Source organism: Amblyomma mixtum, chromosome 1 (genome assembly GCF_055824585.1).
Source record: "Amblyomma mixtum isolate Tamu chromosome 1, ASM5582458v1, whole genome shotgun sequence".
Lineage (NCBI taxonomy): Eukaryota > Metazoa > Arthropoda > Arachnida > Ixodida > Ixodidae > Amblyomma > Amblyomma mixtum.
Genome location: NC_143012.1, coordinates 158,884,551 through 159,028,729, shown reverse-complemented (window position 1 = coordinate 159,028,729; position 144,179 = coordinate 158,884,551). Strand labels below are relative to the sequence as shown.

Here is a 144,179-nt window from a genome sequence, read left to right as displayed (position 1 = left end):
ACGCAGCCCGGTGACTCGCCAAGTCCCACTGCCACTACATTCATGGTCATGGCTCATCCCCGTGACCCCGACATCTTCTCCGGTGCCTCAACTGAAAACGTCGACAGATGGATCTTGATGTATGAACGCGTCAGCACCCATAACAGGTGGGACCCCACCGTCATGCTGGCCAACGTCATTTTCTATTTGTCTGGCACAGCGAGGCAATGGTACGAAACCCATGAAGAGGAATTAACGAGTTGGGACACCTTTAAAGAAAAGCTTCGCGCTCTCTTCGGACCTCCAGATGCTTCGAAGCTCGCAGCCCAAAAACATCTCGACTCGCGTGCTCAGTCCACCTGTGAAAGTTACATCACGTATATTCAAGACGTCCTTGCCTTATGTCACCAGGTTGACCACTCCATGTCGGAATCGAAAAAGGTGGGCCACATCCTAAAAAGGATCGCGGACGACGCTTTTCATTTACTTCTCTGCAAAGGCAGTGATACCGTGGATGCCCTTATTAAGGAGTGCCGTCTCTTCGAGCAAGTAAAGAGCCGGCGCATCTTTCCACAATTTCAAAGACTTCCCCATACGGCCGCCACATCTTCGTGTGTTTTGCAGCAGCCGCCAACTAGCCCACCTCCCACTTCGCCTCTCAACATCAACGACACCGTCACCCGGATCGTTCGCCGCGAAATGGAGGCCTGTGCACCTGCGGCCCTCCAACCTACCATCCCCAGTCACCCCTTGCCCGATGTGTCCCTTATTCAAGCCGTAGTACGAGAGGAACTCGCAAATTTGAATCTCTCACCTGCCATCTGTTCCATCGGGAACTCTAGCGTCCGGCCACCAACCAGGAATGCTTACCGTCCCAGGGCTCCGAACTTTCGTCGCTACCGAAATCCAGCAGAGTGGCGCACGCCTGATGATCGCCCCATATGTTTCAACTGTTCCTGTGTCGGTCACATTTCCCGGCACTGCCGCAATAGATGGTTTCCGCCTCCTCGCACCGAGCTCTCCTACGACAACCGTTCAGATATTCCCCGCCGTTTTCCGCCCCGACCACCTCATGACCAATCAGATTCGGCCAACGATCTCACCAGCTCCCGACTCCGTCGTTCTTCCCGCTCTCCATCTCCACGAGGCCGCCGCTTCCGATCCCCGCAGTCCCTTCGATCATCGGCTGCAGCCTCATACGACCGCTCTGACTTGGAAAACTAGCTGATGCAGCTCCCGGAGGTGACGCTGCATCCACGACCAGGCCCACAAATCCTCTACAGACCTCCCACTTGAACCAACTAGACGTTTGTGTTGATGGTGTTCCCGTGCGTGCGCTTGTCGACACTGGAGCGCATATCTCTGTCATGAGTGCACAACTTCGTCGTCGTTTACGTAAAGTTCTCACGCCAGCTCGGTCTCGAGTGCGTGTCGCGGACGGCGGAACAGTTAGTGTTGACGGACTCTGCACTGCACGCGTTAGTGTTGCTGGCCATGACCTTCCGGTGCAGTTCAATGTTTTGACCCCTTGTTCTCATGACCTCATCCTCGGCCTCGATTTCCTATCAGAACACTCCGCCCTGATAGACTGCTCGCACGGCATCCTACACCTCGATCTCCCAGCCATCGATCCTGAACCCTTGCCTTCTCCCAGACTGTATTCGCCCGACCAAGATTCTCTGCCCTCCCTAGCCGCCTTATTCGTTACCCTACGTCCTACCTCATCAGTCGCCGATGGTGACTACTTAGTCGCCCCTATTTCAGATGTCTTGCTGCACCGCAACGTTGCACTGCCCCATACTGTCGCTACCATCAGGGGAAACAGTGTGTCACTTCCGTTAATCAATTTCAGCTATTCAGCCCAAGTCCTTCCACCTGGCATATGCGTGGCAACGTTCTCACCTATTGGCTCCTGCCAAGTTGCCCCATTGGACACTGCCCATGCATCAGCTCCTGCAGATCCTGTTCACGCTCCTACTTCGACTGACGCGATCACGGCAATGATGCCCTCCGATTTGCTCCCTGCTCAATCTTGTCAGTTGCGTGCGCTTCTCGAGTCCTATTCCGACATCTTCGACCTCCATAACAGCGCCCTCGGCCAAGCTCTTACCGTTACGCACCGCATCGACACCGGCGATGCTCCTCCTATCCGCCGCCGACCATACCGGGTCTCCCATGCAGAACGAAAGGTCATCCAGGCGGAAGTGGCAAAAATGCTGGAGAAGAACATCATTGAGCCCTCTCACAGTCCTTGGGCTTCGCCCGTCGTCTTGGTCAAGAAGAAAGATGGCTCGTGGCGCTTCTGTGTGGATTACCGTCACTTGAATAAGATCACTAAAAAAGATGTCTATCCGCTTCCTCGAATCGACGATGCCTTAGACTGCCTCTACGGAGCCAAATTCTTCTCCTCCATAGACCTCCGATCTGGCTATTGGCAAATTGCTGTGGATGACCAGGACCGGGAGAAGACTGCGTTTGTTACTCCTGATGGCTTATATCAGTTTAAGGTTATGCCTTTCGGCTTATGTAACGCCCCAGCCACTTTCGAGCGCATGATGGACTCCTTGCTGCAAGGATTTAAGTGGTCCACTTGCCTGTGCTATTTAGACGATGTAATTGTGTTTTCGCCCTCGTTTTCGTCCCACATGGGCCACCTTTCACAAGTTCTTTCCCTCTTTCGCCATGCCGGGCTGCAGCTCAACTCTTCAAAATGCCGTTTCGCGCGTCGCCAGCTCAATATATTAGGCCATGTTGTCGATGCTACGGGGGTTCGTCCCGATCCAGACAAGATCCGAGCAGTAAAAGACTTCCCAGTACCCCGTTCGAGCAATGACGTCCGAAGTTTTTTGGGCCTTTGTTCTTACTTTCGTAGATTCATTCAAGATTTTGCCGACATTGCTCAGCCGCTCACCGATCTTCTTAAAAAGGATGTTAGTTTTTCCTGGGGGTCCTCCCAAGACCAAGCCTTTGCCCACCTTATAAGAAAGCTTACCACTGCACCGGTCTTGGCACATTTCGATGTGTCCGCTCCTACGGAAGTCCGTACTGATGCTAGTGGCCATGGCATCGGTGCAATCCTTTCCCAGCGTCAATGCGGCACACATCGTGTAATTGCCTATGCTAGCCGTCTCCTATCCCCTTCAGAGAAGAACTACTCCATTACCGAAAGAGAGTGCTTGGCCCTCGTCTGGGCTGTTGGCAAATTTCGTCCCTACTTATATGGCAGGCCATTCACAGTTGTGACAGATCATCACGCACTGTGCTGGCTTTCTTCTCTGAAGGATCCTATCGGTCGCCTCGGTCGTTGGGCGCTCCGACTCCAAGAATATGACTACGCTGTGATCTACAAGTCTGGCCGGTTGCACAAAGATGCCGACTGTCTCTCTCGTTACCCTGTTGCCCACTCTAATACTGTGACGAGCGCCAGCACCATTGACCTGTTCTCTGTAACTCCGTTTACAACTATCGGCGAAGAACAGCGTCAGGATGCGGAGCTTCTCTCCATCATCGATCGCCTAACGTCCGCCCCAACTGACCCTTCACTGAACCGCTTTGCTCTCGTTGATGGTATTTTATACCGCCGGAATCTTCAACCAACTGGTCCTGACCTTCTCCTCGTCGTCCCGAAGCACTTACGAACAGTCGTTCTCCACGAACTTCATGACCTCCCGACTGCTGGCCATCTAGGCGTTACTCGCACGTACGACCGCATCCGCCGTCGGTTCTTCTGGCCTGGCCTCTACCGCTCAGTGCGCCGTTACGTTGGTGCTTGCGATGAGTGTCAGCGTCGCAAGCGCCCTGCATCTGCTCCCGCTGGCTTTCTTCAGCCCATTGACATCCCTCCGGAGCCGTTCTACCGTATCGGCTTGGACCTTCTCGGCCCATTTCCTGAGTCCACTTCTGGGAACAGATGGGTTGCAGTCGCCACAGATTATGCCACCCGGTACGCGATAACGCGTGCGCTCCCCACGAGTACTGCCGCTGATGTCGCCGACTTTCTTCTTCAGGACGTCATTCTTCATCATGGAGCACCCCACCAACTGCTCACTGACCGTGGCCGCACCTTCCTTTCCGCAGTGGTAAACGACATTCTTCGCGCGTGCTCAACTAAGCACAAGTTGACGACCGCGTACCACCCCCAAACTAATGGCCTCACTGAGCGCCTCAATCGGACGCTCACCGACATGCTCGCTATGTACGTCTCCTCTGATCACCGAGACTGGGACGTCGCACTCCCATACGTTACATTTGCATATAACTCCTCCCGCCACGACACTGCCGGATACTCTCCGTTTTACCTCTTGTACGGCCGTGAGCCTCAACTGCCGCTTGATACATTGTATCGAACGTCTCCTCCCGCACATTCTGAATACGCCCGTGAAGCCATTGCCCATGCCGACCATGCTCGCCAAGTCGCCCGTTCCCGCTTGCAAGCCTCCCTAGCTTCTCAGCAAGAGCACTATAACCGCCGCCACCTGGACAGTGCCTTCTTGCCTGGGTCCCTTGTACTGCTCTGGGTGCCTTCTCGCCGTGTTGGGCTCTCGGAAAAGCTTCTTTCTCGATATGTGGGCCCGTATCGCGTGCTGCGCCAAGTCACAGCCGTCACATACGAGATTGAGCCTGCCTTCCCCGAGTGCAATTCCCGTACTCCACCCTCCGATATTGTGCACGTGTCGCGCCTTAAGCCCTACCACCTACCCTCTTCTGACACTCGCTGAGCCGCACCGCGACGGTGCTTTCACGCCCGGGGGTCATGCTACGGGGAAGATGAGGCAGACGAAGTGAGAGGGCGCTTGGCGCGTGCTCGGGCTCTGAATCCTGCGCGGTGGCTTGTGTCTTGGCGTCCGGTGCGCCCTGTGCTTGTGTTGTGTTCAGTGTGACTGCACCAGTGTTCTGCGGGGTGTGAACGCCTCCTGCCACGTAACAATATCATCCTCTCCCACCTGTCCTAAGTGAACTATGGAGACAACACATTCCAATACATTAAGCAATTCCTCACAGATCGGCAATCATATATCCGACTCCAAGACAGTGAACATGGCCCGTACCAACTTGGTACGCGAGGGACTCCACAGGGAGCAGTTCTCTCGCCTCTTCTCTTCAATGTGGCCATGATGAAGCTCCCTACCCTGCTGGGTGAGGTCCCGGGTGTGCAGCATGCCCTGTACGCGGACGACTCACCCTCTGGGCAACACAGGATTCGGTTGGAGAAATCGAGGCCAACCTCCAGCAAGCGGCGGCTATTGTGGACGATTATGCACACCGCTGCGGCCTTAAATGCTCCCCGAGCAAATCGGAATTCGGGCATATACGTCCCAATCCAAGGTGCACAACCAAAACTGCACTCTCCCTGCTTCGTCACCGATACCTGAACACGATGAAATCAGAGTATTGGGACTGTACATACAAAAGAACCGCAAGATTGACACCACGCTGAAGAAACTCCGCAAGGTGGGGGATCAGGTGGGCCGTATGGTCCGCCGGGTATCAAACAAACGAGGGGGGTTGCGATGGAAAGACGCCCAGCGGCTGGCCAATGCATTCGTAACGAGTCGAATCCTGTATTCGGCACCGTACCTCCACCTGCGCAAATGCGATGAGAACGCTCTCGAAGTGATTCTCGGAAAAATCTTTAAAAGAGCTCTCGACCTCCCAATTGCAACTTCCAACCAACGTCTCCTCGGCCTGGGGATGACGAACACCTTTGCGGTTAAGCAAAACACGTGCGGGTAGCCGCCTACTGACCCGCCTCCACATCAATTACACAACCCAAGAGGAGAAGCGGGTATCCATGCCCGAGGCCTGGCGCTTCGCACTAAAGGTTCGCCCCCTCCCCAATAACATGACAAAAGATGCACATGATGGCTGCCGCCTCGCGCGAGCGTAGGCCATTTCCAAGCAGTATGGTGCTCGACCAGGGGTATTTTACACGGACGCGGCCGGTCCACACCATGGGGGTACACGGCTGCCGTTCTCCACCAAAACAACCCAGTTCAGGGCCTCACCTTCCGTTCGCCCAACATTACATTCGCGGAGGAAGTTGCTATCGCACTTGCAGCTGTGGATCCAGCGTCCCGAGTCATTATCACCGACTCAAGGGAAGCTTGCCGCAATTTTGAACAGGGCTAAATTCCAGATCGTACCTTCCAAATTTTACACAGATGTGAGCACCGGGATTTCCCAACCCGGCGCACCATCATCTGGGCCCCAGCACATGCGGGGATAGAGGGAAATAAGGTAGCGGACATTACCGCCCGCGCGCTTAACCACCGGGCATCGCCTCTCTCGCAGCCTGATACGGCTACTGATTTTAATCCTGCTGTTACTTTTCGGGAGATCTCTCTCCTGTATCAAAACGCTCACGGCCGATACCCACCCCCCTGTAAAGGCCTCAAGAAGGCAGAGGAGCGTTGGCTACTTCGCCTCTACACCAACACGGTAGTGCTCAGCCCGGCAGTGCTCAAACATTTCAACTCGGCCTTTTCGGGTGTGTCCACACTGTGGGGAAGTGTTTGGGGACACGTATGACATGGTGTGGGCATGCCCTGCCAATCCTGCTTTCCCACCCCACCACCACCCCACCCGAGAGGACGGGGAGGCTGCCCTGCTCGGCCGCTCAACTGTCCAGGACCAGCCCTGGTGACAAGAGCCCGGGCCGCCGCGGAGGCCACAGGGGTCGCGGACTAGGGATCCCTCCTAGTGTTTGTGAGGGCTGGGCCCTTCAGGCACGGTCCAAGCAATATCTCTCTTGTATATAGTATAAATAAATGTTTTACACCACCACATCACCACACTTTAGATCAACAAAGTGGCCCGTGAATTTTTCCGCAGTATTGCCACTTTATTTTGCAGATGCAAGCGTCTGCATTGTGCGAAAAGATGACGTCCATTCGTCTGATTTAGTTTGCATTGAGAAGGCTGTTGCGCTCTTGGCGATCAACAGGTGCCCGTCTATAACTTTTGTCTGAATCGATAGCGATGAGGTTCACTTTATTCGAAGCCTATCTGAACGTACCAGGAACCTTCTGAACGATATTGTGCCATCATCAGTGAAGCGGAACGAGTATTCTGCACGACGGCCCGGTGTTGACTGTGGCATCGCACAGCAGAATAGTCAAACGCACTTCTCGTGAGCGATTGTTCTCTGTGCTGACCGGAAAGTTTAATATGACGACCTCTGGATATCTGCATGCTTGTTTGTGACAGAGCACCACATATAAGTCTGTATTCTAAAATGCATTTATTGTTTTTCTGGCCGTCTCAACTTAAGCCAGCAAAAACTATTCTCTCGAGAGCGCTACATATCCTACATATACCACATTTTTTCTTTGTACTTAAAAAGTGCTCAAGTAGCTAACCTATTATATGTCAAAATAAAAACAAAATTGTAGGGAAGATTACACTCTCGTGGAAGACTAACGACACAGCGATCCTGTTAGAGGTTCGACTAAGTTAACCGTGATTATACTCGTCATTTCTATCTGTTGTCTATAGTACCCCCCAGTGGCGTAGCCAGAAATTTTGTTCGGGGGACTCATGTTGCAGCGCGGCCTGCTGATAAAATTTGTGGAGGTTTGGTTTGGTTTCTTGGGGTTTCGCCTCACAAAGCTACTCAGGCTATGAGGGACGCCGTAGGGAAGGGCTCCGGAAATTTCGACCACCTGGGGAATTTTAACGTGCACTAAGATCGCACAGTACACGGGCCTCTAGAATTTCGCCTTATCGAAATTCGGCCACCGCGGCCGGGGTCGAACCCGCGCCTTTCGGGTCAGCAGCCGACCGCCGTAACCACTGGGCTACCGCGGCGGGGCAGAATTTGTGGATGGATCAAACGCAAGTATAATAACTGCATTGCCATTAACAATGGCATTATGCGTTAGATAACGCTCCCTTCGATTAGTTTATTAGATTTTCTGCCTTCGATTCAACCGCAATGCGATCATGGTATGGGAGATTTAAAAAAATTCCCTGTGGCTTAGCTTGGTTAAGCCGGGTAATTGCGAAAGCAATATCCGCACCTACGCCATGGTTCAGCTGGTAGTGTAGCTGGTGGTGGTGCTTGTGGTTAGACTTGTGGCGATGCATCAGTTATACAGAGAGTAGATTGAGGTTGAAAGTAACCTCGCCCGCTCCACTAAACTACCGCGGGTAAACATCGGTTATACAATCCAATCCAATCTAATGCAATGCAATCGAATCTAATCCAATCCAGTCCAGTCAGGCCGCCGTTCATGTGCACCGCCGTCGCACACCGACGGCGCGAGACGGTCGTCCAGTTCTTCGGCGTGACGTCACAACACCAGTGGCGCTTCTGGCGGAGAGAGCGGGAGTTTGGCCGCCGTTCATGTGCACCGCCGTCGCACACGGACGATGCGACATGGTCGCCCAGCTCTTCGGCGTGACGTCACACAGAGGTGATGCGAATGGTCATTTCATGTGCACCGCCGTCGCACCGCAAAGGCTTGAAAGTGAAAGTAGTATTGCTTTCGCAATAAAAATTATAGGTATACTCAGACTGCTCCGACCTATGTTGCACTGCTTTATCGGAACTTTTTGTACTGCGATCGCTTTGATTGCGGTGCACACGGTGGAAATAGCATGCGCTAGCGATCTCGCGGCACAGCAGTGACTATCCTCGGAATGTTGTTTTTCCACCGGCGTCTTTTGCCCAATCTTAATCAAAAATTAACTCCGGCAATAGGAAGTGGTACGACATAGGACTAGACGTGCTGCCATAATATATTGATCTCTCAAAAGCTCCTTTGCTCGTGCAAACGGCTCTGCGTAGGTGCCAACTCATCTCAGTTTTAATTTTTTTGCAGTGTAGGAAAGCTTAGCGATTATTTCGGAGTTACTATATATCTGGGACATGTCCTGGGTTAACGTTAAAATGAAAAGAGTGACGGTAGTTCCTTACTGTTTGTTAGTAAATCTAATCGAACTCAATACGTTTCTGCTAACGACTGTTCATCTTCTCACATTTCTGTAACATCGGGCGTACCGCAGGGATCGGTACTGGGACCTCTTCTCTTCCTTATCTACATTAACGACCTACCTAAATGCATTTCCCATTCATCTATCAGGCTTTTCGCAGATGATTGCGTCATTTATCGCACAATAACTGACCACACTGACTCTATTAAGCTTCAAGAAGACCTTACAAGCATATCTAACTGGTGCGATAAATGGCTCATGCAACTAAATGCTAGCAAATGTAAAACAATGCATGTATCGCGTTGCACTAACATCACTGACAACACGCGCGCTGACTTTCTTCGTGGCACTTCCCTTGAATCCGTCAAGTCATACAGATACCTAGGTGTTCATATTTCACGTAACCTATCATGGCATATGCACGTTGAGCATGTCACTAAATTTCTCTGCTGCGCCTCTACCAATAAAACTAACACTTTACAAAACATCAGCGCGGCCGAAGCTAGAATATGCTTGCGCAGTATGGGATCCCAGTCAAATCACATTAATCAACACACTTGAATCCATTCAAAATCGCGAAGCACGTTTCATCTTATCTAACTATTCCCGACACGCCAGCATTACTTCCATGAAAAACACCCTTACCGTGCCAGACCTTTCCTCACGCCGTAAATGTTTTCGACTCTGTCTTTTCCATAGAATGTATCATCACAACCCTGTATTAAAGGATCATCTTTTTGCTCGACCATCATACATATCGTCCCGTTCTGACCACATGTTTAAAGTTGCTGTTCCATTTTCCAGAACAAAAATGTGTCATAATTCATTCATTCCCAAAACGAACGCAGACTGGGACCACCTTCCTCCCTCCATCGCTGCCATTTCTGACATCTGCAATTTCAAGACAACTGTATTTTCTGCCGTTTTGTAAATAACATTGTTTAACATGCACTTTTCATTTTATGTATCTTACCACTCCTTTCTGTAATGCCTTCGGGCCTGGAAAGTATCCGAAATAAATAAATAAATAAATAGGTGAATACGATGCCCTAGTTGCGCACTGTAACACGGTTGTGACCAGAAGAATTTTGATGTAGGGTTAATTGTTTGGGTCCAGTAACAACAATCAATAAAAGCTTTTAACCGCTGCATCGCGCGCAGCTACAGCGCATCAGGCTTCACTAGAATGTTGTTTGTTCAAGTGACTGTCTTCTTGGGTCAGCATGCGCAATAATGGCTAACAAGGGGACATTGTCTTTCCTCGTTTAATTGCCAAGCGTAATACGCAGCAGTCTGGACTGCCTCAGTTCAATAATCGCTTTCGGTCGAAGCAGAGCAAAAAAAAAAAAAATCGAGCTGAAAAACAAAAACTCTACTCAGACCTGTTCGGAGAAAAACATTGTTCGTTTAGGAAGCTGCTTTACGCGAAAATCAAAAACACAAAAAAAGTATGCAAGTAAGTTTGACGCAGGTCCTCGCATGCATTCTCAAGTATTATTCACGTAGATATCGAGTATTCAAGCGATAGTTTCGGTTACTATGCCAAGGCACAGTAACGACCGATTTTGGTAAGAACCCTGCCAGAACAAATGCGGTCAGCAGTGCGGGCAGCATCAATGCTAGTCTTGCACCACGAGCAGCATGAACAGCGGGGGCTTCAACAGTGAGAACCACCCCTTTGGTATCGAGTTCGTGAGCGAAGGGGTCCAACTGCAACAAAACAAATACGTCCAGCGATGCGGGCAACATGAAGGCTAGCCTTGCACCGCGACCAGCGTAAACAGCAGAGTTCGAACATCATGTAGCGCAAGTTTTGAGTCGAACCCGCGAACGAGTCCGACTTCAACCACGAATACGCCACGTGACGCGCGGCACATCAAAGCTACGCCTGCAGAGCCTAGCAGAGCAAGCAGCGTGAACGGCGAGGCTAAGACAATGAAAAGCAAGGCTTTCGTAGCCCGCGAGCGAACGAATCCATCTACAACCATGCCAAACAGCATTAACTGCGAAGAAAGACTGCAGTCGCTCACGTTTCACACCAAATCCTCAGAAGAAAAAACTTGGCAGTGACTTAACTCTGGTTAAGCCTGGATATACAAGCGAAAAGCTGCAGTTATGCTTTGTTCGACGTCATGCTGTCGCAGTTCGCGCACAATACACTGGGAGCACCACGGTAGCGGTGTAGATTTTGAGCCAACTCCCTCGCTACCACTTGTGGGTCTTCTTTTCTTCCTTCCATGGCGAATGTCTGCGCTTCTTCTACGGCCGCCGCCGCCGCTCACGCGTGCGTTTTAGCAACGCCTTGCGAAAGAACCTTCTCTTCGGACGGAGACCGACGCATAGAGTAACATAAAAGTAAAGAGCGGACACTCGGGCCCTTTCGCGGCCGAGTTCGGCGCTTCCCCGTTTCCGCCAGATGGCACTGAACGTGCAAATAAAAAAAGAAAAAGAGTATGGTCTTGGCTTCCTTCTGCGGAGTGACTGATGCGCCCATTGTCACCCTGACAGAATGCACGTAGTAGGTTCACTGCCGCTTGCCAAGCACACGCGATGCGTGGCATAACGCCTTTGCGGCTTGTGGGTGACGTGTTCGCCGCGGCGTCCAGGCAAGCGATCAAAGCCAAACGCTTTTGACGAGCGTTGCGCGTCGAAACCTGGATAATCGTTGCGTGCTCCGTAATCGTCACGCTGGTGGCCGGCTGCTCAGCTGGGCAATGTGACTCCGCTTCCTCCGCGAGAGTGGAGAACGCACAAGACGCAATGAAAGTAGAGCCTCCAAGATTCCTGTTATCGTCTATCATCTCTGAGGCCAGTGCGTTTCCCCGGCTCCGCTAGGTGCGCTGTGCACAAAAGTCGGTCGCTGGGGCCTACGGGAGTGTCCGCTCTTTACTTCTATATTACTCTATGACCGACGTCCCAACCGTCCCAAGCGGTTAACCGATGGCGAGGAGAAGTAACGACAGAGCGCGCGCCGCGGCGCGCGGCCTCTGATTTCCGCCGCCGCCGCTCGGGCGTTATCGCAACGCCTTGCGATAACGCGATAAGAACCGCTAGCAGCGGCGAAGGGTAAACCGGTGGCGAGGAGGAGAAGGGAGGGGGTGGCGAGGAGGAGGAATGGCGCGCCGCGGCGGCGCCAAGGGGTGGCTCACGCGAAGCGCGTTGTTGACGAGCCTAGTGAAGCTTTTCGCCTCAAAAACATGACTGACAAATGGAGAGCGGTGCCTGCGTCGTAAAAACGGGGATCCAGGTGATTATCAATGTTTTTCCGGCCGATCCTATGCAGCCAAACCTTTCGGTGAGCTGCATTGCTTTCTGCGGACGGAATGACGAAAAACATTTCCCACTGCCTCCTCGGCTGTTGCACCCGCAAGCACAACAAAAGCTCGGCGTGGCCGCAGCGCGACGACACCATCAAAGCCGAGGAAACGCTCCCGCCGAAACTGCGTTGCACGAAAAGAAAACGAAGCTCGATTTCTACCACCGACGATGGCGCCGGCGTCTGCTGCGGAGCCAAAAAGCGTGCGCTAACACGTGACCACGGCACCTCAGCCAATGAGAGGCTCGATCAACACGCGGTGGGCTAAGAGAGGAAGAGTGTCGGATATTCAAAGCTTTTCGTACTTTTGCTTCATCGACCCACGAACGCTTGCGCCACCTGTCGGAGCGGATGCCCACCGGACAGGGGGTGTCAGGCGTCCGTGGGTGACCTCATCATTACTGCGAACACAGACACCGCTGCGAAAGTTTTACGGAACAACCTGCGGCTTAAACAGCACCGCTGTTAAAAAAACATTTGCATTTACAAGTGGATAAGTGCTTTAAAGCTCACCAGCCAGAAATTGCCTGTTTTCAGATTGCGCGCAGTGCAAGTTATGCTGCGAAAGTCGGTTCCTGCCTTGGACCCGTTACCTGCAGCAACAGCTCATTTGGAGCAACACGCCTGCCAGCCCGCAAGTGAAAAATAATGTCACCATTGCTGAATGCATCTTGGCATAGAGGGTCAGCTCGCTTGAACCATTCTTTCACTCTATATCGAACCTTTTTATTTTGGCTAATATTCTGTTTCATCCGAACCTAGTTTGAAGACCATTGGTTTATTTGTTTGTTATGGCCGCAGGTCGGTGTTCCTATGGCTCTTTCTTTCTTCTTTAAACCGCGGGCTTACCCCGGTAGCGCGATTTTGGTCTAACGGCGGTGTTGGTCATATCCCCTTTCTGCTTACATCTAATACAACGCTTTGGAACAATTTCGACTTCAGTATTTAGCTTTATAAAAAATACGCTCTAAACTTCTCGACACACCGAATATATTCTTTCTTTTCGACTTCAATGCAGTGTTATTGATCTGCATTTCTTGACCCATTTAGCTGCTTTGTCTATGGGTTTTAGGCTTGTTTTTTACGAAATACGCTACGTCGCGACAGCTGTGAGTGATCTGCGGGAGCGGCAACTGGAGACATACGCGATGGTCATAATAGAAGACACCTAGTCGTAGGAGAAATTGATATTCATATTCAAATGATTCTTAGTAGTTTTGAGCTAAATAGGCTTAAGGCTGAGACGATGTGACGGAAGTTAGAGCACGGGCTGACTCACACTATATTTCATTGAGAAGGTCACATAGAAATATTGCAAGAACGACGCTTTTTTAGGGGAGAGGAGTTGCAAAATGAGGAGCGCTGTTTTTGACGCCACTTAGGAAATAACAAAACAATGGAAAACTTAGCAATTGGTTAAACAGGCGAATGACTTAAACGTTGGCGTATTCATTCGTCGGCAACATAAATGGTTCTTTTTTTCAGTAGTGCCTCGGGTTTTTAGTCGTCATCATGTTTTCTCGCTTCCTGACATTTTCGTACTCTGCATACTTAACCTTCTGTTCCCGTTTTCTTCCTTTAGTTTGCGCGCCTATGGTGCCTTAAATTTTCTGCGTCTTATGAATAAAAAATCGCCGTGAGCCAGTGCCTTTCATCTTTTGCTTCAATTGGCCTCTGTCATTCGCACTGGCAATTTATGATGCATCGTCAGCTTGTCCGTTTCGCTCTTCCGTTAAACTTCATTCTTAATCTGTCTATGAAGGCTATGCTTGGAACTGCCGCCACGGTGGCTCAGTGGTTATGGCACTCGGCTGCTGACCCGAAAGGCACCGGTTCGATCCCGGCCGCGGCGGCTGAATTTCGATGAAGGGGAAATTCTAGAGGCCCCGGTACTGTGTGATGTGAGCGCACGTTAAAGAACCGCGGGTGGTCGAAATTTCGGGAGCCCCTCACTACAGCATCCCTCATAGCCTTAGTCACTTTGGGACGTTAAACCCCATAAACCATATACCATATGCTTGTGACCGTAATGAAGAATGCTGCAAAGTAAATGCGCACAGCTTTCCGAACAATCAATGAAAAGCTGAACACTCAGAGTAGACATCAAGTCAGATAAGAGTGTATACATGGTCTGTTCTGAAAGTAGTAGGACTCATTTTTTTAAACAAAATTTATTCAAGACAATAGTACAAACGATTACAATTATACAAGGTAGCACCTTTCCGCACCTACACGCTGCTGCCAATTAGTTTTACAGTTTTCGTACGCCTCCAGGAACGCCTGGACCGGAATGCTGTTTAGCTCCCTCGTCACGGCCTGTTCAACCACCTCTACCGATCCGTGATGTTTCCCCTCGAGCGTCGATTTTATTCTCGGGAATAGAAAAATGTCTGGCGGGGCCAAGTCAAGGCTGCAGGGGGGCTGAGGCAGCGTTGCCGCCTTGTGCTGGGCAAAAAATCGGGGTCCTCATTCACATGATGAAGAAGATCCTACCGGTTGGCCTTTTCCTCCTCTGACAACACTCCCGGCACCAACTTCGCGCACGCTTTCCTCATGGATAAGTTTTCTGTGACGATCTCAAAAACTTGGGTTTGAGGAATGCTCAAGTCATCAGCAATCATTCTGATACTATTCTGCGGTCACTGTTAAGTAAATGTTTCACTCGCTACACATTTTGGTTGGTCTTGCTGGTCGAAGGGCGTCTGGAGCGGTCGTCTTTCTCCACTCTTTTCTTACCTTCTCGAAAAAGGTTGTGCCACTCAAAAAACACCTCATCTACCCATGGAAGCGTCACCGTAGGCCTTCTTAATCATGTTGTGAGCCTCTTTGCCCGTTTTACCAAGATTTACTGAAAATTTGATCGCGTATCGCTGATCCAGTGAACGCTCGACGATTCTGCGTGAAGAGACGTTTCGACAGGGGTTCACTGCACAAGCGACCTCCTCTCTTCAACCGCCGAGAACCTACTGCCGATTTTCTCCAGCATTCCCAATATCCCCCTTCAACGATCCTGCACACCCAGACCACCTCTCGTCCGCCCGTTCACCCAGGAAAAAACCAGTCCTACTACTTTAAGAACAGACCCTGTATTTAGTAAGAAACATATCCGGTAAGAAAAAAAGGCTCTTGTTTCGTTGATATTCTAACCCACATCAGAAATATTTTAAGTAGCGTATTCCATCAGGTGGTCCAGATAGGCGCGGTGAATAATGTGAATAATGCTTTCCGCAATCAGCAGGCGTGTTAATGTACGTAGGGAAATCAGATGTTCTCTGGGAAAGGGTCGTATGTTAGTACGATGTACTGATCACACTAAAGGCTGTCCAAGTTGTTAAAGACCCGAAAGTGTAAGCTGAAAATCGAAAGGAAACAATCGCCACAGGCATTGTCTGCTCGACGCCACATATTTTGAGTGTTTCGCGACCCAACAAACACAAAGCATTGTGGCAAGGATCAAACTCTTTGGCAATAAATCAGTCAGTGTGAATGAAAACAATACAAGGAGGGAATGCGTGTCGGTACCGGTGTCCTTTTTTATTTCAACAGTTTCTTAACTTTTTTGGATATGGAACTGAACTTGACAGTTCGATCGTCTGCAAGTCTCTTTTAGAACTTAGGATTACCCAGTCGTTTGTAAGTCTCCGCGACGTAGTCGTTTTATTCATGAGGACGATCGGGAGACCTTTATCAGCCATCTTGGTCACTATGTCGCTACTGCTCGCCAGTTTCTGATTTGCATTGCTCTCATGAACTGAGATACTGTGCCTAAATCGGCGTTGTCTATCCAACTCGTTCAGTATGTCGAGTTTAATTGCCTTTACGTAAACACCTAGCTATTTGCATTGAGTAGGGAGTTGCCGCCATTTTGAAAATTCGAACGGCTGCTCGTGTTATTCCTACTGGGTCGATCGTAAATTATTCGCGAAGTCGCATATTTCTAGAAAAATTTTCAAATATTTCAAACGTTGGAATTCGTCATATCCATTAGCGTTGGGACAGAAATTTAATCCTTGTGGCAAAACGCTAATATGCTGATATCTTGTCCACACTGCGCAGCCTGACTGTAGAGGACGCAACCGTAGACGCCGATAGGTTCGGTGCCTTAACAGGCGCAACTGTTAAGGCTCCAGTAGGTGTTGAAGGGTTGAAGGCACTTGGCGGGGGATGGCCGCTCAAGGCAGACGACATGGGTTGTGTTGAATGCGAAGCTAATTCAAAAGTGCCTGGGTAACCGACATTATGGATGGGAACCCTGCAGCTATGACTGAGTAGCTGGGCCAGATTAAATTTTGGCAGGTTAAACAAAGGCTGAATCACACCACAAAGTCGAAGAATCCTTGCAACGTGGCACGAAGGATAGCGTGCGAAGCTGTCTTGCTATTAACGTTATTCCCTCGAAGCTAAGACACAGTCTGTCAACCGCAAGAACATATGACGCGTGGTGATTTGCGACGATATTTGCGCAGCAGTGCGTTGAAGCTGCACGCTTCCTTGTTGTAACAAGGAACGAAGCCTTGTTTCCGAGCCGGCCGACGTCGGTTCATGGACCTAAGAAAGATGAAACTGGCGTAGATGGGCTTGACTTCCTGGCGCAGCTCCATGATGACTTCAAGTAAGACAAGTATTTGTCAAATACCGCACCCACCGGGCATAAGAGCGGATCATGAGTTCCCAAATTAAAAATTGAGAGAGTCTGGCTGCACCTGGAACGAATTCAAGGAGGTTCCTTACGTCATCGATAACGGTGCCACTTGGTGGCACAAACTCAGGCGTTCTAGGCAGGCTTGCATCGAGGTATTGGCACGGATGTTTTACTTTGCGCTGTGAGCACAACCCCAGTGACTCCAACTGTCATCTCTGATGGAAGCAGGACTGGCGGAGCCGTAGAGTTCGTTGACAAAACAATGGCAGTGTATTCTGAGAAATTCACAATGATCTTCCAAAAGAATTTTGTATCGATCGTAAGACGTTAAGGCCCTGAAATAGAATTGTGGTTAGGATCATTTTCGATTCTCCAATTGAAATACATTGCACGAAGTATTCCTCATAATGCTTGTATGCGCTGCTCCTTTTTAAGGATGTCTTCAAATTCATTGCGGTACTGAAGCCGGTGAAGCTTTTATAACCCTTGACAAAGGTTATGAAAGCTTCACCCTTTGATGACGGCTCTTAGAGCTCGCAATAAAGTGTCACGACAAAGAAGTCCTTATTTTGTTAGGTGAGGGGCTTCGTGAACTCTTGAGGGAACGTCTGTCCGCCGATAGGGAACGCAGCGGTGAACACACCTTACGCACCTGTGAAAGATTGCCTTGCGATCTTCGGAAAGCTTGCGGAGAAGTGTCTGCGTTGCTGAGTCGTAGGCGGAGACGAGGTATTCTGCCCGACGACCGGGAAGCTAGGCTGCGGTGTTGCCGCGGGCTTCGTTTGAGTGCGAAGGCTTTGGGAAGAATACATTGCGGCAGAATGGAGTTGACCCGTTTGCAATGCTGAGAGCTCATAGTGCGCTTTCCCACACAACTTTGTTTCCAGGGGCAAGATGGCCGACTTCTGTGTAAAGAAACTGTGAGGGCACAGGAAAGGTTCTAGGGCGTGGATACATTCATGAAACATATTTCATATGAATCAAACAAAAAACTAGTCCTTCTTGCTTTGTTTCAGCTGGAAACGCATTGTTGACCATCGTGTATAGGGCAATATTTCTATGTTAGAAAGCGCACTTCTAGAATTTTGCAAATTCCCTCTTGCTTGAACAATATTTTTCATGACTTTTTAATTGGCGCCGCATCCCTAAAATGCCACGTACGCGTCTTCTTTGCAGGAAACACGGAAAACTGGCATGTTGCCCGTTTTATAACTAATTACAGGCACCAGTCACTGAAACATAATCTTCGTTCAATTCTAAACAAGTACAAATTTCATTCTAAGCCCACATTTGAGGCGACATTTTCTTTACACGTGGTAAATGTTAGGAAAAAAAGGGCAGATAAAGGCAAAAATCAACACTAGCCTAAGCGTCAGTGCTTGAAAAGCGGTTCTTGATTGCGTTGTGGTTAATTTTTTTTGTTTAATAATTGTGGTCTGTTGTGCGCTTTTCTCAGGTTAGCTGGCCCACTTTATATTTTTCTTTCGCTGTGTACGTGTGAGATGATTCGTTGACCTGCTGCTTGTTAAAATATATAACTTGCTACTGAAACTTATAATATTGTCACGTTGTAGTGACGGCAGTCCAGCGGTCAGGAAGACACCAGAAATACTTGCAAACGAAGCTCTTTATTTGGGCTGACTTGCGCCCTCAAAAGAACTGAATCACTCGGCGGCGGCGTAAGCAACAGGCCTGCTCGGCGGTCGTCGAACTACGAATGTCCGCCGCTCGCGGCATCGCTCAATTTAAAGGCGGCAAGGAAACTTCCAGATAACAGGACAAGATCATCTACAGTAATCTAGAAAAACCTAGATGCAGCCCTTCATGGCTGCGATCAATCGAGATTAGTCTGGTCGCTTCTCGCGCCACGAACAAAAGTGATAACAACCCTTTCCTGCAGCCTTGAGCGTGAACGAACAAACACTACAATGATACGTGGCATTACCCCCCTTCCAAAGAAGCATCGTCTCGATGCTTTAAAATGAAAATAAACACGGATAATGAAACTTCGAGTCCTTCAGCGTTCATAATATGGCTTCAGGCGTACGACATGTACGACTTCCGGGCGTGGGCGGCGTCGCTGAGATGCTGTCGTGCCGTCGGGGATGACTTCATAGTCGAGGTCACCGATGCGACGGAGAACCCTGTACGGGCCAAAGTAGCGTCGCAGCAACTTTTCGCTCAATCCGCGGCGGCGAACTGGCGTCCATATCCAAACCCGATCACCTGGCTTGTAATGCGTGTCTCGTCGGCGCAGATTGTAGCGTCGGGCGTTGGTGTGCTGCTGGTCTTGAATGCGAAGCCGTGCAAGTCTTCGGGCTTCCTCGGCGCGATGAAGGTAGGCGGCGACGTCGAGGTTGTCTTCGTCGGAAACGTGCGGGAGCATTGCGTCGAGTGTTGTTGTGGGCTTCCTGCCGTATACCAGCTGGAATGGAGTAAACCTGGTTGTCTCCTGGGTGGCAGTATTATAGGCGAAGATCACGTAGGGCAGAATAGAGTCCCACGTCTTGTGTTCGGCGTCGATGAACATGGAGAGCATGTCTGCGATGGTCTTGTTCAGACGCTCTGTGAGTCCGTTGGTTTGCGGATGATAGGCAGTTGTCCTCCGATGACTTGTCTGGCTGTACTTTAAAATGGCTTGCGTCAGTTCCGCTGTAAATGCTGTTCCTCTGTCTGTGATGAGTACTTCGGGTGCGCCGTGTCGGAGGAGAATTTGTTCGACAAAAAATTTTGCAACTTCTGTTGCGGTACCACTAGGCAACGCTTTTGCTTCGGCGTAGCGGGTCATGTAGTCGGTGGCCACGATGATCCACTTGTTACCTGATGATGAAGTAGGAAAGGGGCCGAGTAGGTCCATCCCGATTTGCTGAAAGGGCTTAGTTGGCGGTGGTATGGGGTTCAGGAGTCCGGCTGGTCTAGTCGGAGGCGTTTTGCGTCGTTGACACTCACGGCACGTTTTCACGTAATGCGAAACGTTGGTAGCTAGCCGCGGCCAATAGTACTTCTCCTGGATGCGGTGCAACGTGCGAGCAATCCCGAGATGCCCTGCAGTCGGCTCATCATGACATGCCTGCATAATTTCTTGCCTGAGATTTCTGGGCACGACAAGAAGATGCACTGTCCTGTTGGGCGCGAAGTTCTTCTTCAGAAGGACATTATTGTGAAGGACGAAGGACGACAGTTGGCGCTTGAACCCTCGGGGAGGCGATGCGGTCTTGCCTTGCATATAATCAACCAGGCTTTGCAACTCAGGATCCGAGCGCTGCTGCTGCGCGAAACTGCTCGCGCTTACCGGTCCTAAGAAAGCGTCGTCGTCTTCCTCTTCCGGTGCTGCGTCGACGGGGGCTCGCGACAAGCAGTCTGCGTCGGAATGCTTGCGGCCAGATTTGTAGACTACAGTTATGTCGAATTCTTGAAGGCGCAGGCTCCAACGAGCAAGGCGGCCGGAGGGATCTTTCAAATTGGCTAGCCAGCACAGAGCATGGTGATCGCTCACAACCTTGAATGGTCGTCCGTACAGGTAGGGGCGAAATTTCGACGTGGCCCAAATAATGGCGAGACATTCTTTCTCGGTGGTCGAGTAGTTGGCCTCGGCTTTCGAAAGTGAACGGCTAGCGTACGCGATAACCTTCTCCTGTCTGCCATTTTTCTGAACGAGGACCGCTCCTAAGCCCACACTGCTTGCATCGGTATGAACTTCGGTTTCGGCGTTTTCATCAAAGTGCCCGAGCACAGGAGGGGACTGTAAGCGGCGCTTCAGTTCGTTGAAAGCTTCCTCTTGCGGCCTTTCCCATTTAAAGGGCACGTCAGCCTTGGTAAGTTGGGTCAAAGGTTCAGCGATGCGCGAAAAGTTCTTGACGAATCGCCGGTAATAAGCGCATAATCCAAGGAATCTGCGTATAGCCTTCTTGTCATTAGGCTGTGGAAACTCTGCGATCGCAGCCGTCTTCTTGGGGTCTGGGCGAACTCCATCCTTGCTTACGACGTGACCAAGGAACAGCAGCTCCTCGTAAGCGAAGTGGCACTTCTCTCGTTTCAGTGTCAGGCCTGAAGACTTGATCGTTTCCAGCACTATCCGAAGCCTTCTGAGGTGGTCTTCAAAGCTTGAGGAGAAGACAACAACGTCATCTAAGTAGACTAGGCAAATCTGCCATTTCAAGCCTGCGAGCACCGTATCCATTACTCGCTGGAACGTCGCTGGGGCAGAGCAGAGGCCGAATGGCATCACCTTGAACTCGAAGAGTCCGTCTGGCGTGATGAACGCAGTCTTCTCGCGATCTCTTTCGTCGACTTCAATTTGCCAGTAGCCGCTCTTCAGGTCCATCGATGAGAAGTACTTAGCGTTGCACAGCCGGTCCAGTGTATCGTCGATGCGGGGGAGGGGGTAGACATCCTTCTTCGTAATGTTGTTCAGGCGGCGGTAATCGACGCAAAAGCGAAGGGTGCCGTCTTTCTTTTTCACTAGGACGACCGGTGCTGCCCAGGGGCTCCTCGATGGCTGGATGACGTCGTCACGAAGCATTTCCTCAACTTGCTTGCGGATAGCTTGGCGTTCTAACGGCGATACGCGGTAGGGGCTCTGTCGCAGTGGTCGTGCGTGTTCGTCTGTGACAATGCGGGGCTTGGCAAGCCGGGTTCGTCGCACATTCGATGCTGATGAGAAGCAATCGGTGTACCTTTGTAGAAGACTGCGTATTTGGTCTTGTCTGCTCCGGGGTAATGCTGGGTTGATGTCGAACGTGGGTTGATGGCCTTGTTCAGATAGTTCTGCAGGTTGGTCGGGTAGGGCAAATACGTCTCTGATGTCTGCCAGCTCGTCGAGGAAAGCGATCGTCGTACCTTTGTTTCGATGCCGGTATTCTTCGGTGAAGTTGGTTAGCAACACCTGGGCTCGGCCATTTCGGATTTCAGCGACTCCCCTCGCGACGCCCAATCCTCGATCCAGGAGTAACTGGGTGTTCCCATCGATAACACCTTCGGCATTTTCGATGTCTCCAGTACCTATGCCGACGAGAACACTTGATCGGGGCGGCACGCTCAATGCTTCATCGAGGACGTTTAAGGCAACGTGATGAGTCGCGCTCGTCGCAACAGGTATGGCTTTTTCCGTGGAAAGCTTGATCGACTTAGATCGAAGGTCGATGATCGCCCGATGTTCGTTCAGGAAGTCCATTCCCAAAATCACGTCTCTCGAGCATTGCTGTAGGATCAGGAAGGTTGTCGCATAGGTTCTCCCATTTACAGTAACTCTCGCGGTGCAGCGTCCTGACGGCGTAATCAGGTTGCCACCTGCGGTGCGGATCAGCGGGCCATCCCAGGTTGTTGTCACCTTCCTGAGTCGGACAGCGAGTGGGCCACTCATGACAGAGTAGTCAGCTCCCGTGTCCACCAAGGCAGTAATCGCGTGACCGTCGACCGTAACTTGAAGGTCACTTGTTCGCGTTCTGGTATTGTACGTTGTCTTCGGTGTCCGATCTCGGCTTCGTCGAGTAGTGAGGCTGCGGTGGGCGTACTGCGACGTTACTTCACTGGGCAGCGGTAAAAGCTTCAAGTCTGGCCGCGTCGTCGTCGGTGTCGTCGTCGTCGGTGTCGTCGTCGTCGGCGTTGTCGTCGTCGGCGTTGTCGTCGTCGGTGTTGTCGTCGTCGGTGTTGTCGTCGTGGTTGAGGCATGGTCTTGAGTACTCGTCGATGGAGGATCTTTGTCATTGCGCTTAGAAGCAACCTCACCTCCAGAGGCTGCTTTATTTAGTTTAACCTTCGTGGGCTGGGGGAGCGTCCACGCACGGCGTAACCTCGGCTAGGAGAAACAAAGCGCGGGGACGATGGCGACGGGGAACGTGATAGGCGGCTCGGCGATGAGTATTCTTCCCGACGTAAAAACTCCTCGATTTCGGCTGGTCGCTGGCCGGGTCGGGGTCGTGGAGCGTCGTAAGAGAACCCTCGGATGCCCAGTCTTCTGTATGGGCAGTGCCGGAGGACGTGACCGGCTTCTCCACAGTGGAAGCATAGTGGGCGGCGCTGGTCGGCAGTTCTCCACTCGTCGCATTTCCTCGGCTGCGCGCGTCGCTCGTAGGACGGGCGGGTTGGGGCGAGTGGGCGGCGGACCAACGCAGCTGGCTGAGGGCGATAGGGGCTTGGGTCCCGTCGTTGAGGTGCAGGACGGCGCACAGCTGCGGCGTAAGTCATGGCTGGGGGCTGCAGAGGCTGCGTGGGTGTCGGCGTCACACCCAAGGCCTGTTGAACCTCGTCCCGGATGACGTCAGTGAGCGATGAAAGTTGCGGCTGCGTTCCCGTTGGCAGCAACCGTCGGAGCTCCTCTCGCACAACTTCACGTATAACCTCCCGCAGGTTATCATTGTTAGCGGTGTCCATGCAGCTTGCTGACAAAAAGCGCTGCTGGCGGTCATACTGGCGGGCTCGGGCGTCGAGAGTTTTCTCCATTGTGGATGCCTCTTCTACGAATTCAGCGACGGTTTTCGGTGGGTTGCGAACGAGGCCGGCAAATAGTTGCTCTTTAACTCCTCGCATAAGCAACTTCACCTTCTCTTCTTCCTTCAAGTTCATGTCGGCACGCCGGAAGAGACGCTTCATCTCCTCAGTATACACTGCAACGGTCTCGTTTGGGTGCTGTATGCGAGACTGTAGCAGCTGCTGGGCTCTCTCCTTTCGCACGACGTTTGTGAAGGTCTTCAGAACCTGTTCCTTGAAGGTTTCCCAGTTGGCAAGGCTGGCTTCCTCATTCTCGAACCAGACTCTTGCTGGTCCCTCCAGGGCGAAGAAGACGTACCTAAATTTCATGGCGTCGTCCCGGTTGTTGAAGACAGCCACACGGTCGAACTGCTCCAGCCATTCCTCGGGGTCGGCGCCAGGCGAAGCGTCGAAGGTTGGTGGCACCCGGGGCTGCTGCAGAATGATTGGAGTGGTCGTCTGGGGCAAGGTCATGATGGACGTTGGTACTTGCTTTCGCTTCCGGGTAGGGTCCGGCAGGGTCCCGAACTCAGGTGCGTCCCCTTGCAGGCGTCGGCTTGCGCGGTGGACTGGACTCAGGTCCTGCGGTAGATGACTCAAAGGGCTGGCGTCTCGACTTTTAGGGGGTGTCCGGAACATGGGAGGCTACCCCGCACCTCCACCAGATGTCACGTTGTAGTGACGGCAGTCCAGCGGTCAGGAAGACACCAGAAATACTTGCAAACGAAGCTCTTTATTTGGGCTGACTTGCGCCCTCAAAAGAACTGAATCACTCGGCGGCGGCGTAAGCAACAGGCCTGCTCGGCGGTCGTCGAACTACGAATGTCCGCCGCTCGCGGCATCGCTCAATTTAAAGGCGGCAAGGAAACTTCCAGATAACAGGACAAGATCATCTACAGTAATATAGAAAAACCTAGATGCAGCCCTTCATGGCTGCGATCAATCGAGATTAGTCTGGTCGCTTCTCGCGCCACGAACAAAAGTGATAACAACCCTTTCCTGCAGCCTTGAGCGTGAACGAACAAACACTACAATGATACGTGGCAATATTGCTTGTTTTCATGTAACAAGGCTGAGTACTAAACATCTTGCTCATAACATTGTCCCAGCATTACTTCCATAAAGAGCCGCATGTTTTCTATTGCATGCACTAGTGTTTGAACGTGTCAGAATAGTTGCTTTCTTCATCGCACATAGTCATTAATCAAGGCATTTTCACTGCTGCATCTTCTTGCGGTCTCTTGGGCCTCGCCAAGCTGCCTGGAGCCGCTTTTTGTTGAAGAGTTCCAGCCCTATATGATGAAGTAACATTGAATTGAGTATGTTTGTTACTAAGAAATCTTGAGGACACGTTGAACGCCACTTACCTCTTGTGCTTAGGCACATGCCCGTAGTCGTCTTTGAAATGAACACTGCAAAATTTACTCGCATCCTCGGGAATTCATCCCTTTTTCACTGCCTTTTCCAAAGCGGCAATAAGCGCATAGTAAAAAACGTGGACGAGGAATGCCAAAGCCTATTTCACATAGTGTCACGTTTAATGAGCCTGGGCTTTGTACCGTCCATGATGTAATAATAACGCATAAGGTACACGAAGGACGGAAAGGAAACGACGCAGACCAGAGCTAAGTCACAACTGGGGTTTATTGCCGAAGCACGCAATTTATAGCAGTCACTTTAAAACACAAAAACAAAAAGCCGCCGCGGTGGCTCAGTGGTTACGGTGCTCGGCTGCTGACCCGAAAGACATGGGTTAGATCCCGGCCGCGGCGGTCGAATTTCGAAGGAGGCGAAATTCCAGAGGCCCGTGTACTGTGCGATGTCAGTGCACGTTAAAGAACCCCAGGGGGTCGAAATTTCCGGAGCCCTTCACTACGGCGTCCCTCATAGTCTGAGTCGCTTTGGGACGTTAAGCCCACATAAACCAAACCAAACCAAACAAAAACAAAAGAACAGGCAGCCACTCCTCGGAAGCCCGAGTCAGAGGTAAAAACGTAATTGTAGTATCAGGCGCCACTGATCGCTGTGTTAGAATCAGTTAAAAAAATCTGTTATAAAAAAGGATGTCAATGCAATGCTGAGGCAAAAAAAAGATCGATTTCAGAGTCTGCCAGGGTAACAGAAGGCTCGCTGATACACAGATTCTAACAATTCCTAATATGATACGCCCCCATTATCTCGCGCACGCGGTGATCGCGATGTCTGAAAAGTATGACGGTACTAGAAAAAACCGATGTACAATTTTTCCCCTTTTGCTCTTCTTTTTTTCTGCATTCTCGGCAATGCTCATGAAGATTCCCGTAATGATCTTTTAGGGAATTACGGTGTTCACCCAGCCTAACGTTGAGGCATCGCCCCGTTTGCCCTACATAGACAGCTCCGGAAGACAACGGTAGTTTGTACACTACACCCAAGCTGCAGGGAACAAACGGGGAACGGTGCCTAACGGTGCACCCACGCCTCTTTCGCTTATCGCCAACACCATCTTGCCTGTTCCGAATCTGAGAGACTAAACTGCTCAACTTATTTAGCCCGGAAGAAACCACCTGGACGCAATAGTGGCTCCCTGCCTTCTTCAGCCCATGTGCCGTTCTATGCATGTAGGGCACCACGCCGACCTTCTGGCGAACCCGTTCAAGATCTTGGGATTTGTGTCCCCCTTTAATTCATCGCACCAGTTTGCCGCAAGTCATGAAGATGACATGCATGGGAAACCCCTATTCTTTGAGCCTGTTCACCTGTGCAGAGATGCTCTTTTAGAAGGAGTGAATGCAAGATTTTGTGATGGCTTCCGCGATACCATTCTTGAAAATGTTTGAGTGCCCCGAGGCAAAATTAAGACGAGCCTTGGTAGAACGGGGGCTGTAAGTTCAGCAGGTGTGATCTTGGCAAATGTACAACGATGTCTAAGAACTGTAGAACCCCTTCTTTTGGTGCTTGAACGGTAAAATCTAGAATGCAGAACAAAAGAAGAGCAAAAGGGAAAAAATTGCACATGGGTTTTTTCTAGTACCGTCATACTTTTCAGACATCGCGATCAGCGTGTACGCCAGATAATGGAGGTATATCATATTAGGAAACGTCATAATATGTGTATCAGCGAGCCCGCTGTTACCATGGCAGACTGTGGAATCGATTTCTTTGCCTCAGCATTGCATCGACATTCTTTTTGATAACGGAATTTTAACTGATTCTTCCACAGCGATGAGTGGCGCCTGATGCTTCAATTCCCTTTTTCCTCTGACTTAGGCTGCCGAGGGAAGGCTGCGTGTTTTTTTTTTTAAAGTGACTTCTATAAATTGCGTGTTTCAGCAATAAACTACAGTTGCGAGTTAGCATTTGTCTGCGTCGTTTCCTTTCCGGCTCTCGTGTTCCTTGTGAGCTATTCTTATATCATGAACGTTATCGATGATGTGCCCAACTTTCGGGTTTGCTTTGCACCGTGTATTGTCGGTGCCTTTTCTTGGTTAACTATATTTACAACGAAAATAACGCAATAGTAATTTATTACTTCCACATATTTGTTGGCTTTTTTTGGGGTTGTAATTTACCGCTGAAATCACCTAAAATTTGAGATGAAGTCTGACAGTTTCAATCGGTTTATTCTCTATAACTTGTGCGGCGGTGGTTGCAGCCGGTTCCATCGCGAACGTCACCACCCCGCGAGATGTGCTCGAGGAAGGGGAGTGAAAGAAGAAGAATTCGCGTGGCCATCGAAGGTCAACAGATTCTTCGCTCAGCCCGCCGAGACGACCCAGGCAACGCTTCACTCTTCCGCTCATCATGAGTAAGCATTCTGGTCCTGTTTTGGTGTAGCGCTCGAAGGCGTGAGAACCAGTGTTTATCTTCCAGGAATTAGACGCGATGTGTGGGGTAATAGGTCCTGTAGTATAAATCTGCTGGATCACTGCTGTGGGTTTCTAATAAGCGTCTTATTCTCAGCTCTTGTATGCAAATCTTATCATGCGTGCGTGTGCTGTTCTCAGAAAATTAGTCTTTCGCGAGTTGCCGAAATACCCTTTAAGGTCGCGTCGAATGTATTTCCTTTAAAAACGTGGCGGTACAGTTCGGTGCAATTAAGTAAGGTAAGAAACTGGGAATGGGTGTGCCCCACAAAGTCAAATTCACTTTCGCTTTTAGGCCGCCGCGGTGGTTCAGTTGTTATGGTACTCGGCTGCTGACCCGCAAGACGCGGGTTCGATCCCGGCCGCGGCGGTGGAATTTCCATACAGGCGAAATTCTAGAGGCCCGTGTACTGTCCGATGTCAGTACACATTAAAGACCCCAGGTAGCCGAAATCCCCGGAGCCCTTCACTACGGCGTCTCTCATAGCCGGAGTCGCTTTGGGACGTTAAATCCCAGTAAACCAAAACCAATCACTTTCACCTTTAGATGCTGGCTCTATGTTCGAGATAAGGCCACAACGTCATGCCATTTCCAGAGGAATTCTAGCAGGGAAAGCTGCCTCCACTCGCGTCATCGTTTAACGCTTGTCAACGGTACGTGACTTGCCCCACTTCTCCATAACTCAGTAAGCGCACAATCATTGGCGATGAAAAATGACTGAAGGAGATGTAGGCTGAGATACAACGTCTTCAGGGAAGTGCCATTCGACCACACAGTCTGGGGCCACCTTCCCTAATGCCCCCGATGATGTTTAGCTCATTACTGATCCTTTAACACATAGGCCCATCTTGCTCCGCTGGCGTAGTACGTATAATTAAGTTCTCCTTATCAAAAACTCTCCTACATACACATATAGGAACAAGAGCATCAGACATCTGTAGTTAGTACCACCAGAACTAATCTCCTTTCCTCCGTGTTTCACAAACGAGCTCATTTCTTGGTATCATTCGCATAACCTTTGGTTTTTATCTCTATTCAGGAAAGTACTCGTGTGCTTTTCGGCAACAGTCTCAGCCTTTTTCTCTTTTTCTTCTTTTAGCGGAAATCAGCGTTTTTGGCACGCAACCTTGTAAGTATGTCTTGTTTGCCGGAACTACCGCTCCTCGTTCATGGTTTCTCACAAGGCGTTGAGGAAGCTCGTCCAGAGTGATGGCTATTTTGTCATAGGAGCGCATGTAGGCGCCTGCGGGCAGATGAATCGTATTAGACGGGACCAAGCAGGCTTAAAGCCTTTGAAGGCTAAAGTTTGCCGAGCTACACAGGCGCGAGGGACGAAATATATGGCGGACGATATAGCATGGTTAAGTTAAATGCGAATTAGGTGCACTAGCACTGTGATTTCTGTTCGAGGTTCGTTTTTCAAGGCCAGGCAGGCTTCGTACAAAGATGCGCCAAGTCGGACTTAATCTCCGCAAGTGATGCTACAAATGGGCTTAGTTGGTTCATAATCAACTTCATTGGGGGCCGCCGCGGTGGCTCAGCGGTTATGGTGCTCGGCTGCTGACCCGAAAGACGCGGGTTCGATCCCGGCCGCGGCGGTTGAAATTTCTTTGGAGGAGAAATTCTAGAGGCCCGTGTACTGTGCGATGCCAGTGCACGGTAATGAACCCCAGGTGGTCGAAATTTCCGGAGCCCTCCACTACGGCGTCTCTCATAGCCTTAGTCGCTTTGGGACGTTAAACCCCATAAACCAAACCAAACCAACTTCATTGGTGCGCTAGTCATGGGAACGAAGAATACTGGGCGCACAAAGCACACGCATAGACAGGGCGCAATCTATCTGCTGATTTTATTGCGTGGAAACTCATTTTATACGAATGGTTAAAAAGAAATTTTTTCTGCTTTTAACTGTGCATTTTCGCTTTTAACTTAAGGTAGACATTAAGTGCCCCTTCCAATTTGTTTTTGTTTCAAAGGCAGGAATTACCCTTTCTATCTCGTATGAGTCACCAGCCATGCGCCAACCTACACCTTCCAGAAATTGGACCCACGACCCCTCCCCCCCCTCCCCTCCTCTCCTCTCGCGTGGGGTTCCACGCAGCAGCAGAGCTCGAAATCTACGGCGAAAAAAAGTGTGAAAGAGAAATGTATAACCAACACTGCTGCCGCCTATTTGTCGCATCACATGGCATCGTCGCCTGGGCATCTCCTCTGATTCTCCTCTTTAGCGTATGCTAAAACCCTATTTGTTCCGTTCTAAGACGTCTTAATTTACTGCTAGAATGGACGCTAATACCGTTACTTCTCTGCGGTGTGGGCGAGACTCTACTTTTCTAACTTACTTTTAAATGCCTCACAATAAATTTCCTCGGTGTAAGCATAACACGGGAGTAGTAGGCTGTTTCTTTTTACGACATTTTGCATATACTAAGGCTCTTAACAGAGCTAGTTCGATGATACGTCTGAAAGGGCAGAGCAAACACAACGCATTTCTTAACGCATCGACGAGGTGGCACTAACGTTTGATCATACACCTCACATGGGCAGTACCGCCTGTACATACCGGTGGTAAAATGGCTACGTGCTTTGCCCTGGCCTGGTGCTCGGCTTCTTTGTGGTGAAATTCTTGGGAAATCGGTCCCTGTCAACACCTTGAGGAGATGAAAATCCTTGCGCTATGGCGCCGATGCTCTTATGACATAAAAAAAAATAACTGCGCCCGTGGTGTTGTGTTTGTTCCTTTGCCTTTCGACCTCGTCATTTTGCTCATTGTGCTGATCTCTTCGTTCCTTTCTTCAAAAAATCATCATTATCAAAATTTCTTTATGTGGTGCTTTCCTCTAGCTGTGATAGTTGCGCCAGGCATGGTTGCCTCAAGCAAAAGTTATCTTCTTGCTCGTGGCAGATACAAGGCTACATACAAGGCAGATACAAGGCCCGTGGTAAAACATTAATTCAGCACAGGTTGAGAAAGATACGTGCACTGGTTACTTGCTTTATAAGATTAATTTATTCTTCATGACAACTCATCTTTGCAGGGCGAGGTCGTGGTAAATAGGTTTTCTAACACTGCATTAAATTAGCCAACCTCAGATTCTCGCGTCAATTCCTTGCGAAGTCTATTACCTTAGTAACCCTCGCAAGCAACGTGTAGTACGAACAAACCTCTTGTGGTGAGAGAAAATTCTAATACCAACAAATATTTTGCGACTCTCAACCAGAAATTCCTATGGACACTTTTTTCCTGTAATAACCTTGTCATTCGTGGATTGTTAACTGTAGGCATTGTCAAAAAGTTAGCCTTTTCGAAATCTTACGGGCACTTCATCCCGATTTTTGCTGGATAATTTTTGTGATTCTATATAAAATATTGGTTATTCCCTATAATAATGTGTTTCTCTAAACTTGTATTTTCCGCATATAGTTGAGCCCGGCCGGTCACAACTAGGTAAGCAGGTTAAATAATATCGGTAGCACTATGAGTGTTTTCTGTCTCGGTTGTCTCCAACAGCATTTATGCGTTTGTTTTGACTGCGCAGAAAGCACGCAGGGACTGTAAGTATTTTGTTGTGACATGCTTTATATGGATTTATTAAATGCATCGACCGCAAAACGAGCTGAATGTAACGACTGCAATCAAGGTTGAAGGAGATAAGCGAACCTGAATGTCATAGCTGAAACTCACATCTGTTGAGATTTCTCTTCCTCCGTCTTAAATGATCCCAAGAAAGTCGGCGCAGGCCAAAAAAATATTGCACATCAGTTCTTGCAAACAGTTCATTACCGAGCTAACTGGGTCAATTATGAAATGCAAAGTCTTGTATCCAGCGCGTAATGCTTTTACGGCACTGATGGATTCGACATTGTTCTTGGAACTGGAAAAGCAGTTTATTGAATGACGGGGTGTTCATATCTTTGGGATGCAGATCATTGACGTCTGTGTTGACTAGATAATTGAGAGCTTCCAGTTACTTTTGAGAATTTTAATCTATCTACTGTCTGTAACCCTTAAGGACCTTTGTGACAATACCTTAGACTTAGATCTCATTGCTTTTTCTCTGGGTTTTCTACCTGCCATAGTTTTTTTTTCTGCCGCCTTTAACTTCTTTCATATTCCAAAGGGGCGTTGTTTTGCTTACTAGCAAACAAAGCAAACATTTCGAAAAATTGTTTGCGTGGAAGCACGTCATCCGCTATTTTCTTGCCGACAAATTTTACCACTAATAGTAATGTCAACTTTTTTTTTCTGAATTTCTAGCTGCTAGTTTCAAAAATCATGGCATTTTAGTACTAACATTTGTAGCTATTTTGACAGCCTGTAAAAAAACAATTGTGCATGCTTGCTAAAAATAACCGTTAGTTTATTTCATTCGGAAACTTTCAGGCGGGCTTTATTTTGGCCTGCGCATACTGTTTAGGCAGATGAAAGTTTGCTTTCAAATGAAATGAAAAATGGCGCATGTAAGGGTTTCTCGAAACATGTCCAGCCCATTCATAAATCATCACAGTTAGCTTTGCCGTAAGGCATGGTTGAGGTCTCCCTGTTTTTATTCTTACTGCAATATTACGAATACCAGTCTGTACATTTTCTCGGCACACTTCACTGCAGATGCTATAGAACTTACTCGAGAGCAGCGCTAAAACAATGATGGCACTTTTAGATTCGCAAAAATTAGAAACGACGAGAGACGCAGGAAAAGAGGCAGTGTTTCCAAGGTGTTCCATTCTCCTCTGTCCCTGTGTTGTATGTGTTGCCATGACGTCTATGTGGTTTTATCGGGTTTAACGTACCAAAGCGACCCCGGCCATGACGTCAGTAGATGTGAGTGTAGAGTGCGTTTATTAGTGGGAGTGAGAAACATTTGCACAAATAATTGCTTGCCTATACAGACAACAAGGAAGGTTCATTCTCTGACACAAACGTAAAATACTGAGCAGAATGTTTTTTCGGAAGGCTATTGATCGTTATCGTAGCCTGTCTCAGGCATCGCGGTTATTCGGATGTGTTAGTGTACGGCATAGGCGCTCATCTCTTTTCAATGTTTTTATCCTTTACTGTCCTCAGCTTGTATGGATAGTTCATTATTCTTGGCGCTGCAGCGCTTTCCTCTTACGGCGACGAAATGAAACACCGCCATTTCCCGCCTGCTCCTGGCTCTTGATCGAGACACTAAATTTGACGCCAAACATTGCTCTAATAATGGTCATCGCTGCTTTTTAATAACAGCGGCAAATGTGCTCAATTTATATAACCCACCTCTTCGCCTGGTGTATTGCGGTTTTAATTAGAATTTGAATAGTACTCGTTTTCTCTACCTTTAGTGGTGCGCTTTCCATAGAGTTGTAAACCTAAATTTAGTGACTTTGATAAAGAAAACCTACCGTAATTCTTATAGGCGCTGGCTGCAGCGGCTGCCTTGCGTTGCACGCCAATGTTTACGATTAGCTTACTGCTCAAACTACTACTAAGACCGTAAAGACGTTTACGGTGCTGTTGTATGCAACATCAAATTTATTTAAGGCAATGTACAGGACGATGGAAAGAGCACGAACACGGGCGATTGTTTTTGTGTTCTTTCTATTGTCTGGTCTTTCGAGCTTAAATTGAATGAATATGATGTTTGCTCAAAAACCAGCCCAACATTTAACACATTTGTTGTATGTGCTGTCCTGTGTTCATTCGGAGGTTTCTGCTAGCAAGACGTATTCCCGGCTGACAGAATAGTCATATCATATTTCAAGGCTAGGTCGCTTTTAGAGATATATTTGTCATGAAATCGAAGGCCCTCGCCTTGCGAAGCTTATTTGAATCTCTAAGAACCTTGAAGGTCCCACCTGCTTTGCAATCGGTTCCCAGCTTTTCCGAAGCATTTTATATTTGTCTTTTCCTGTTTTCTTGTAAATATAAGTCCTGCTTTTAGAGTGTCTGGCCTCCAAGTGATGTTTTGGGATGAAACAGGTACATTATCTGAACTTTTCCTGGTTATTTAATTCCATGTAGATTTTTAATTTTTTTTTCATCGCACAGGCAGTGATGGTATTTCTTACGACCACTGATTCGGTATTAACTTGAACTGGACGCTACGAAGCTGTATCAGGCGTGTCTAACAACAGTTATGCCCTTCTGCAACAATCTTTTGCGAAATTTTATTTTTTGACAAAGACAGAATGAAGAGGCGATGTTGGGATGGTACATTTTTTGCAACTCAGAAAATTGTTCAAACGAAGCAGTGCCAAATCAGCTTTACCAGATTTTTCCAACTAATTTGGTCATCGTCCGCAAAGAGGTAACCAAGTCCACACTTAACTGCAAAGAATGGAGAGCTTAGAATAAAGAAAAAGGGTGGTGATTTCGTCGCAGGGGCGATGATGGTATCATGGAACAGTGAAAGAGGGAAACAAAAATGTGAAATCGTGATTTTCATTGTTGCAAAACCGGCCGCTTGGCGCCCGGAACGCAAGGCCGGTCGACGCTCGCGCGATAACCTTCAAATCGCGCTAGACTGTACATACATGCCCTGAGTGTCATTTCAGAACGCAGGAGGAATTTCCAAGAAAGTGAAGCACACCTTTACTATATTGCATGTCAGTCACACCTTTCAGATTCGAAGCGAACATGATTTCAAAGTGAGGAATTCCGTAGAGTCAATTGATTTTAAACCATTTAGAAAAGCACTTTCTCTCTTCTTAATTATCACGGGGGGCATGTAGTATATTATTCCAGATGCTAACCAAATAACGCTGGTTGGTTTATGGGGTTTAACGCCCCAAAGCGACTCAGTCTATGAGATACATCGTAGTGAGAGCTCCGGAAATCTCGACCACCTGGGGTTCTTTAACGTGCTATGATATCGCACAGAACACGGGCCTCTAGAATTTCGCCTCCATTGAAATTCGACCGCCGCGGCCAGGATCGAACCCGCGTCTTTCGGATAAGTATCCGCGCACCATAAACACTGAGCCACCGCGGCGGACACCTAATAACGTCCTTTTTCGGCTGGCGATTGCGTACACAGAAACCACTGGCTGCCAAAACGTCATCAGAATGTGCGCGTGAACCTTTCTGTACCTATAGGCGTATAATTTAGGGGAACCGTGCCTCCCCATAATGGCGAATATTTTTTTTTCGAAAAGAGGCGTGAGCACTGGTTTCCGAGTTGCGCCTCAGCTCTATGCTCTTTTGCTCTCATATCTTGCAAAGAAGTCACAAAACGCCTTGCTCGACGAACCGCTTTTGCTAGCCGTGTGCCTGTGTACGCATTGCTTTTCTGACCAATGAAAAATTCGTGGCGCAGAGAATTAAGGTGAAAGAGGCGATTCTGGCGTGTATTGCGCATGAGGTGACCTGAACTGCCCCAGCAGAAAAGCATGTTCTTTGAAATCGTGACTTCTGGAGATTACACATGCTAGACAAAGTCGAATACGCAATTTCGTCCTCACGAGTCTGGCCATTGGAAGGTGTCAGACGCGGAATGTCAGCTTCCAATACCAGAAATGCCATCATAAGCTACTGTCGCCATAAGACTGGGCATAGCTTCAGTGGGCGAAAAGTAGGCTAAAAGACGCTGACTCCGACCACTTGCCTGACCGCTATTTGCGAAAGCCATCTTCAGGTAATGAACAGAAGCTTTGGAAAAGCCTCCGACTAAAGCCGAGGACGTGTGCGCGGGAATGAATGAAGGCAGTCTTTCCAAAATCTTCGGTGCTCCGGGCGCGGAAGACGCTGAAGCTGTCCGTGTTCTCTAAAACACAGCTGAGAGAATGGTCCGAGAAGAGAATTAAAAAAGGTTTTGCGTGAAAAGCTTTTGCATTGTCCAGTTCGAAGGACAGCCTTGGAGGGCGTGACACCGCGCTGACAGTGAAAACCCTCTTATGAGTGTCTACATCACCGTTAATATATAATTTCGCAAGCTGATGGGAGGTTATTCTGTCAATGAGCAGTTCAAATTGTTTGGTAAGAATTCTCTCAACTCGTCACAGCGGCACCGAGTTTACAAAAAATATTGACAAATATTGTATGTCCCGTCAAATTATCCTTATGTAAATATTTTTCTAGCCTTAGACGTTCACGGCGTTAATTTTATTTGGAATTTCTCCTACAGATAGTGTGGCGCTCGCTCTTCAAAGAGCACGCTAGAAGAGATTACTGTGAAGCAGTAGCCCCAAGAGACTCGAAGCACGTTCTGCTACCTTGGAAAGGAAAAAATTCAAGGGGCACTTTTACCGTCTAAAGTGCGCAGAGGCGAAAGCGTTTTCCGCACGACTTTGTCTCTGTGGCTGTGGTGACGTCACCACTAGATGACGTCACACATAGTTGATGACTAATTACTTCTTAATGGCTAATTACTAATTAATTGATAATTGCTGATTAATGACTAAATACTATTTAAGTGCTGCTTAATGACGCTTAAGTTTCGCCTTTAGGAGAGGAACGGGACAACGTGTTGCAGCGCTGTCAGGGAGTCCACGGAACATCACCACCTGTTCAGCGCGATGCCTTGACCTTTGAACGCAAAGCTTTTTGAGCGAAGGAAATGGCGCAGTAATTCCCTGTCTTCTTGGTGGACACCTGACCCACCGTACAGGAAGGGAGGAAGTGGGAGTGACAATTCCCGCCTCTACCTTGAAACCTTCGAGTCGCTACCAGCCGTGGTTGCCCTCCAGGAGCCAGGCGTTGGGGCCACACTTCCAAATTACACGACGTTCCAACAGGACCCCGCTTCTTGGCTTCTCGTTCACAAAGCCTACAGAGCCACCTTAGTGGATCTCGACCTCCAGCTCGAGTATTCCTATCTAATGGTGACTATCCCTCAACTCCGCCGCTGGGACCCGCCGTTGCATATACTCAACGTGTACTGCTCTCCCAAACACAAGCGAGTGACTTTTGCGGACCTCTGTAGCCGCGCGCAAGAAGTAGCGGGTCGCAATGCCCTGCTGATTGTGGGCGACATTAACGCTCCCAGTCAGCTGTGGGGGTATCGCGAGGAGGAGTCGCGCGGACGTAAGCTGGCGGAACTTGCGTCCACGTTGGGCCTCACCCTCCACACGGACCCCATCCACCCAACACGGCTGAGGAATTCCGTGACATGGGATACGTGTCCGGACTTAACCTTCACTCGCAACACACGACACGCAGACTGGCTCAACACCAAGGAGACCCCCAGTAGCGACCACTGCATCCTTAACACTACAATACGCACACGCCCCTTCAAGTGTCCCAGAACACTTAACCCCTAACACAGATTGGTCGAAATTCAGGCAAAATTTTCACTCTCTTGATAGTACACCCATTTCGGAGCAAGGATACTCCGCATGGTCCCAACAGCTGCTGGCATACCTTTGCTCGCATGAAACTCAGATCCAGCTCTCAGAGGCGGTCACGGACGTGGATAATCACCTTCTACACCTGTGGGAATCCCGTCCCAGCCTCGTCGGCTGTTGGCGACGACAAAAACACAATAGAAAGCTTAAAGCTCGAATTGCCGAGCTTACCCAGAAAGCGGCAGAGTACGCGGCCCAACTCGCCGACACCAACTGGGTGGATAGATGCAATGCGGTCGCGCGACAAATGTGCAGCCGCAATACGTGGCGTCTCTTTAGAGCCCTTATCGACCCAACCCAAACACGAACCGAAAGACAAAAACGTTTGCAGCGAGCCATGCACGCTTTCCCTGGCAACACAAGTCAACTGGCACAGAAACCTCGGGACCAGTATCTGTGTACAGCCCAAGGCCCCCGTGGATCTGCGTACTCTTATGCAGGCAAAGAGAACATAGAGCTGGGTCAACCTTTCCAGCTGCATGATCTCCGGGCGTGATCTCGGGAGTTACATTTGACAATGTAACTCACGAGATCACGCTCACTAACCTAAGCCAGACCGACTGTGGCTTGAACACATTCCGATACATATGCCAATTTCTAATGAATCGTCAATCATACATCCGCGTCCAAGATAGAGAGCATGGTCCTTACCTACTCGGCACGCGGGGAACCTCCCAAGGTGCGGTACTTTCCCCGCTACTCTTCAATCTGGCTATGATGCGCCTGCGGGCCCAGCTGGGTTGTGTCGCCGGCGTGCAGCACGCCCTGTACGCCGATGACATCACCCTGTGGGCCACGTAGGGCAGCACAGGAGACACTGAAACCAGCCTGCAAAGAGCGGCGACAATAGTAGACCACTACTCCCGCCGCTGCAGTCTTCAATGCTCCCCTCAAAAATCGAAATTTGTGCACCTCCGCCCCTAACAAAAGTGCACAACTAAAATCTCTCTTTCTCTTGAAAGTGGTCCCATACGCGAAAATGACGAGATACAGTTACTCGGACTCTACATACACAAATACAGACGGCCAGACACTACATTGGCCAAACTCTGTACGGTGGGAGACCAAGCGGGCCGCATGGTCCGCCGGGTTTCCAACAAATGCGGGGGGTTACGAAGTAAGGATGCCTTGCGGCTGGCAAACGCCTTTGTAACCAGTCTAATTTTCTGATCGACTCCTTATCCCCACCTACGGAAACAAGAGAAAGAAGCGCTTAAGGTCATCATTCGCAAAATTATTAAGCGTGCCCTTGACCTCCTCATCACTACTTCAAACAGCCGCCTAATGGCCCTTGCGGTGGTGAATACTTTCCGGGAGCTCCGGGAGGCGCACCTTACAAACAAGTACACGCGCTTGTCGCTAACGGAGTCGGGTCGCCGCCTTCTTGCTCGACTCCATATCCAACACTCCACTCCCACGGAAGACAGGTTTCACATCCCAGAACATTGGAGACGTACTCTCCACGTGCGACCTCTTCCAGCCAACATGCCACACGTAGACCATAATGGTCGGCGCCTGGCACGAGCGGAAGCCTTAGCCCGACATTATGGCAGCAGACAGGTGTATACTACGTGGACGCCTCTGGTCCTCGCTATGGGGGATGGCACAGGGTCGCGGTTGTTCACGACAGCAATACAGTTAACGGCCTCACCTTCAGAGCCAACAGTTCAGCACAAGCAGAAGAGGTCGCGATTGCTCTCGCAGCCTCACATTCCGATTAAAAATACATAATCACCGACTCGCGAGGGGCCTGTCGGAACGTCGAACAGGGCTGCACTCCCTTCCTAGCCTTTCGAATCTACCAAAATTGCGTACGGGATACGGACCCCGCACACCGCTACCTAATATGGGCCCCTGCTCATCACGGGTTGGCAGGAAACGAGGCAGCAGACGCAGCCGCCCCCGCGAGCTCTCTCACCGGGCTGTTTTCTCCTCCCCACCCGATCAGGAACCCGATCCTAATCCGATCTACACCTTCAAAGATGTTACAACCAACTATCAAGACAGTCATCGCTTTTACCTTAGCCCGTGTAAAGGCCTGAAGAAGGCGGATGAGCGGCTCCTTCTCCGCCTTCTCACCAATACATTTCAGTGCCCGGCAGCACTAAAACATTTTGACCCCTCCTTTAACGACAGCTGCCCGCACTGTAGTGCGGTGTCTTCTGTCACCTATCACATGGTGTGAGCCTGCCCCTGCAACCCGGCTATTCTCCCGATCCCCAACCCAACCCGGGAGGACCGGGAGGCGACCCTGCTCAGCTGCCCCGACTTACAGGCCCACCAAGCCTTAGTCGGGCGCGCCCGGGTGGCGGCCACCGCCACTGGGGTCCCGTACTAGGGACCTCCACCTAGTGTTTGTAAGGATCGGTCCCTTATGGGCTGATCCAAACATACCTCCTGTCCCTTCTTAATAAATGTTTTCATCCCCCCCCCCACACACCTCGTTGGACACCCGTGATCCGTTTGTACAGGAAGGGAGGAAGTGGGAGTGAAAGAAGAAAGAGGGGCCGTAATGAAGAAAATGAAAATTGTATTTCAGGAAAGGAAATTAAATTCAAATTCAAATTCAAATTTTTTATTTCTGCCTTGTAAAGATACAGACAGCGGAGGCGCAGAAAAAGCTGTGAGAGACAGCTTGACTAAGCCGCAGCCCCCTTTCGCTTGGCAGCAGCTTGACAGCAAGGCTTTTAATACAAAATGCAGTTGCAAAGCGTGATAACAAGTATACAATAATGAGCAGGTACAAGAGAAAGCGAAAGAACATTATACAATACTGACACAATATTCACATTGGGTAGACTCAGGTAATGGCAGCAAAGAAAAAAAAAGAGAAAGAAAAAAAACACACAAAACAAAAATTCTACATGCTAGCATACAAAGCACGCAAAGACCTGTTTGACGAACTGAAAAGGTCAAAATTGTTATATATATACGCGTTTAGCAGGGACGGAAGAGGGAACTGCAGGCGTTCTCTACCCGAGTTTAACCGTGGGGTCGGGACTATCCATGTCTCCGCATACATTGTTGTGTAGCTTGCATCTCGGGTATGTAGTTCGGCAAGTTTACGTATGTGGTTTACATTTCTACGTGTTTCGAGTTTAAACCGGACACTCAAGCGATATTTATACAAGTTGTGTATTTTTAGCACACCACTTTGTAGAAAGAGATCTTTGCTTGGCGAGTCCCAGGGGACATTGTAAACATGACGAAGGAACTTTTTCTGAAAAATGTAGATACGCTGAAGACAGCTAACCGTAGCTGTGCCCCACACTAGATGGCCGTAGTTTAAATAGGAGTAGAAAAGTGAATTATAGAGGAGTAACTTTACTGTTCTTGGAATGACGTATCTGAGCCGACTTATGACTCCGGTTATTTGAGCCAGTTTCGTGACAATATGGTCCGTGTGGTGTTCCCAAGACATGTTGGAAGAGAAAACTACTCCAAGGCATTTAAATTGTTCAACTATGTCTATACGTCGTGAGTTTAGTTTAATCTCGATGGGGGAAGGAAGTACTTTGTTTTTAGGACGAAATATGACAGCTTTTGTTTTCTTCTCATTTATACGCATGTATCTGGATTCGGACCACTTTTGTAATTCACTCAAGGTGTCATTGCATTCCCGAACAAGGAGATCAAGATCATTTCCAGTAAAAAAGATGCTGGTGTCGTCAGCGTAGATAATAAATTTAGCGGCGGAGTTAATGTTGGAGATATCATTCAGGTACATATTAAAAAGTAATGGTCCCAATATACTACCCTGGGGAACGCCTGAAGTAACAAGTTTCAGTTCAGATGTCACATTGTCTATGCTTACAGCCTGTTTTCTATGCGAAAGATATGATTTCAGGATCATTTGAGCCAGTCCACGAATACCACAACGCTCCAAGTTTTTCAGGAGTACACTGTGGTTTACTAAATCGAATGCCTTCGAGAAGTCCACGAAGACACCAATAACAAAGGCCTTATTTTCAAACTGTGTTAGTATATATTCCTTTTGTTCGAGTAGTCCTAACTCGGCAGATTTATTTTTACAAAACCCAAATTGATTAGGTGACAAAAGGTCATGTTTATCAATAAAATCAGACAACCGTGTATACAGAACTTTTTCAAAAGCTTTCGAGAAGATTGGGAGTATCGATACTGGTCTATAATTTCCTAAATCATTGCGGTCTCCTTTCTTATACAAAACTGTTACTTTGGCTATTTGCATTTTTTTAGGAAATGTGCCCGTAGTAAAGCATAAGTTAAATATATCTGCAAGAACAGGGGCAATAACTCTTATAACATGCTTGACAGGCCTCACTTGAATGCCTTCAATGTCACAGCTATGGCTGTTATTTAGGTTTTGTACGACTGATATAACCTCCTCTGTCGTAAGTGGGTTCAGAAATATTGTGTCCCTATTGTAAGAGCTAAAATAGGTGTTGAAATCACTTGACGGTGTTGAAATCACTTGAAATCAATTACTCAGTAACTGTCACATATCTCGGTGGACACCCGTCAAAAGCGTGACACCACTGCTGACAAGCTTCTGCTGGCTGCCATATGTCCACAACGATGACGCATTAAAGGATTTCGCCTTTATATTGCCTATGACATCTGCGTTGGCCTCTGGCCCTATATCGTGGAAAGTGTAGGAAGAAGCTTATTCACCGATCTCAGAAACTTACAGTACATTCTTTAGCGCTGGTGTTATTTTCGCTTTTTGCAACCTTTTGGAGAAACCCCGAAGGCATTCAGCTTCACCGTCTCATTAAACCTGCGTTTATTGATCGCATATAGCACGCTGTCTATGCCGCTGCATATGAAACGCTAGTTTACCACAGCTCTGAAACCGACTGTATGATTCAGTGACAATGACGTTCGGTCGTGAAGCTAAAGGCGACCAGACGCGATTCGATGGAGCCAGAGTACAAAAACTACCATGGAGCCGAGTGCTCTCAAAGTAATTCTTGAGACACAGCACGTTGTGTCTCAAGGTGACATGCAACTTAGGAGGATTAAATCTTACACGTACGTGATATCAGTCCATTGCACCACGCTCATTGGCTGGGTATTCGTTACCTTGTCTTCCACAGGCTAACGAAAGGTCAAACGGAAGGGAAGTTCGCCACCTTCATGATCGCCGCCTTCTGCGTCCTGTTGTGTCTCGTCTCCATCGGACTGGCCATGCTGTACCTGCATGCAGGTAAGCTTTGCGTCGCTCAAAGCCATCCAAAAGTTGGACTAGCGCTGAAAGACAGAAGTACATTGCTTGAGCATTCGTTTTGGTAGACTTGTCGATAGTTTTGGTTTAATCTGGTGTAACCTTTCAAAGGCTATTGAGACTATGAGAGACGCCGAAGTGGAGGTCTCCACCTGGACAACCTGTAGTTTTTAAGGCAAAAGCCTTTTATGGCTCATGAGTGGCGTGGATAGGATGTGTCACGCTTACACCAATCCATAGCCAATCCCCAATCCAATCCATAGGGTTCAAACAAGCCAATCCATATTCCAGTTGATAACTCACGAAGCCAAACAATAATCCACAATCCAATCCATAGTCCAAATTGCACGAACTGTCAATGAAGAAAAAAATTTTGGTCTCTGGGGGAATCAATTCCGGGCTTGCGGCATTCGAAACGGGGACGATTGCACTGCGCCACGACGTTTCGAAGCTAGCAGCTGAATAAAAGCGCGTCTAGTCAATGCAGCGTTTTCTTTGAAGCGTACATGAGTAATTCTGAGCGTATAAATTAGAGATGCCGCAATTTACCCAGTAGAAACACACGTTTCCGGTAAATTTACTTCTTGCGTGGCTGTCGTAATGCCATCATGCGGCACCCACTGAAAAACTCCTTCGCAATGTATGACGTTGGCCCAGCAGATGAGGCCACAATGCAAAGCGCAAATGCTTTCTCATTACTCCTCCTGAGTGCCTCCATCAATTATTGGTCACAAGTTGAACTGCTTTTTTTAATCTTTAACGCGCACTGACATCTCACACTATGCGGGCCTCTAGCAATTCGTATCTACCGGAATGCGACCGGAGCTGTCGGAAATAAACTCTCATATGTCAGGTCAGCAGCCGACTTTCATAACTACTGAGCCATCACGGCTGCACTTGACAATGTTAATGGATAGGTTAGGTTACAAGACAACTGCTGTCGCGGTTCTTTTTGGAGGGATTTCTACGTGTCGTAGCACGGCAATCTTCCTGTCACGGGTGACGAAAAATTTCGCATCATCACTTAAATTTAACACTTTATGCAGCTACATCATTGGGTGCGTCAGCCACTTTCAGCCTACCGAGAACGCAGAATGAAGGTCTAAAGAATCTTGCACGAGGAATAAGTGAAAGCCAATGAGGAAATAAAAATAAGAGAGAGTTTGTTTATTCCGGATCATAGGAACATTTAAGGTTTTATGCAGCGCCTGATTTTTCCCTTGCGTCTTATTTGCTTGTAAACGTTTGCTTTATGGTGTTTAACTTCTCAAAGCGACTCAGGCTATGAGGGACGCCGGAAATTTCTACCACTTGAGGTTCGTAATGTGAAGTGACACTGCACAGTGCATGGGCCTCTAGAATTTCGCATGTAAAGCTCTAGTGGGGTGCCAACTGCCGCATTCTTCCTCCAGTCTGCTTGTAAAATGTCCTTCTGTACTTCCTGTGCTCAATGCTTCTTTCGTCCTGTAAGAGCTCAGCAGTTAATTCTCACTGGCTACTTCTTCTCAACATTGTTTGTGAATCTTTTGCTCTTTCAGCTATCACCAGCCGGTAATTCATTTCCTCGGTACTACTGCTATAGTCACCGATGTCAAATATTTTTGGCACGCTACCTATCTGCGTTGAACTTCTCAGCCACTTCGGCGATCTTATCTATATTTGTATCGACATTGCCCTCCTCGCATTTGCGTGCGGTCATCTGATTTTTTTACATGCCTGATATACAAAGCTATCGTGCCTTCTTGGCCTCGTTAGTGGATTACTATCGAAGAAGCCAGCGCAATGAAATGCAAATGGCAGAGTAAAAGACATGAATAGCATGAGTCTAGTGCGCTGATTTATTTCGACCTAATCATATCTTCACCGGATTGGTGCCATGTTTCAACTCCTTATGTCGCTTCTCTTACGCATATAGATATTTAAAAGTTCTGCCTGCTCCGTTTTGTTAAAAGGGTTTGGAGCTTTGATGTTTTGGCGTTTCTTATTCCGATCTTTTGTTTCACAGGTGGAATTTCTCGCATCCTGTCCTGCGACACTGGCCACTAATTTTATGGCACACTCCATAATTATACTGGCAGTGTTTCCATTAATCCCCAGTACGTTTAGGTTATTTCCTCAGTTAGGCGGGAGCGCCTATTTTCCAGCGGGATCCTAATGTTTAATTTTGCGCGGACCTTTCTTATTTGTACTCTCATTTATCACAATTTCCTCCTTTTCCAATTAGGTTAAAGGGTAAGCGTAGATGTCACCATTCAGTTTTCTACATCTCACCTTGCCTAGCTCCTCTATACCATGTACGACGCAGTTAGGCGCATATTATGAATACCATTTTAGACTTCCCGTTCCACCTGCTTGTTCAAGGGAGGAATCCGGCGACTACCTGCTTAACCAATTACCTAAAGGACCGACAGTTAGACCATTTACAGTTAGTCCCTAAAAGGACGAATGGCTGTGGCAAACCAGTTAGTGCCCCAAAAGACAACCTCTCGCCCCCTTTTAGTCCCGTTTTTCCTAGTGCACAGGCAAAAGTGAAGAGTGGAGCGCGTGTAGACAAGCGTCCAGAAAGCTTCCATGAGTCTTAAGAACACGCACTGTTTTTTTTAACGCGCAATAAGTGTCAAAACTGAGCGAACATCGCAGTCTAAACATAATCTTCCCCCTGTTTATAAAGCGATTTAGAAAAAAAAAGAGGATGCCGTCGGCTTTCTAGCTCTCCTTCTTTACTGATTGGAGCACAGGTGGACAACGAAATAGAGAGTGAGTCTAGAGAACCCCTCTCCGATGTAGCCAGACGTTAAGCACTGCCGATTTTAGTCTGCGAACTGCTCTATTAGCTACCCCTAGTATTCATAGGATCTATACATAGTGCCGTGCTCCCAGATAGCGTTAAGCTTATTTTGCAACTTAAGGGATAGTCAGAAAAAAAAATATTGCCGCCAAGATTTCTTCCCGAAATGATAGTTGTGGCACTGATCGCGGCCAGAACAACGCTCTTTGGAAACAGAAATCCGCGGAAAGTATTGTAATGAATATTTCTACAACCACCGCACCTGACGTCCACGTGTGAGAGCTCCGACCATGCGACGTGAACCTTACCCGTCGCAAGCCAATGCCAGCACGGAAAAGCGGATGTGATTGACGTGGTTTTGCTGCGTTGCACAGTCAATTTTGTGCGGTTTCCTGTGTCAACGATTCAACGTTGTCTGCCTGAAACTCATGGCTGTATGCTTTGGGTGACTGCTCGCCTGATTGGGTCATAATTAATCGAAAATCATCGCCTCCTGCAGCACCGGCGAACCAAAAAAAGCATATCGCAGAGATGATACCGCTAGTGCCACCTGGCGTCCGCCAGAAGGAAGACCTCTATGCTGTTCAGAGCAGGAACAAGCTTGCGACGTTTCTCGTGACCCGTAGAAGCATTATTTAAATCTGGCTTCCATGTATGATAACCAATATAAACCAGTATTTTTTCTTTCTGACTCAACGCGCGCCCTTACATGGTTTAGCACAAACGCTCGTAAGCACGGTACGAGGTGGGGATTTTTCAACATAGCACTGCCAGTTAGCTGACCTAAAGCGCTACTGAGGGTTGGCTTGATGTTATGTGCTCCAGCTGGTAGCTAGGAGTGCGCTGAATGTTTCCCGTCGTCCGTTCACGACACATTAAAATAGTCACCCGTTGGACAATAATCGGAATGTTACTCCATAATTGGGTGATCGTATCTTACGAATGAAAATGTGGTGCGTTCTAAATATTTTCGGATCCTTGTTCAGCATTCCTTTAGGCATCATAATAGAGCACAGTTTTTCTGTGTAAAGTACCGTGCCATATAGGTATGCAGATGCTTTTTGCGCATTCTCTATCATAATAATAATATGTGTACTTTTTGCCCTTAAGAAATGTCCTCTATGGTAATGCAACAACTCGGTGCCAAATTTTACTCATCATGTTTTAGTATAACTTATAAGTTATATGCATAGCTTATGCATATTATACCTATGCGTAGAACCAGAAAGCTTCAACCTTGTGCTCATCTTAATTACGATAACTGGCACCCGTTTGTAAATGCTGAGGAATTAGTGTGCATCCTTATTGGCAGCAATCCTACACCTAAACAGGAATCCTTCACTAGTTCTAATGCAAAGCTTCTGCTTGGAAGCATGCTTCCTGCCACTTGTTTTTTTGCTCGCTCATGAACTCTCACTCTCTTGGTGGCAGTGACCCTCGACGAGATGACGACCAACCCGCTACTCGAATTCATCCACCCGAGCTCCGTAGATGATAACGACGGTGGGGAAACATTGCCACCGAGGAGGGGGGGTTCGTCCACGACGGGAGGCGATACGACAACGACAGAAACGCCGACCACTACAAGTAAGTTGAATCTGCACCCACGATGTTGATTTTAATAAAGCGGACAGGTGTTTCCAGCACTTCGCCACGAATTCAAAATCAGTTGGGCTTGTGGACGGTACAATGTCATTTTTTTTCGTGCGGATGCTAAGTCTCTATGATTTCAATTTATCTTTGATTCAAAATGGTGAAACGTTCATGCATTTTGAACAGCTGAAAAAAAGCTTGACTTTGCACCATACTAGCGCAATAGCTGCTGTTGTCCCTGACACCACAAAATGAAGTAAACGCATCTGCTTATGATAGTGATTCCCCTCAGGACTCTTGACACAGTTGTCAGTGCGCTGTATATTAACGAAGCTTGTTGCTTCAATTGCGCCCTCGCCGACTACTGGGGTCATGTGTCTGGGAATCAGTTGCGGCAATACTGCATCGATAAACGTTACCACTATGAGCCGCTTCCACTCTAGAAAAAGGCCTCATGAATGGACATTCCGATAACCCTGTGCGGAGGAAGTTAGAGGCAAAACAAAATTTCTAATCTCCGCACGCTACTCGCTTGTTGCCACCGTAAGGTACTTTTGTCGTGTAGGTCACTCCATCGCCATAAGAGACCGTCACTTTAGTTCCTTTATTTTACTAGCACTTCCTATGCCGATTTCTACTTGATTACGGCTAGCGCCTCTGTAATTCGCATCTGTTCCCTGATCCACTGTGTGCGCTTCTGTCAGATAACGTTGCACCTACCATTTTGCATTATATAGCTCCCTGGGCTGTCCCGAATTTAAGTTCAATCTATTTGATTCGCTTCTAAGCTTCAAAGCCGTAGGCGAGTGAAGGCAAGGTACAGGTCTTGCATACTTTACTTTCTTCTTGGGGAATACTGCTACGCTTTTATTCAACACCTGAGAAGGTCAACCAGATTTACTCCACCCGTTCTTATTGACCTAGGTATGTCACTCTCGTGGTCTGCATTTACTGTCTGTACCTCACCTGAGTATATCTGTGCTGTACCAACCACAATGCTTCAGTGCCAACAACAATCTGTTGCTCCTCTTGCAGTGTTTTGAAGAATGCTCTATCTATGTCCCTAATCATTGTAAGGCGTTCTCTGTAGGTAGCCTAGCTTCGCCGTTAAGCGCTGTCTTCGGAGTCCCGTCGCATGCCCTATGCCGCTGTAAACGGGCGACTGGAGGCCTGTGTTTTTTCCTTCGGGAAAACCTGGGGCCCCGTCACTTTGCCACCCCTCCTTGAAAAGTGCGTTATTACTTGCAACGCAGTGGGGCATGGCATTACTGCTATGCATCTGAATTCACGATCGATTCTTGTCCTGTCGTAAGTAATATTAGGGGCAACAGTCTGATTATTAATTTACTGATTACTGATCTCTGAAAAGCACCGCCTTTTTTGTTATGCCAGAGCTGATCGACTGTGTCGTCTTTGTCTGAAGGCTGAAGATCGATCGCTGGAAAAATTAACTAGGAAAAATAAGTCGAACAAACAAAACAACTCCAACCTAAGTGTACAACGTAGTCAGTACGAAGAACTTCGTGGTAAACACTCCAAGCTGTTGCAGTTTTCTAGGTCGATAAACAAGGATGGGGACCAAATTCGCCTGGATTTTATTAAACTTAATGAGAACGACGACATTTGCCTGTAGGTCGGTGAAACCAATCATGCTCCCCATGTATCCCAGTCTACCGAACTACATTCCTTGAGTTCTATTTTTGCTCACGTTAGTTGAGCATCATCAAGAAAGAAGCATTTTCATCAATGTATATATTTTTTAGTTTTTTAGCGTCCCAAAGCACCTCAAGTATGACGGACGCCTTAGTGGAGGATAAGTGTATTTCCTGCACACTAACCTACCAAGTGCTACTGCGAAAAGTGTCACAATTTTCTAACCTATCGACGCATGCAGCGTCATTGTCTCGTTTAATTGAAACATGCTCAAAAACTCATCTCTGGTGATACTATTCTCACATGTGTACCCTGCTTCAAATTGTTTCTCTGTGACAAACGAGCGGCAGAAGGGGTGGCATTCTAACTGGAAGAATGAAAACACTTATTGAAGTACCGATTGTTATTTCGTCTTCTTTTAACAGCACTTACATTGATTTGAAATATAATGCTACTGCTAATAATATTGGTGCCTTCTACTGACACCCTTACATATATTAAGAGTTCGCAACTGAATTTTATCGCGCATTTAATGATGCGTTTACTAGCTTTAGTTACTCAGCTTTAATTTTAATTTTTCTGGGGATTTTAACTTTCCGATTATCAACACGGACAATTTCTTTGTCTCAGCAAGTGACATGAATGTAGCACCTTCCTGCTGTTTCGTATAAATTTCTCACTTATTAAGCTGAATAGAACCACAAGATCCGCGGCTAACACTTCTGACATTCTGGGTTCGACTGTAATGATTAATCTTACTATCGCCTTTAGAAATAAGTGATTTTTAATGGTCTTTGTGCCCATGATGTCATTAAGTGAACGTATCAAACACGTTTTCAACGAATGAACTTACTGGTACGTTGACCTAACAGCACTAATTTCGTCCAAATGAAACCGAATTAACCACTTCCTTTAGGGATTCTTTAGCTGATTATTTTTTTCGGTCCGCCAAGAAAATTGGGAAATTATTTACACCTTTTCTTAATATAATTGCTCAGAGATTCACACTGCCGTGGTAGAAAGAGGTGCCGCGCTGTGGCGAGAGAGTGGCCACGTATTGTGAGCGGTAGCGAGCGCCGCCACTAGGAGAAGCACGTTTTCAGGGGGCTGTTCTTTACGCCGATACTGCGGGCGTTCCCATAGAGCAGCGGCAGAAGCGCCGAACATTTGCGACCTCACCCAGCGTTCAGAGATTCAGAACTTTATATACGCCTGTTTTCTTCATTTAACGGCCTACTTGTGAGCAGGTAGAAGCGTTCGTACTACTTACTGTCAAAATACTTCTATTTCTGACCATAGAGATGGCATCTCGTGGTGGGCATCGAAGGCATATCGAGTGGTTTGTTGCTTAGCCTCGCCAATTAAAGGGCCTAGCCTCATTCTGGCGCCGATAGGAATCCCCGATCTGGTGACCGACAGCTGAGCTTACAGGCGCACTGTAAAGGAGCATCTTGTGAGTTCCTTTTGACTGCGAATGTAAAATTCCAAGTCACAGTTAGAATGCAAGAAAGCCACTAATGCGGTCTCGAGTGGCAATATAGCCCTAAAAAGGACGTCCCTGTAACGAGGAATACTCGCTTCAAACTGGCGAACGTCATTTATGCGTCGAAATGAAGCGCCGTGCCACTTGCGCCCGTAGAAACACCAGCAAAACGACCGGCAGAGAAGGCCCCCAATAATGGTGCTGCCCCATGTGGCCTCGCCGTGCGGAAATGTCACGTTAACTGGCTGCACCGAGTCCCACCGTCGGATCATCTCTCTTTCTTCCACCGGGATTCATACGTTGAAATACAATCAAGTGCAGTAACACCGCACCTTGGCTCAACGGCGCCCGCGAAGAAAAACAAAGGAAAAATGTTTGTATAAGCAGGCAGTTGCCACCAACCTTCCAGCTTCCTTGGAAGGCCCGAAATAGTGACAAAGAATGAACGAATGCTTGAAACAACTCGTGGTACACTTTACAGTGAAGCATTCCCGATAATGCAAACAAATAACCCAGGCTTAATCCGGCCCTTAATTGTTCGCATATAACAAGCGACATATTCGTGACAGATGCTAATGGTGCCAAGCTTTATTCTTCCCATTGTGAAAATACCTGTGAACAAAACTCTTAAATACCGCTTTTCTACTACGTTTTCATCATTTCACGATTTCTTTATACCGCTAAGAGTCGTTAGTGACGCAGGTATTCTTTTTTTCTAACCTTAAGCTTATTGTTAGCACAGATCATTTTTGCTTGAGTAACAAGATACTAAGAAAACGCAGCTCGGAGTATTTATCAAGTGTTATCCGCGCTTTTACTGGATTCCTTATCGTTTGATTAAGTCAATTATAATGACATTTGGCCAAAGTAATACCCATATTAAACTCTGGCGACCGCTCCGATCTCCTCAACTGCCAACCCATTTCATGCGCTTAAACTCAAATTATTATCTACAAGTTCAAAAGGATATAAATATTGAAGTAGTAGTAGCAGTCTGATACTTTGTTCGGGCAGAACAATTAGGCGCCTAAGACACCCATGGCCTGCTGCATGAGCAGGCATTATTTGTCTTCACCGTCAGCTACAAACAAGTCCAGCCAGATCCCGACATTGTAGGAGGGGGCTGGAAAGAAACCCGATTGCAGATCCTGCCACCGTGGCTCAGTGGTTACGGCGCTCGGCTGCTGACCCGAAAGACGCGGGTTCGATCCCGGCCGCGGCGGCTGAATTTCGATGAAGGCGAAATTCTAGAGGCCCATGTACTGTGCGATGTCAGTGGACGTTAAAGAACCCCAGGCGGTCGAAATTTGCGGAGCCTTCACTACGGCGTCTCTCATAGCCTCAGTTGCTTTGGGACGTTAAACCACAATAAACCAAACAAACCAAAGCGATTGCAGATCCACCGGGCAGGATAAAAACAGTGGGAAGGGGTGGCATAAGGTGCAGGTCAGTTTTAACATGATCTATCGCGTCGGAATTTGTATAGATATAGCCCTGCAGGTGAAATAATTATGTTACGTTTTAGCTGTCGAACGATGTGGGCCTCCCACATAGTCTTGGATCCGAGGGCCCGGGCCAGGGGTTCAACGGGGCCCGGATGAGAGTTTCACGTGCCAGCTGGTTAGCCAGCTCTTTCCCATCAATTCTCGAGCGGCCAGGGATCCAACGGAGAAAGACGGGGCAAAGCCGCAGCGACGAAAGTGCAGCCTCGAGTTCCGTGGAGCCAGGAGGAGCCGCTCAAGAGACGTCCGTGCACGCCACTCCTTAAGCTTTGAAGGGGGACTATAATGAGAGGCATCAGCATGTCAGCAAGAATGGAGGACTGGTGATATTTTTACGAGGTGGCAAGCCTAGGAAAAGGACGACATGATCACAGATGATAATATGGTTTAATGGCTGTGGGCCTAGCGCGAGCGCTCCGTCCCGCGCCACTGCCCTCTTCTTCGTCTTCGTTACAATGTAAAGCAGGGAAGAGGAAGCATACGGAGGTTACAAGCCTCCCGAGGGGAGAGAGTAATGGGATGTACAGTAGCCTGGTTGAGAAGCCAGCGGCCATGAGCTGTACTGGGAAGGCGAGCCAATTCACGACCACGGTGAAGAGAAAGGAGAGCGTGAAGAGAATGAGAGAGACCAGTGGCATAAAGTTCATCGGTGGAGGTAGCAAAGGGGGGTGGAGAGCAGCCTTATAAAGGCCGTGGAGAGCGGTGGCGAGAGTGTTCTTCTGGGTCCTCATAAAGAAGACACAAAGTACGAAGTAAAGAATTTTTTTAAGAGCTTGCGCATGAGCCATTCGATACGTGTGCGGTTCCCGCAGGCCAGAAGAGCGCCTCACGACTCTGCGAAGCAGTTGTATATAAGACACATACAGGTAGAAACAGCCGAATGGAGATCCTGGACGTCCTTGGCGGCATGCAGAGGCTCGCCAAGAAAGCGCCACTAACAAACCTTGAGGAACCGCCAAGGTAAGGAGATCAGTGAGTCGTCAGCCTGATAGGCAGAATGACTTAAAAGTAGTAGTTCGGAGTTGTCCGGCGGGAGAGAAGGGTCTGCCCGGTCAAGGAAGATGATATCGAGGCCCTGCTGAAAGGTGTGTTGCGCATGAGCACGAGAGCCGCGCGAGCACCACAGCGTGACGTAATTGAGATAAAAAAGTAGTGCGAATCGGGAAGAGATGACAGTTGAACATCGACGGGAGCCATGCAAATATTAAGGAGCGTGGGTGAAAGATTGGCACCTTTCTTGATAGAGTCTATAAGGCGTTGAAGTGAAGTTAGATACCCAGAACCATGCTTCGTGGTTAGAGAGGAAAGCACGAGGATAGTTAGAAATTAGGGAGCCACAGTGGGTGTTAGAGACACAGAAAGGATGTGGTCTTTAGAGGCACAGTCGAATTGCCTTGCGTACATCGATAGTGACAAGTGGTTGAAGTTGAGAGCTGCAGCAAATGCAGAAAATGTGCTTAATGACGAGGTAGAAGTCCTGCGTAGACACGTTGGGGCGAAAGCGGGTGAGGGTGTGAGGAAGGCAGTTAGAAGCTTCTAAATGCCGGCCAAGCTTAGTGAGCGCCATGTGTTCCATTGTCTTGCCGACACCAGAAGTGAGAGAAATGAGGCGGAGATTGGGTTTATGTGGGTTTAGCGTGCCAAAGCGACTAAGGCTTTGAGGGACGCCGTAGTGAAGGACTCCGGAAATTTTGACCACTGGGGTTCCTTCACGTGCACTGCCATCGCACAGTACACGGGCCTCTAGAATTTTGCTTCCATCGAAACTCGATTGCCGCGGCCGGGATCAAACCCGCGTCTTTCGGGTTAGGAGCCCAGAGCCATAACCATTGAGCCACCGCGGCGGCGGGGCGGAGATTGATAAGGGCGGGTGGCTTGCCCGGTTCAGGAATGAGTGAGATGAGTGAGGAAGTCCAGGACACGGTTAGAGAGCCTTCTTCTTATGTGGTGTTACAGAGGAAAATTAGGTGCTTCTTGGCTTTGCAAGGAAGGTTGCGGTGAAAGGAATAAGTGATACCGTCTTTACCGGGAGAAGATCGAGCGGCGTTAGCGAGGAGTGGAATCTCAAGCTGCCATAGTGTAAGAGGGCCGTCGAGGTGTCAGTTTTTGCAAAAGGCTTATGCAGGGCAAGAGGGGAGAGAGGCAAAGATCTGCAAGGATAGCGAAGACCTCGTCAGAGGACTGAGTAGCCAGACCTTTAGCGAGGCTTGAAACAGGAGCGGGGATGGTACCAAACAGGGCTTGACAAAGGCTCTATGTCGATGTCTGACGCAGCGCCGAGTGAAGACTGTTGCATAGGGCAGCCCATCTACAATACTTGACGGAGGCACAATACGCTAATGATATCGTCTCGGAGCTGGGAAAAGGAGCTGTGGAGTTGGAGGTTACGAGGTTGGAGTCAGGCTGTCCGGAGAAGCTTTTCTCAGCGCTTCCACGTTGGATGAGATTGAGGTGAATGTCGGAAGTTGGATACGCAGCATACCCCGTGCGACTAGGTAATGAGGGTGCTCGGCTCCCATAGGACTTGAAGAAGGAGGAGGAAAGGATAGAGCGAAAGACATGCCAGTCAATATGCCGAATGTGCTGCTTGCGGGTGGGGATCCAAGAGGGGCAGATATGGAAATCATGTAGTGGTCACTGAGAAGGGTATCTGCAGTAGCCGACGAGTTAGCATAAATGGAACCAGAGCAGTGAGAAAGGACAGGGGTTTTGGAGCGCTGGGAGCAAGTACCCGCCCTAGCAAGGACGCCGGGGGTGTTGAGGAGAATGAGGGGAGCCTGCTGAGGCATGACGTGGAGTAGGCGGCCGCCATGAAGGGTCTGTGGGAAAGCTCACTAAGTGAGGTGCTTTAAAATTACCGACGAGAATTAGAGCCGTATGAGACGGAAAGGTGGCAAGAAATTTACACAAGCCCGCGAAATGTGCAGTGTGCCTGTGAGGATTGTAGACGGACAAGAGAGCCAGGATGACGTGAGCTTGAGGGAGATAAAACAGAATCCCCCCCTCCCTTCCCCCCTCCCCCAGATACGACTAAAGAGAGAACGGAATTTCTATGGGCGCAACTTAGAGGTCATGGTTATCGTAGATAGAAGACTGAGGGTAGAAGTTTTCGAGTTAAATCCCCAGTAGCCAGGAACATTGCTAGAAGTGGGAGTTTCCCGGAGGAGGAGAAAGTGGGGCAGAAAGAAGAGCCTGATGAGATATTGGCCTAGCGAAGCGTGGTTAGTACTGAGATTGCGACAGTTCCTTTAGATGATATGGAGGTCCTCGATAGTGAGATTTAGCTAAGAGCGCGCGATTGGATCAGCCATCATGTTTCTTGTCAGGTGGAGAAAGAGAGTCTGTGATGGTTTGCACGGAGGACTGAAGGATGGATATCACCGTGAGGATGCGTTCTAGATGCACTTTCACGTGAGCGTTGAGGTGGTTGAAGTTGGTGTCGAGCTGGGTGACAGCCTCCTCGCGCTTTTGAAGGCGACAGTGAAGGTCAGATTGGTGGGCGAGGCAATCTGCAATGGCAGTTAGAGAATTTGTAATCAATTGTGGTGAGGAGGTGTTCCATGCCAGCCTCGAGAGCATCGAGTTGGCGATCGATGGAGTTGAGGACTTTTTTGAGGGGGCGAATGGCTAGCTCGAGATATCCGCTTGAAGCTCGATGTCGCGGAAGTGTTCTTCAATAAAGGACGGAGGCGGAGAAGTAGAGGAAACGAGACACGGAATCGTACGGGTTGGAGACTGTCGAAGTGGCGACGATTGGACTTTGTGTTCAAGCCGGGAAAGTGTCGGTGTTACTGCGTCGAGCTCTGCTTTTTCAGCCTCTGCAGCCGGACAGCGGATTACATCAGTGTTAGCTTTGTTCCTACGAGGGATTCTCGACAAATAGCTCTCTGTATACACCAACGACATACTTACTAAAACAGACGCTGGACTGCGAGTTGAGGCTTGGTTTTTTGATTTTTGAATGCTTTTGACTGGTTTCCTACACCGTAGGGCCCTACTTAACGTCCTTCAGTATTCACTCTCAGGTTCTAACATCAGTTAACCCGTTTGTAGTACAACGGGACAAAATGTCTCACTTACTTCAAGTGGTCGCAAAACGTGAACAGTGCACCTACGTTTTAATTTTTGCGTGCTGGGTGCTACCGATCAATCAAATGAGCCATTTATCTTGTTTGCTCTTTCGCGGATAAGTGTCTTTCGGGTTCTGTATGTTCCTAAGAGCGCAGGTATGTTTGCGGCGAAGACTGGCGGAAAGAATTGAATTTGAAAAATTGCTTAGCTTTTCAGCCTTTTCCATCTGTTACCTGCCACATAATACTGCCTAAATTAATGTGCAGTTTTATTGCAAGCTTTATGATACGCCTATTACACTGAGGTATCGATACTTGCGACATCTTGGGTCTTTTTATGAATAATTGGTACAGACTGAACCCTTTTTTTCTAAAAAATCAAAAACGGCTTGAAACTGATGTTACTTACTTTTCATATGCATTCTGGGTCCAATTTTAGAATTGCGTGCATGTGAGACACGAATACAGGTTGTGCCTTATAAACGGTAAAATACTTCCTGTCATTCAACGTTGAGATTACCTTTATATCTGATATTTATTATTAATTTACTCAATTCCGCTCCATCCCAAATTAGGCTATTTGATTAAGACTGTGTAGTGTACCACAACCATACAGCGACTCTGACCGTGAGTCTTTACTAACTAGATCAACACTTAATTTTCGTCTTGGCTAATGGCTTCAAAGAACTCTAAAACAAATCTTTTACTTGCAGAACTTGTCGTGTGCTCGCTACTTTCTTTCTTAATTATAAAAGAGTGGAGGCACCTACTACAGACAAGTACATAAAAGTTCATCTTCAGTCCGACTTTGCCTAGTACATAAACATTAACGTGTTGAGAGCACCTGATAACCGCTTTCTGGGGCTCCTAAAACTTTATGAAAACTTTCTTTGAAACTAATTTGGCCTCAGATTTAAACACTTCCGCCATATGGCACCTGGATCATGCTTACATCACAGATGCCGTCACACCACTACAATCCAAACCATGCCGTTCGCTTCATATTTCCAGGCTAATCACGTTCCCCTAGCGTCATGGCTTTAAAAGTTCGGGCTAAACAATAGGCATGAAACATGCCCACTTTATAGTCACTCAGAAAATTTTTCGTTCATCCGTTGCGTCATGACGACTTCTTTCACTCGCACTCTGCAATAATCTCACGACGTGATCTTCCTTTTAAGGAGAAACGCACCACATCCATCACTTTTTATAACACCGAATAATTCATGCCTAGAATGAGTACCGCGTGGAACGTGGGACACAGATATTGCAACTGAAGTGAACACAGCAAGATTTCCAGATCTTTAAAAAAGTTGAAGCATTGTGTACTTTTTCAGCAAACTTTACTATGTTGACCTCTTCTGCACGTTGGTTTTATATATTGGTTGTGTTAATTATGTAAGCTGCCTCTCGCAGTGTTTTATGCTTGTTGCGCATTCTTGTATTTTTTAAAATCTTTTCGTTACTTATATTCGATCACCTCTTCTGCTTTCTATCTTTTCTCATTGCTGTGTTCAATTTCTCAGATGCTTCTTTCGGCATCTTTCGGAATGTACTTACTTTTTGCATTCTTGGAGTTGTTTTTTAACTTTTTTCAATGCTTTATTTACTTTCTCTATCGTAACCTGCGTTGTTCACAAATAATAGGCACCACTGCCTTTATCTTTAACATTGAAACTATTTCGTCTACTGTACAAATTTGTGCGCGTGGCTACAGTATATAGGGAGGTTAACTTGGTGGTAGGCGGACATTACGATGAGAAAACACTGTGTGCACACGGCAGTAAAATAAGGCGAAACAGCGCCCTGTTTTTTGTTCAGCCTGTTCTTTCGTCTGGTGTTTACTCTATGGTTTCTTATCATGTGATCACTTGCGGCAATCAAAACGTATATTTGCAGGATGCTTGTAATTCGGTAATTACTGATATCAAAGCGCACCTCAGACGCTCAAGCGGGGCGCTGCGTAGCAAATCAGCCTATATTTACCTTGGGCTGCTATGCTCTCGTAGAGTTGACGTACGCCTCCAAGTGAAACCGATACGATTACTCGCGACTGTTTCTGTACATGCCAAAGAAACAAGGCCATGCAACTGTTTCCCGTCGTCGGTGAGAGTGTAAAGACTCACAAAAGTTGCGCTGCGAGAGGTGCGAGAAACAGCTGAACTGAACGCGCTCGTGCTGACCTTACCGGTAGCGCGAGTCCATGTGCTTATAAAATGAGGTAAACATATGTAATCGGAAATTACCCGGTCATAGATGACAGGAAGTAACCAAAGGAAGTGCTATATTCTTGCGGCGGTATGGCGCCGTTGCAGTGACATAATACCTTCCCGGTTGGCCTGAGAACTAGAAAGTATTCTTCGGCTACGCGATAGCAACTCTTTAGGATTTGTGGATGTACCCAGTGCCTCGCGCCCTCTGCCCATCAGTCACGTCTCAGTTCAGCCTTTCGATAATATAATCCGTGCTTGGTGCCAGCTCAATGCATCAGTAGTTGTCATCAGGCAGCAGAGCTCTGAGAAGTGCGGCGAGTAAAGAGAGCTGAGCTTATACATATTGCTGAGTACGCTGCAAGTTCTTGCCGCAATGAAGGCCACGTTTCCTTCACAGCGAAGCGTCCTGTGCCGGTGCACCCTCTGGTGTGTACCATGGGATTATCACTGGACTTCAACACTCGGCTGCCCCCCGACGGTTTGTGCACCATTGTCTTCTTCGACTCCCTCTACGCGGAAGGCAAAAACCGGCTCACATCGGGGATCGGCAGCTTGGAGGTCAACGCTAGAGGCTTCCTGAACTGGGCGAGCAGAGGCGGCGTCACCCAATTCGGCATGTCCTTCGCCATCGAGTGAGCGTCTCGTGATGGCGAGCGACAGACTCGCTTTCCGACACACGCGGCATGACCTGACTGCATGGAAAAGGAGAGGGTAGTCTTAATGCAAAGGGTAACAATCATAACTAGGAGCCTTGACCAGCGTGTCTTTTCGAAACGTAGTTGGCCGAATATTCAGGAACGGTTGCCCTGACGCAAAGCTTTGGTCTTACAACAACTAGTTTAACGACATCTTTTGGGAGTATCAGGTGCTGCTCAATAATCTCCGTTTTTTTTTGTATGCGAAAGGATTAGATGTCCCATTAACACAAAAGCCGCGGTCCGTCGCCGTCCATGACATGAACGTCGTCATAGACGCCACCATGCTCTCGCATGAAGTAAGCAGTAGACCATAAAGTAGTGACCTCTGCAGCAAAGAAAAATGAATTTTTTTCCGAGCTTGCAGGAAATTTAATCAAGGACCATGAGATTGGGAGGCACACGCGCAACTCATAGGCCACTAAACTACATTTCTTGTTTGGAAATAAAGGTGAAACTAGTATATTTGTTTCCTTGCGACGGAAAGCTAATGAGTAGGTTTGTCATTAGAAAGGAAGGAATATTTAATGAACCTCGCGACACATGAGACAATGCTTTCACATTCAAAGCACGCAAACAGGTAGTCCTTCAGAAACCGCCTTCCCGACGACGCATTCCACGCTAAGAAAGCGATGCTGCTGAGGTGTTGAGTTGAAGATAGGTTAACGCTATTCTGACATGTGCAGGCTGTCGCAGCATTTCACAGCACACAAGGTGAGACGTCACGATAAAAAGTGGTTAATTCTCTTTCTGTTTTGGAGTGCAAACTAAAGCTAGAAAAACTCGATGAGCAGCCAGCTGTGAAAGGAGTATGATAACGGAAAAGGGTACATACTTAGCACGCCTCATATAATAAGCTTAAAACAGTTCATAGCAGTGTGTGAAGAGGCTAGCTTAGTATGACAAGACTTCATTTCTTTCTTGGTAGATTGATAACATATCTTAGAATACTTCCCTGCTCACCGGCTTTAGTTCCGATGTCGGCTTAAGGAACAAAAAGATGGGATGATGGCGTTCACTAGCAAGTCTTTTATTCCGGTTTGATTGCCTGTTCCATCATCTGTAAGCCTCAGCTGATCAATGTGAAAATATCTCAAATTAGCTGAAGCGCAATAGGGATTCGCGCTCTTGTTATGCGTTATGAAATGATACGCTGTGTTTGAGTGTTTGAGTGTTGCGACTTCATCCTCGTATTGAAAGGAAAATCTATAACAAACTCTACAGGCATTTAATATCGTTGCTTGCTCCGAGTACTATCGGCGTTAAATAAAATGCGGACAGTGGTGCACGTGGCCAAAAGTACAGTTTCCGCCATCTACCAATCATGATCACAGATTGGGGCGCTCAGGCGGTTTACGATAGTCTTGCTTTTGTTTACTTTGACGCTGCGTTTCTCGATTTGCTACTGGAGGGCCACTTGTATCTATTACACCGATCGCAACGGGAGCATCGGCTGTGGCCCCCGTGGACCAAGCGAGCGTTCGTTGCTCGCAGGCCTGTACCGCTTTGATTTTGATTCTATCATCGCCGAGTTACCAGCGTCTGGTTGCGATGTGAACAAAGAAAGGTGAATCTGGTTGCATAAGTTAAGAGGCTAGAGATCGCGCTATGGCGTTGCCGTTCGCGTAATTTGTACATGAAACCAAAAGTGCGCAGAAGCCTGTACTTTTTCCGTGCGGGGAAATTAAAAAAAAAAAAACACTAGAAAGGGTAACGGCAACAATTTGCGAAGCTTCAGCACCAGACTTCCGATCCACACTCAGGGAAGCCCTGCCGAGGCGTCGATGGGGTCGTAATGTGCAGCTGCCTGACGAAGCATCAGTATTTGGTGATCTCGGAAGGAAAGAGCAATCCAGACACCCACCAAACGTACAGCTCGCCGTCTTGCTTCAGCCTTCAGTACGCGGCGAAATCGCCTCCAGTGGCCACTACAGCTGCCACTTTTCGAAGAATTCTGTCGTAAAGCCAGACAACCGCTTAGGCGTTCTCACCCTGATTGTATGGCGGCCCTCAAAGCCCTGCCTCCAATATAGCAGGGTCGACATGGGCACATGGCAGGGAAGACGCAGCTTATGTTCTCGGCTCTACAATCCGCTGACGCCGTTCCCAACGAATGAAAACGTCGACTCCTTGGAAAAGATCATCATCATCAGCCTGACTACTCCCACTGCGGCCAAAGGCCTCTCCCATGTTTCTCCATTAACACTGTCCTTTGCCAGATGCGGCCACCGTATCCTCGCAAACTTCGTAGTCTCCTCCGCCCACATAACTTTCTGCCGCCCCCTGCTACTTTCTGCTTCTCTTAGAATCCACTCCGTTACCCTTAACGAGCACCGGTTATCTTTCCTTCGCATTACATGCCCTGCCCAAGCCCATTTCCTCCTCTTGATTTCAACTACCATGCCAATAACCGGCGTTTTTTCTCTCACCCACTCCGCCCGCCTCCGATCTCACAACGTTACACCTATCGTTTTTATTCCATAGTTCGCTGCGCTGTCCTTAACTTAAGGTAAACCGTCTTTCTTAGCTTCCACGTTTCTGCCCCATAGGCAGAAAAGATCACGCAGCGCCAGTCCTCCCTAATCCATGATGCGTGGTGTCGCGCAAACATTGGTCTTGCGTTCCTACCTGCTTCTGCTTCCGCCTGCTCCAGCGACGGCGTGCCCAGCTACGCAGAGTATCCTCCTGCAGACGACGTCTAATAGTAGACGTCCTTCCGCACTGCTGAAAATTGTCCTTTACTACACGAGCCGTATAATGTTGGCTGAGTCTGCTGCAGCTGCCACGGTGAGAAGGTGTTGATCCATGTCTGTCAGCCGCTATAGTATGTGTCCGAGGGGAAGTTTCTAAGCCTTCCCGCATCCTCATTGCCTCATGACCGCCACGATGGGCAGCAGCGTGGCTATAATTAAAAAAGAGGCGCTCTCCTTCGGATCGTACACTCGCAAGTGCCGCTGCCATAAACAAAGGTTTCTGGAAAGGCCACAACAAGACGATGATAACACGGCGATTGTCTTAGCGAAATCAAAGCGTTGTAGTCCAAGGAGTTAAGAGCGCTTGCTTCTCTCACAAGGGTCACATCTGGAGTCGCCTGCGATACCGCGCCGTGGAATTTGCGATTGGTGGAAAGAATGCATGTGGCACTCCAGTGGCAAAGAGAGAAAGCCAGTCTCCACTAAAACAGAAGCCAGACCATCGCAAATCGGAGGAGCGCTCCTATCTTTGATGAAGGGTAGACGGCGCAAACTGTACTCTTGGCCACGCGCATCGCTGTTCGCATTTCATTTAATGCCGATAGTACCTTTCTGTACTCTGTTTCACATTTAGCATGCAAGTTTATGGAAGCTAAGCAAGTATTGCTCCAGCAAAATGATACCGCTCCGCCGCGAATCATTTTTACTTCTCGAAGGTCACCTCGGACATACCGAGGAGTACAAATAGTATGCTTGGCATTGTAAATTAAGGACAAGGCAGGCAGGTGCTAAATTATTGAATCATCTGGATTTTCTTTTCACTGATGACGAACTACTTTTGCGCAATATAGTAAGAGCGAATAGGCTTGTAGACCGTGTATCACTGCGCCGCATATCACTCATCGCATGTCGCATTCTTGAGGTCTCGGGGGTGCGTGGCAGGATAACAACGTGGAAACAACAAAAAACTAAGTGTAGGACGTTTCCAGTCGCGGTATGTCAGCTTTACTGACAACGAAACGCGCTTGTCTCTATTACGGACGTCGACGAACTAAATTTGCGGTGCAGAAGAACCCAACACGAAGAGATGCGCTAGCTTTGGCAGTATTACTGCCGAAATAATAAACGGAGTATAAGCCTTTCGAAGAAGGCCGTGCTGACGACGTGAGCGCAACTACACGACATAACCTTTTAGGGATGTTTCCGTACAAGTCGGTCGTCTGCACGTTCGAGTCCAAGAGAAGAGTAATGGTCCGGTTTTAATGCCCGCTCCTGCGCGGCGGATTATGGGTTTTCAGTCTGCGGCCTTAATGGCTTGCGCGATCACGATAGTTGGTCAAGCGAACCAAACGCTAAGAAATGCAAAAAGGAAATACCAAACCTCACTTACTGCACTCTAACCAAGAAGCGAGAGCACTATCTGTTCACGTCGGTTCACGTTCTGTTCCCTTCCCTTCAACAAGGAACGAAACGTAGCGTCTTACTTTCACTTCAACGTCGATGTCATCCTCTTCAGCCGGTTAGTAGACGCTGAAACTCCCTCCTGCAATATCTACTCCTCCCGCATCACATGTAGTAGAATGCGTCCGGAAATGCGTCCGGAAAAATTACGCTGAAATAACTTGCGAAAACCTGCCTCAAAATTTCTTAGCCGCATTTTGCAACGTTTCCTCCAGACTTTGTTCACTCTATTTTATTCGCTGATGCTGTTAGTCGCAAGGCTGCTGCAGGCTTAGTTTCAAACGCAATGCAGGAATGCATCTGGGAAAAAGTTCATAATCGCAAGGATAAAAATATTTCGGTCTACAATTAACCAATCAAAAAAATTCAGGGGGCACTTTGACTGTCTAAAGTGGGTAGAGGCGGAAGCGTTTTCCGCACCACCTTCGCTCTTTCTGTGGCACTGGTGGCGTCACATATATTTGAGTACTAATTACTAAGTGATGGCACATCACTAATTAATTGTTAATTACTGATTAATGCCTGAATACTAATTAACTGCTAATTAATTACGCTTAAGCTTCGCCTTTAGGAGTGGAACGCGACAGCGCGTTGTAGCGCTGCCAGGGAGTCCACGGAACGCCACCACCCGTTCGGCGCGATGCCTTGTCCTTTGAACGCAACGCTTTTTGAGGAAAGGAAATGGCGCAGTAATTCTCTGTCATCTCGGTGGACAACTGAACCGCACCGTAGAGGAAGGGAGGTGGGAGTGAAAGAAGATAGATAAAGAGGAGCCGTAATGAAGAAAATGAAAATTGTATTTGAGGAAAGGAAATTACGCAGTAACTGTCTCACATATCTCGGTGGACACCCGTCAAAATTCAGGGGGGCACTTTTTTGACCTAAAGTGTGGTCACTGATGTGTGGTTAAGATGTTAAGCTTCGCCCCTAAGAGTGGAACGCGACAGCGTCTTGCAACGCTGCCAAGGAGTCCATAGAACGCCATCGCCCATTCGGTTCTACGCCTCGCTCGTCGGTAAATTGGTTTTTGAGGAAAGGAAATGTATCTGTCTCTCATTTGTCGGTGGACACCTAAACCTCGCCGGAAGAGAATGGAGGAGGATGAGAGTGAGTGAAGACACCGTATTCACTAGACGCGCCTTTGTTCATTCCAAACCATCGAGCTGGCATGGCGGAGTGGATGCGTGCTCGTCTCTCACGCCGAAGACCGGGGTTCGATTCCTGAGCTCGACCAATTTCTTAATCGCTTTTATATATTTATATGGCCTGACTAGTAAAGCTAATTAGGCTAATTGGGTAATTAAGCAATTAACTAAGCTCAGTCCCACTTACTTGGAGCATCACTTTACGATCCCTTCACTTGGTTGTATGGTTACTAGCCAAAGTGCAATTGGCCCCGTTTGAAATTCGCGCACTGTGACGTCACGACCGTTTCCACCAATTGAAAAGCGTGACATTTTCTGTCGATAACTGCTGCTTACAACGATGAGACATTAAAGGCTTCCGCCTTAATAAAGGAAACCATAGCAACAGAACTGTACATATTCTTCAAATGCCATTATCTTGGCCACCGTGGTGGCACAGTGCTTATTGTGCTCGGCTGCTGACTAGAAAACCGCGCGTGTGATCCTGGTAGAGGCTATATGATAGAGACCCACCTGCTGTGCGATGTCATTTCACGTTAATTAATCCCAGGTGGTCAAAATTATGCAGACCCGTCCACATGACGTCAAGGGTCTCGTGGAATCCCGGCTGGTCGGGATGGTGCATGACAAAACTGGAAGGCACGAAAAAAAAAATGAAGATGGAAGGAGGATTCGGTGAACATGGGTGGATAAAGTAAATATTACAGGACACTTCAAACCGCCTTAAGGGTGTGGCGCGAGGGAGTGTTAAGAGCTGCCTTCAGCGGCCTCTCGTCATCTTCGTATATCACCTTCCTAAAATAAAGACTGCCGGTCATGCAAACAAGGCCTCCCTTTGACCAGTTCGAACGAAGTACCAGGGTGGCCTACACGGGCAGCGTGTGTTAATCTGGATCCAAGGAACAGGGGTTTGATTCCTATCTGCCCGAGAGTTTATTCACGTAAATCATGTTGCGACCTTATATTCACAATGTGATCCACCTGTTCACGTCTGACGTCGTTATGTGTACGAGCAGTCTGCATTTCCTGGCGCGCCGTCGGCACTGCCGGGTTCTGCGCTGAACGGTAGCCTTAACGCTAACACGTTCGTCTGAAAGCTAACAAATTACAACAAATAAAATTAGAGGAAGAATAAAACTTGGTTCCCTAAGGGTGCGCGACTCCATTTCAAGTATAAGGTGATACAAAGAAGCAACTCAAGATTTATAATGGAAGGTTGGTTTGGTTTATTGCGGTTTAACGTTCCAAAGCAACTCAGGCTATGAGAGACGCCGTAGTGAAGGGCTCCGGAAATTTCTACCACTTGGGGTTCTTCAACGTGCGCTGACATCGCACAGTACTGGGTCCTTTAGAAATTCGCCTTCATCGAAATTCGGCCGCCGCGGCCGGCATCGCACCCGCGCCTTTCGAGTTAGCAGCCGAGCGCCGCAACCACGAGGGAAATTTCTTCATCAGCGGCAGCGTGCAGCTCGGAAGTCAGTGCTGGCACATATCAAGCAATGGCAGCCGTTTGAGAGGCGAAACCTGCCTATCTGAAGCGGATAAAACGATGGATCGCGACGACAATCGGTACAAAATACAGATACTTCTGATTTTCGTACCGAGCCTACCAGCACTTCCTGTTTGAAGAACTTTTTTGTACTTCTAGTATTTCAGCACTTCAGTCGGCATTACTAGGCGCCGCGAATTTTTGCCTCCTGGACCGTTGATGCAGCCTATTTAAATGTTAAGCGAAGCAAATGTGAACGTGCGCAAGCCACGGTCTTCTAATACGACTTTTGTCTCGAGTGTGAGATTGCGCAGGGTGAGACAGGAAGTGAAGGTAAGGCTCTGCCTATGGGGCAAAGTAACATAATTACAATAAGAATAGCGTTGAAGTGCTATCAGCCGCCCAGTGTGTTAATCCATTATGTGAGCGAATTAAGCACAGCGATATAATTTATATAAATACGCCAAATGTGATGGTAAATTTAAGAAAATTGTTGAAGCACCTTTCATGGGAAGCATTAACTCAAGGGCAGCCAAGCGAATAAAATCGAGACAAACATTTTAATTTGTGGGGCTAGCACAATGTGACACTAAACACTTAAAATCGCCGCAGGAATTTCGCATTTTCGACAAACCCAATCTATTTTCTATGGCCGTCGGAAAGAGCTGGTGTGAGCGCAGAAAGAATTTTATAGGATTTCCCAGCGAAGAGGAAGAACCGGTCCTTATAAGTATCATCTGCGTGCAAAATCTCTCGGGTCGCTCTGTTTTTAAAAATTGCAAGTTTAAAATATCCCCGTGGAGTTACGCAATTTTGCTGCTGCTTGCAAACAAATGCCGCAAGTTGCTGAATGTCCACGAACGCTTAACATGCTCCTCTGCGGCTTGCTGTGTATAACCCGTTGCAGCCCAATTTTCAAAACCCTTTCTGCGGTGCCTTTATCCCTCTGAGTACAATACCCTCTCGCCTGAGACACATTTGGCAAGTAAGAACGATGGGTGTGATATAACGCACCATCATAAGAAACACAGAATTTCACAGCGCCCTCTAAGCCCGCTTACTGAACTACATATCCCACGAAAACAAAAATAGAACGTAATTTATAACACCGCAATTGTGTTTCCGTGGAGGAATCAGATCAAACTGGAAGGACGATTTCTCGTCTTCGTCGCCGCCAGTCATAAAAAACGCCACACCGATGGATACTCAGTGGAAACGGCCAAATTTCAAGTAGTTCTTATGTCAAAAGTGCATCATCGTTGTCATTAGATTGATGCATATAAATTCCTTGTTCTCTTCAGGGACGACACCATCGAGCAGGAGTCCTCAACGCCGCCTTTCGTCGCGGGCCTGGACTCCCTCTGGGTGCAGGGGATAACGCACTTCGGGTTCCTCAACGCGTACCTCCACTACGCCACGACCACGCACATCAGGAAAGCGCTAAACGTGATAAAGGTGCACGCAAAATGCCTGTGTGCCAGCAGAATGCATCTGCTGTTTTCCTAGCCAAGAAAACTCCTGCTGTTGTGTTGGCAAATATTGACGGCGTATCACAGCAAAATTATTGCTGGGCTTTTTATTTATATTCCGGAAGTATGTGGTCCAATTGCAGTAAGCACGTCAGTAGTATGTTATACCGGAAGATATTTTTTGGCGTTTAAAGATTTTCATTTTGCGAATAGTTGGATAGCAACTGCGAGGCAAACCTTATCTACCTGATAGAGCTTCAATAAAAGGCGATTAATTAAATAAAGAAAAGTTTCCAAGTTTTCATATTTGTGCATATATGCCCAAGATTATACAGCTGAATTGTCGTACGTAAACATCGATGGAAATCGCATTTTTATAATGTTGTACACCGGCATTACAGATCAAAATATCGATTCCGAAACTGCGCTTTAATAAGCTCTCTGAATGTGCTTTCCCGCCTTGCACGTTTAAAAACTCAGTCGCTACTTATAATATCGTCGAAATAACGTTTCATCGTCTACTTGTGCCTGTTTACTGTATTAAAGAAGCCAGAGGCGGACTTTTACGAATGTACTAAGCGGGAAAGCCAACTGAACGAGCTTAGAAAACCGTATTTTGACGGGGATATTTAGAACCACAATGCTGATTCAGAAATTCCAAAACTGGGTTCGCCTTCATGCTGGCGGCCTTTAATTTCGAAATTAACGTTGCGCTCTGAGATTAAAAAAAGTAAAGCGGATTTGAATTTTATTCAATTGATCGCCGTTTTGTAGCGCTCTTGATTATAATCGATTGATTATATTGAATATAATTGGTGGGCGCGTAATTCGGAGGTCATGGGATCGGTTCCCACCGCCGGCATGTAGTTGTTTTTTCTTCTGCTTTTCTAATCAATTATATTTAAGCTACAACTTATTCAGTAATATTCTCTAGTGATCAACACCACAAAAAAAATAAATGCATTAAATAAAATCCCCTGTGTACCTTGGTTTCTGTGGTTGTTGGCTTCTCTCATATGTATAACGAGCCCCTCATTCTCTTCCCTTGTCTGCTTGATTGCTTAACGAGTGCCTCGGCTCTGGTGGCCTTGATGCCATAGGAAGCATAAGAGGGTTCTCACACAGCATCCACTCTCGCCGTTCGATGACGTTCCACATCACTCCAGCGGTAACTCAGGATGTACTACGTCCGCCGCTTATGAACGTGGGTGGCGGTCGTGGGTTCGGATCCCACCGGCGGCATTTGGTTGTTTTTTCTTCTGCTTTTCTAATCAATTAGCTTTAAGCGATAACGTATTCAGTAATATTCTAGATCGATCAACACCACAAAATAAATAAATTAAAAAAAAATCCCCTGTGCCCCTTGCTTTCTGTGGCTGTTGGCTTCAGTCATATTTATAACGAGCCCCTCATTCCTCTTCCCTTGTTTGCTTAATTGCTTAGCGAGGGCCTGGGCTCTGGCAGCCTTGACGCCATAGGAAGCATAAGAGGGTTCTCACGCAGCTTCCACCCTCTCTGTTCGTTGACGTTCTACGTCACACCTGCGGTAACTCAGGACGTTCTACGTCCGCCGCTTATGAACGTGGGTGGCGCTGATGAACACTCTCAAGGTTAGGCTACTTGTAAACATAAATACCCCCGAAAGCAGAAGGTTTGACAGCCGTCGCCGTAGCTCAGAGGTAGAGCACCGGACGCGTAATTCGGAGGTCGTGGGTTCAGATCCCACCGGCGGCATGTGGTTGTTTTTTCTTCTGCTTTTCTAATCAATTAGCTTTACGCGATAACATATTCAGTAATATTCTAAATTGATTAACACGACAAAATAAATAAATTAAAAAAAAAAATCCCCTGTGCCCCTTGGTTTCTGTGGCTGTTGGCTTCTGTCATATTTATAACGAGCCCCTCATTCCTCTTCCCTTGGTTGCTTAATTGCTTAGCGAGGGCCTGGGCTCTGGCAGCCTTGACGCCATAGGAAGCATAAGAGGGTTCTCACGCAGCTTCCACCCTCTCCGTTCGATGACGTTCTACGTCACACCTGCGGTAACTCAGGACGTTCTACGTCCGCCGCTTATGAACGTGGGTGGCGCTGATGAACGCTCTCAAGGTTAGGCTCTTGTAAGCATAAATACCCCCGAAAGCAGAAGGTTTGACAGCCGTCGCCGTAGCTCAGAGGTAGAGCACCGGACGCGTAATTCGGAAGTCGTAGGTTCGGATCCCACCGACGGCATGTGGTTGTTTTTTCTTCTGCTTTTCTAATCAATTAGCTTTAAGCGATGACATATTCAGTAATATTCTAAATTGATCAACACCACAAAATAAATAAATTAATAAAAAAAAATCCCCTGTGCCCCTTGGTTTCTGTGGCTGTTGGCTTCTGTCACTCTCAAGGTTAGGTCACATGTAAACATAAGTACCCCCGAAAGCAGAAGATTGACAGCCGTTACGGTAGATCAGTCGGTAGAGCACCGGGCGAATAATTCGGTGGTCGTGGTTTCTTTCCCACCGGCGGCATGTGGTTGCTTTTTCTTCTGCTTTTCTAATAAATTACCTTTAAGCGATAACTTAATCAGTAATATTCTCCTTTGATCAACACCAGAAAATAAATACCTGTATTAAAAAAAATATTACCTGTGTTCCTTGGTTTCTGTGGCTATTGGCTTCTCTCATATGTCTAATGAGCGCCTCATTCCGCCTCCCCTGTCTGCTTTCCGCTACACACACGCACACACACACACACACACACACACACACACACACACACACACACACACACACACACACACACACACACACACACACACACACACACACACACACACACACACACACACACACACACACACACACACACGCGCGCGCGCGCGCGCGCGCGCGCACAGCCACACGCACACGCTTACACAAACACGCACACACGCACACGCACACACACACACGCACACACACCGCGCATTTTATTAATTTGTTCGTTCACGCTCAAATCCGCCGGCAGGCGTCTTTGTCATCTTGTTTCTGACGCGAGATGTGACCAGACTTATCTCGAGTGATAGCGGCAACGAGCAGCCGCTTCACATTTTTCAAGGTTGTTGTAGTTCCCTTTGGTTCCCTTAACTCGAAGGCTTGAAATTGAGCTCTGCAAAAGCTGTAGGAACTCCGTTCGACGGCCTCCGAGCATGCTTGTTGCGTTCTCCGCCGAGTAATTCACTCCGTTGTGGGCGCAGGGCAGCCCCAATCAATTGTTTCCTTTTAGAGGAACTTTTCGCTGCACTCACTGCCCGAACTGCCGTCACCACTACGTGACACACTTTGCCGCCGCGGTGGCTGAATGGTTATGGCGCTCGGCTGCTAACCCGATAGACGCGGGTTCGATCCCGTACGCGGCGGTCGCATTTCGGAAGAGGCGAAATACAAGATGCCCGTGTACTGGGCAATATCCGTGAACGTAGGTGGTCTAAATTTCGAGAGCCCTTCACAGCGGCATCCCTCAGAGCCTGAGTTACTTTAGGACGTTGAGCCCTTACAAACCTTAAATTTATAATTTTAAGGAATCAAGTGACGTTTATTATCGCTATTTCGGCTGGAGCCTGTTCGCTCTCTTATAAAAAGTCTGGCTCCGGCCTACAGAATACTTTATGCAACTACGCTCTTTTCAGCAGCTGTAATCTTAGCCATTGCGCGCACTCTCAAGGAGGGATTGGGGAGCGCGTTAATTTTTTTTTCCATTTCAAGAAGTCAGTTTTTGTTAGTGTACTGCGTTCAACTGCTCTTCCCACGGTAGCAGGGGTTGGCAGAGTTTGTTTTTTTCTTCATGTCTGCAACCGTAGAAAAGCTATATGTTTGGCAGCTTGCATGAATAGCCGGCAAGAGTATATGCAGTTTTCTGTTCGCATGCACCCTAAACAAGTGAGCACACTCTCAGTAGAACCTTTCAATCTAAATATATTTGGAATGAAGGGTGTTTTTGAAAAGCAGAGGGATTTAGACAGCTGCCCATACGAGGTAGTGTTGCCACTTTCTGTAAAATAATTGCTTCCGTTCCCGTCAAGGTGGATGCAAGGGTAGACGCTTGCTGCTTCGGAACTAGCACAAGACGGACACATTGAAGGTTGCGGGTCAGGTAGACCGGAGGTGCGGGAAGCGACGCACCTTATGACGAAGCCTAAGGAACTGTAGCGTTTACTGCTGTGAATAGTGATTGCAGTAGAACTTATATACGTGTGCACTTCACCTCCTGTCTTATTTTCCCTTTTCGCTCTTCAGATAATCGACAGCAACTTTTGGTCGAGGCAGATCAGCACACGCCAGACCTACATGGCCCTGGGTGTGGCTCCACTTAATCCCATGCAGTACAGCACCTTCTTCGACCTCATGGAGTAAGCATGCCGAGTCTTTTTTTTTTGTAACAAACACAAGCTGTTTTGTTAAACTTGTGATCAAAATCTGGCCCTGTCTCTTTCAGTATGTCTCCCAGTTCCTCCCAGAAGCAAAGTTTAGTTTCAAGCGCTGGGCTTCCATATCATCCCTTTGTTTGTGTCTGACTTTATCAACCGTGTTAATATGTTCCGTTCGGTTAAAAGACAATATTCCTCTTCATATGTATCACTGACTGTCCGCCCCATTCATCAGCACTGCCGCAGTCAGTGGTAAGCGTGGGAGATATCTACTATGATGACAACAGCAGCGCAGAATTTCACGAGGCACAGAGAAAAAGAAGTAAGGTACTGCCGGCGCGGACTGCAATAGAGCAGACGTTTGGGAATATTAGTATTGATTTGCCACGAAGAAAAAAATACGCACAGTTTGACGAAACACAAAGAACAAGAAATAAGAGACCACCAGGGCTGACTGTAGTTGAGCAGATGTTTGGGCAAGGTGTTATCGACTGATAATGACAAAATGAGCGCACAATTTAATGAAACACGAACACCAGGATGTAAGACATTGCCACCAGCGCTGGTGTTCTTTCGTCAAATTGTGCTCTGTTTCGCTCATGATGAATCAATACCAACTTGGCAAGCGTCCGCTTTACTACAGACATCTACAAGCAAAGCAGCGTTAAGGGTAGACAGCTGCGCTAGTTGGCGATTTTTAACATTATGATTAATCTCACGAGCGCACATAAAACACACCGGGAGTGTAGACGCCACAGGCTTAACTCGATTTCATTCCACAAAAAGTAGGCATGGATAGACAATATCGCTGGTGACCCCTAACGTGCGAATAGTTTTCAGGAAGAGGATAATATCAAAGGGCGAAAACAAACAACATTGCGTTTCCGACATCTCAGGTTAGTAATTTCACATATGCGCATTTTTCCTTCTTTTTACGTAAGTTTGCCTTCAGATAACCTATTTCTTTGATAACGAGTGCAGCAGAAGGGTCACTGATAGATATATATTTTACTCGGTGGATAAAGAGGGCTTCAAAAATTTCCCGGCTTTTCAACCTGCTGAACTATCCCAACATGCATGTTCGCTTCAAAAACACTTTACATGCTGGCTTGGGGGAGCAACGGCAAATGTGGTTCGCTAATTGACCTCAACTAAATAGCGAACCAACTGCCAGCGATGCTTTTGCAGACATTCATTGATGCACCGCCCATTCTGGCTGATGTAACGTTTGCCACCGACGATAGACATGCTGTATACCACGCCGACTTGTGAAGTCGACAGGTGGACTGTATAAATCCGAGACCCTTGTGTTGCACTCGGGAGAAAAGATATTGTTTACCTGCAGGAAACTTGTCCGTCACGTCAGCCTCGTAAAATGGATTAAAAACACGCAGATGTCGATGAATGACCGTGAGTTGTCGGAAACGTAAACTTTGATTGTTTTTACTCTGTTAAAACAACCTGCTCCTGAAAGGCGTTTGGGCACAAGGGACACCAGCAGCGCATGTTGTGCACAAATGCCTATTTTTGTGGAGTAAATCCAGTTGGAGTCCAGCGTCAGTGGAGTCTACTCTCCCTCTGTTCGTGTTTTTTATATGCGCTGCAGAGATGAGTCATAGTGCCACCAAAACTCCTGTCGGGAAGACCCGTGGCTCGTAGCGGCACCACTACCGACTGATAGCGGCCGATTTCCCGATTCCTCTACAGTCGAGCCATCGCAGACCAATTCTGCTTATTGATTTCTGCTTATAAGCAATCACAAGCAATCCTGCTTATGAAATTCTAAAGTGAAATTGGAAGTCATGTTAAAAGCGGGCTATGGTGTCGCTTAACAAGCAGGAGGTGTATATTTAGAAACGCAGGTCCAATTTTTAATGTTATCTGCAAGGAAAATCTAAGAGGAAGCTTTAAATTGGGCATTTCCTTTAAAAAAATACTCGCCAGTGTAAACTGTAGGAGAAAAAGAATGGTTCGATCGGCAGCTCCTCAACTGCGTGAAGTGCAACATTTGTATGAGGAGGACCGCAGTGGATCCGAACACAAAAAATCAGTTCAAACTTTTTGCAGAAGCATTTTAGCTACAGTAGTCTTTATCAATGCTCGTGTCAGAAACTCAACGCTGTCTACAAAGTAGTTGTCCAAGGTAGTATCATAAGCGACGAGCGCAAACTGTAGACGCTGAGTGCAGCGTACGGGTGCCGTATATAGGCATACAACCCCCAAAAAAAGCGTTCGTTGAGCGGCTTAGTAAACAAGGGTAGCGAAATAAATGAGGGGCGCGTCACAGGGTACATAAGGAACACGCCAACAGCCACTGAAGAGAAGGAAATCATAGAGCAATATTTTTTGATCGACTACAATAAATATAAAGCTAGTCGATTACAGAGTGCAAGAAAAGCAACCACACGCCGCTTGTGGATTCCGAATTCACGGCCACTTCATCTTGTGGTTGTTGCTCCACCAACTAAGCTATGACGGCACCTTTCCGCCCTTCAGCCCAGAATTTGGTTCATGTTTCGTGTAATCTATGCTTGAGTATCCTTTACCAGCGCCGCCTGCCACCATAGCGTCTGACGCGGCACATCCTGATACCGCGAGTGCCACCTGCAGCTTCATTACACAGCTAGGGGTGCAGTTGTGTGAGAAGATCTTATCCTACGTATGGAATCAAGACTGCCAGAACCGAGGCGGTCGTTAAGCTCTCAGGAAGCAAGGGAATGCAACTGAGTTACTCGTTAGGACATAATATTGTCACGGCTATACAGTCGAGACAGCCAGGTCACGTTTTACAGAGCAGCGCCAGGCAGCAGCGAACTCCCGAGCGGAACCCGAAGAAGAGACGACGAAGTAGCACTGTCCGCCACCATGGCTAAGGCTAGCCAGGATAGCGGTTAAGGCAGTTCGGCCAGGAGACGGCGCCACGAGAATGTTCAGGAATGTGGCATTGCTCCCCCCCTCTGGAAAGCGCCGCCCTCGGCACAGCAGGGCGTGTGGACCGGCAGCCGCTTCCCCGGGCACAGGCTGTTGGGGCACGAACATCCGCTGATCATGAAGTGCCCTTGCAGAGGCGTAGTAGTCCTGGTGCATATAGTAGTTATCGGCGACGGGTGCGGAATCCGCTTTCTCGGCCGTCTTGATCTCGTACGCGAGGAGGGAGAGGCACTAAGACAATCATCATAGATGCGGATAGCTGGAGCATATGGGCGGTCAGGATGGAGAATGCTATGACCTTTGCGCTCTCAGTCGTCTGGACATTGGCTACTTCCAGTGGGAGCAGCACGCAGTCGTTCAGCGTTCCCGACACTGAAGAGTGGGTACTCTGTCCGACGAAATATTCAAGCTGCAGCGTATTGTGGTTGAACAGCACGGCAAGTGTGGGATGAACGTTGACATTGCCGAATTCCATGAGGCGGGCTGGCCGATTTACCATCTCGACGGGTGCGCACGGTGAAGAGCTTAGTGGAGAGAGAGAGCGTCTAGCGGGCGTGGTAAGGCTTCATTCGGGCGACATGCACAACTTCGGACGTTGGTCGTCCAGAGGAACGAACAGTTCCTTGAGGCAGAACTTCATAGTTTACTTCGCCGAGTTGGCGTAACATTTTATAGGGGCCAAAGTACCGCCGAAGAAGCTTTTCAGAGCGCCCTCGTTGACGGACTGGGCTCCACACCCAAACATGTTCTCCGGACTGGTAAGTGATATCTCTGTGGCGATGGTTGTAACGGCGAGCGTCTTTTTCTTGTTGATGCCGGATATGCTGCCGAGCAAGTTGGCGGGCGGCCTCGGCTTCGTGAACAAAGCGGTCGGCCTCCGCGACAGTGGAGTTGTCACTACCAGGAAGTAGCATTGCGTCGAGTATTGTCATGGCCTCGCTACCATGGACTAAGCGAAACAGTGTGAAGTGAATAGTCTCTTGCAGCGCGGTGTTATATGCGAATGTAACATAAGGGAGTACTGCATCCCAGTTGCGGTGTTCGTCGTCGACATACATGGAAATCATGTCGGCGGTCGTCTTATTAGGCGCTCAGTGAGTCCATTAGTTTGGTGGTGATAAGCTGTTGTTCGTCGTTGACTCGTGCCTCTGAGTCGCATAACTTCCTGTGTCAGCGCCGAAGTAAATGCCTTTCCTTTTATAACGACCGTGGGTGCGCCATGACGAAGCACGATGTTGTGCATGAAGAAGGCGGCAATTTCCGCAGCGGTTCTACGGGGAAGAGCTTTCGTCTCACAGTATCGACTGAGGTAGTCGGTGGCGACCACTATGTACCGGTTACCCAGCGAAGACCCCGGAAAGGGGCCGAGTAAATCCATGTCGACTTGGTAGAAAGGAACTTGTGGTGGATCAATAGGCTGCAATAGTCCGGCCGGTTTAGTCGACGACGTCTTGCGACGTTGACACTCGCGGCAAGTTCGGACGTAGCGTTTCACAACCTCCGCGAGCTTGGGTCAGTAATACTTTTGCCGTATGCGTGCCAACTTTCGGGAGCAACCAAGGTGACTAGAGGAAGGATCATCGTGGCACGCCTGCAAGACTTCATCGCGAAAGGCATTAGGGATAACGAGCAGATAGGGAGCCTCCGTCGACCTATAGTTCTTTTTGTACAGGATGCCCTCCCGTAAACAGAATGATGACAGGCCGCGTGAAAAGATGCGGGGCGGAGTCTGAGCGCTTCATTCGAGATATTCAATCAGGGACCGTAATTCAATGTCGTCTCGTTGGCGGTGAGCCAGGGCGGACGCGGATATGACCCCAAGGAAAAGGGAATCGTCGTCGAGGTCCGCGGTTCTGGCACGGGACAAACAATCAGCATCACTGTGCTTTTGCCCTGATTTATACACGATGGTGACATCAAATTCTTGCAGTCGGAGGCTCCAGCGTGCGAGTCGCCCTGAGGGATCCTTGAGATTTGCCAACCAACGCAGCGAGTGGTGGTCGCTCACCATTCGGAAAGGACGGCCATACAAATAGGGTAGAAATTTCGTTACCGTCCACACAATAGCTAAACATACTTTTTCGGTGGTGGAATAGTTCACCTCAGACCGTGATAACGCGCGGCTTGCGTAAGCGATTACGCGTTCGACACCATCCTGCCACTGTACAAGTACCGCACCAAGGCCAACGTTACTCGCGTCTGTGTGCAGTTCTGTGTCAGCTGCCTCATCGAAGTGCCGAAGTATGGGTGTACTTTGAAGACGCGTGCGTAGCTCTTCGAAGACATGTTGTTGCTCCCGACACCAGAAGAGCGGTTCGTTATCTTTGGTGAGGCGGGTAAGGGGCTCAGCTATTCGGGAGAAGTTCTTCACAAAGCGTCGATAGTAGGCGCAGAGACCCAGAAAACGGCGCACACTTCGCTTTTCATCAGGAATCGGAAAAAGAAGCGACGGCAGCAGTCTTGTCGGGGTCTGGGCTAACGCCCTTGTCGCTCACAATGCGGCCCAAAAGCTTCAGCTCCTGTAAAGCGAAGTGACATTTTTCGGGCATAAGGGAGAGACCAGCTGAACGGATAGCTTCGAAAACAGCGCGTAAGCGGCTGAGGTGTTCTTCGAAAGTGTCGGAGAAGATGACATCATCCAGGTACACGAGACAGGACTGCCATTTGAGGCCAGAAAGCACAGTGTCCATCATCCGTTGGAAAGTTGCCGGAGCTGAGCATAGACCGAAGGGGAGCACCCTAAATTCGTACAAACCGTCCGGGGTAATAAATGCGGTCTTCTCCCGGTCACGTTCGTCCACCTCTATTTGCCAGTAGCCGCTGCGTAAATCGAGTGATGAAAAGTATTTGGCGTGGCGCAGGCGGTCTAGGGAGTCATCAATGCGCGGGAAAGGATAAACGTCTTTCTTAGTTACTTTGTTCAGACGTCGGTAATCAACACAAAACCGTATAGTCCCATCTTTCTTTGCAACTAGGACCACAGGCGATGCCCACGGGCTCTTCAATGGCTGGATCACGTCGTCCTGGAGCATTTCTTGAACTTGCCTTCGAATTGCATCCCGTTCCTTTGAAGATACCCGGTACGGCGACTGGCGTAATGGTCTCTGGTTTTCATCAACTATAATTCGATGTTTTGTTATCGGCGTTTGTCTAACTCTGGAGGCGTCAGCAAAACAGTCGCGGAAAGAGTCAATGCCATTCTGCAGGTTGCGTTTTTGACTAGGCAGAATATTCGGGTTCACGTCGAGTTTAACCGGAGCATTCGTTGATTCTACTGACTTCGTAGTCCCCGTCAACGCGTACTCTCCGGCGCATTCCCTGAGTTCTTCAAAATAAGCAATCGTTGTGTTGGCCGCTAAACGTTGGGGTTCACAACCGAAATTTGTTATCAGTAGTCGGCTCGCTTATTGTTCAGTTCTATAAGCCTGCGAGCTACACACACTTGCCCACCCAGGAGCAGTGACATGTTGGCTTCAGCGGTGCCACGAGCGCCGGCGCTGTCATCGCACTCCACAGTTACTAACATGGTGGTTCTCGACGGAATCACCACGTCATCATCGCAGACTCGCAACTTAGTCCTGCGTTGCTGGGGTTCGTCGCCAACAGTACGGTGTGCGGCAAACGAGACGATCAGCTCCTTAAATCTATGATTGCCTCATATTCCTGTAGGAAATCCAAACCGAGAATCAGGTCTTTAGAGCACTCAGGAAGCACAGCAAAGCAGCCGGGGAAAGTGACGCTGCGGATCTGAATTCGCAAGGTGCAAATGCCGGTCGGCGTCACAACATGGCCGCCAGCTGTGCGGATCTGTGGCCCAGTCCAAAGTGTCAAAACCTTTCTGAGGGTCGTCGCTAGCCGGGTGCTTATCACAGAGAAATCAGCGCCGGTATCTACCAGTGCGGTTACTTCACAGTTATCGGCGGTTACTGGCATTTCCGTAGAAGCCAACTGCTGGCTCTTCGTCGGTGGGCTCGTCGTGGCTGCAAATCGTCGAGTAGAGGCTCTTGTCTCTTCCTAGCTGCGGCGGCCCTACCCCCAGAGGATGCCGTCTTCAGTTTTCCCGCCGTGGGGACCTGCTTATGAATTCACCAGAGGTCGACGGGCGGTTAGGAGAAGAGAATCTCCTTGGCGATCGGGATCGAGACTGGCATCGCGGCACGGTCTGAGCCTGCAGGTTGGACGTCAGGTACTGTTCAATCTCCTGGGGTCGCTCGCCGTAGCGTGGTCGAGGAGCGTCTGAAGCAAAACCCCTTAAACCCATCCGACGGTAGGGGCAGTGGCGCAGGATGTGGCCGGGCTCACCGCAGTGGTAGCAGAGTGGCCGGTTCCTCGACGTTCGCCACATGTCCGCTTTACGCATGGCGGGCCGGAATTCTTGCGTCACGGTGGTAGGCACAGTTGGACGTGAGTAATGCACAGTCGGCACAGGTGAAAAAGCTTGTGCCACTGCCGCAGGCCATCGAAGTGCCTCGCTGTAGGTCATGATGTAGTTTAGCGGCTCCGGAACAACTGGTGCTGGCTGCTCCACTCGACGGATTCATCCCGTACCACGTCCGACAGGGCGGCGACGCTGGCCTGTGGAGCTTCGAAGCGGAGTTTCGCGAGTTCTTCGCGAACGATGCTCCATACAAGCTCTCGAATATCTTCAGGAGGCACCGTCGTCGGCGTGCAGATTTGAGCGGCTGCCATACTAGCCTGCCGGCCCTACTGCGCACCGCGTTCCTGCAATGAGCGTTGCATGCTCACGGCCTCCTTCGTAAAATCGGCCACTGTCCTTGGAGGGTCGCGGTCAAGTCCAGCAAACATCTGCTCCTTAACGCCCCGCATCAGGTGCCGCACATTCTTTGGCTCAGCCATAGCAGGGTCGGCTCGACTGAGGAGGCGCATCATGTCCTCAACGAACATGTTGACGCTCTCATTTGGCTGCTGCGACCTCGAGTGCAGAGCGACTTCCGCCTTCTCTTTTCGTTCACTGGTGCCGAATGTCGCCAGCAGCTCGCGACGAAAAACCTCCCAGGTGTCAAAAGAGGTCTCGTGGTTCTCGAACCAGATCTTTGCCGAGTCCTCTAGTGCGAAGTAAACGTTCCTCAACTTGCGCTCACCGTCCCACTGGTTGAAGGCTGCCACGCGGTCTAAACTGGCCAACCAATCTTCAACGTCTTCAAACCTGTCTCCGTGGAACGTCGGCGGTGACCGGGGCGCGTGCAGTACGAACGGAGTGTCAGCTCCAAAACGTTGAGTGGTCTGGCTACCAGTGGTTGATGTCATATCTCTTGCCGGTTTTGTCAGGCCGCTGAACTCTGGCTGAAGGCCTCGCAGGCGGCGGCTCGCTTTGTGGACGGGGGTTGTGTCCACGCACTGAGAGCTGGCTTCAAAGGTGTCCTCAGAGTCAGTGTACATGGGACGTTACCCAGCCGGCTCCACCAAATATGTCACGGCTATACAGTCGGGACAGCCAGGTCACGTTTTACAGAGCAGCGCAAGGCAGCAGCGAACTCGCGAGCGGAACCCGAAGAAGAGACGACGACGACGCACTACCCGCCACCATGACTAAGCTAGCCAGGATAGCGGTTAAGGCTGTTCGGCCAGGAGACGGCGCCACAACAATGTTCAGGAATGTTGCAATTTGAAAGAAGTCAACAGTCGTGTCCAGGAAAGCATACGAGAATGTTCTTTTCGTTTTGGTGTTGATCAGCAGAAAATTAACACTGCATTAATTCTTTAACAGAAAGATATCAAAAGTAGAAGAAACGACCGCCACAAGCCACTAATGGCGTCCGAACCGACAACGTACGCATGTGGCACGCAGTGCTCAACCAACTCAGCAAAGGGGGCCGATTTCAGCCTTCCACATCAAATGTTATTATGTTGCGTGGTCTTTCATGTACAGGGTGTTCTGTATTTATCTGTGTGGGTTGTAAAAAATTCTCGTGCGCAAACAAATGGTCAATTTCTGCTCAAACACAGACCACAGAGTAGCTTGTGAGAGTCTGCGTTTTTCGGTAATAATTCAACGTCGGAACTTGCCGGGACTGCCCGGAAACGGTGAAAAACTGGAGTGGTCTGCGCGCAGAGGAGGAGGAAGAACATTTATTTCCGCCGAATATGGCGCGGCAGGCACCTCCGGGACCGCATGCAGGCGTCCAGGGAGGAAGCCTGTCGCACCGCGGCCGGGGGACATCCGACCCCGCCTAGGAGAAGAGGTCTTCAGCCTCGGCCGCCAGGCGGACGGCGAAGCGCTGAGTTTTTTCGTCAGAGCTTCATAGCTTAGTCTCCCATTCATCGCTAGTTTTAATCGGGTTGCACGTTGAGGCACGAACGCATCTCTATATTATGTGATTTAATGTTGCCACGTGGCCGCAGAAACTACAAATTTCGGTTTCTGCACCGTCCCTCTTCCGCCCTCTGGCACCCGTCCAACTCATCCACATGGGCGAGAAGTAATTTCGAGCTTAGAGTCTTTTCCGGTCGCACGATTACTTTTTACTCAGGAATCTATCCGGTAGCGCATATATCCTCCGGTCTTTCTTCAGATTTTCGGTTACATCCCTAAACGTACCAATAGTTTCTTTGCTATTAGGTGTTGTTGTGGAGGCGTCCGCAGCACCCCGAAATAGCGAGGAGCGGGCCAGCATGTGGGCAGCCTCGTTGCCGGCGAGACCGGCGTGTGCTGAGGTCCGGAGTATAGTCACGCTTTCGGCGAGAGACGACTCGTTCAGAATTTTGGCAGCACGATTGCTCACTCTACCCTTGCTAAAATGCCTAACCGCCGCTTTGCTATGGCTGACGACATGTTTCACGCTTGGTCGTGCAATGGCAATGGCAATTGCAATCTCCTCCGCCTCTACCGGCGGTAGATCTCGATTTCTTTCGCTTCCTATGGCGATCCCGGTGTCTAATAGGGCGACCGAGGTTCTGTCGCCTTCTTTCCCGATCGCTACATCGGTTAGGTGGCCGATCCCGGCGGGAGTTTGTCCAATTTGTTAGCTAGGTGCTTAGCTCTGCTTTTCCTCCTCCCCTCGTTGTGTACGGGGTGCATGTTCTTCGGTATTATAAATGCTTTCTGATTTCTCGATCTATGCTTTCTCTGTCACTTTCGCCTTCCCCGGGCGCTAGTAGGTTTACCCAGTCGAGGATTTGTCTAGTCTCCGCCGTGCCTGTGACTCGCAGGGTGTCGAACCGGAACCGAACCCGAACCCGAAACCGGAACCGAACCCGAATTTTTGCCCGGAACCGGAACCGAACCGAACCCATAATTTTTTCGCCATCTTGGAACTGAACCCGAACCGGAACAATTCAAAGGAACCGTTCCGAACCGGTTCGGGACCCGGTTCAGCCCCACTTTTTTTTTTTTGCATCTCGGCATACTTCTTGTTTTCGGACAAAATGAGATGATCTAGCGCATAGACTTACCCACCCATAGCTGTATGCGTTGGGAAGTGCGAAAATGGAACCCAGTATATGCGACAGCAAACTTATAGGAAGTCTGGCCCCTGGGAAGAAGCCTGATTGACGCTTCTGTAATGTACTACCACCAATTCTTTGTACTTCAGGTTTATGTGAAATATTGAGTTATTATTCCTCCCCTTTTGCATATTTGCGTAAATCTTTATTCAAATTGTTAGGACTGCTCTAACTCAATAAAGTACTATAGACACCAAATTTTTGCTTGCGTGCTCTCTTCTTTCAAACGATGCGTTAGACATTGGTGTACACGAAACGCCGCGTGTTATTCACCAACACACAATAAATAATTTATATTTGCATTTCTTCATGACCCTCTTTCGGTTTCACCAACAGAGCGTTGGCTGTGACGTGTAGAGGAAATTAGGTCGCGTGAGGCGCAATAAAACGGCAATATAACTGTTGATACATCGTTCGTTGTAATTATAGGTCCTGAAGCCGGCTAAATTAAGTGCTATAGTGAGTCAAAACAACGTATCAGCGTTTGTATTAGTTTTCCCGTGCTTCACGTGACCTAATGTTGAACGCACGTCACAGCCATCATTCGGTTGACGAAACCGGGACAGCATTGGAGAAAAAAAATTTTTGTAAATTATTTAGAGGTAGTAGGCGAATACCACACGGTGGTCTATGTATTCTATTATCTACGGCGTCATTTAAAAGGACAAAGACGCAATAAAACTGGGTGTCTATAGTCATTTAAGCACCGATTGAGAATGCCTTCCCTTTCTTAGCGTCATTTCCCACAAATAGATGAAATATTAGCCCGAGGATCCAACAACATTGTGATTGTGGTTTTTGAGGAAAGGAAATGGCGCTGTAACTGTCTCACTTCTTGATGGACACCGGAACCGCGCCGTAAGAGAGGGAGGAAGGTGGGAGTGAAAGAAAAAAGAGAAACAGGTGCAGTAGGGGAGGCCTCCGGAAAAATTTCTGTTGTTGGGACTGAGAGAAGGATGAAAAGGAAATTGCACGGGCCTGCCTACTGGCTCGAACCGAGCCACCACCGCTGCTACGTGCAGACAGAGCAGTTAAAAGATCAGAGCAAAGAGAAAAAGGAAAGAAAGACGTGCGTCGCAGCAACAACCGCGTCCGCCGGTGCGGACGCTGCTAAAAAAACAGAGGGGCGGCCGAAGCCGCACTCGCCGAAGCAAGGACAAATACACTCCCCTCCGGAAAAATATATACTAGCTGGGGATCCTTAAAGAGCAACTGCATAGGCTTTAGAAATCGACGAGCTTAAAAGGGTCGAATGTGTGGACCATCCAGGTAAAGTATGCGAAGTCCTTTTGGCCTGACATTTGAAACGATGACGTAATCACCAATTAAAATTGCGACGGCCTTCAAGCTTCTCCGCAGCGCACAACGCTAAGTGGGGGACGCATGATGACGTCATAGAAGGCATCGGTACATTTCCAGCGCATAAGCGCCTGCTTTGAAAGAAAAAAATCAACGCCATCGAAGGCAAAGCCCGCCAAACGTTTTTTGGCAGCGTCCAACGAGGCACGGCAAGTCTTGGCTGACGGCAGCGGTAGTTTGAAATCATACCTTCCGTGACGTCACACTGAACTTCCCCGCACTCCTACGTTGCTCTGAAGACAAGTGCAAAATTTAATCGTCGATTAAGTCACTATTTCAAATGGTAGGGCAAAATAATTAGCATGTTTCACGTACAGCCTATATAGGTTTGAATCCTTGAGTATCGCGAAATTCTCAAAAAAAAATAGCGCAGTTGCCCTTCAACGTGCACTCACATCGCGCAGCACACGGTGCCTTTTGCGCTTCGCCTCCGTCGAAACGTGGCCCCCGGGTCCACGCAACCCCCGGGTACACCGAACAAGTAACCGAGTGCTCTAACCACTAAGCCACCGCAGTGGGCAGTGCAACATTTACTTTTGTAGGCGCTCATTGTGTCAGAGAGCAGGTTCTAAATAAAACCCCTCACGATGTAGGGCAACAAAGAAAAAAAAATGGCTCAATGGCTGCGGACCTCGGCTGCTGATTCGAAAAATACAAAAACCAGCGTGCTCTGTCAGACGCCGAAAATCCCCAGCTGGTCTCCGTTAATCTGGAGCCCTCCACTACACCGTCTATCCTATAGCCCCAATGTCTACTCGACGCGTTAAACCCGAGGTATTACCACTAGTATTACCAAAAGAAGGATGTATAAATTGGGGCAGCTCCTTTTTTTTAGAATCCGCTTATTTTTTTTTGCGCACGACGGAAATATGCAACGAAAGGTGGGCTCTTGGCAACGGTGGAGATGTACTAATGAGAAAAAAATTAAATACCGAATACTCAAAAGGGCAATGCGGAAATATATGCGCTCGCTGGCTTGCGATAGTGACTACGCCCAGAAATATGCTACTGCGATTAAATGTAACTGCGATGAAGTGATTTCATTATGCCGATTCGCTGAAATCATTCTGCTAAGAAAAACAGTTCTTGACAGTCATGAATGAAGCTTTGTGGTCGGAGAAATAGACTGATATATGTTCGACTTGGTACACCAATGCTTGATTCTCAAAGACGAGATCTATACAAGTGCCTCGCGAGGTTGTCACAGCCGTGGGACGCGTTACGAGCGAGAGGAACGGGATGTTCTCCCGCATAAGTGTTAGGAAATTGCTGTTTGTCTTTATGTCAACATTAAAGTCCCCCACTACTAACATCGGTGTGGATCGATGGACGGTTAATGCGAGTTGCAGGAAGTGCACGACGTCTTTCGTGAGTGCGGTAGGGGCGAAGTAGGCAGCTACTACCAGCAAGCCGTTGGGCAACTTTGCGGCGCACAGTTCGCCAAGTTCATGTGACGTGCCAAACATTTCGACTGGTATTGCAGAGAGACCTGTGCGCAAGTAGATAGCGACTCCCGCCGCTCTGTTGTGGTCTCTGCGAGCACCACAGCAGTATAAGAAATCTATGATTTCGAGAGGCTCTTCGGGATCCATCCAGGTTTCAGCAAAGCAAAGTACAGAGGAATGGCGCAGAATGTGATCGTGGTGTACGTCCTTGGCATGTGCGGCAAGGGAGCGTACGTTAAGAATGTGGTTGTGAATGATGAATCAAGTGCTGCCAGCGAATTACGCGTCCATTGGCTGTCTGCGTGTGTTACTGATGTGTGGTTAACATGTTAAGCTTCGCCTGTAAGAGTGGAACGCGACAGCGTCTTGCAACGCTGCCAGGGAGTCCACAGAACGCCATCGCCAATTCGGCTGTACGCCTTGCTGGACGGTAAATTTATTTTTTGAGGAAAGGAAATGTATCTCTCTCGCATATCTGGGTGGACACCTGCACCTCGCCGTAAGGAGAAGGGGGAAGATGGGAGTGAACGAAGACGCCGTATTAGCTAGACGCGCCTTTGTTCATTCCAAATCATTCAGCTGGCATTACGGAGTGGCTAGCGTGCTCGTATCGCACTCCGGAGACCCTGGTTCGATTCCCCAACTGGACCAATTTCGTTCTCGGTTTTATAGATTTATGCGGTCTAACTAGAAAGGTTAATTAGGCTATTTCATATTTACATTATTGCATTTCTATCCATCGTGTTCTGTCATTAACCTGTCAATTGTTGGAACTGTCTAGGATGTTCGACACAACGTATATGAAACAAGCAACGTCTTACTGAGTGGGGAAGTGCGTGGTGGTGGTGGGAACGCGCCTTCGTACTTATCTGTTTTTTTTTTCAGCAGCGTCTTCGCTGCGGCGCGCGTCTTTCTTTTCTTTTCTTCTGACCGCTTCATTCTCCTCTATATTAATTAGGCTAATTGATTACTTAAGCAATTAACTAAACTCAGTCCAACTTAGTTGCAGCATCACTATACGATCCATTTGATTGGTTGCATGGTTACTAGCCAAAGTACAATTGGCCCCATTTGAAATTCGCGCACTGTGACGTCACGAGCATTTCGACCAATTGAAAAGCATGACATTGGGGGCGGAGCTGGTTACGAGGCCGACGCCGACGCCGACGACGACGCGAAACCCAGGAACGGACGCCAAAGAGCTGCGCTCTAAAAAATGCTGCCAGTCGCCAGCGCGCGGCTCCATCCGCTGTTGCACTGCTCGATCTTGAATTCTCTGTCTGGCGACTTATGATTGTTGGCGTTTTTTTTCGTACAACGCTTTGGCGACTCAAGACGTTGAGCTTTCACAACAATCTGCCTCGGCTATATCGGGTACAGGTGGGTGAGGGGGAGTGGGGAGAGGGGTGAAAGTTTTTGAAGGTTTTTGAAAGCATTTTTACCAGTGAATGCCAGGATGTGCGCCCACCGGAGTGTGCATCAATAATGGAGGCTGCAAGCACGCACCCCCCCCCCCCCAACACACACACACACGCACGCACACACACGCACACACACGCACACGCACACGCGCACGCGCACACGCGCACACACACACGCACACACATACAGCGCGGTTATTTTTGGGAAAGCAAGCCATACTGTTAACGCAGTAAAAGAACAACTAAAAGAGTATGCACACTCTATCCTCTGACTCCGAGTGGGATTCGTACCAATGGCGGCGCAACAGAAAACTGTTTACAGATGTTTCAGGCTACTCGGCTATCTTCTAGGCTTCTTTTTATGGTTGTTGCGTGGAATATTTGGAACCTCTCTGACCCTCCTTCATGCCTTACTTGACCGCGTCGAATTCAGCGATCTCGGCATATGGCCTCATGCCACCATAACTCCCTTTCTCCGCCCGCACATGAAAATTCCAGACAGTGCACACGTCAAGAAAGGGGAACCAGTCAGGAGGTTGAACTTGCGCAGCGTATTCCTTCTGCGTTGAATTGCACTGTTGTCTGAACAGTGACCTCGTTGAATGCGGCGGTTCTGCGTGTTCATCCATCATGCGGGTTTTCCACACGCTAATCGGTCCTATCAACACGAAGAGTTCGCACGGAATTCCGGAGTTTTTCGTCGCAGATATAAATGTTTTAAAGAAATGTATGATGTGAATGGGTTTTTTGAGAGACTCTTTAGTATGTCCCAAAAGAACACAGCATCACGACAAAATTATCATTTTATTTCTCAAATTGTCTCTCGTTGCTCGCACAGGTAGAAATGCACTGACCACGGCACAAACGTCCCTTTGGCACGAAGGTTCGTCCTAACATGTAAGGTCCATGTCTGAAGCGTGGAAAAGGTTTTTGTGGCCGATTGAAACTACAGTCGAGCCCACTTATAACGAAGCTGACGGTCACGCGGCTTCCGTTCGTTATATCCGATGTTCGTGGCAAGTGGATTCTTCGTACAACAGCCAAAAATACTCAGGCCGCTAAAGGTGGCGTTTATTATAAAACTGCGTTATGCGTGCCTACTTGTGCAAAGCAGAGACTTCCGCGGCTCCTTCCAGGCTATATATAGGGCGGTCATTTAATCCTCGTTGAGACCTTGCGGCCAACTATCAAATTTAGGGACGAGGTATAACTAATCATGGATGAAGTGTGCATAGCAACTGGTGGCAGGTCGGCCACATAAACGAGATTCCTGGCAGTAGGGAGAGATCGCTCTTGGTGTTAAACGTCTCCGTCAGAGCACGCGCTTCTGCGATTTTGTGGTCCGCAGGAACGTAGTTATCCGAGGAAACATCTGGTCGGCTATGGATCAACGAAGCGTTGCCAGAAATCTACATGAGTCTGGTCACGTGTGTTTCGAGATGCTTCTGTCGTTTGGGCTGATGCAGCGACGAAGTAGCGCAGCGCTTCTGGCGCAAAATGCATCCGTTGCACTGTCCGCTGTATGACAACGCCTGCACATGGTAGCCGCGCAAAAGACGGAGACGACTGGGCAGGCTATGCATACCACGTGACCGGCATGGCCAGCAAGGATTTCAAAATTATCAAATCGCTGCTGTTAGTTGATCCGCGACCATGGTCAGTAGCTTCGCTTTCGACAATACCCCCGTCTCACGCGCATCGCGCTTCTTCCATTCGGAATGCTTTGCTGAGCCGGCGAACGTGTAGGCAATGATTTCTCTCGTAGGCCATCGACGCGGGTTTTCTTGCAAGCATGTCCTGAAAAGACAGGCGAGCATTTAGTCGACTATTAAGCATTGCTGCCGGAAAGGATTTGTTTGTAGTTTTGAAAATAAATGCCTGAAACAAGTTGATGGACAAATGATGCACGCCATATTAACCACTCTTTATCACTCTATCAAGGTTGCAAAAAATTCTGTTGACGCAAAGGTTCCCTTTGATAGCGCCCAGGAAAAGTCGCAAACATTCAGTGTAGTGCAAGTATATCTTCTTCCTCGCACGATGCTGCACTTGCAAGAATGTTGCAACTCAACGTCGCAACAAACATGTTGCAATTTGTTTGGTTTGGATTGGTTTATTGGATCTTAACGTCCCAAAGCGACGCAGGCTATGAGAGACGCCATAGTGAAGGGCTGCGGAAATTTCGACCACCTTGGGTTCTCTATCGTGAGCTGACATCGCACAGTACAAAGGCCTTTAGAATTTCGCCTTCACCGAAATTGGTGCTCCGCGGCCGGGATCGAACCCACGTCTTTCGGGTCAGCAGCCGAGCGCCGTAACCACTGAGCCACCGCGGCGGGGCTGTTGACAGTTTGTGTCCGTGCAAAAACGAAGCGTTCTCAACCCATCCGAGCGTGTGTTTTTTATGATACTATTTTTATCAGAAGAGAGGAGGTTGACGTCATCATAATAAGTCAATGTCGCAATTTCTTACTGTACTATAGTGAGAAGCCACGATTAGCTGTGTTTTTGAAGATACTGAGCTATAGGGGTTCGGGATATATAACGTGAGTCACAAAGGCGATGTCGAATAGGTGATTTAAATAAAATATGTTTGGCAAGTTCTGGATGTTAGAGAGAGTCTGTGCTCCCATGAGGCTATCGTTGGGTGGCGGATGGGCGGTGGAGGGATTCTCGCACATTTTCTTACCATTTAGTAACGGAGGGGGGACTGGCAAGTCGGTTTCGGAGCGACGGAAAGGTGTCCGTCTGTACGTAGGTACCGATACATGGCAGTTTCGTTTCTCAGTAGTGCACGGGAACGTAGAGGACGCGTGCGGCGGCAATCTTGGGGTCCCGTAAGTACACTGCGTACGAGAAAGTCTCAACTGACTCAAGCTTCAAGGGAGACCTATTACTCGCGCGACGGGGTCTTCCAAACTGCTGAAGCAGGAGGGTCTTGTAGTAGCAAAATTCACCGGCTTTTCGCCTTGCACCTCATAAAGTGGATTATAGCGTATACATAGACGATTTTAATTAATTTCGAGTTCATTTCATTTTGCGGCTCTTGCCGTAAATTCGTCTTTGCTGCGGACAATAAGTAAAACAGGTAAAGTGAGAACATCTCGCATTAAGCAATTTTTTCATGCTTACGTAACGCAGTAAACACGACAAAATGAAGACGGCAGACGACACGAGCGCTGACTAACAGCTGAGTATTTTATTCTGGGAAAAGTATATAAAGGTGCAGGACTCAGGGAACAACCCCAAAAACAGAAGAACAAAGGTTAGAACTTAAAAATCATACTGCGCATGCACATCACAGTCGAGTCATGACCGTCGTTTTCAACTAAATTAGAAGAGTATCTTCCATAGCAGACGGCACTCCCCTATCTCCTGGACCTCCCACAATTGCCAAGAAAGCCTTACTCCTTATCTACCAAATTGATAGATGGTGAAGCAACGCACTCATCTGCTTCGTCCCTGATCATATAGGCCTCGACCAACTCGAACAAATGCTCATTGCTTCCCCACTTAGAAAGACAAGTCTCTTGTTTATTCACCCGCACGAATTTGTAGGGAGGTGGTGGAGGCCTTTATGATCAGGAAAGAAGCAGATGAGCGTGTTGCTTCACCATCCATCAATTTGATAGATAAGGAGTCAGGCTTTCTTGGCAACTGTGTGAGGTCTAGGAGAGAGCGGAGTGCTGTCTACTATGGGATATAGTCTTCGTATTTCGTTTAAAAGATGTCATGACTCAACTATGATGTGCATGCGCAGTATGGTTTCTTAGTTTTAATCTTTGTTTTTCTGTTTTTTTTTTATTTCTCACTGTGTCCTGCGCCTTCATACACTTTTCCGAGAATGTAATAACCAGTTGTTAGTCCGCGTCTGTGTCGTCTCCAGTCTCCCTTTTGTCCTGTTTACTGCACTACTTAAGCATGAACGTTCTCGTAAACAAATCTTTGCATTTTTATTTTGTAAACCGATGTGCCAGAAGAAAGAAAACGCATAACAGGGTTGACTGAAACTCATCTGCGTTTTAATTTTTTTTTGTCCTGAACCCGTTTGAACCCGTTTGAACCGGTTCGGGATGGTCCGAACCGGTTCGAACCGGAACGGAATGGCCCTTTGGAGCCGAACCCGGAACTGAACCCGAAAGGCGTGAACCCGAAAAAATGCCGGTTCGACACCCTGCCTGTCAGTCGCTCTCTCTGGGATATCCTAACCGCCGCAGCTGGCTCTTTCCACTCATTATGCAACCCCATTTTCTCTAGAATGCCGTTAGAAGGAGTAATGGGGAGTCCTAGAGCGCACTTCGTGCATCTCTTAATTATGGTGTTTATTTCCCGTTCTTTGGTCTTCTCGATATTTAGGAATGGAGTCGCGTAGCAGATTCTGCTCGTGTCAAAAGCTTGTACGAATCTCAGTCTAGTAGCCTCCGTGAGGCCACTCCCTCATAGAGTAACATAGAAGTAAAGAGCGGACACTCGGGCCCTTTCGCGGCCGAGTTCGGCGCTTCACCGTTTCCGCCAGATGGCACTGAACGTGCAAATAAAAAAAAAGAAAAAGAGTATGGTCTTGGCATGTCTTGGCTTCCTTCTGCGGAGTGACTGATGCGCTCATTGTCACCCTGACAGAATGCACGTATAGGTTCACTGCCGCTTGCCAAGCGCACGCGATGCGTGGCATAACGCCTTTGCGGCTTGTGGGTGACGTGTTTTGCTGCGGCGTCCAGGCAAGCGATCAAAGCCAAACGCTTTTGACGAGCGTTGAAACCTGGATAATCGTTGCGTGCTCCGTAATCGTCACGCTGGTGGCCAGCTGCTCAGCTGGGCAATGTGACACCGCCTCTTCCGCGAGAGGGGAGAACGCACAAGACGCAATGAAAGTATGGCCTCTCATCTCTGAGGCCAGTGCGTTTCCCCGGGTCAGCTAGGTGCGCTGTGCACAAAAGTCGGCCGCTGGGGCCTACGGGAGTGTCCGCTCTTTACTTCTATATTACTCTATGACTCCTTCTGTTCGAGGTCTCCTTAAGTACTCTGCTCTGACTACGAGCTCCGCATGGTCTTTTAATTTCTTAATCAGGCTTTTGTTACTACCCATGCGATTGATATTCATACCTAATATTCTAATGTCATCTACGTTCGGGACTTCATTCCCGTTGATTTTAATTTTATATCTGGAGTTATATTCCTGCTACTGCTGGTCATTATCCGGAACTCCGATTTTTCTGGCGAACAGCATAGACCTACGTTCTCTGCGCGTTTGCTGATTATATCGGCTGCCTCTTGGAGCCTGGATGCGATGTACCAGTCGTTCCCTTCGCAGATCCAAACGGTCACATCGTCCGCGTAGATGCTTAGCTTTAAGTCACCGAGATGCCCAAGCTTACGGGGGAGCTTTCTCATTACGATGTTAAAAAAGAAGGGTGAGAGCACAGCCCCCTGTGGAGTGCCTCTGTTACCCAGCGGGAACTCCTCCGATGTTAAGCCCTGAAAGCTGATGTTCGCCGTCCTGTCTCGCAGGAATGATGTAATGTAGTTGTAGGTTTTTCGCCTACTCTTAGCTCAGCGAGCCCGTCGCGAATGGCGCCGTGGCTGACGTTATCGAAAGATTTATTGAGATCTAAGCGTAGAATGGCTTTCGTATTTTTTTGCTGAAGTCTCTGACAACATCGTTATTTACTCTGAGCATGGTATCTTGCGTACAGAGGCCGGGCTTGAATTAGACCAATTCAGGCGGCCACGCATCATTCTCTTCGGTGTATTTGGTTAGCCTCCTCTAGTTTGCCTCCGCAGGAGGTTAGAATTTTTCACCGAGGTGACTATGATAGCCGAATGGAGAGATCGCCCCATCTTGCGCACAGCGAGACAACCAATATCCCTGCTCTGAGCTGGGTTACGTCTCGAAGACCCCAGATGCCGCAGCCTGTCAAATCTGCTCTTCCGCTCGCCTAGACGAAAATTCTGTGCGCAGACGACTGCAGTTTCCAGACAATTGAGGCAAGTTCCGAAGTTTAAATTATTTACCGAAAAACGCAGACTACCATAAGCTACCCTACGGTCTGTGCTGGAAACCAAACAGGCAAGTAGTTTGCGCAGGATAAATTTTTACAACACAGACAGATAAATACGGAACACCCTGTATACGCTGAGAGGTTATATGTTTTAAAAAGCAACTAAGCAGACTGGAACAGTCGTTATTGCCAAAATAATCAAATGAAAACTACACAGCTAGTGAAGTGATACTGATCATGCACTGGAAGACGCAGAATACATAAACAAAATCGAAACATAAAACGTTGCTCCCCGAAGCCGTGTAACATTCCTTACGTATTCTTATGTCACCTATTCGAGTCATTTCACTTTTTTCACTGTCCACTCATCTTGGATTTCAGGCAAGTATTCTCGCCGCAGATCTTCATCGCAATTGGGCATATCTCCTACTCTGATGACCTCAGGCCAGACTGCGTCATCACCCCCCCCGAATGTGTACTCATTCCCTAGCAGGTTCAATTTCACATATGGGCACACCTTGGTAAGTTTCTCCTTTACTGATACCCTGTGGTTTGAAGTAGGTTTAAGTGGTTATTGTGTTCACGTGGCTTTAAAAAAAGGCGCAGAGGGCAACCTCACTGGCCGCAAAATGAACTGCACCTCTTGTCACGTAAAGCCGCTTGCCACTACGCACCTCTCCAAGTATGAGATGGGCATCACGAAGCAACGTCAACGACTACACCTTAAAGCAATGACTTCTGTAATCACAGCAGCGTTCACAGTTTGTTCTGAACGCAGTTCCACTTTGTGGTAGTTCACAATCCCTTGTAAGAAAGAGACCTGTCGGATTTCGAACGACAGTTCGAAATCAAAATTTTCAAAGTTCGGTATCAAAATCAAATAAAAGAGGCAGGGCGCCAAGCGTAATGAGTCGAGTATTTTAAGTGCCAGTTTAAAGCCGGAAGTAAATACCCCTATTCAAAGACATCTGTATGGGAGAGGAGAGAGACTAGTTTTTCGTGCTTGAAAACAAATGGCGTGAGAGCGGCGTACTCATTAAGTCTGCCGGAATTATGAAAAAGTGCACAAATAATCTCGGAAGGCTACGTCCTTGATCCTAATGTGGTAGAGAAGTACCGCTATGGCTAGGGATGTGGTGAGAATTTACAACTTACGTGTAGGGAATCGAGTATCCTCCCGTGAGATTCGCTTAAGGAATCAAACGTACTGCAGACGAAGAAGTTGAAAATTGGTTTATTCCAGCTGCTGCGCGTCTCTTCCTTCTTTTCTTCACCACACATTGTGCGGCGCTCATGCGCTATCTCAGGGCCTCGCCCTCAGGAGACGGAGTCATCCCAGAAAACAATCTTCCGGCGAGGTGTAACAGGGCAGCGAGGTGCATTGTTGGGAAAAAGTGGAAAGAAAAGTGAGAGGGCTGGTGATGAAGGAAGTGCGGTGTTGTCGACGTGGGCAGGCTTTGGGCGGTCCAGAGACGACGGTGTAGCGACCGTTGACGCGGAGCGTGTAAGTTTTGTCGTCCCGCGCTACGACGAGACAGAGTCCAGTATAGGGTGCCTGAAGCGGACAGCGGGCACAATGCACACAGAAGAAAATTAAAATGCTGTCTCTCAAATCGTGGTGGACAAAGATCGGCTTGCACTGGCGAGCGCGTGCCGGAGGGGTGGAGAAACAGGGCAGGAGAGTGGTTAGACGTTCAAAAAGGACAAACGATGCTTTTGGCAGGCCGGCAGCGAAATCACTCGGTAGACGCAACGATGTTCAGTAGACGAGATGAGAAGGGGCATATCTGAGGTATTCCTAGATGGCCCGTATGAAGGCCTAAAAGGACGACTTGCAAGGGAGTGGCCAAGGGCTCCAGAACGTCGTCAGCCATGAGCGACGCCTTCACCTGGCGGTGTAACCTTTCGACCAAGCCGTTGGCTTGCGGATGGTAAGCTGTAGTCTTGAGGTGGGTGATACCGAGGAGCTGGATCAAACGGGCGAAGAGTGCGGACTCGAAATGGCAGCCTATGTCGATGATGACTCCACTGGCACGCCGAAAGGGGCGATCGACGTGGAAATGAGCGCGGAGGCAATCGATTACGCAGTGATTTCCGGCATGGAGGTGGCTTCTGGCCGTCGCGTAAAACGGTCAGTTATGGTGTGCTACGGTAGTGGTGGTTTGTGGTCCTTGAAGATCACAAAATTTCCTCCTTCCAGTAAGAAACTGATGTTTCACGGCGAGGTGCGCCACGAGCAGCTCACGGCCGAAAGCACTGTACTGCTGTTCCTAAGATGAGAGCTTCTTCCAGAGAAAACCGAGAGGACATAGTTCGCTGTTAAGATATTACATTACTCCCGTGGCTGCTTCCGCATCCCCTATGAGGGAGCTTTCCTCCTTACCTAGCCTGCGTTCCTTCGACGTATGGTGGTGAGGGTGGTGGACCGCGTCGAGACTAAGGGGGAAACGAGTTTTCCGCAACATAAGGTATGGCACACGACTATTCGCTATCGTCACCAGGGGAAGAAAGCAATTTTCTGATTAATATAACACAACGGCCAACATTAAATATACTGACTGTTTTTGCGTACACTCTAGTGGAAATCAATGTGTTCTTATATTGAACAGCTATCGATAAAACTGCACAATTTCTAGCCCCGTATCATGGTGCCGCCGCGTGCGCTTAGCGGTGTTGCGCGATTCTGTGTTTCGTACAAATAATCGCACAAGTACAGAATATTGTTAGAAATTTACGATTTCTATTTTACTTCATTCTATCACTTCGATTCGCACTCGATTCGGATTTCAGCCATGCTATTTGTATTCAGTTCAGTATCAAAGCTATAATCATGTCAGTCTCGGTTTTGAAAACGTACTTTTGTACACCCTGTGTTATGGCGCGTGGCTAACAGCAAATATCTCCGTACTCGGGCTTCTCGGAAGGCATTATGCATAGGACGAGCGAGGACTACTGTCGCCTTTAAGCACTACAGAGAGGGCAGCAGCGGCACTCACAAAGAAGTAAGGGAACAGTGAAATAGAAAACGCTGGAGCGGTACGTGTAGTCAGTGCATACTTGGAACAAGTAACTCAGTACATTCTAATGGGTGCTGCCTACTTTTGAAAGAAGCGCTTAAACATTTGGATGCTGACACTGAATTCACAGCAACAAATTGTAGTTCCTGCGGTTGCGCTACAATGGGCTCAAATGCCAAAGGCCCGTGGGCTGAGCGATATCATTGAATAGAAGCAACTACAGATGATTTAAACTAAACCAAAACACTGCATTTTCAGTTCATTGTCAACTCTTTCAATTGGCCTCCAATGTCAACATCGTCCCACTGATATGAACAAACTCCAAAGCTGCATTTGGTATCCCATATCTCTATCCCGCATACCATTAAATTATTCGCCATGAGGAGGCTGGCCAGCAGATTTCTCGCCATCGAATCAAGCGTTAGCAGGAAGTCGAAAGTCCGATTCTACAGTCTTCAAGATTAAGTGGTGATTCACGGCAGTGATGATGAGATCTGTGCAGAGCTTAATCCGCGCTCTAAATTCGTTCCAAAAATCTTTTCTGTCCTCATTTCTGCCCATTTGAAGAGCTGCGCCGCCTGTGTGACGTAAATTCTAAAATAAACCGGTGACAATCTTGGCGGTCGTTCGGACGACCAATGCCCGAGAACTTCACATCGTACCATTAAAGTCAATCTGCTCTCTTTAAGCCCTTCCGTCCGCAATATAATGCTTCACGAATACTTCTTGCTCTCGGTTCTGCCCCTTTTCTCCATCACTTCCGATTTTCGCTTTGTTTCGCGCGTCACTGAAGTATAGATTTTATTCGAAGCTAGAGGTTATGACGCGTAGCTCACTAGTCTCTCCTTCGGCCTCACTGAAGCACTGCATTTGTGCAGATGGAGCTCTCCTTCGGCCTCACTGAAGCACTGCATTTGTGCAGATGGAGCTGGTTTTATTAGGAAGGGGCCCGATTGTTACTACTATATCCGCTCAAGTTCGCATCGTCAGCTTTGCACTAAAGCTCCGCTTTTTCAAATATTCTTTGTTAAGAGTACTATAAAGACCGCTGGTGCGCCGTGAATTTCAATGTCGAGTGACCGAATGCACATGCAATTTTCCTGCCGAGGCAATAGGTTACCATGGCAGCTTTTACTGCCTATTTCAGAGGTGACAACTTGACAGCCTTCATCTGTGGGGACATGAATTGAGTTCGAGTAGTGTTTGGGTGTACGGCAGATGAAACTGCGCTAGCGGGCGACGTACAGCTGCTTATCTTGTGAGGGGATGGTATTTAGGAGTTCGATCTAGAATCTAGAAACTGGGCTCACCTTCTGTTTTACCGGTCTTGAAATATACAGCATAATTTTACTAAAATAACAAATAAAACGTCCATTATATGATTTTAGTTAACTTCTCACGTACATAATGCCCGGCTTGCTGTACAAACCACCTGGGCAGAGCTCAGCTGCATATCTCTCACTGTATAGTGGGGCGCAAACACCGTAACGAAGTGCTTGGCTTGAAGTTACCGCTGAAACAATGGCTACATGATGGTTAACGCACCCAGGTAATTCTGTGCAGTCTACAGCATGCTGAATGGTGTTATGCCTTTGGCAGTTTCTCGAACTAATCCATCCTCACTGCCCAAAACAGTACGCCGCTCTTAGAAAGGTGGCGGCTTGCCCTGTTGGGGTGCATCTAATCTGCGCTGCTGTGTTCCAGGCAAACGCCATCGAACTGCTGTTTTACATGAGCCGCATGCCGCGCCACCCGGCGCTCGTGCTCTCCGTGAGCCTACACGCCCGCGAATACGTGGCAAGACGCCCGGACGACGGAAACCAAAACATCGGCACATTCAGGTTTTTCAACCAGTGCAACAGGACAAGGATAGTGGCTGTCTCATTCGTAAGAAAAACCTGGCCGAGCGTTTCACTTTCTGCATGTTAAACGTGCTAAATATCAAATTGCGCTTTTTTGTGGTACATGCTTCCAAGGTTGTGAAAGTTTCTGACTGGAAGATTTTTGATAGTTTTTAAAATGATATGTGTTCTTACTGTCAAGTGATCTATAAATGGCAGCATAACACCAAGTATAAAAGTTTACATTGGAAAAGCAGGCAGTTTACCTTTTCACCTGGTTTTAGCATAGGTTTTAAACATCGCAGTCCTTCGAGGAAAATGATTAGGTATTCATGTGGAAGGTGCCAGATATCTGTTTCGCAGATAAACGAAGGCTCACTGTTTAAAGACGAGCACCAAATGCACAACACACAGAGCTCATTACCAGAACGCATGCCGGCGTAGGCCCGTTACGCATAGTCCTTTTGGATGTGGAGAAGCTTGGGTGAGTTGATGATTGTACATACAGAAAACAGCGTAAACTAGAAAGGTGCAGAGGAACAGCCTCCGGGTGTGCGTCTGTTTGAATTTAGAATTCAAACTTCTCATGCCACCAGCTATCTCAGTCACACCCTCCACTCCCATCAGAACGTCCTCCTCGTAGGGAAAAACATATTTAACCCCTGGCAGTGCTGAGCACTGCGCCAAGAATTAGAAGTCCTGTTCTCGAAACGGTGCTAAGAAGCATGGGCCTTCACCCTCCCTTGTTCACTTTGTGTTGTAAAGAAAACTGTATTTCTGCCTTCTCTTTACGACCGACTTCTCTATACATATGTGATTTTGTTCGAAGGGTGACACATTTATTCAGTGATCCTCAGTATCTTTATCGATTTGTTCATTCACTTGCGAGCTCTCATCTTTAGTTTGCATCTGTGTCTGAAACTGTACTGACACTGTTATAAAAGCTGGAATATTAAAAAAAAATCAATGTCACTTGATATGCATGTTATAGGTGAGGTAACTCAGTCGACGACCGGTATAGCTTACTGCTTAGAAAGTGCAACCTCTAGGATTTGCGCAATAAAAAGAAAAACAGGGTATTAGTTACCTCAGCAAATATCGTATAATCAACGCTTTTTAACGCAACAACACTAAGGCTAGCTCCGACACCCGAATGTCGTTTCACTGCAAACGATTTGAGGTACGAACCCTGTAATACATGCGCAGTTCATTTGTGATACGTCAACTAATCCCATTGATAGCTGGGATGTCAATATCGTTAAATGACGGCAAGCCGATGGAAACAGGAGGACATGACGGATGGTGTTAGCATGATTTAACGCGGTGATTGTTCGGGCTTGCGGGTACATGACGTTCCATAGCGCGAAAAGTAGGGAATACACGGAACACAAGGTCAAGACAGATGCAAGGACGTAGTGAATACGAGTCATTGGTTTTATTACTGGTTCTTAAGCGAGCCTCAACGTATGTTCAGACAGCCGAGCATAAAACCGTTGGGCCATCGGATGTCGTTTGAGAATCACTGTTCTAGTTCTGCCAGGGTAGAGTTTTTAAACTGTCAGTAGTGTCGCATGACTTACCAAAGCACCAAGGGCGAAGTGCGGTGTCTCTAGGCGCTTGAGTTCATTTTTAGCAGTCCTGAATATCACATGCCCCTTCCACCACTTCCTGCAGCTCTGTGGCGGATTCTCCCCGTATGGTCTGGGAGCGAAGCTCGTCTATGACAGCGGCCTCCTCTCTGTCCAATCGTACGACAAGAACGCAAGGAAAACGGCCACTTTCGACAATGATGACACTTTGGCTGAAAAGGTTTGTTTGCAGATTTATTGCACTTCATTTGTTAATTATAGGTGTGGGGAGCATAGTGCCGCTAAATTTAATTTCCTAGATTCGAAACAGTGCGCACACTGTTCCCTTTGACAATTTTTGTATGCGCTTCGTCTGGAAGGAACCCATATGCACTGAAATTAATAAACGATGTGAATGTTTATAATGTGCTGCATAATCAAACCTCAGCAGTGATACGTGTGCACTAAAGGCTAAGGAAATGGCAATATTGTAATTATTTTATCAGCATGTTGCTGCTTGAGAGCTACTAGACGTTAGGCGCCAGGTGTAGAATCCCTTTTTGGCATCTGAAAGGAAAGCTAGGTTAATGCTTCTCGGTTATGAAAGATGAACTGTATAACATATTATTTACTAGCACAGCATGCTTCTTAGTCAGTGCTACACTACTGTTTATCATTTTCAATCCTCAGACATGTGCGGCTAGAGGACTAAAGCAAAGCAATGGCTTGACTTACTGTAACAGCGTCGACAAACACGAGGAATGTGTTCGGTATAGGGATGTCGGTCCTTCGCTTGTGAATCAGGACAAACGCTACATGTGACAAGTGTACAGAAAGGAACACTGTGCAGCATTCATCACCAACTGCATCTGCACACTATAGCTCGAGGCACTCTGCATGCATTGGATTAGACAGATAGTATCGTGCATGTGAAATGGAACGCACTTGTGAAAATGTAGTATGTTGCCGTGTCAGTGCTTCACGAACCTCTTTGTTTTCATTCCTTGAAATAGAACCAATTGAAAAGTGTTGCAGTAGCGAACTTCCTCGTTTTGCAGAGAAAATTAATCTTGTTTACTAAAGTGTAGCTGCATAAGAGCCTCTGTGTCTGTGTTTGGTGTATTCATGTACTCAGCTACCATTTCGGAGAATTACGACTCATGTAAATAGGGTTAAGTACTACATTTATACTTCACTTAATCTGTTCGTATCATGCATACAGCTAGACGCTTGCTATGACAGTAGTAGTGCTATCTCCAGGTGAAGAAACAGGCCTTTTTGCAATGTGCAAGAGGAACCCTCGGTATCATTGACATGCTTTTATTTGAGCTAAATGTGCGTGACATAGCGGACAACCAGGCGAAGACAGTAAAGGAGAGGAGGAGCACACGAGCGCTAAATTGCACTTGTTAATTATGTACCACAGAGCGGAATACATAGGCAAGCCGTGGGCTGACATAAGGAATGCGTGGCAAGGAAAATAATTAGTAAGAACACAACTATTGCAATTCCTTCGAAGACAGCGCGACATACGGCTTGGACAAACAGATATTCCTCAGGCGTTCCATCAACTCTGCCTTTACGATTATGCGTCAGTTGGCCTTTGCTTTTCGGGATGATGTTGCAACCCTGATAATTTGGTGAACAGTTCGATGTCGCACTGGGTTATTAGCTTCTTCCAGCACTTGTTTTGGTTTGGTTTGTGACGGTTTAACGTCCCAAAGCGGCTCAGGCTATGAAAGGAGCCATAGTGAAGGGCTCTGTAGAAATGTCGACCACCTGGGATTATTTAACGTGCACTGACATCACACAGTACACCGGTCTGTAGAATTTAGCCTCCACCGAAATTCGACCGCCGCGGCAGGGATCCAACCCGTGAATTTCGGGTCCGCAGGCGAGCTCCATAACAACTGAGCTACCCACAGGGGATTCGCTGGGCAAGAACTGGGCACTGCACTTGAAACTTCACTAGATTCACGTTTCGTACAGTGCACATCCAGGTGCCACCAGGAGCTCTCCGTCACATTTCTGCACCGTTCGCTCAGGCGATCATTAACATACATCCCATCTGATCTATATACGTCTTACCACAATGTATGCACCACAAAGGACTGATTCGCAGATTTCAGGAACTTGTTCCTGTTATTCTTGCATCAAAACTACTGAAAGGCCTCGAGATTTGTCAATCTGTAAAGCTTTGGGAGCGTTTAGAGCGGAAAAAAAGTAGCATAACATGCGGCCTTTTTGCTAACTTTTTATAGTCGATGTGAAAAAATGCCATTGCATTGCAAAAAAGGCAGGTTGTCAAAGGTGATAGAAGTAAATCTAAAGCAAAACTGCAATAAACAGATGAAATTATCTACTGACAAGCCTGATGAGCTCTGAAAAGACGTCGCCGTTAGCTTCAGTGCATTCCTTTACTGCCAAGGAAAGCTGATCTTGACGGATCGATTACAACAAGTCTTCTACATATACAGAGAACCCAAATCCAATATCATCAGTGCTGAGAAGAAAATGTGCGACATCACCAGATTTTTTGATGAGGAAAGGGTTATCTTTAGTGAGCGGTTTAAGGTGCTTTTGAAAAAATTTGCTAGCGTTTCTTTGCCATAAACCCTCTTCGCTAACAAAAGTACGGAGAGGGATTCCTGGCTTGTGTGTCTTTTGCTCTAAAGAAAGCATTTAGGCTATTACCTCTGCCATTCAGTATATCCGTGGCAAGTGAGCTGATCTTAAAATCTTTAAAAAAGTTGATGAACTTGGTCTTTACTCCAAAGGCAATTTTTTTGACAGGAACAGAATTCTTTTGGTTTGCCGACTGCGCTTTTGCATTGCACATTCCGTTAGGCAGAACAACAAAACAAATCTCCTTGTCTGATTGAACAAGCATAAGGGTATTTTCCTTTAACAAAGTTACCGCACCAGTTAGGAATCTTTTATTGTCTTGCGCGGCTGCACCTTTAGGAGGGCACTTCCGCAGCAGTCCAAACCTTCTAGAAGACAACGGTTCTGGTCCTCTTCATTTCTTGCTTTTAAAGCGATTTTACTGTTCTACGCAATGAGATTGTGTGCTGAAACACTAGGGTCGACGCCAATTTTTGGGCCTTTTATCACGAGGCGGATTGCATTTTCAGGCAAGAAAAAATTTCCGAGGATGGTTAGACTTCTCTTCCTGTATTGTTTAACTTACTTGCTGCCTAAACACAACAGTAACAGGTTCAACATGCATCTCCAGTGCTACTCCGTGAGGTGAGCTGCTGTGCTTCTCAGTGACGCTAGCTTCTGAGAAACCAGACATTCGGGGTGGCCAGCGTAGCAAGGCAAGCAGCATTCATAGACTAGCAGGAGTAATAGCCTAATGCTTACTATAAAGCCAAGAGCCACAAGTTAGAAATCCCTATCCGCACTATTGCCAGCGAAGAAGGATCGCGGTAGAGAAACGTTAGCCACTTTTTGCAGGAGCTTCTTAAAGCGCTCACTATGCATGGTCCTTTCGTGACAAAAAAATCTGGGAACGTCATGCATTTTCCTGTCAGCACCGATCATATTGGATTTGGGTTCTCTGTAGATGTACAAGACTTGTTTTATTCGGTCCCTCAAGATGAGCTTTTCTTGCCTGAAATATGCATTGAAGCTAGCGGCGACCTTTTTAATTCATCAGACTTGTCATTCAATAATTCCGTCTCTTCACTGCAGTTTTGCTTTAATATACTTTTATCATCTCTGACAACTTGCCTTTTTTGTAGCGTTGTGGTATTTGTATTAAGTCCTGTGGGGCTCTGATTCTGTGTGATATTTTTTAGCAAATGTAGATAGTCAGTTAGACAGGTTTCCGCATTCAGGGGGAGGGGGGGGGGTAAATTATTTCGATATGCTGACGGTTTTTAATGCTTTCAAAAAAGTAGAAGACCTTCACCTACCCGTCACAGTAGGTGAAGTTTTAGACGCCTTTAGCAAACTTGGACTCCGGCTGAATATTACCCATGAACTACCTGACGCAGCTGTTTTACAGTTTTTAGACTGGAAACTAACCTTCTCAGAAAGACACGTTGCCTGGGGCTATTACCTTCGTGCAAAAAACGATTTGTTGCCTTATGATTCCGTGCACTCGAACACTGTCAAGAGAGCTGCTGCGTCGCACTGTACGAAATCTTGTATCAAAAACGCGTGCCCGCATCAGATCAATAGGAGCTTTCAGGATCAAATTAGCCGACTTTTGGCGGCGGGTTACCCCCTTCGGTCTTGATGAGAATCGCTGAAACCCTGCTTCAGAAGCTGAAGAATGGGACACGAAGAATGGATGGTGATCGTCGAAGGCCGATGTGCTTCTTGATGTGCCATACTAGCACAATACGTCACACAACATCAAGAAAGTGGCCAACAGGCATGGTGCGTCCGTTGTTTTTTCTGCACCCAACAAGCTGGGAAAATTATGGCCGCGCATGTGCGGCTCCAAAAACGAAGATGTCAATTACGACATGACACTCCATTCGTGCAGTGTTCAAGAGGAGTTATGCCATTCCCCTGATCTGCGGAAAGTACTACGTTGACTGTACCGGCCGTTGCATCAGTGTACAATTTGTGGAACATACCCGAAATTTAATTCAGTTAAAGGAAAAGTATGCACATCTGGTTGCGCACGTAAGTGCAGGGGATGCGTGGCTCGGTTGGGTGAGGCCAGGATTCTAGGTAAGAGTGCCGACAAAACTGCGTGTGTGAGCCTGGAGGCATACAATGTTAACAGATATGGCAGCAGCGGCATCAACACTCCGTCATTATCACTCTTTGCAGCAGAGGTCGACTCTTTAGAAGCAGCTAACGTCTCACTCTCTGTACGTCTTGTTGAGTTCTTGCGCGTGCTATTCTCATTTCCAGATAACGTGGCCGTCGTCAGAAAAGCTGAGTAACAAATATAAAAACCTGATCCTGTTATCTTGTGGCAGCTCATGAGTGAAGCTCAAGTGAGTTGAAGTCTCATTAAAGAACGATAAAATGTCACTAGCGGCCAAGTCGACGGTGTTATGTGGGGTTAGATTTAAAAGCATTAGAAAATCGTCTACATACCTAAAAATCTTAACCCGAGGATCAGTAAGCCTGTCATACAACAAATTGTCAAAACCGGATAAAAATATGTTTGCACAAAACAGGAGCTACGCTCGAGCCAGTAGGGAAACCTTGCTTCTCTATATACCTGCGGTCATCATGCTCCACCTGAGTAGATGACAGGTAACACGTTAAAAGTTCAAGAAAGGAGTTCACAGACAGGCGCGAACTGTTTTGCCTCTTTTGCAACGAACCTCTGCCAAGGAGAGCACAAGAAAGCTATGTAATACGAAACACCAAACTGTGTTCACCATATGCACTAGTATTGTTGTGTACTCTCTCCCCCTGTCATGTGGAAAAGCTTATATCGGCCAGACGGGCCAAGGCATTAATGACCGGTTAAGACAGCACCGTACGTCACTGCAGCCAGATCACACAGCTCATCTACCAAAGCATTGTAACAAGTGTCAGAACTGCACTCCCTAGTTGGATGAGGTGAGAGTCATCGGCCGCGGAAAAACGCAGACAGAACGGGAGAGATTGGAAGCATTTAAGATTAAGAAGTTAGGCTCAGATTGCGTCACCGACACTTCGGTAAAATTTTCATCTAGAGAGTTTCAGTTGCAGCCCTGTCCATGTGAGCGCGTCCTGTTTTGCTGGTTTTCTGTCCCTTTTCTCATTCCCGATTGTTCACCCTCCTCCTTTTCACCTCTGTTCCTCGTCTTATTTAAGGTGGATGCCTTCCATCGTAATGTTAAGTTGACAGTCAGCGCCTGTGTCCTGTTCTTTCTTCTGTGGCTGTATGCTTTGCGCTGCTATTTTTCTTAGATTCAATATGCATCAACTAGCCCAAAGCCAGGTGCTGAGAAGTAACACATGCATGCATCGTCACCTCTCATCTGAATGATTACAAAAAAGATAGTAGAGTTTGAACGTAGTTAAACCGAGTAGGACGCGCGAAAGCGCTTAAAGGTGCACTGAAGAGGAATCTGAACTCGCCTTTTTGCCGCGCGAACTCGATCTACACGTTCCGAGTATTCTTAGAAACTGCGACTTAATGCCCTGTGTGGCCGATTTCCCTAATTAAATCGAATTAACGTCCGGCTCCCGCCTTTATTTTTGAATTCTCCCTCGTACGGTGGGTGGAGTCGACCAACGCGGGGAGTGCCTTTCACCCAGTCCCGTGGCGGCTTGCCGCTCTGCCATCGGCGGAGTAATACGTAGTAGTCCGTAGAAGCAAATAGTCCGCGCGTGTTTTTATTTCTGCGGGCTTATTTTGCTGTTATATTATCTGCAAATGAAACTATTTATTCGCGGAAACCTAAAAAAACATCTTGAAGCGAAAGCAAAGCCTCCACGGAGCTGGCTGCAAGGCACTCCACGCGTTGGTCGACTCCGCCCACCGTACGAGGGAGAATTAAAAAAAAAAACCGGGAGTCGGACATTAATTCGATTTAATTAGGGAAATCGGCCACACAGGGCAATAAGTCGCGGTTTCTAAGAATGTTCGGAACGTGCAGATCGAGTTCCCGCGGCAAAAAGACGAGTTCAGATTCATCTTCAGTGCACCTTTAAGGCAACCCCGCCTCAAAGGCAACCGCATGCAAGATATTATCGTCAGCCGCTAACATCAGCCGCGCGGGAGAGGGGGGGGGGTGTATTGAGTAAGGGCTCCGCCCCTGGCGCTCAAACAAAAGTTGAGGCTTCATACATACCGCAGGATCTTCTGCTTTGCTAGTGAAGTGACGCCTTCGCGGTAAAAGTTTTCCAAGCCCGGGTCATCATGCATGCAGTACGTAAGGCGCCAGCACGCCAGGCGAGGTTTGAGCGCCTTTCATTCGAGTTTGGGTGGAAACAGCACATAAATATAGAGGAAGTGAAGAAGGCGACACGGATCGCACTGTGTCACCTTCTTCCCGTCTTCGTTATATGTGCGCTGTTTCCCACCCAAATTACACACCACAACTAGCCCAACAAGATTTATTACTGTTCATTCGAGTTCTTGTTCTCCACGGAGAAGTAACATGCACGTGCAATGCGCAGCTAAGTTGGTATAACGCTACACACGCTTCCGCCGTAAACGTTCAACCAACTGATGTGTGTTCGCCAAAATTGTGTTCATTCCCTGACGACACCTATAGCATGCAGGCGGCACACTGCAGTCTGGCGGAACGTACCCTGTTTCATTTCCGCTTACAACCCGCAAGAAACATTTCACGCGCGTATAGATCGCAACCACTGCACCAAGAGTCAATCAACAGTGTCATCAGCGATCATAATTTATACTTTGTTCTTCTACAAACACGCGATATTGGCCGTTAGAGGGCGCCATTTGATGGCCAATACACATGCAATTTTTCAATCAGATGTCGTTTTGAATAGAATGCGGTAGAGCGCGGCTGCTGGCAGACGAAAATGCACCACTGGCCACACGCTCGCGTCATCGCCGCCAATGTATTGATGTGTGACTATGACCAGCACTTAGTACTGCAGTCTGTGGCTACCCTCAGTAACTTCACGTAGTCCCTTTCACATCTATGGAGCCTATTTCTGCCGTATGCGTGCGTTGCCACGTGATGAAACCACACGCGTTGCAGCGGAGAGCACCTTCCCTTCGGTGCGGTGGAGGCTCACATGATCCGCTAGCCGCTGTGAAGGTCAAGCTTCAAACAAGCTCTTGGAGTGGGTTCCACCTTGTGAAGCGAAGTAGTGCTTGCGCACTAAAAAAACTAAAAAAGCGAGCGTCACGCCACGCGGCCAGCCTTCCCAAGCCAAGTGCTCACGAAGTCGCTCCCTCCGCCGTTTTTTGCTCTCCGAGTAATTCTTTAATGTTTCTTAATTCTTTAATGGTACGTTTTGGTGCGCGCGTCTGCGCGGGCCTCTACAGTCAGGTTGCCGCGTAGATTTGCCCATGCGCGCGTGCCGCGGTGATATCACCGCACTCTATCACGTGCTGTGATCACGGGGGAGTGACTCGATGTGTTAACTTTTTATTTATTTGTTATTTATTTATTTATTCAAGTTACTCACAGGCTCCTTTACATGGGAGAATTGTGTGACTGGGGCAGTACAAGATGTTAGAGAACAGCGCATAAAACGACTCAAGAGAAACGTTATACAATAGTTAGCAAGAGGCACTGTGTAGAATACAATTAAAGATATATAATACACAATAATAAGATAAGTTCCAAAAATGTGGCAACATGGAAATGAAACACGATTTAACACGATAGGACTAAGCTTCAAGGTTAACGCCGGAGGCTCTTTTCCCGAGTTTTTTTCCTCCGTGTCGCATGCATGGGGGCAGGCCTTTAGCATTAGTTTTACACTGCCTTCAGTGCACTTTAATAAACAAAGCCTTCATCATCCCGGGCGCACACTCCACTCCGCTAGTAGCTCTACGTGCCGCTTCTGAGCAAAAACCTATTCGAAGGCGTTAACTTTCACTGCAGGCCTAGTAAATTGGATGCATCTTGGGGAGAGTCTGTATCGTACAATCTTGTTTGCCTTCATTTCTTACTTTATGCAAAAAGGATCAGGCTGACTCCATACCCTTCAAAAGCGTAGCGTTTTGGGCTTGTTGGTGCATGATCATAGCGAGATAATATAGCGCAGAGTAGGACAGGGCAGGCGCTCTTGTTGTTCGTGTCCTGTCCTGCTCTGCGCTATATTATCTCGCTATGTCCATACCCTTACCGTGTTTGATTAAGCACGGTGCCTAAAATTAAGGAAAAGGAGACATATCATTCTCTATCGCTTTTATATACTTAAACCTCAAACCACCAAGAAGCCTCTCAGAGATAAAGAAAAGTGATGAGGTGTTCCAGAAACAAAAATTTCCTCGCCAATCGTCAGAGAGATTTCTTAGAAAGGGCGAGAAAAAGAAAGAGGAAGGAAAATGCTCTGCCCGCAGAGAGCGTCGTTATGCAAGGCTGTCTGACCTTGCCGTTTTACTGCTTTTCTGTTCTACTCGCAGGCATGTGTCACCAAAAAGAGCGCAATCTCCCTGGAGTTCAGCCTCGCAGCGTATGACATCGACCGCGACTGGTTCCCGGGAGGCTGCCGTAGTATAGGCGTGAGAGGAGGCTATTCAAGACTCCATGGGCTCCAGAAGATCAACGAATTCATCAAAAGTAGCTACACGAAAATCGGCGATAACCTGAAATGTGTTGCAGCTGCCAGACCCTGAAGCGGATAAATTCACTCGAGTGTTCAAATTGAACTTCGAGGTCTGGCTAGCAGTGCCTCTTTTGTACTCGAAAATGCACTCAGACGCTCTGAAACAAGCGGCCCACTTAAGCATAAGTATTTATTGCATTACCGTTTTATAAAAAAATGAAAAGTGGCAAACAGAAGATTGCGAACATTTGTAAAATGAACGACATCCAGCAAAGGACATCCAGCATGGAGTCATAGAAAATAGGCAGTGAATAATACGTCACTTTGAGCCAAACAAAATAACTGGCCGTGCAACCATGCACGGTTTGCAATTTCACACGTCGAGCGATTTGGGTTTGTATTTGTTGGCCTTCATGACACTGCAGAATAGTTAAGGACTAACGGTAAAAAGTGCTATCTGAACTTCGAGCCTGAATTCCTAAATACTAATGGTATATAGATTTTAGATATTAGGTTGCAGGGTTTTTTGCCGTGTAGCGCCTGCCATGTACGGCAGAGACACTGGATTCAGTTGCCTATACCAGTGAGAAACTGCGCCATATACAAAGGTTAAAAGCAGAAGTAAAATGGTAAAAGATAAAAGTGAAGGTAAAAGGCCACCGACGCTTGCAAGAAGAGAAAGTACTATAAAGTACTGAGCAAACTCTACTCGTTCTAGACGAGGTCTACAGATGCCGTCCTAACGCTCATGTCGGACCCGCTCTTGCTGATCATTAATGCCTCGAGGTCTTCGCCAGCAGCCTTATCCGCCAAGTAATGAGTACCACCAAACAAGTGATAGCATTTACGCTTGCAGGCACTGCAGCACAGAGAATTCGGTGGCAAAACTTAAATCCTATTCTTTTTTTTATGCTCAACAGTCATTTGACGTTTTTTTTTCGCTGTGTGTGTACATAAAGGGAATAATTATTTGCATATCTGAGGACAACACACCTACTCTGAAAAAAAAATGGCATAAGTTTGCGTTTACGGCAAAAGAAATCCCGTTCAAATAAACAAAACTTGTACTGTTCGCCGCGTTCACCAATGGTGACAAGCGATCGAAGCGGGAAAGCACTGCTGGTGTGGTGACACGAATGACTGCGAGATGCGTTGGCTATGCCACCGTCACTTCAGATTCTGATTTTGAAGTGTTGCACCTGTAAGAATAAAAGTTCTATGTTTCTTTTTCTTTATTCTATAAAACTGAAATTGTTTTAGGCACTTAGGCGTGAGTTGATCTGGGTGTATCAGATGCAGATTTTTTTCCTTTCATGCTATCGTTGCTTTGGGAGTGGGTGTGGCACACGAGGTTGTGTCGTGTTTACATTTGCCCATGAAACTGTTTTAAGTGTCATGAGTTGCAGCCTATATCACTATTCCAGCATTACTACAGCTTGTGCAGTTGTCCGAATACAGTAATGCGATCAATGGATACCACATTGTTGTTGGAAGGAATCGCAATTTCGAAATTATTGACTCTTCGGCTGAAGAACAAAGTAATACTATGCTCTATGGTTTATGGGGGTTGAACGCCCCACAGCAACTCAGGCTATGAGGAATGCCGTAGCGAAGGGCATGGGAAATCTGGAGCACTTGGGGTTATTTAACGTGCACTGACATCACACTGTACACGGGCCTCCAGAATTTCGCCTCCATCGAAATTCGACCTCAGCGGCAGGGATCGAACCCGCGTCTTTCGGATCAGTAGCTTAGTACCGTAACCACTGTGCCACCGCGGCGGTGAACAAAGTAATACTGTTGGCGGTGTCATGTAACCTGCTTTTTTCACACCTTCTCTCTTAGCGACTCCTTCCAAATGATCCTGCTGTAAGAAAGAAAGTGGGGGTTTGATGCCGCAGCGACTAGCGCCGACGAAGGAGAGAAAGAGGAAGGAAGACGAGGCTGACGAAGTTCGTTTTTGCGCTCACGAACGCTCTCTTAAGGGGCCATGGATTCCAGATGAGTGGCGTCTAGCAAAGATTATCGCTTTGCTTAAAAAGGAGGGTGATGGTTATGTGTTAGACAATGTAAGGCCAATTTCTTTAACTTCGAACCCCGTAAAGTTAATTGAGAGGGTGTTGCATGGTCGAATAATGTCCGTCATTTCAGACACTGGGTTGTTGAACCCTTGCCAGATAGGCTTCAGGCCAAGATGCTCTATCTGGTGTGCTCATACCGATCTGGAGAGCCGCATGCAATTAGCTCGTCGCCAAAACCAATACGCAGCGCTTGTTACTTTATATGTGGCTATGGCTTAGGATAGCGTTGAGCACAGGACGCTCTTGCAAAGACTACATGCACTGACACTGACACTGACACTGGTGCGGCCGTGTCCATCATTAGTCGAAACTTGTGCAGCAAAACTAAAAAAAAATGGAGATGCAGCTTTCTGACCTTTCGCTTCGCACCGCCAGCGCTGACGCCGTTCGCCCTCTGGCAGCGTGCACTGCCCGCCTCGTCATCCAAGGCCTCTCCGACACGATTGAGTTCTTCATTCTCACCCGCTCCTTTCACGACATCATCCTCGGGTGGGATTTCTGTCATAGCATCACGCCATCATTGGCTGTGCACGTGCTCAAATTGATTTGTCGCCGCTGTGTGATGCTCTTCTGGACGCTTCCCCTGTTAGCACCTCGCCTATTCTCGCCGCTGACGACATCGACGTGCCAGCTTTCTCTTCTGTTCTTGTGCCGCTGCCTTGTGCTGCCCTCTGTGAAGCTACTGTCCTTTATTCACCCTCTCCCTTTTGTGCGCACCACAAATCTGTCACGCTCTCGCATGCCGTGCTCACAATTTGTGGTAGTTGCGGCTCCATGTACGTCGCGAACCCGTTGCCCTTCCCCACCACTTTACTTCTGGGCGAATCGCTTGGCACGGTTGATGTCATTGATCTCGACGACGCTTCTGTCCTTGATAGCCCTGACGCCCATGACATCAACGCCCTCACTCCTCCCGTCGACGTCACCGACCCGTCCTCCCCCGATATTTTTTCCCATTCTGTCGATGCCGCTTTACCACCTCACCAACGCGTCCAGCTCATCCCTTTGCTGCAGCGCTTCCGGCATCCTTCGACTCTCACCAAGCACCGTTGGGTCATGCAACAGCTTTTCGCTACCATATCTAGACTGGCACCCATGGACCCTTGCGCCAATGCCCCTACCGCGTCTCCTCCGCTGAGCGCCGCATCATTGATGAACAGGTGAACGACGTGCTACGCCGAGGAGTGATTCAGCCCTCTCTCTGCCCGTGGGCTTCTCTGGTCGTGCTCGTCAAGAAAAAAGGACAGCTCCATTAGAATCTGCGTAGACTACCGCCGTCTAAACAAAATTACTCGGAAGGACGTCTACCCCCTGCCTCGTATAGATGACGCGCTGGATTGACTGCAGGGAGCGGAGTACTTTTCTTCTTTGGATCTGCGCTCTGGGTACTGGAAGGTGCTGATGGCCGACGTCGATCGCCAGAGAACAGCTTTCATCACGCCTGATGGGCTGTATGAATTTAATGTGATGCCATTCGGTCTCTGCTACGCGCCTGCCACTTTTGAGCGTATGATGGACAGCATCCTCCGCGGGCTTAAATGGCAGACGCCTCTGCTACTTGGACGATGATTTCATCTTCTCGCAGTATTTTCCGTCTCATCTTCTCCGCCTCGATAGTGTTCTTCGCTGTCTCACTGACGCTGGTCTGCCGCTGAACTTCAAGAAGTGCCACTTTGGCGCCCGACAGCTGACTATCTTAGGTCACGTCGTGTCCAAGGATAGTGTACTCCCGGACCCTGCCAAGCTCCGCGCAGTTGCTGATTTTCTGAAGCCCCCATTCCTGAAAGAACTCAGTAGCTTTCTTGGACTTTTATCCTACTTTCGCCGGTTCGCCAAGAATATTGCTGCCATTATCGCACCGCTGGCACAACTTCTCGCCGGCAGCCACGACTTGTCGGCTTGGTCGCCTACATGCGACGAGCTTTTGCAACACTGTGCCAGCTGCTCACCTCTCCTCCGATCTTGCGCCATTTCGACCCTTCCGCACGGACGCCAGCGGCATCGGTCTCGGTGCCATTCTTGCTCAGAGGAAACCTGGTTTCAATGAGTGCGTCGTTGCTTACACCAGCCGTGCACTCACAAAAGCAGAGACTAATTATTCAGTTACGGAAGAAGAATGCTTGGCGATTATTTGAGCGATCACAAAATGTCGTAATTACTTATATGGCCGCCTGTTCGATGTCATAACAGATCTGTCTTCAGTCAAAGATCCGTCTGGCCGCCTCGCTCGTTGGGCTCTCAGTTTACAAGTTTACGACATTCGGGTCATTTATCGTTCCGGTCGTAAACACTCCGATGCCGACGCCCTGTCGCGCTTCCCTGTGACCTCTGATCCTGACCCACCATCTATTTCGGGTCTCACACCTTCTCTTGACACCACTGATATGGCTTCCGAGCAGCGCAAGGATCCGTGGATTCCTTATCTTCTGGATTTCTCAGCCAACCGATCAGCGCACCTCCCTTCTAGAGTGCTCCGTCGTCAAGCTCATCATTTTGTTGTGCGTGACCAGCTGCTTTACCGTCGGAACTACCTCCCCGATGGTCGCAAATGGGTGCTGGTGATTCCAAGGCATCTGCGCTCCGCCATTTGTGCCAGTTATCACGAGGACCAGCAAAGCGCACATGCCAGTCACTGGAAACTTTTACCCGCCCGTGCCTTCGGTATTATTGGCGGGGCATGTACAGTTTTGTCTGCCAGTACATACGCTCTTGCCTGGAATGTCAGTGTCGCAAGAAACCACCGCCGCACTCGCCTGCTCCTCTGCAACCTTTACCGTGTCGAGCCCGGCCATTAAAGCGTGCTGGAATAGACCTTTATGTAGTGCTGCAAAACTATCGGAAAATTGACTATCGATAGTATCGACAGTTTTTTGAACTATCGATAGTGTAAAAAACTATCGATAGTGCTACTATCGATAGACTATCTATAGTATTATCGATAGTCTACTATCGATAGTAATGCTATCAATTCTACTATCGATAGTATTACTATCGATAGTGATCGATAGTACTACTATCGATAGTACCTCTATCAATCGCAAGGCTATCGATAGTGAAACTGTCGATGGTAAGACTATTGATAGCACCAATATTGATATTACGCATTTTTTTGGCCTGCGATGTAATCAAAACTTTTACGATACCTGATTGGAGGTCTCCGGGTAAATTTCAACCAGCTGGGGTTCTTTAACGTGCAGTGGGACAGTTAGGAAAAATACCTGGGACTGCGGCCGATGAAAGAACAAATAGCACAAGTTGTGCTGGTTTGCTGACGCAACCGCTGCAGAAATGGTTCTCGCACACATGCTTCTCAACTAGGTCGCAAGCTAACATTTTGTCTAGCAACTTTACGTAGGGAAGGTCTGCAGAGCTCGGTGACGCGTAGGCTGCGAAAATGGGCGAGTCCTGTCAGTTACTCATACCATCACCACCATACCATACACCCGGGAAACCAAGTTTAGGATGCAGTGGGTATGCGTGGTTGATTTTATAGTATCGATAGTACTATATATAACAAGTAGTATCTACACGGCTATCGACGGTACTATCAATAGAACTATCGATAGTACCATCGATAGTACCATCGAGTTTTGCATCACTGCCTTTATTGCCCTCTTCTCAGCATTTCCGCAGGGCACCACTGGATAATTGTCGCCATTGATCCTCACGCGCTATGCGAAAACTTCCCCGTTACCAGCTGCGACGGCCTCTGACTTCAGAACATCATTCTTCATCACGGTGCATCTCAGGAATTGCTCAGCGATAGGGGTCGCGTCTTCTTGTCCGGCGTCGTGGAAGCCCTTATTCGGGACTGTCATATCGTTCACCGCACAACGTCTTCGTACCATCCGCAGGCGAACGGCATGACCGAGCGCTTTAACCGGACCCTCGGAGGCATGATGGTCATGTACATTTCTGCCGATCACTCCGACTGTGATGGCGTTCTACTTTTCGTTACCTACGCTTGCAACTCTGCAATGCAAGCCACTACTGGTCTGTCCCCGCATTTTCTTCTCTACGGCCGCGAGCCTTCCTCCATAATAGATACCATACCCTTACTGCCCCGATATGTCCGAATTTACAACCGTCTCTCAATGCCGTCAAATTGCCCGTTCCTTTACTTCTGACGACCAGCACCGTCAGAAAAGCGCCCGCGCCGCTTCTACTGGTCGGCCGCCGTCTTATGCTCCTCAATCCTTGGTTTGGCTTTGGGTGCCCTCCTCCAGCTCAGGGCAGTCTACAAAACTGCTGAGCAAATACCAAGGCCCCTATCGCGCTGTTCAGCAGTCATCCCCAGTTAAATATCTCGTCGAGCCCATCACGCCTTCGTCTGATCATCGCTGCCGCGGCCGTGAAATTGTGCACTTAGACCGCCTGAAGCCCTACTACGACCCAGCTGTCGTCTCGTGCCTTTAGGCCGCTAGGATGGCGCCTTTTCACCGCGGGGGTATTGTAAGAAAGAAAGTTGGGGTTTGATGCCGCAGCGACTAGCGCCGACGAAGGAGAGAAAGAGGAAGGAAGACGAGGCTGACGAAGTTCGTGTTTGCGCTCACGAACGGTGGTTTGTTCAGCAGAACCGCTCGGGCAAAGACTGTGGCCGTCCACATTAATTGTGCGAGTCGCCTCATTACACTGAAAACAGGAAGTTCCAAGCAGAAAGAAAATGTTATTAGCGGCAACGTGTTAGCGGCGCCGACTGTGAGTTGCTGGAAAAACTCTAAATATGTAGCTAATTAAGCCAAATTTACTAGTTAGCCTTTTAATTAGCGCAGTCTGGTGGATGGTAGCTCCAAGCCATGTATAAGATGATGCCATAACAGTTTTCAAAACGCCATAAAAGCAGCTCTGTAAAGCTCTTCAACACGAAGATATCCGGCGCTGCTTCCCGCATGAAATCGAAAGTGAGCGCACGGGGTGCTGCGGAAGTTGTGTGTAAATGCAACGTCTCGACGAAGTGTAGCAATGACTGTAGTACAGATTTCGAGCTGCCTGCTTTTTGGTATTATTGCAGAATTGCGTTTTTGTTTTGTCGCTCTAAAAAATAAAGACCACGCAGTCTGAGGTGACATAATGTGACTTTTTGATGAGACCATGGCTTCCATTTATTTATGATGGGCTTCAGTAGGTATACCTTATCACTTTATTTATTATTCCATTTCAACTTTCGTTTAGTTCTCAGCCTACAGTGCGCAAGAGGAAGCACCAAGTCTCCGAAGCACCATTACCGCTGCGTTCACTTGATCAAGAGTTTGAGCATTGCGGCCGAAGAGAGTTGTCGGTCGAGCACTACACTGTAAAAAAAAATCCGTCAAAATGACGGTAAATATCTTGGCAGCTCTATTTCCAAGCATCTAACCGTCAAAATGACAGCCGGCCGTCATTTCCAAATGACGGTGTTTTTGATCATTTTGACGCTCTGCTTGTCAACTAGGAATACAACTGAGCCGTCAAAATGACGGCCTCATGTCTTTTCATATTACAGTATGCCGTCATTTAAACGATTCGCTGTCAATATGACGGCATGGCGTCTATTGATTATACAGTGTTTTTGTCAACCTGAAATACATTTATGTCGTCAGTATCACAGCCGGAGGTCTTTTCATGTAGAGTGTGGAATCAATTCAGAATAACAGACACCAAATTTAAGTTGTGTCTCGTTGCAAACGATGTGTTACACATTAGAATGCATAGATCAACGCATGGCGATCCATGCATAACCGCAATTTACAAGTTAATTTCTTGATGTCTTTTGGTTTCACCAGCCAAGCAATACATGTGACATATATTTGGTTTATTCCACATGAGGTATGAATCAAACTACCCTATAACGGCTGATACATAGTGTTCATTCACGAAGATATGACAACAAATGACGTATCAGCAGTTATATTATTTTTTCATGCCTCACGCGACCTAAACAACTTCTACACATCACAGCAACCAATTGGCTGATGCAACCAAAATAGTAACAAGAAACTGAATTATCTGTAGCTGTTGCAGCTAAACACCATGTGGTGATCCATTTATTCTAATGTGTTACGCATTATTTTAAATATGAAAACACGCAAGCAAAAATTTGTCTATACTTCAACTTTTTCTTTGTCAATCTCGAGCACACTTAGATTAATACGACAGCCTGGTGTGTTTTCTGCACAGTCCACCTATAATTCTGTACAGTTACGGTCCATATTTGTGTGTATTGCTGTAAGCCTAAGCAAGGTCGAGCTGATGGTCATCATTCTTGACACGATCTCAACTGTTGTTTCTGTCCGTTGTTTGAACTTTCTTTTGCTCCTTCCTTGATCAAGGGTACCCAGAATACTGTTAAGTTTACAAGATCTCTTGTATCTTTTGTTAATTTCTGAAGCTAAAGTTGTTTGAATTATGCAATATCTCATGAAAGATGCTGCTAAAATTGATATCCTTTGAAGGTATTTATTGCTCATAAGTGCTTTGTTAGTTGCCGAAATACAAAAACAGACGTCAAAACTTGCAGCTCCTGTGTTGCCTAAGGTGCTTCCCCCAATAACATCCATGGACCCTGGCATCTGAAAAACAAAAAATAACGTATATCCAGATTACATACAAGGATGATACACAAAGAATAAGTACAAAACTGTACAATATGAAGCCATGAGAAAAGGGCCACACCACGACAAAAAAACAAGGAACAAATTTGTTGCCATCATTAAATACTTGTAAATAAAATCAAAACATAATTCTCTTTTTAAAAGGGAGATAACACATCTGTCCAACTTCCATTTATGAACTGTGTTGCATTTCAACTGTCATGCACAACAATGAATTTTAACCCGACTCTTTAACGTGGCGTGCAAGGCATGGGCTTTGTCAAGTTGCGACGACAGCCCACCGCTGTAATATATCGCACCTTGTGGAAAAATTTTACTGTCACTGTAGTTCCAAAGGTGTACTGTCTTGTTCCCTTATTGCATCATCCTTTTGTAAATGTAACCATTCAGGCTATATACACAACGCTACCTTTACATTTACCACTTGAAAGCAACATAGTCACTGTACTTTAATTTGTCAAGGAGAGGTACACATCACATTTCCTCAAGGCAAAGCTTTGATCAGCAGGCAACGGCATATAAACCAATCTAGGCAGTCTTAGGAGGGCAGGTCTGGAAGTGGAAAGTATCAGAAACATTTCTTTCAACTGGACAACTCTGGCAGATCAATGCATCATTCTGGAGGAAAGCACTTGTGATCATCACAAGGTGTACAACACATATACTGATACAGTTACACATTACTTGCTTCAAGCCTGAGTGAGCATCATAGATGACCCAAGATATTTTGAATTACATAAACAATTATACCAAGTGTTTTCTGCAATGTCCTGAAAACTGTGGCATAGGACCAGAAGAGGTCGCACACTTTTGGCGGACTTACAAATGATTCATTTTTGGCTCATCCACGTACTTGAAGCCATTTTTTCTCGCTCAAGCGCCCATGCAAATGAAAAAATCAAGTTCGATCATCTTTCCATCCCCAGCAAAAAGCGGCACTCTTTCTCTATGCTAAGGATAGAGGGCTCGCTTATGCAGGACCGCTCATTCTTTTTGATTAAAAATGCTTCAAGCAGTCCTCGCTCGTGCAACGACTTCCCCCTGCTAGTAATGCTCGTGCGGTGAAACAGAGGCAAACATTTGCTACAGTCCCTCACATGCAACGCCAGGTTGCTCCCTGTGCTCACACGCAATGTGTTTCCTGAGGCATTCATTCAGGCATTGCCCAGCCTGCTCGATGTATACTTTCCCACAGCACGTGGGGTTGAATACACAAATCCCACCACATACTTTGTGAACCTCGTTTGTTGGTTGGTCTTGCATGCTTGTTCTCTGCACAGCCAGAGGTGCGGGTGAAAAGACCAGATAGCTCATGAGGGGCTGAAAACACCAAGTTGACCAAATTTTTCGGACGCTCTTTTCAAAAGCCCATGGGAAATTTTATGGAAGAACAGGATCACCTCAGTGTTTCTTGTCCCAAACTTCCATAAAATTTCCCATGGGTTGAAGGAGTGTCCGAAAATGTTGGTATCAAGTTTAAAGCCTGCAAGATCAACCACCAATTGGAGTTCACAATGTGTGTAATGAGGGTTGTGTATTAAATCCATATATCCAGTGGGAAAGTATACATCAGTCAGACTCGGCAATGCCTGAATGAACGTCGCAGAGAACACGGCAAGAAGTTGCAAGCAGGCACCGGTAGCAACCTTGCTTTGCATGTGAAGGACTGTAGCAAATGCTCGCCTCTGTTTCACAGCACAAACATTATTAGCAGGGGTAAGTCCAGGCATGAGCAAGAACTGCTTGAAACACTTCTAACAAATTATGAAAAAGAATAAGAGGTTCTGTGTCCTTATCACAGAAAAAGAGTGGCGCTTTTTATCTGGAATGGAATGACAACTGGGCTTGAGTGTTTCATTTGCATATGCGCTGGCAAAAATAAATCAGCTGTAAGTTCGGCAGTAGTGTGTGTACCTTCTCATCGGCCTATGTCTCAGTTTTTGCTGTTTTTTTGCTAGAACACAAAATAACATGTAACAAATTTGGTAAACATTGTAAGCGATGATGCACAATATGAATAGTGCCAGCTTGCTGTGCTAAGGGCTGCCAAGTTATGAGATTACTCACAAGTGCATAAACCAGAAATCCCTGAAAGAAAAGATTTCAGTCCCGCACCTTGTATTGCAGCACCCTATATGAGCCCACAAAGCCAAGGAAGCTGACCAGAGGTCAGCTAAGCTTCTTCGTTCAAAGAAGCCGTACTCGATTTTAAGTCATGCATGTTATTTGAATAAATTTTTACTGGTCCTGAAATTCCAACCTTTACAGAAAGGGTCTTTCTAATTATTTCACACTCATTTACCTCTGCAAACGTTCCATAGTGACAGGGCTGCCGGGTGGATAACAGATGTTGAAACCAAGAAAGGCTCCAAGAAGGAGTCCCACTGCCTTGTCCAGACTGGTTTTGGAGATGCACTCCTCTGTTCACTGCAAGGGCAAGTAGGTGGATGTCGCCCACACCTGAGCCTGCATGGGAACAAAATTACTAGCACGTAATACTATTGAGTTAAAAGGTTTGATGTGTAATTTCAAGACTAACACAGACTATGCATATGGCAAGCTTGGTGCCATAGGAAAGACATCAGATTATACTCGGTTCACCCTAGCGAAGGCTCTCGGTCTGGCCTGATCTTTTGCTTTCGAATATGTATTCATACAAGGTGCTCGTTCTAGAAAATCGGGGCCCGCTTGCACGAAGCTATCACAGCTTGCTGCAGGCACATCGGACCTCGGAGTTATCACGTCAAACTACGGCCAGTGCAGCAGGAACATACAACAACCAGCGGGCCGACTGCCGCCGCCTCGCACGGCTTCAGCGTTAGTAGCCGGGGCGAGTACAGTCGACCGAAGAGCTGCAGGACAGTTCCGGACAGATGAATAGGCGCGGCAGAGCGCGCAAGTAAACGATACAGGCGTGCTCGAGATGTCCCTGCAAAAAACGAAGGGAAAGGCGAACGCAGCTACTACAGGTAGAAGCAATACGGCAGCGAACACGCGGGATCATCGCGATGCGGGCCGATCGAGCCTCTGCGGCTGTTCTAAAAACTGGAGGCAGGCCACGTCTTGAGCGATGCGTGCGTGCAATACTTTTGGAACAGTAAGAGATTTAAAAACAGTGCGGCCGATTTAATTCGAAAGCCTAATACGCACCGAAGGAGCACTATGGGGTGATAGCTGTCACACCACATCTTACCAGCCGCGCGACCTGCAGTCTAAGTAAGCAGACCGCGCGAAAGCACGACAGCGCGTTGTTTACAACAGCCACAAGCGCGCGATCGGCTCGCATCGCAACGGGCTCGCGTGTTCCCTTCACCCGTGTGAAGAAGCATACAAGGCCACCTCTCGCGTTAGGAAGGAGCGGGCTCACAAGGAACGCACAGAAGAAAGTTTGCAGAGATGGTAACCCTTGTGTAGGAAAGCGGGCGAGCACAGCGCGAGACGAATCCACGACGGGCTCTAGGCGAAAAACGTACGCCGGCCGCCGCGGTGTGCAGGCCACGACGGCTCGAACGAGACTCTCCGCGCTTGTGTCATACACCACGTACCGAAAGGAAAATGTAAGCAAATATAGTAAACATGCAGTACACCTACCGTAATCAGGCGCACTTGGTTTGAGAGAGCAGCCCCTTCCATGAATCCAAGCCACGCCGTCTTCTCAACAACACTAAAAAACAAAATGGCGCGAGAACACGGAAAAAAAAACAAGGCCCGCACACACCGACCACGCCAAGATCGCCCGAGGAGGCCAAAAATGCTTCGCACGCCGAGTCCGCGCGGCGTCAAACGCGACCGCACCGCGATAGGTCCTCGGTCGTATGACGTTTGCGAAGAAGAGCTAATCAGAGGGCCGAGAATTTTGTTTATTTTTTTGCGCTCCTCGTTGCTCTGCTCTCTCCCCCTGATTCACGCTGAATGAACCGTCTTTTCCGAATGACGCCGAGGACCCGTCAAAACTGACAAAAGGGTAACCGTCAAAATGACGGCTAGTTTTTACAGTGTACTACTAGAAAACGATGCTCCTTAAGAGCAATGGATGGTGGTCCCTCCACTCAGAGACGGAAACTCTTTACACCTGTTTTCGAGTGAAAGTCAGCACTGCAGTTTTCGCATTCAAAAACGTCACCCTTTTTTTGTTCAAAAACAAAGTGTCTATTCCGTCTAAACAATTTTTTATGAGTAGTTGGATGAAACTGCCAGCTGGGCCAGAGCCCAAATGCAGACCTCAGCGCAGAGAGAACACTGTAAACCAGGTAGGAGCCTTCGAGTTAGATCCGCCATATTGCAGCTGAAAAGAAGAGGGGTCAGTACACTGCCCTGCGACAGTCCCTGCATCTGGGTGTAGGTGCACTTTTCCGTTCAGTTGTCTGCATGAAATTTTTTCTAACGCTCAGAGAGTTGAAGATGCATCGCAGGGCCTTCCACTCACACCGATGTCTAGGATTCTGAGGAGTACGCTGTAAAAAATATGTTAAATAACACAACAAATAGGAAGATTTTCTGTTTTGGTTACTGAAATTTTCTTCAAGTAAAAAAACAGAAATTAGTTTCTTTAGAAGACCAGTTTTTTTCAGTTTGCGCTATATGTGATCTTATTCTTTAATTTAGCAGAAAATGTTTACGCAAGAAACATAGTTGTTGAATTTAATAGAAATTCCGGATGTTGCGGATACTTCAATGTTATCAATTCTGTAAATCTTTTTTGCCTTCGTTAATCATTTCACGAACACCGCTGCAGATGATGCGGTTCGATACGTGACTATGGCAACAAGACACGTATTCGCTGACCTGAGGAGAGCCGGTATAGAGAGAGCAAATGGGGCTCTATAACTCTGCACGGACAACGGACAGCCTATGGGTGGCTCTGCACTTCGTGGCCAGTGCAGCCAGGATTCGATTCCGCGTGTTTGGGTTCAAACAGAATGCGACATGTGCTAAGCCAACAAGTGCCGAGGGTTGACGCATAAAGCGTCGTCAGCAATCAAGCGCCATTTTCCAAGCTTCATGATCCCGGTCATGAACTTTCATCCGCAAGCCATCCACTTATGCCCCCTGCGGCGGCTCAGTAGCTAGGGCGCTCGACTGCTGAGCCCGAGGATGCGGGTTCAATCCCGGTCGAGGCAGCTGTGCTTCGAGGGAGGCGGCGAAATGCAAGCCGCCCGTGTGCTGTGCGATGTCAGTGCTCTGTGAAGAACGCCAAGTGGTCGAAATTATTCCGGAGACTGCCACTATACGGCATCCATCATAACCGATGGCGCTTTAGGACGTTAAACCGTATTTATAAACTAACCAACCAAACCACTCCCTTCTAACCTTAAAATGTCTGTTCCTGAACAGATGAGAACAGTACAAATGTGGAAGCTGTCGTCTCGTGCGCGACGCAACTCAAGCCCAATGGAGCTGGCGTGACACTGCAATCACGTGCGGCGCGCTCTATAGAGAATGGGTTCGAAGAGACAAGACTTCGCCTATGACCCTCGAGATATTGGGGCTGCGTCAAGGGTCCGTTTACAGTCTTTTGTACTATAAGAACCTCGCCTGCGTAACTCACGCGCTGTAACAGTTTTCGAAGGAATAAACCTTCATTTGATTTAAAACACTCATTGCATTCGCCTTCAAAGTGGCTGGTATATAGGCGGATGCGACTGTCCCGTTATTCGGCCTATTCGGAGCGCACCCGTCACAACACATAACCGACGTATCCGATGTATACTCAGCACCGTAGCTTCAATGCGCATGTGAAATATGCCAGAGTTTCATCTTACGATGCGTGCAGAGAGTGAGGGTGAACGGAAGCACCGTAGCTGCAATGTGCATGTGAAATATGCCAGAGTTTCATCTTACAACGCGTGCAGAGACTGAGGGTGAATGGAAGCACGACTGGCGGCGTGTGCGTAAAGCGCCACGTCATTGTATCTGTCACCGTGAGTTCTCTGTTACATGTGCTATATATGTTGCACGCAAAGACAGTATTATGCAATATCAGAAAGAGACTTCAAGCAACATTTTTTGGTCGAAGGTGAACCCTGATCCTTAGGGAGCCAAATAAATGTCTGCGGCGGTGCAGCCTGTTTCGTATTACTGTGCTGGGAACCTCATCATACTCACAGCGTTAGAATGAAGCCGATCGGCGGCCACAGGGCACCACGTGATCATGAATTGTCTGTTCGAGCCTCCCCCCCCCCCTGCCTCCTCCTATGTAGACCTGACGAAGAGGAATAAAGGGACATTCTGAATGGTGACAGCGCACACGGGGACTACACACAAACAAGTACACAACACAAGCGCTGGGGTTGTGCCCCCGAGCGCGCTGTGACCCGTTCAGAATGAACGTATTCCACGCCTAACTCGCTGTCCTAAAACAGAATTAAGGAAGTCTTCTTTCCACCCCTCCACAAGCGGACGTTTGATCTCGTTTAAATAATGACCCCGGCGACGCATGGCATCGTACGGTACCAAGTAAAGAGTGCCTAGCGACTACGCCAATCTCGCGACGGCGCAGTGCACCAAGAATAATCTTCATACAGTACAGGCGTTGTGCAAACCGAAAAAACAAAAACCGAAAAAAGCCGAAACGGTAACCGAACTATTTTGCGGAGGCCGCGGAGTGACACACTCTTCTTTGGCGGAAGCTATGCAGAACTCTACGATGCAGAGCAGAATCTAAACTTTGGCCGCTTAGCGCACTTCGCAATTTGCGGGTCAGTTGCATCAGCAGCTTTATCGTGAAGATTTCATCGCGAGCTGGCCGTTAACGGTAATCGTATGCGTTGACATTCGTTTTGTTGGTTCTTGCGGCATCGCGTCTTCGACTTTTTTTCGACGTGATAGTGTTGCTTCTGAGTGAAATCTGGAGCGCCCACAAACGAGACGGCAACGCGCTCGTCCACGCTGAAACAAGGTAAGCAAGGGTAGCATTTCATTTCTTGCTTCATTCAGCTTGCGGCCAGGACCGAGCTCTGTTAGCTCGCAAATGGTAGTTCCTTGTCTTGTGTAGCGGGTAATGTGCGCAGATGCTTTGGCCACTGCCACTCCTGTAAATGCTGCCACTCGTTGTACGGCCACATTGAACGAAGCCTTCCTGATGCCACGTGCTGTCATGAGTTCGGCCTTTTCGGAGCTCGGCCTGAGGGCCTCAATAGTGCTATGTTTGGACTGACGATAGCTGCAGCGTCTTCTGTACTCACTGAATGGCTGTGAAGCGCGGCTGGTGTAGTGCGAAGGAAAAAATGGCGTGATTATAGTTCCAGAAGCATTCCTTGTGTCGCAGATCGTTGAGGCCTCTTTGAAAGGAGCCTGCCTGCTCCAAGTGCATGCGAACATGAGTTAGGTCTTCATTTTTGCAGTTGTCGTATGTAACAGACTTGTATTAGATCGCAGTCCTCGTGTGTGAAATTGCGCTGTGTTTGGACTGACGGTAGCTCGTCGCCTGTTCTTGCTGAAAGGCATGGAAGGGCAGTAAAGGAAGAACGAGGACTTATGTAGTTCCGTAATTGAGTATTTTAGATCCATGTACGCGAAAACTCAAGGGTCATTCGCCAAACGTCCCAGACGTCGCGCTCAACAATCTGGATTTTTTTCGAAAAAATTCATGGAAACTTATCTCAGTGTGCGTAATCAATGCATAAAATATTTTTGCCGAAAAATGTATTCGTTAAGTGAGCGCATTTTGAAAATTGAAGAAACCAGGCACTGCTAAATAATTAATAAAAACTCCGTATGTTTAGAAAATATCTCAGAAATCTTTCGCTGACATTTGCAGAGAGAGCCTGGCTTTCGATGTGATTCAGACTACGCAGTTTTATGGGGCACATTTCTTAAAAAATTAGATTTTGAAAATGTACAATTTTGTCATTCTTTAAAAATAAATTTCTCTCCGGAATTTGAAAATAGCTGTTGTGCCTCTCTAGATATATATTGCCTATAAAAAATGGTACAGTAGTTCAACACTGTGTAAAAGAAAGAAAAAAAATACGAAAGTTGCAAAAAGCGCATTTTGAGCCATCAACACGTTAATTTCCCCTTGAGGTGGTCCAAGCAAAAACAAAAAATGGCGGGTTAAATGGAACGGTTTATTGCCTTTCATTTCTGAAATTTTCATTGAGGTAATTTTTGTTTACGGCAACAAACGAATTTTGAAGTTGAGCTCTCGCTCCGCAAGTGGCTTTCTTCTGGTTGATGCTGCATAATCTTCTTCGCTGCTGAGGCCCCTCCTCCTCCTCTTGTTTTCTTTCACACCTCTTCTCTCTATTCGTCTGAGGAGAGCCGGCATCGGGTCATGTGACAGTTTTCCCGCCTTTTTCTCCCTCCTAATACGACTAGTTCGTGGTTTGCGCGTGTTTATTCCTCGATAAAAAAACCGCGGAAGCGCGGCGTGGAGAAATACGTGGACTCGATGACCAGAAATGGCGCGACTGAGCACGATTAGTTCGTGTTATGGCGGGTGAACAAGTTGATTTCATTAGGACATTCTTGCGGGCTAGTTGGTTTATTGCTCTAGAAATGTTATAACTGCGGAGTAAGAGGATACAGACAACATATGTCTTTTGCACAGTTTTAACACTTCTGGAGCGATGAACAAACTAGCCCGCAAGGACGTCCACTAAAGCACATCTCTTCTACTCAGGTCTCTGTTTTGTGTTCCCCGGAATCCAAAGAATATGGAGCAAAAAAACTGCGCCCGTGGTGTTTTGTCTGTTACTCGTTGCCTGTGTCCTCGCTTTTTGCGCAGTTTTAGCGTTTCTGGATGTTGATTTCACGAAGTAAATATTTTGAGACAAATATCGTGAAACAGTAAGACGCCGTGTTTCTAAATACTTGCACAATAGCTTTCTTTGCACGAAACTACAAGGTCGCGTGCAGAGAGCGTAAGACACACGACTTATTAAAAATTTTACCCAAGTTATTACGCGATAGAAGCCGCTCAAAGAGGAAAAAGGCGGTAAAAGTGTGTCGCATGGTCCCACGCCGCCGCCGCGGACACGCCGCCGAAAGGGGAGAAAAAGGCGGGAAAACTGTGTCGGATGACCCGCGCCGGAGGGCTCCCATCAGATGAATTGAAAGAAGAGGCGTGAAAGAAAGTAAAAGGAGGAAGGAGAATACAAGAACAAGAGGGAAGCGGGGGAGGAGGGGCCGGAGCAGCGAGGAGGATTATGCAACACCCACGAGGAAAAAAGCTCCGTAAGTTGCGTCGTCTCTTAATTTCCTTCACCGCAGAACACGGCACCTGGCATGGCGCGACATTTGTGGCCAGATCACCGCTTCAATTTGTCATCGCCCGCTGTCGTGCATTTTTAAGGTTTGAGTTAAAGCAGACATTGCATGAAATTCGGCGGGTGGTAATGTTGAAAGTGAAATCGTTTCGTTTTCGAAGTTCGAACGGACCCGCTTTGGTGCCAGGCAGCCAAGAGCAGAAAAACGAGGGTATTCACCATGCTGTGCCGCGTGGACCACGAGGAACGAACGACCAGCCGGCATGGCAGGCGTAACACAAGTACTTTATGTCCGAATATGATTGCTGAGAGCCCGCGCGCGCATACCGCGGCGGCGGGTGACGGGAGACACGCTGGCGGTGAGCGCGGTTTGCTGCCCGCTCGCGAGGAGGTGTCTCGCTTGCATGAACGGGCTTCGCCTGCATAGAGGCTCAGCCTCTTTACAGTCGCGGTCGTGTCTCTGTTGACGACGGATGTGCAGTTTTAATCACATGGGTGAACCGAGCCCCTCTTTCTACATTTCATCTGGCTACAGTGTCTACGGGGTCGTGCTTTGCGGTGAAGTGGCATTAAGAGACGACGCAACTTGCAGCGCGCGATAGCTCAACTTCAAAAAATCTTTTCTCGCTTTAAACAAACATTACCTCGATTAAAATGTCAGAAATGAAAGGCAGCAAATTGTTCTACTTAAACCGGTATTGTTTGTATTTTATTTCTTGCTCCTAAGGGTGAAATTAAGCGATGTTTATGGCTCAAAATTTACTTTTTGACAACATGAGTATTATTTTTTGCACACTTTCATCTTCTGTAACATTTTTTATGTTTCAGACATCTATGGAAGCAAAATGGCTATTTTAAATTTCTCGAGAGCAAGTTGACATTTTTTTAAATGACAAAAATGGTACATTTTCACAGTCTCTTTAAATGTATAAATATATTTGAGCCGTACAAAAATGCGGGGCTCCGAATCGCATCCAATCTGTAACATTTTTTATGTTTCAGACATCTATGGAAGCAAAATGGCTATTTTAAATTTCTCGAGAGCAAGTTGACATTTTTTTAAATGACAAAAATGGTACATTTTCACAGTCTCTTTAAATGTATAAATATATTTGAGCCGTACAAAAATGCGGGGCTCCGAATCGCATCCAACGCCAGATTTTGTGCAAATGTCATGGTAAAGTTAATTGGCTGTTTCCTCAATATTTATATTTTTATTATTATTGAGCAGCGTCTGGTTTCTCACCTTCTCGAAAAGTTCACACTGTGCTCACCTCACCAGTGACTTTGTCTGGCAAAATTATTTTAGGCTTCGATTACATACACTGAAATTGCTTTCATTAATTTTTTTTAACATATCGGAGATGGCTGAGCACAATGCTGGGACTGCAATCGAATGACCCTCAATAAAGGCAACGGCAGCTGTTTGCAGGCGAAACGTTTTGCATGTGTCGCTTGTCTCGTCGCTTGAATCTGCAGCCACAGAAGATTTGGCTTGTAGTAGCAAGTATGACATCCAGTTGCATGTATAGCGAAAGCAGTAGGCCGCACTGCAACTGTGTGGGCTTTGTAAACAGGCAGCCCCCTCCGCAGTATTGTGTTTGCATCCTAGCCTGTACGTATCTAATTACCAAGTGCTCGGCTAGTGGTGTATCCGTTTATTCCGCATATGGAACCAGATTTTAAGTCAGATATGAGTGCATACACCCGGTGTTCGGTCCGTAAAAGACATTATTTTGGAATTTTGTGGGTTCAACTTTACAGTTGTACATTACAGTAATTATTGGGTCATCTGACCATTTAAGTGTGCACACTACTTCAGCCCAATCAAGTGAGCATACAGAACATCTTCTAATGTTATAAAAATTTGTTTTCTGAATTACTAAAGTTTACTCACTATCCATAGGCCCTTGCCTTTGTTAAGGACTGTGTGGCACTGCCGTCACATGCAAAATTTATTACGTTTAAATTTTAGATGCGTCGGTTCTGTGTTGATGTTTTCTTCTTTTCTGCAGTGGGAACCTTATCCAGGGCTGCTACACATGCTCACTTAGTGGCCACGACAGAGATTTGTTTTTGTTTTGGAACCAGTTGAACATAACTGTATGGTGCTCCCTGCTAACAGAAACTCGTTGCAATGACCTCACAAACCAGGTGAGCTCTTTTTCAAACATTCTATCCCTAGCTTTGCTTAGATGCATGCTAATGTTTTTCGTTCATCAAATAATACATATAAACAGTCTGGATTCAAAGTACTTTTGCACTGAATGGGCAAATACGTCAACAGTCAGGATTTAAAGCACTTTTTCTCAGAGCAGCCACCTTTGAGTACGAATTTAATAAAGCTGCGGTGCTAGCTTGGAAATATTTTTTCGCTCACTTTTAGTAGCGCACATTGCAAGTCTATTCCTATTGTGATTGGCTGCAATATTATAAATTTGATGAGAGTTGTACCTTCAGTGTTTCTCTTTCTACACTTAGTCTTGTTGTGTGCAAATGAGTGGCAAGTTATGTAAGGTGTAACAGTATTGCAGTAAACCTGCTCTGCTTTAGGAAACCAAAAAAGGAGATTTGTGTATGCAGATATTCTTTTTTTACGAAGCTGCCCACCATATGTCAGCAGCAGTCAGAGAGGTATAATAAACTGCAGAAAATGCAGCACTCTCTATGAGTTATGATATGAAACATTTCCCATGGCTCAAAATTCCATGCTAATTTCGGTTGCATTTTCACTTCGTTGCTGTTGCAGAGGTTGAGTCCAGTGCCTCGATACATTACATGTACAATGGCATACAGGTGCAGCATATGCCAAGCAGTTGCGAAAACTTTGCCTCAGTTCTTGAAGCATGCATCACTACATAAAAATGAAAGCAACCTTCACATTCGCTGTCCTTCTACTGACTGCTGCAGAGTATTTCGAAGTCAGCTCCTTGAAGAGCCATATGTTTAGATCTCACAAGAGTGATGGTATTCCGGCTGCTGTAATAGCTTGCAGCAGCGTCTCACTGGTCTGCACCATCGATGCATGTATACAGACATGTCGAGATGTCAAATCCTTGTTGAATCATCTAAAGGGGCACATCACTGAAGGGAGGAAAGTTTCTTGCCCGTTTTTTGCTTGTTCACGAATGTTTACGAACAAGTCGACATTTTCCTCCCATATTTCTTGATGCCACAGGCATGCTTTTCAACCAGGTGTATGCGAGTCTTATTTAGAGAGCACCTCTGCAGAAAGGTGCAAGGAAGCAAAAATTAATCTTGAAACTGAAATTCATACTGCTGGCTTGGAGACTTGTGCATCTCAGGAACAATGTACTGAGGACTGCCACTCAGAGGCTGATGGAAGCAAAGAGGTGGCTGAAGGTGTCATGCACGAAGATTCTCTATGTACTGATATTACAGATGCTTTCGGACGTTTCTACCTGCGTCTCCTTTCAGAGAGTTTGGTGCCCTCAAGAACAGTTCAAGTCATTTCTGAGGCTATTTGTGACCTCCAGAGCAACAATCTTGACCACATGGCTAATGCATTAAGGACAAAGATGAGAGATGCTGGCTTGAATGAGGATTTCATTCAGCAGGCAGTCAACAGTATGCTTCAAAGTGATGTTATTGTCAGCGTGCACAACAAGAGTGCAGTTTTTCGGAGCACTTACTCTCGAAGGGACTACTTTCAGAGCAAATTCAGCTATGTGGAGCCAGTAGCTGTGCGTCTTGGAAAAAACAAAAACAATCAAGATGCTCATTTTCATTATGTTCCAATAATTGAAACAAAATCATTGTTAAGAGATAGCTCAGTTCAAGATCAGTGTTTCAATCTGGAAGTTCATGAACCAGGTGTCTTTAAGGATTTCACTTATGGGAATGTTTTTAAGTCAGTACCACTGTTTCAGGATCATCCCACTGCTTTACGCTTGATTCTTTTTCAAGATGCTTTTGTAGTGGCAAATCCTTTAGGTTGGGCAAAGAAGAAGCACAAACTTTTAGCTGTGTATATAATGCTTGGAAACCTACGTTCTTGGAATAGAAGTCGTATCTGTTCAATTCAGCTAGTGCTGCTTTGTAAAGAAAGTGACATTTTGTTCTTCGGACAAGACAAGGTGTTTTCTTCATTGATTGATGACATCAAAAAGTTGGAAGTTGGCTGCATGTTGTCGGACAGCATTCCGACATATGGCACGGTGGTGGCAATTCTGGGCGACAACCTAGGCAGCCACACTATTGGTGGATTCATGGAAAATTTCAGCACAGCTGAGTACATCTAATAAGAACGGTAAACTGGGCTAGTTGGTAGGAATTCATACTGAAAACTGCGCAAAAAACGAAGACACAGAACGAGAAGGCACGACACGGGCGCAGACTATCAACTGAATTTTTATTCACGTGAAGAGGCCTATATACGTATCTTCTACCCACAGTCAGACAAGCACAAAAAACACAACAATCGCGAAAATCAACCCGAAACACAATCACACACTATCCCTTCGCGTGCACCGTGATGCAGCCGTCAATTACACTTCCAAAAAACCGCGCACAAACAAAATCACGACAACTTTAACGGTCACGCTGATATCACGCCAAAGACCCATATCGCCTGCTCGTCTTAAGAAAATTGGCCAAAAAGGTTATCTGCCTGTCAAGCAAGGGAGATGGTGGAGGCTTACCTCATCAAGAAAGACTCAGATTCCTTTGTGGAATCACCATCTGTGGCCTTGCTTGACAGGAAGATAACCTTTTTGGCCAATTTTCTTAAGACGAGCAGGCGATATGGGTCTTTGGCGTGATATCAGCGTGACCGTTAAAGTTGTCGTGATTTTGTTTGTGCGCGGTTTTTTGGAAGTGTAATTGACGGCTGCATCACGGTGCACGCGAAGGGATAGTGTGTGATTGTGTTTCGGGTTGATTTTCGCGATTGTTGTGTTTTTTGTGCTTGTCTCACTGTGGGTAGAAGATACGTATATAGGCCTCTTCATGTGAATAAAAATTCAGTTGATAGTCTGCGCCCGTGTTCTGCCTTCTCGTTCTGTGTCTTCGTTTTTTGCGCAGTTTTCAGTATGAGTACATCTGCAGGCTTTGTTTAGTGAAGCGTGAACATATGTTTGAGAAAAACATATCTGACACCAGTGATCTAAGAAACAAAGTAAACTACAAAGGCAGTGAAGAACCTATAGGATGACAGTTCTGTTCTTTCATGCCAAGGCATTACATTTGATGCTTTGTTTTGTGGCCTAAAATACTTCCATGTCTGCGCTCCTGGGCTTCCTCCATGTTTAGCACATGACCTGTTTGAAGGTGTGGTATCGTACGATCTTGCGTTGATGCTACAATATTTCATCACCGAGCAGCGATGGTTATCACGTGAAGAACTGAATAAAAAGATACTCTCATTCAAGTTCAAAGGAATAGATGTGAATGACCAGCCAGCTGAAATCAAAACATTAAAAAAACTGAGTGGACATGCAGTCCAGAACTGGAATATGCTTCGGTTTTTACCCGTCTTTCTTCATGACAAGGTATGCAGAAAAGATCCTGTATGGGAGTTAGCATTGATGCTCAATGAACTTGTTCAGTTGGTGTGCGCGCCGGCAATAAATATGCCCATGGTAATGAGGTTGAAAGATTTGAGAGAAGATTACATTGACCGAAGAATTGAGCTTTTTCCTGGTGCACCTCTGAAACCCAAGCACCATTGCCTGGTTCACTACCCTTACCTCATTACTCAGTTTGGACCGCTTATTAGGTTATGGACTATGCGTTGTGAAAGCAAGCATGGTTATTTTCGCAAGTGCATAAGAAGTGCCCAGAACTTCAAAAACATCACGTTAAGACTTGCTGAAAAAGACCAGCTTCTTCAGGCATTCAGGGGGAGTAGCTGCCGCTTTGAAAGAGACTTAGTGACTGACTCTACATTTCCTTTTTGCCCTAGATTGTTCAGTATGGAAGTTCAGGAAGCCATCAAGACTTGTGGAGCACAAGAAAAGAAGTGTATTGCGCTTACCAAGCTGAATACAGGGGCATCAAGTACAGCAAAGACATGGTTGTGGTTTTGGATCGTGAGGAAAGCAGGCTCGTGTTCGGCCGAATTATTTTCATTTTATTGCAAGACAACATGGTGTATTTTGTTGTTCGTGTCACTTGTTCTCTTTTGGAACCTATGATGATGATATACCACTTGCTAGGTCCAGAATCTGGGACACTAAAACGCATTTCTATTCAGGACCGTTTGGATTACTATCTACTTCATTTATATGATGTTGGCCATCCAAAAGTGATAGTCATTGCACTGAGGCATGCAGTTTTATATCATTACTGAATTTATTTTTTTCAGCCCAGAGGACTTCATGTCATGCGTTCAGGAGTGGCTTCCAGCACTCAGTGAGGAGGACGTCGCTACCATTGGGCAGAAACTCCAGGACTTGGGAGTGAAATGTGTGGAACACTTCAAGTATCTGCAGGAATCAGACTTGGACTTCTTAGCTCCTGTGCAAAGGCGCATCCTGCTTGAGAAGTTTCAAGCCGTCAGTGCTGCTCCTGTCCTCTCTGGCAAGAGTGGCAGTTGTGATAAGGTGACTTCAAATGCCAACTCACAGCTAGATGAATGGGCTGAAAAATTTTGCATTCCTTGGGAAGTGCTTCCACCAGGCTTACTTCAATCATGCAAAGCAAAAGAAAGGCCTACAAAAGCTGATCTGAACCAGATGGTGAGGATGCTAAGTTCTCTTATCCTGGATAAGCATCCAGCGCCTGGCAGACGAAACCTGAGAATAATTGCAACAAAAGTTCTCTCGGTGTACCCCTCATCGTTTCAGGATTTGCTAGAGGGTACAATTGTTGGCACAGGAATTGAGACGTTGATGTGCAAGCTCGAGAACTGCATCAATAACAAGAAGAGACCAATTGCACATGTGCTGCCCAAGATCTACCCGTGACTCGTATGGTTGCATATCATGGCAGCCAGAGTTACCGAGTGGTGAAAGTTTGCTGACACAGCGTGAAAAGCAGCAGCAGCTCCTTACTGAGTATGCTGAAGTACATCCGAACAAGCAGATTGTCATTCGTTTGATGACTGAGACGTACGCATCGCAAAGACTGACGATAAATCACTCGAGGAGTGTGGCAGAGGTAAAAAAAAACTGGCCATTTTTGTTTAGTGAGCATTCCAAAGAGCTCCTTGGTAGTGATTTTTGCCGAAGAATTGAGGCTAGCATGGAAAGCGTTGGGCTTCGTATATATCGTTATGCTTATAGTCAGATTAAGCGGCCTAAGGTCAAGAAATGTCTCGAAGAAATTGAACGGGCAAAAAACCACCTCAGGAGTGTGACACCAGAGCATGAAGGTGCACTTGTTCTCCTCCTTGCACTGTTTGGAGAGGATGAAGAGCTCATCTACAAGTCTGTTGAGGCAAGCTTATAATTTTATCCTCTGCTGCTGTCTGGCAGAAAAGTGTTTGTGCACGCAGAATTCAGATGTGCATTGCATATGGGTATAAAAAATTCAACACTCCACAACTACATTATTTTAATGGTAATTATACATTATAGTCCGGCTGTTTACAAACTGCTGTTATTAATTTTTAAGTCATTTTGAGCTTTGTACATTTTATGCTTATGCATGCTATGGTGGACTAAAAGATACTCTGAGAGTAGGTATGAGGACAAATGCAGTAGTAGAATGGCACTAGTGTATAAAAATAGTTAAAAACTAATTACACAGTATCGTTAAAAGCCTTGCCTTACATGATATCAGGTGTCAGCTTTGTCAGCGAAAAATCATGAGCCTGGGCTTTGGTAGGGTGCATGGCAGGACACTGGTTCGTCAGTGGGTTGTGTGACGTCGCAAGCCGGCATGACGTTACCGAGTTGGCAGGACCAACCAACTTGGCTAACTTCGTTGAGATGGCGCTAATGCATTAGCACTATACCCTTTAGGGCAAAGCTTATGTGTCTCCCAAATATCTGTGGTGATATACTTTATGTGAAAAAATTCACTCTAATTTACGTTAGTAACAAAGTTTGTGCCTGCAACCGTGAAACATATCTATATGGTTTAAAGACTTTGTTCTCCACCTAATTTTGTGCGGTAATACAATTATCCCGCTGATGACAGTCAGTTTTTTTCAGAACTGTTCTGGCTATTGGTATCAGTTTTTTAATACCTTCCCTCTGTATTGCTTTTCTCATTTTGCAGGAGACCGCTCATGATGATGACTTGGGCGAGATGCCACTGACGCCCATGATATGTATAAAAGGTTAGTTTTGGAATCATTGAACATCTCATTATGCACTAATATTTTTTTATTCTCATTCTTCTAGGGCCAGGTCTCTTTGAGGCTGAAACGTTCACTGTTTGCGTGGATGGTGTTGCTGTAATAACTATCCAGCGGGCTGCAGCTTTCAAATTCATGTTTCTCTTATACTTCGTTTTAAACATCCAGTATCCACCTGAAGTGGCTTTGACATTGGAGTTTGTGCAGAGGTAAGGTCTCGTATATCTTTTTCTTCAGCTATAGGTTTAAATTTACCAGTTGCTTTTCTCACAGTTGCACATATTTTCTAGGAATATTGCTGGTAGGCTGTTTCAAAAATTCTGCTTTTGAGCCTTTGCAGAAGGAGGAGAAAAACGTTTCAAAAATGTCGATGCTAGTGATTTTAAACTTTATAGGGAACGCAAAAAAACAGAATTCTGAGAAGCGCTGAGAATATTTTTAATCCAGTTATTGCACTATCTCCCGATAACAGATATCAGATTGGAGTTATATAATTCATTTTCAGAAATGAGTATTGAAATGCTTAAATGTTATATATTAAATAAGAAAAATCTTAAACGTGAAATTTCGAAAAACTACAAGTTTGAAATCCTTGAATATGGAGGTAAAAAACCACAAAAAATTCATAATATACAAAATGTGGTACATTTCACCTCTTATAACTTCGAGACAAAAACTTTGCAGGCTTACCTACAACTTCTTTGTTTCTTTCAACTGTATTCACCACTCGGTTCTGTGCCCTGTGCTCACTCCACTCAAAGGAACATTCATGAAAATATTGAAGCAAATTTACTTTGGATTTACTGGAATAAACAGTATGGAGAAGATATTCTGTTCATAGCACAGGATGTAGTTTTTTGCTTCTGAATTCTTGTGGCGGTTGTTTTTACAGAGGGCTGGGAGCTTGTTAGTCAACGAAAAATCTCAGGCGTGACTGGTAGCCGCTAGAGCCGTAGGATTGTGCGACCTCACGAGACCAACTGTAATGGACATATTGTTACGGGCTGCAACTTGAGCTTCTTATTTGAGATGAAAGCGTGAGATTTGAACCCTGCAGAACCTTTGGGTCCCAATGCAGATGTGGTATCTCGAGGCCACGCAGGCATGTTTGTAAGGCTTGTTTAAGCGGGGCTTTATATCTATGGATGCATTGGCAGTAGCTGCCAACTCGGGCTTCTCCCTTAAAGTGGGTGGGTGAGGTATAATTGAGCCCCCATGGACCCTTTCATTCTGAGTTGGACACGCTACCCCAATGCAAGCACTATCGTACGACTTGGTTGAAGCTGGGCTTCGCATATGCATCGGGTGGTCTTTCACATTATGTGTGTAGCTTGTGACTGCATGCTAATGGGTATGTGTGAGATAAGAGGTACAAATTTACAGTCTACAGAGGATCTGTAACTGAGCATCCACAAAAGGAGCCGGCAGATGGGACCCTATTACGCTGTCGTGTCAAGGCACAGCTTAAGTGGCCCCCATATTTTTCTTGGGCAGGTCTTTCACCTAATGTGGTAGCTTAGACTGTATTCCGATGAGTGTGTGTGGAGTGCATGTGCGCAAACAAGTATCTGGAAGGGGAGCCGGCAGAGTGGAACCAATTAGTCAGTCGTGTTTTACCCTTTTAATTAAACAGAATAAACAGAATAAAAACATTTTAGGCGGCATAGCAAACCTGACACCTAAATGAAAAACACGGAATACCCGCAGTACTGAACTGTGGGAAATACCTCGAGCACGCACTAACTATGGATACCAGATGCTACATAATATGCTCCCGTCGCTTCTAAACAAACGAGTTGTTTCATAGCCACAATACCGTTTTTTTGTAAATATATCATAGCCACAATAATTGCACTTTATACCTTTTACTGTATTGCACCGTACATTGTATACTTCATTAAACACTCTACTAATCTTGTAATTGTTTTGCTTATGTCCTGATTTTGTGCCACATCCTCCCATGTCTGATGCGTTGTGTTTGTATTCTAGTTTTCTTGCCAATGCCATGCTTTTTAGGGGCCGTGAACCCCGTCAAGCCCAGCTAGAGGCTTTTTGTTCACGGTCCTCAGCATCTGTAATGTTGATGTTGGAATAAAAATGATGATGATGATGATGATGATGATGATAAAGGTGGGACTTGAGTGTCCCCACAATGTTTGCATTCAGATGCTCGCTTTTATTGGTGAAACAGACAAAAGAAGCGAGCAGTCTTTTTAACCGACAAACAAGGCCACAGGGGGAGGCAACATTTGTTATGCTGTCCTTCGTTTCAGTGACTTGCGGCTTCTTTCGTACATGTACTGAAACAAGCGGTTCATATGCAACTTCGTGCACTCATGAAAAATGCAATGGCTTGTGGCTTTTCCTTTTATTTTAACAGTGTAGCCAGGCATATTTTCAGCGTTTTTCTTGATTTTTTAGTCAGTGCTTCAAACAGCATAAAAGTTTCAGGATTCCACGTAATTAGCCTGGTGGCATTCTTGGTATACTAATCTTGCCTCTTTCTTTTCTTTAAGGGCAATTACGGGAATCAACCCAGAGAGAAGCACAAAGGCACGAAGAACATCAAAGAAACAGTATTCTTTGTCTCCAAAAGTGGCTGCCTTGGCAAATGCCCTGGATGAGTACAAATTTTGAGCATATCAATAAAGAGGAAAATTTGGAAGTTCTGACCATTGCCTTCAACTCCTTGCGTGAATATAACATACGGTTATAGTACTAGCACAGTGCATATGAAATTGGTGCTGCACGCTGCTGCTTTTATGATTGCACATAGAGAGTAGAAGTATTCGTCAAGTCTAAGTCAGAATATCTACCGCGTTAAGGAGGGAACAGTGCCCATTTTTCTTAAATCTTGTAGTGTAGGGTCTTGAGTGCAGGGTTAAAACATATTTCTGCAAAATGACTAGGAATATATAAACAGAAAAATTGTGTGCTATTACAAAATAGCATAAGCAGTGAAACAATCTGTACAATTACAGAAACAGCACTAACAGAAAAATTGTGCTTGATTACAAATCAGCCTGTTATAATAACAACTATGCAGGGAAAATTTCTGTAGAATTACCGAAAATGCATTCGCAGAAAATTTCTGTGCAATTACCAAATAGCCTGTTTTTTAACAAGGTATCTGGAACAAAACTCTCTGTAGAACTACAGAAAAGCAATAACAGACAACGTATGCAAAATTACTAAGAAAGACAAAGCAGAAAATAGACAAGAAGAGAGTTGTTATGTCACTAAATTTGCCATGCATTTTCTGTTTTTCTCAATTTTTTTTTACAGTGTACATAAACGCCGCTGACAGTATCAAATTTCTGTTTTATATCAAAAATACTGCAATGATGACCTTGCCATGGCTTCGGTCGTGCTCCACACGTCTCAATGCTCATGATCGCGTTCATTGTGCATTGACGAGCCTTTCTTTTAGGGCTGATAAAATGAAGCAACCTAAACGGTACCTGATCGCAAAGATTTAAGCGACCTGTTATTTAAGGTGATGAGCACCTTTGAATTTACACATTTCCATGACGCCAACGCTCAGAAACAGAGCAAGTCACTCCTAGAAAATTAACTAAATTGCAGAACAGTCTAAATAGTGTTCACAAGGTCACTTAACCTACTAGCACGTTGAGGCAACTTCACCTTTTTAAAAAATTCGATGTGCGAGTACATAAGAGCCGTGTAAAGAATTGCGCGACTAATTGTATACAAAATGCGCTTTCTGGGTTAAAAAAGTACGAGGGGGTACGCAAAAGAAACCGGACTAAATTTTTTGGTCGGCAAAGCTTCTGTGGTACCGCGTTTTGCCACTAGGAGCGCATAGAACGAACATTCCAGAGTCAGTAAGCCGAGTGCCGTCGTTGAAGGAGGTCAGACTAGTTTAGGCAGAGTTTTAGAGTGACGACTGTTTTGTGTGAACGTCGTTTTTGCAATGGCTGATTTTCGTGAACAGCGTGCGCCGGTGAAATTCTGATTTTTGCTTGGAAAATGTTGAATTGGAAACTCTTTAAATATTAAGAAAGCCGTACAAGGGCGATGCTATGGGGACAACTCAAGAGTTCCTGAATCGAATCCTGAATCAAAGCAACAATCATGCCAATGGAAAACTTCAAATTCACCTCGCCTCAAGAAAGCTCGTCATGTGAAACCAAACCTCAAAACAATGCTGATTTGTTTTTCGACGTGAGAGGAGTCGTCCATTGAGAATTTGTTCCGCAGGGTCAGCCAGTTAGCCAGGCTTTCTACTTGGATGTTTTGAAAAGATTGGGCAACAGTGTACGGTGGAAGCGGCCAGATTTGTGGCGGTCGGGTGTCTGGTTTTTCTATCATGGCAATGCCCCTGCTCACACAGCCCTGTCTCTGCGACAGTTCTGGACCAAAAATGGCATGACCCCTATTCCTCAACCCTCATACTCTCCCGACCTTGCCCCGTGCTACTTTCTTAGTTTCCTAGAATAAAAAAATAGGTGAATGGAAAGTGTTTCGCCGATGTTGCTGAGGTGAAGAAAAAAAACGACGAAGGCACTGTCAAGCATCACAAAAGATGAATTTAAACAATGTTTTGAAAAATGGAATGAAAGATTCCACAAGCGTATCATTGCAAGTGGGGAATACTTTGAAGGAGTTTGAAGGTCTGTGCTTAAAATGTGAACAAATAAGTTCAAACAAAAATAAGTCCGGTTTCTTTTGGGTACCCCCTCGTATAATTTTGCGGCATAGTAATTCCACTACTGCAGGAAGCTGCAAGCACGTGAATATTGTTCGAACGATCTGGTTAAATATTCTTCTAGGTAACTACTTGACTGTCGCAGAGAGGCGTCTCTTCGGGATCAGAGATCTGTGTACGGCCATTAGTAACAGGCATGTTCTATTTTAAAATTTCCACAGCGCGAATACGTTTTTCGCTGTGATTGAACAAAATATCATCATTTCCCTTGCATTTTCAAAATCGCATGCCTGCTATGCGCGGCAGATAGTCCGATTAATGAACGCAATTTTGTACTCCACGTGTCACGTGACGTCCTCTGTCATCACTCAGCTGGAGCACCAAGGAGCGACGTGCGCCACAGCACAGGTAGTGCAGAGATGGTCACGTGCGGCGCAGAGTGAGGACCCCCGCATGTGTACCCTGTTTAAAAACTGGGAATAGTTTCTGCGTGGCTTTCTGTCCGTGGTTGTTGCCATGCAGAGTGCGAGGAGGGAACGTGACTCGGATAACACGAGACAGACTTACATAATGCGCAAGAGCTGAGCATCGCTCGCAGAATGTGCGCGAGCTGAGCGTAGCTCGGCAGGGTGCGACACAGCCGACTGTGATTCGCAGAGCACTGGACATCTTCAAATGGAGCAATCACCATGGTATCGATGATACCTTGGATGGCTGCAGGGCTCCTGCATCACTGCTCAATATATTATACTAATGTCCTGCCTTATATTCTTAGTGGTATGTTCCTCAAGTGTGTAGCATACTTAAAAAAGACGTGCATAGTGTCACCTTGATTGGCTTTATTAATGTCACCTCTCCAAGTATGGGTGCCACACGCTAGTCAAACAACTCCTTCAGCTTATCTCGATTTATCAGTTTGGGCCTCGTATACAGGTTCTCACTGTGCACCGCGTGCGAAATAGGTGGCAGTATATGACCAAAAAAATTTAGTTAATCTGTATTGCGGAAATTTCGTAAAAGGACAAAGTAATTCTACCATGATTTAATGGATGATCATTTCGATAAGTTTGTTTTGAAATACAGAAAATAGAAAAGCTGACTCAAGCACACAGGGCACTCGGCATCAAACCGGCATACGATCAAATAAACATGTCATACAGGCATTTCGAATGCTTTAGAACCAGTAGCCTATCAAGTCAATGGCACTTAAGTGCTGCTAAATAGACAGCTCTTATAGCCACCACCACTGAGTCAGTGCTTACGTTAATATCCTGCTTGCTGAGTTACCAAGTGAAAGTCTGGCAAGGAGGTGCTGCAGAGCTTGGAGGGGACTGGAGGAGCCGTTGCAGCTAAAGCTATAAGGAGCTCGCTGTGAGGTAGAAAGTCATTTACTTGCCGCGCAGTTCAAAAATCAGCACACTAGATTGCATACTTTAAGACAGAAATAGGCATATAGTGCACAGCGAGAAATGCTTCGTCTTGCTATATAAATCTTAACGGAAAACTTTGCTTAGTGTAAATTAGCGAGGCACCGGTAGAGGCAACACAATCAATGGGAAAGAACAGGGTCAGACAACATTACCAAGACCCAACAAATTAGACAAAGTATAACATCGCGGAATAGCTACACGTAGAAGGTTGTGGGGTAAGAAAAAGGAATGTGAAGGAGTAGGGCCACCGCATTCTCGTTGCGCTGCTTCGCACTTTAATGGTGCATGAAACATCGGCAGACATAGCTCGCCACATGAAATTCGTCTGCGCCTGTCATAAACAAGTCGAGACAAAGTTGAAATCTAATCACGCACACAAAAACTAAAATTAGATTACTGCTTTAGTCAAGTAATTTTACGCCAACTGTTTACGAGCCTTCCTCCAAATCGGGAATGACCATTAATGTGAAAATGGTGATATCAGAACATTTTGTGCCCCATGTACCCAAAGCACTGTCTTAACTTTTCTTTCATATCATAGCTAGCATTCAATTTTTGAAGCTGAGGATAAGAAGAAACACGAGAAACTATAATTGTCGGTTATCGAAACATTTATTCCGGTCATGGGGTTACCTATTACCTATTTGGGGCAGTCAGTACCGTTTAAGCTAGCCAGGATGGCCAGTAGATGGAAGGGCAAGATCAATTTAAATCGAATAGAATTGTTGATCAATTCATATCGGCCTACCTTCGGCTTGAGGAGGCCGCCTAAGAGGCGACCGCGGCCGCGTTTATTTGAGGGCCGCCGGAGAAGAGATTGCGCAAGAGCGGCGGCAGCGTCTGGCCGACCGCAAGGTCCCGAACGTTATCTTTAGCTCGTGCCCACCGCTTCGCCTTCCTTGCGCGTGGTGAAACAGTGGCGCTACAGACGCTCCCACCCAGCGCGAACGACATGTTGGTGCGAGAAGTCCATAAAACACTAACGGAGAGCATGGAACAAAAAAGAATAAATAGGGAAGTAAAGGCCGGCAAGTTCATTCCAGAACTCGGAGAAGGCCGTCGGACGTCAGACGCAATACCAGGCGGTTGAGTCTGGCTGCTTCGCAACGGGCGAGGGGTGCAGAAAGGTGGCGGTGATGACAGAGGCAGCAGGCGTGTAAAGTCACCCACGAATCGCCGACAAGATGGCCGTGAACCAGTCTTGAGGCCAGCTGGTGGGGCTGGCTAGTGCACTCGAGGTTGGCCTGAAGATGGACAAGCGTCCGGATTTGCGAGCGCGTGATGTGCGTCGCGGTAGAAGGTAACGCTTGTGGAGACAGCAGAGGTAGAAGCGGAGGCGATGGCGCAGGCTCTCGAGTCGGCGAAACAACGGCAAAATAGGCGAAGGCGGAGTGAGCAACGCGCGGCTGCCATCTGACGGGAAAGCCGTGGCCGCTCTGGTACTGGCAGTGGTGGTTGAGGAGTAGGGCGCAAGTCCGGCACGTGAGCGTGGGAAAGAACGGGATGCGCTGATGCTGCGACCACAGGTGCTGCTGGATGGGGCCCGCTGAAACGCGTCCAGGTCGCAAGCATATTAATACCTTCGGAGGCTGTATCTTCTGTCGCGGAGGCGCAGTCACTTGCGAAACCGAGAGATGCCCCGGGAGCCGTGGTAAGCGGTGCGGGTTGCGCATTATGACCCAGTGGGTTCCCATGTGGTGTGCACGCGCGCCTCGCCGCAGGAGGGACAGTTGAGTACAGCATGCTGCCGGGCGAGCTGGTGCTGCATCTTGCGAAAAAAATCAGCGCAAATGAAACGCTTGTCGCCGTCGTGAATGTTCTTCTTTCCTACATCTCTTGCGGGTCGTCATAATGCCCCTTGAAATTATTCATTTTCTTTTTTGAATTTTTATATTTGTCTTCTAACGCACATACAGCACCAAGTGGAATCATTGTGGGGGAGGGGGAATTAATACATAGCCAGTACAATAAGGTCACAGGTAGAAGAAACAATGCAGCAAATAGAAACGTAGCCTAATTTCACACTATAAAATAATAACGATAAACGTCAGAGCAATGAGGCAGTATTCGTTCAGAATTGTAGACACGACTTCTTGGGGCTACTTCTTTCACTCATTTATTGTTTTGGGATTTTAGTAAATCTGTTCTGCATTTTATTTTATTTTTACTTTGAAAGTGTGGTCCGTTCTTGCCGAAATGGAGTCTGGTTGAAACAAATTTTGCTCGCGATTCATATCAGTTTTATATAGCAAGATGTCATGGAAGAATTTAAGCCCAAGTAGGTACCTGCGTTTCTGAAATGTGTCCCATCTAATGAATTTTTCGCTGATGATAGACTGAGATTCCTGGGGTAATTGTACGAAACAAAACGAAGAGTGAAATTTTAACCTTTTTAATTGAACTTCTGTTTTACCACTGCTCTGATTTGGTCTGCAATCGGTCTGATTTCTCAGGAATCAGAAAAATACCGCAGGTTTCCTACCAGATATTTACGTAATACTAAAATAGTTTTTAAGTGAGATGGAGCGGAAAGCAAGCTTCCAGGAACGCATTATAGCGTGAACTCAACGAGCTCCTGAATCTTGGTACTCATCAAAATTAAGAATTTGAAGTAATTATAAATTGCAAGCCAGCTTTTCAAAAGCAAGGAGTTCGCAAACATGTCCAATGGGTACTTTGTGCATCTAATCAAGAACATTGATAATAATCAATCAATTCAATATCTGGGCTCCCCGAGTGTAAATGGTTGTTTCTCTATCAGCTGTTTGGCATGTGTATTGGGTTTTTATGTCGCTGGACGGTATGAAGGAACGTAATATAGATGGATTCCAGATTACAGTGATGAAATTCGTTGAAGATGTTTTTGGTTCCAGCGCTTACACATGCCCTCAACGCTCGCCTGCCTACCGGAATTTTTTTCTGAGGCATGCTGTAGTGAAGTGTTCGCAAATGCTCGTATTCTCTTTAGCGGAGCTACGACATGGGATGGATGAACCGCTCGTATTGACATCAGGACTGCGCGAAGACTCGTTTGGGTGGTGGAGCAGCGAATGCTCGAGCATCCACGGAGCGATGCATACATGTTCGATTGCAGTTGAAAACTAGCTTCTTTACAACGGTTTGAAGGCGAGGAAAGAAAAAAAAATATAGAAGAAAGAGGGAAAGTAGGAAGGAAACAGGAAGCGCGTCCTGAGAGAGAGAGAGAGAGAGAGAGAGAGGCAAAGAGGACCACCTTTTAACTTTGTCGGGGCTGGTCAAGACCTCCTAAATAGGCCGGGCGTCGTGCTGTCGCCTCCGACTCTACGGCATGGGAGGCTCATCTCGTCCACTTCACTGGTCTTTTTTGGCCCTTAGGGCGGTCTCGTATTTTGTACAACCTCTCTCGCAATGAGCTTCAGCTCGTTATACTGCGTTTGGAACATCTGCGCCTTGAAATTCGGGAAGGAAGAAGACCTGCTCTGGTCGGCGAAGCTCCCTCTTGTTTGCGTGTGCAATCTTGCAGGCGCGAACATTTTGTTCCATTCGTGGGAAGTTATCCTCGCCTCTACCATCGGCCACATTTGGCGCGGCGGCAGTTGGTGATAGAGCAGCAGAATGTCGCCTTCCTTTTCTCCTCGCTGCTGTGTAGGTCTCGCAGGTGCATGGGCATTAGACCTAGAAGATTAGAAGTGCTACAGCTTGATTCCATTTTCTTTGAAGTGTTCCGTATGTTGGCTCTATCGAAGTGGTCGCAGGTGTGGATGGCAGAGCTGTGAGCCGACGACAGAGAAAGAAATCAGTGTTAGGGGCGCCGGATGCGCCGCATCTCAGTGGACGTATATAAGGGGATGGAAATTGACTTACCCTCCGACCTCTGTGAGAACGGTACGGAGGCTTTCGAAATTTAGGCACCTTATTCCAAGCGTCTTGAGGAGCAGGCTTTGGTGGCCTGGACAATCTTTGCTCAAAAGCCGTCCCATCATGGTGCTCTTTCCACAACAAATCTTCTTGATATTTTGTTTTCGCCGAGATATTCCTGAACCTCTGTTACCCTCGTTAGCCGAAACATCGCTTCGGTTCGCTTTCATTCTCGTACCTCTTCTGCACTATACCTGTGTGGTATTTCAGGGTTGCAGCGAGTACAAATAGATGTAATGTTGCCCCGTAAGACACTCTGTTCGTTCGGAAGTTCTTAATAGGAGGTAACACCTCTGACTGCTTAGACCACAGAAACCACAGGGCGTCGCGGTTCTCCTCGATTAGCTGCACCTGGAGGGATAGCTTTTCTATGTCCGACATGACAGCAATGCTCTGGATTCGGTAAGTGATTAGAATGTCGGAGAGATATGAACTGAAATGAGGTCCAGCAGAGATAACATCAGTTAGCGAGAGCTGACCCTCAATCCTCAGCTTAGTTGTCTAGCTTGTCTGTCAGACAACGCCTCGATTAGGCATGTAATAAATAGGCCTCACCCGTTTCCTCGACCTCCTCAGCGAGCCCAGCAATCAGGTAGGCCCACAGCATTCCCTCGTAAGCTGCATGGCGCTATCGTTTCGCACCAGTTTTCTTGTCAGCGACAACTGTGGTCTTATTGTCTGCTAAATCTGAGGCATTCTTTTTCCAGGGCAATGATAACGGCCTCCTCTGTTGGTGACACATTCTCAGAAGCCTAGAAGAATGTCCTCGTTATTTTCTTTGACTACTGTCTCAACTGGCGCTCTGTCTCGTCTTTCTTTCTTCTCCTGTGTGTGTGTGTGTGTGTGTGTGTGTGTGTGTATGGTTTGGCGCCTTTGATTTTAATGATGAATAACTACCAACTAGCCCAACAACAAGTTCTCCTATTAAAAGAGACTCCAGTCCCAAAAATCACTTCAGCTGCCACTGAAAAGTCGCTGTCCTACTCGGTGGTCACCAGCACGCTCATGCGTTCCGTGTAGTTACCCAGATAGTTGCTGTCGTTCTTGACACCAGTCCTTGCAGCACCCATCCAAAAATGGCCTCCGCGGCGACGAGCTTGTCGTTGACCCTTTTGACATTTCCGAAGGTTATGGCCCCGTAATGTCCGGTGTCAGTTAGGCGACATACTCTGATGTTTGGTTGATGGCCGTCTGCAGCGACGTCCGGACAGGCTGGTAGTTGCCAGGTCAGGTGGTGAGAGAGAGTCCTCTGAAATCTGTGGAACCTCTACGGGTTCGTCTCGAATTTATTTGTAGTGCCGGCTTCGTAGCCATAGCTCCTCTCAACGAGATGTCTTGTAACTTGCTTTTGTGGACCCAAACGTGTGCATGGCGAGACGCTCTTCTCCGACCAATCGGAGCTTGAGGCGCCGGGAAATCTTTTACCTCACAAACATTCCCTGACGACCACTGTGGAGGAGAATTCTTCTTATGTACGCT

At 47.3% G+C, this 144,179-nt stretch overlaps 1 protein-coding gene and 1 pseudogene across 1 annotated transcript; both read left to right on the top strand.

The window, feature by feature from the left end:
• The first annotated feature begins 41,624 nt into the window (after positions 1-41,624).
• Positions 41,625-106,631, top strand: LOC149369506 (uncharacterized; annotated as a pseudogene).
• Positions 106,632-122,047: 15,416 nt separating this feature from the next.
• LOC149369505 (uncharacterized) lies at positions 122,048-135,341 on the top strand (the record flags this gene model as incomplete). The annotated part of the gene is made up of 5 exons (XM_089572987.1): positions 122,048-122,130; positions 126,457-126,595; positions 132,626-132,686; positions 132,751-132,913; positions 135,221-135,341. Coding segments are annotated over 5 exons (567 nt in total), but the record flags the coding sequence as incomplete, so codon positions are not given.
• Between the last annotated feature and the right edge of the window lie 8,838 nt (positions 135,342-144,179).